General features: G+C 43.2%; 10 protein-coding genes and 3 pseudogenes across 21 annotated transcripts; 6 read left to right on the top strand and 7 right to left on the bottom strand.

Moving 5' to 3' along the window:
• Window positions 1–26,767: 26,767 nt before the first annotated feature.
• LOC133924654 (auxin-responsive protein SAUR27-like) lies at window positions 26,768–27,602 on the top strand. Its single transcript, XM_062370294.1, has one exon. It carries the CDS (start codon window positions 26,898–26,900, stop codon window positions 27,387–27,389), a length of 492 nt encoding a protein of 163 aa, XP_062226278.1. The 5' UTR covers window positions 26,768–26,897; the 3' UTR covers window positions 27,390–27,602.
• Window positions 27,603–29,978: 2,376 nt separating this feature from the next.
• On the top strand, window positions 29,979–36,086 carry LOC133925566 (plasmodesmata-located protein 8-like; annotated as a pseudogene).
• A 341-nt stretch (window positions 36,087–36,427) lies between these two features.
• Window positions 36,428–44,984, bottom strand: LOC133925565 (vacuolar-processing enzyme beta-isozyme 1-like). The gene is made up of 5 exons (XM_062371448.1): window positions 44,895–44,984; window positions 44,305–44,511; window positions 37,120–37,183; window positions 36,828–36,970; window positions 36,428–36,683 (listed from the first exon to the last, which is right to left on the bottom strand). Exons 1-5 carry the CDS (start codon window positions 44,982–44,984, stop codon window positions 36,513–36,515), a joined length of 675 nt encoding a protein of 224 aa, XP_062227432.1. The 3' UTR covers window positions 36,428–36,512.
• A 1,125-nt stretch (window positions 44,985–46,109) lies between these two features.
• Window positions 46,110–54,497, top strand: LOC133924653 (bifunctional adenosine 5'-phosphosulfate phosphorylase/adenylylsulfatase HINT4). Of its 4 annotated transcripts, none has more exons than XM_062370292.1 (7): window positions 46,110–46,408; window positions 46,507–46,553; window positions 47,536–47,612; window positions 47,736–47,802; window positions 47,958–48,035; window positions 48,146–48,265; window positions 54,402–54,497. In XM_062370292.1, the coding sequence occupies exons 1-6, from the start codon at window positions 46,274–46,276 to the stop codon at window positions 48,246–48,248; spliced, it is 507 nt and encodes a 168-aa protein (XP_062226276.1). In that variant the 5' UTR covers window positions 46,110–46,273; the 3' UTR covers window positions 48,249–48,265; window positions 54,402–54,497. The 4 variants fall into 4 exon arrangements, with proteins under 4 accessions (XP_062226276.1, XP_062226277.1, XP_062226274.1 ...); XM_062370293.1 differs by lacking the exon at window positions 54,402–54,497 and adding an exon at window positions 49,265–49,283; XM_062370290.1 differs by lacking the exon at window positions 54,402–54,497 and adding an exon at window positions 49,206–49,224.
• Window positions 54,433–55,813, top strand: LOC133924652 (uncharacterized). The gene has a single exon (XM_062370288.1). It carries the CDS (start codon window positions 54,433–54,435, stop codon window positions 55,423–55,425), a length of 993 nt encoding a protein of 330 aa, XP_062226272.1. The 3' UTR covers window positions 55,426–55,813.
• Window positions 55,814–60,140: 4,327 nt separating this feature from the next.
• LOC133924650 (vesicle-associated protein 1-2-like) lies at window positions 60,141–63,959 on the top strand. Of its 2 annotated transcripts, none has more exons than XM_062370287.1 (9): window positions 60,141–60,429; window positions 60,636–60,706; window positions 60,840–60,921; window positions 61,023–61,138; window positions 61,222–61,377; window positions 61,466–61,501; window positions 61,585–61,626; window positions 63,078–63,155; window positions 63,525–63,959. In XM_062370287.1, exons 1-9 carry the CDS (start codon window positions 60,372–60,374, stop codon window positions 63,630–63,632), a joined length of 747 nt encoding a protein of 248 aa, XP_062226271.1. In that variant the 5' UTR covers window positions 60,141–60,371; the 3' UTR covers window positions 63,633–63,959. The 2 variants fall into 2 exon arrangements, with proteins under 2 accessions (XP_062226271.1, XP_062226270.1); XM_062370286.1 differs by having other exon boundaries at window positions 60,142–60,429; window positions 61,460–61,501.
• A 601-nt stretch (window positions 63,960–64,560) lies between these two features.
• LOC133924649 (uncharacterized) lies at window positions 64,561–67,718 on the bottom strand. The gene is made up of 6 exons (XM_062370285.1): window positions 67,292–67,718; window positions 66,876–66,983; window positions 66,585–66,746; window positions 66,444–66,504; window positions 65,502–65,626; window positions 64,561–64,911 (listed from the first exon to the last, which is right to left on the bottom strand). The coding sequence occupies exons 1-6, from the start codon at window positions 67,619–67,621 to the stop codon at window positions 64,846–64,848; spliced, it is 852 nt and encodes a 283-aa protein (XP_062226269.1). The 5' UTR covers window positions 67,622–67,718; the 3' UTR covers window positions 64,561–64,845.
• A 1,706-nt stretch (window positions 67,719–69,424) lies between these two features.
• LOC133924647 (probable LRR receptor-like serine/threonine-protein kinase At1g63430) lies at window positions 69,425–76,807 on the bottom strand. Of its 5 annotated transcripts, XM_062370281.1 has the most exons (16): window positions 76,041–76,496; window positions 75,706–75,778; window positions 75,256–75,598; window positions 74,248–74,951; window positions 73,996–74,134; window positions 73,186–73,257; window positions 72,958–73,101; window positions 72,738–72,863; window positions 72,291–72,410; window positions 72,152–72,213; window positions 70,993–71,229; window positions 70,707–70,912; window positions 70,495–70,627; window positions 70,254–70,411; window positions 69,910–70,125; window positions 69,425–69,825 (listed from the first exon to the last, which is right to left on the bottom strand). In XM_062370281.1, exons 4-16 carry the CDS (start codon window positions 74,324–74,326, stop codon window positions 69,577–69,579), a joined length of 1,941 nt encoding a protein of 646 aa, XP_062226265.1. In that variant the 5' UTR covers window positions 74,327–74,951; window positions 75,256–75,598; window positions 75,706–75,778; window positions 76,041–76,496; the 3' UTR covers window positions 69,425–69,576. The 5 variants fall into 5 exon arrangements, with proteins under 5 accessions (XP_062226265.1, XP_062226262.1, XP_062226264.1 ...); XM_062370278.1 differs by adding an exon at window positions 76,635–76,807 and having other exon boundaries at window positions 75,256–76,507; XM_062370280.1 differs by having other exon boundaries at window positions 75,256–75,778.
• An 818-nt stretch (window positions 76,808–77,625) lies between these two features.
• On the bottom strand, window positions 77,626–93,422 carry LOC133924648 (uncharacterized). 3 transcript variants are annotated; one of them, XM_062370282.1, is made up of 6 exons: window positions 93,119–93,408; window positions 80,268–80,947; window positions 79,740–79,932; window positions 79,471–79,535; window positions 79,153–79,363; window positions 77,626–78,167 (listed from the first exon to the last, which is right to left on the bottom strand). In XM_062370282.1, exons 1-6 carry the CDS (start codon window positions 93,272–93,274, stop codon window positions 77,820–77,822), a joined length of 1,653 nt encoding a protein of 550 aa, XP_062226266.1. In that variant the 5' UTR covers window positions 93,275–93,408; the 3' UTR covers window positions 77,626–77,819. The 3 variants fall into 3 exon arrangements, with proteins under 3 accessions (XP_062226266.1, XP_062226267.1, XP_062226268.1); XM_062370283.1 differs by lacking the exon at window positions 77,626–78,167 and having other exon boundaries at window positions 79,159–79,363; window positions 79,496–79,535; window positions 93,119–93,422; XM_062370284.1 differs by lacking the exon at window positions 77,626–78,167 and having other exon boundaries at window positions 79,216–79,373; window positions 93,119–93,419.
• Window positions 93,423–94,208: 786 nt separating this feature from the next.
• Window positions 94,209–95,281, bottom strand: LOC133925564 (phosphatidylinositol-3-phosphatase SAC1-like; annotated as a pseudogene).
• A 4,007-nt stretch (window positions 95,282–99,288) lies between these two features.
• On the bottom strand, window positions 99,289–101,966 carry LOC133925563 (uncharacterized; annotated as a pseudogene).
• An 8,325-nt stretch (window positions 101,967–110,291) lies between these two features.
• Window positions 110,292–115,051, top strand: LOC133924646 (remorin-like). Of its 2 annotated transcripts, XM_062370276.1 has the most exons (6): window positions 110,294–110,425; window positions 110,462–110,585; window positions 113,434–113,499; window positions 113,574–113,661; window positions 114,206–114,287; window positions 114,519–115,051. In XM_062370276.1, the coding sequence occupies exons 1-6, from the start codon at window positions 110,372–110,374 to the stop codon at window positions 114,717–114,719; spliced, it is 615 nt and encodes a 204-aa protein (XP_062226260.1). In that variant the 5' UTR covers window positions 110,294–110,371; the 3' UTR covers window positions 114,720–115,051. The 2 variants fall into 2 exon arrangements, with proteins under 2 accessions (XP_062226259.1, XP_062226260.1); XM_062370275.1 differs by having other exon boundaries at window positions 110,292–110,585.
• Window positions 115,052–127,044: 11,993 nt separating this feature from the next.
• On the bottom strand, window positions 127,045–130,273 carry LOC133924645 (transcription factor LAF1-like). The gene is made up of 3 exons (XM_062370274.1): window positions 130,014–130,273; window positions 129,660–129,789; window positions 127,045–128,116 (listed from the first exon to the last, which is right to left on the bottom strand). The coding sequence occupies exons 1-3, from the start codon at window positions 130,147–130,149 to the stop codon at window positions 127,549–127,551; spliced, it is 834 nt and encodes a 277-aa protein (XP_062226258.1). The 5' UTR covers window positions 130,150–130,273; the 3' UTR covers window positions 127,045–127,548.
• Window positions 130,274–141,756: the final 11,483 nt, after the last annotated feature.

The raw sequence follows: 141,756 nt of genomic DNA, 5'->3' as shown, positions 1-141,756 counted from the left end.
GCTCAAGTACTAGCTGCAGCTGCAGCTTTTCCGAGTTAGCAAGAGCGGGCATGGTATTGCGGGAGGCACCGCCGCAGCGGTCGCCAACCAGTCAGTAAGACTGAGACGAGCGGCGCCACGGCCACCGCACGTCGCCGGCGCACGTTCCACGGTTAGCCTCCGAACGACGACGTCAGCTCAAACCAAGTGACCGCCTATCCAGGTTTGGTCGGCCCATGCCGGCCCGCCACACAAATCATTGGCGCCGCCTACGTGCGCGCGGTCCCTTCTGCGTCCGCCGTGGCGCCACCTAACTGGTTGCGGTAGTGGAGGAAGGCAACCAATGGGACGTTGCGGGCTCGGCAATACTACTCGGGCCCCGCCGCGCACCCGCGCGCACCATCAATCATGCTGCCTGCGCACGAGCACGACGAGCTAGCGTAGCGTCAGGGGCGGAGCCGGACGATGGGGGGCGGGTAAGGAGAAGGATAGACATATTTAAATCCGTTCTATAAGTTATTAAATTGATTCTTATAAAAAATTAAAATTTTGATTAATTTTTATTTGTATATTTTCTATTTTTTAAAAACAAAATACAGGTGTTGCGATAATCCATATTCTTGATTAGTCTAAAACATCTTATTTTCTTATTGATACACAAATTCACCTACAGTAACACATGTATGATCTATCATATAATAGACGATAACATATATCCATTCAACATCTTGATATTGCTTTAAAAAAATCAAAAAATAAATAATATATGTCACCGTATTTACCAAAATAGATAATATATCAGTATGTTTGTAAATTTAGTATCTGTATTCGGTAACTCGTTCACTGAAAACTCGATTTTGGTACCTGAGAAACTGAAGAATGGTGGACCCGACTATATTCGGCACCTAATACAAACCAGCGGTCTTATCACTGCTCCTGCGTGTTAATATCGTCCGCGTCTTGCTCATTAGGTCATACAGTCACTGACCAATATCTATTCTTATGTCGGCAGTGGCGTGTTGCTGCTGTAAATTTGTTTCGACGTAATCTTATCAACATTTCTTTATTCTCCTAGTATATATTTGCGTGAGTAATTATTTAGTGAACAATAGTAGTTGTGAAGCTCAATTATCATATAACCTGACATAGATGTTACATACACTCATAAATATTACATAGAACATAGGGGTTTTCGACGTTGCGCAAATGAACCATAACTATAAAGATATGATGACAACAAATATTGGCATATACAGTATGCCTAAAGACTAACTTAATAGCATGTCTTATGGAATAAAAATAGATCGGGTTACAATAGATACTCTCTACTAAGTGCACCTAGGATATTTGTCATTTCTCAGAGCATCGGGGCCCTCTACCTTAGCGTGATGGGCCCTCTCACACTTCCTTTACCTCTCTTTTTTGCGAGCTTTAGCCGCGACACGCTCCTACGTTGCCTTCCTCATGCGCTCCTCCTTCTGACGCTTATCTTGTAGTCCCTGTTGTTGGTCATACTTCCGACATTAGTATGCTTCTCTCCTCCAGCGTATGCTCATATCGGCCCATCACTTCTAGTGCTAATTTTGCTTCATGTCCCGGTCATTCCATGAAATCACAGATAGGTGGAGGAGAGTAGACAAATGAAATAAGACACTGTATGAAATCATATGAAAAGTGCCACATGAGTTATTTATGTCGCTATACTGGTTGATACTTATATAGTCTATGTCGAGACTTGTCGCGCTGGTAGTTGGCACACATGAAGAAGCATTCTGGCTTTGCATAAAAGCATGAATCTCCGATTATTTAACAAATATTAAACTACTATTAAATATCATAATTAATATGTAACAATGCTTAAGAAATAACTAATAAATAAAGTTATGTGCCATAATTATTTGATAAATATTAAATAAATTAAAAGTAATTACATTAACAATAAAGTGAATAAGACATCATAGGGATGACTACTATATTAAAGTAATAGTATATATGTCATAAACAAATAACAATACACTAAACTACTGCACTAGCTACTCAGTAACGGCGACGACACACGTAATCCCCAAGAGTGTAAGTGACTAGTAGCTGTGTGGCCCTTATCTTAGCGGCCTGCACTGGCCTCGTGTTCCCTTACCCGTCATCATCATCGGCCTCTCATGTGGAACCCTCAGCGAACGTATATCTAGACCCGCTAACTCGGTCCTATATGTACCATAACAATAGATTAATTTGCAAATACATCGATATGTTGTCTATTTAGGCAAATACAGTGACGTATGTTGTCTATTTTAGATTTTTTGCCTATTGCTTTTTCTAGTCGATATTGGTCTATGATAGAAGTTGCCAAAAATCATTTATAACAGAAAATAAGTAGAGCTCATGTCAATAAAGAGCGGAGCAATATAACATGAATCATGACCATTAAAGACAAATATTTTAAAATTGATAAAATTTGGTGAGAAAGAACATTTTGTTACATGCATTCCAATAACCACACGTAGTAAATTATATTTGGTAACATCTAATATCTGAAATATGTTTAAAAAATACATAATACTCGAAACATATATAATAGATAAAATAAATTTATATATTAATTAGATCTTAAGTTATTTAGTTTTTATATGTCAATAGATCGTAAATGTGTATATACAGAGAGAGTGTGGAACTACATAAGTATAGAGGGGCCCTGCCCCATGGCCGCCCCTACTTAGCATCTGCCGCAACTGCCGGCTATACATCATGCAATACGAAATGTATTGTTAGGTAATGCCTCAAATTTTTAGACGTATACTACAAAAGTCTTCGTCGAATATGACTCATCAAGCGTCTCTAAATATATGTCACCATGTACTTGTAATTTGCTATCATTATAATAAAATTTGTCTTTCGTAGTTTTTACCTTCGCACTGCAGGGGGTTTTTTTTTTCACATTAAATTTGTGCCTCTTGCGTCCTTGGCTCCCAATAAGTGGTATATAAAGTTTTCTCTCCTGTTGTATCTCACTCCTCCGTTAAGGTGATGCTGACTTTTGTTATTTTATTTGATTTAGAATTAGAATAATTTAATGTTAAAACTGCTTTCTTACATAGAGACTTAAAATAGAAGATTTTTATGATACAACATAAAGTTTTTGCTACTCTAAAAAAAGTATTTAGTTTGTCATTTGAAAAAATCTTTTTATGGTCAATAGTGGTATAAAAAGTTTGATTTCTTTATGACTACATAATAATATTCTCACAGCAATTATGATAATTATGTTTACTTCAAATAATTTGCCAATGAATCTTTCGCTTATTTTGCTGCTTTATGTTGATGATATTTTCAGTATTTCTCATGACAAGTATTTGATTTATTAGTTGAAGGTCCAAGTTAGTCATGAATTTGATATGAAAGATTTTGGTCCAGCAAAAAAATAAATCTTAGAATAGAAGTTCAACGTGATTACAAGACTGTTAAATTATTTATATCTCATAAAAATTACATTAAGAAGATACTTGATAGAGTAGCCTCGTTTGGTTCAGTTTTCGATTCTCAGAGAAACGTTTCACAAAGCAGCGTTTTCCGATTCTCGAAGAAACGAGGCAGAGGCCGTTTCACGTTTCTGACTACCCATTCGAGAATCACCTGAGGTGAAACATTTCACTGCATCACGTTTGGTTGTCGGATTCGGTGAAACGGGTGAGAATCAGGAGTGATTCACTCAATCAAACAGGGCCTTAATCTCGGTAATTATAAGTAAGTTTCTACATATTTTACTTCACACTTTAAATTATTTTTAAGTTAATGTTCTACTAATAAAGAAGAGAAAGACTACATGTTACATGTTTCTCAGTAAGTGCAGTTGTAAATCTACATATCAAGTGTTTCTTACTTCAGCTCCGGCAGCGCGTCGTTGCCTTGCCGCTTCTCGAGAGATACTACAAAATACGCGCAGCGTTGCCTTGCTACTTTCTTCGACCCACTAGCCCGTCACGAGGTAATTGGTTTTAAGTAAAATTAACGTATACCAACTTGACTAATCAGTTTTCCTGAGTAAAGGGTATTTCGTATCTACTTCTCATTTATCATCAGTACACCCCTTCGTCGTGATATCATTTAAACGTCATAGGATTTAGTTACTTTTAGGTCATCGCTCCATTTGTCCACGGGAATAAATTTTTGGCCACGGTGTTTAGAATATTTAGATCAGATTGGTCATGTACGTACTCATGAGTATTCAGTATCGTATTTCTGATGGAATTGCCCTTTTGAGTGTCGTGCAGCGGTGGTGAGGACTGGCGTACGCGCGTATGGCTGCTATGATGCACTGACGCATGCAGTCTCCTTCACCGGTAGACGTCGGACAGATACAGTCCAGTGATCTATTTAGTATCACTAGCTAAGTATCCGTACATTATAATAAAATATAGATATTAAATGTAATAATATGAAGTACAAATTCAAAATATATAAAAATATAGATGTGTCGTAGAGACGTCCCTCGATGAATTCGTTGACAATAATGTTATAATTTGATTTCAACTGTAAGAATATGTTACAAGTATTAATCGTGATAATATGAAACACAAACTCAAGATATATATATATATATATATATATATATATATATATATATATATATATATATATATATATATATATATATATATATATATAGGAAAACTAGTATGTACTCCTGGGTGTATGTACTCCCACCTCTCATATACCACTTTTACACGTGTGTTATACTTCTTTATCACTTTAAATATACTTCATTAGTAATTATAAGATACTACAATACAAATCCCACGAAAATTTTTATGAAATTCCATGATTTTTATCTTAATTTGCGTATATACTTCTTTTATGTATAAAAAAGAGTATATAGCAAAAATGAAAGACTAACATTGAATTTTTTTTCATACAACTCATATTGGAGTATCTTAGAATTAGTATTAGAGTATACTAAAAATGATAAAAGAGTATAAAGTGTTTGTTTAGGTGATATATTGCATGTGGGAGTACATACTCCTAGGAGTATAGAATAGGTGTCCTATATATATATATATATATATATATATATATATATATATATATATATATATATATATATATATGTCATAGAGGTGCCGCTAAATGAATACGTTAACAGTGATGATATAGTTTGATTTCAATTGGAATAAAAAAAAGAATAAGATTATTTGTTAATTTCTTTATTTATTTTTATTGTAAAACGGGTCATATATCCGTAGCACCGTAACTAGGATGAATAGTACAAGTAGATAAATTATTTAAAATTTAAAGATTTTCTGAGATGGATGGAGAGTAGCCAAAAAAATGACACGGAACCAATTTGAGTTCTGTATGGTAGAGAGTATCAGAATTGAGCATGGAGTATTTTGGATACACCCATTAGACGGGCGGACTAGGCCACACAATTTCGCCTCGGGCTGTGATGTGTATGCGGTTTGAGCCCAATCTAGAGTCCTCAGCTGAGCCACCCCATTGAGGAATTTATTAATTTATATATTTTATTTTTTTTAATATTTGTAAAACTACACAACTGTTTTAACATATTATAAGGATAGAATATCATCGTCCGTTCATCTAGTGAGACTGGACGAGACCTTGTGGATCCTGCTGATCAGAAGATTAAAAAAATATGATCAGATCACATCTCACTCGTTCAGCGGGTGAAACTTTGCTCTCACCCACTGAACGGGCGAGTGGCATGTCCGAGCCTGCTGACTTGTGTTGTGTTTGTACGTGTATATTTCTTTTTTATTTAACTCTCAATTTTATCTGAGAGTTTACGAGTGATCTAGAAATTTTAAATGTTTTTATGAGCAAATTAGAGCTCATTAACAACTTATTTTAATTGGTTTGATAAAAAATTCTAAGAAAATACTTAATTAAAATTCTCTAAAAAAAAGCCTACTTTTACAACTTCTAGCAATTTTTAATGCCTCAAATAAATTTCTAAAAAACATAAACAATTCACTAATATTCTTCTCATGTGATGTACAAATTTATAAAAATATTTTCAACTCTAGGTTATTTGGTGAAAAAATAAGTTCCTTTATAATGCTCCAGTTATATGTATTTTTATCATTTCATATGATATTATCTTTTTAATTCAATTTGAATTCAAACATGCACTGTAAGCTTCTTGTTATTGTGCAGAGCAATCTCACTACCTATAAAAGATATGTTTGAATTATAGCCAAAGTTTAACCAACAACTTAAAGCTTGTGTGAGCCATTATTACGCCAATGGAGGCACATGCGCTCATTCTTTTTTCACTCGGGAAGATCAAGGTAGCGATGATCTTTTTTATCACTTTTTTATTAAATAACCTAAGTTGGAAACATTTTTATAAATAGTATATCATATGAGAAGGATATTAGTGAATTGTTTCTGTTTTTTAGAAATTTATTTGAGGCATTAAAAGTTGCTAGAAGGTATAAAAGTAGGGGTTTTTTTTTGAGAATTTTAGTTAAATATTGGCTTAGGATTTTCGGATCAAACTAATTAAAATAGGTTGCTAGTGAGCTCTAGTTTACTCATAAAAATATTTAAAACTTTGAACTATTTATATACTTTCAGATAAAATTAGGAGTTAAAAAAATACACACATACAAACACAAAGCCAGGAGACGTGATGTGACCGTATTTTCATATTTTTTAATTTTTTAATCAGTGGGACTCATAAGGTCTCTCACATTCATCGAGTGAGATCTTGATCTCGTCCGATGAATGAGCGATAGTAGTCTATTCTTGTAATCGGTTGAAACAGTCATGTAATTTTGCAAATATTGAAAAAAATAAAATATATAAATAAAAAATTCCTCCATTGAGTCCTAGGCCTGACTCGCGTGACTAGTCCGTACCCGTGGGCCGTGGAGCTTCTACTCGGACTTCGTTTTCAACTCTGAACCGCGCAGCAAGCCCAGGCCTGGCCGCAGGCAGAAGGCCCACGGCTCGGTTGCCGTCTCACAGGGCGGACCGCCTATACGAGAATTATGTACTGGTCAGACAAACAATTTCGTCCTGTCAGTTCGCCTATACCATGGATGAACTGAGCGAAATTAACTGATAAATATTAAGTTCAAAAGAAATAATTTTGTAGCACTGCATCTATCTCTGACGCCCATGCAATCACTTGTAGTATCTGCACAGTTACACTTTTCGCGCAGTAGGATACGATGCATTCCTCTTCGAGCGGAAAGGGGAGCTTTAACTCACACCTACGTACCCAAACGCTGAAAAATTCCACGACACAGGTCTGGACGTCTGGCTACTGGTCACCTTCCTGGATTATTGGAGCGCTACTAGAAGCAAAGGCGCGACAGAAACTACCAAACTAATGTGGAGTACGAGGCAGGAGAGCATTTGTCATACTCAACGCCGTCCCCATCCTTCGTCGATGAGAAAAGTCTTGGCATTGGCGGCCAAGGGAATTTTCACCTGTATTTCCTTCTGCGATCCCCAAATTCGCAGCAACCATTGAATACATGGTTTTTTTTTTTTCCGAACGGACGACCGTTGAATATATGTGACTGTAAATAAACAGAGAAGATTTAGCGATGGATGCGGATCCAAGTTCATGCCTACCTAACGTCATCCGTTCCTATGCGGGCGCAGCTCTAGCTCCCTACTCTCTCTGGAGGCCCTACTCTCTCTGGAGGCCCCATCGATTGAATTTTTTTAGATAATGTACAAAGTCCATAGCCTCGGCATGATGTGATGCACATAGTCCAGTTCTTTATTACAATCATGCTACTATAATGTGGGTATTTGAAAGTAAATAAGATAACACTGCATGATAACCGAAATATCATCCATCACATAGTCTGTTACTAAATCATCACCCATTTTCAGTGAAGATTTCCATAGCAACCAACTCTAGTATTTGACAAACCCTGTTCACCTCTTTCCTTTCATCATCTTTCTGTAGTAAGATCCACTGTCGAAGCTCCATCTATTGAATGACGAGGACAGAGAGAGAGATGCTACCACAGTACGACCCTCTTGTTCGTTGTGCTCTCCACGTTCGTGCCTTCGAAGCCTAAGCATCAACTGGATCATTCAGAAGTCAGCGGCTTGCGTCGATCGCCCCGCGTGCGTGGAGTACGGTCGCCGTACGGCTCTGCAGAATCCGATGGTTCTGCATCCGGTAGCAGATGAGTAGGTGGCGGTCCAATGTGGCAATGCGTGACGCGCACAGCTCTTGCCTGTTATCGGTAGCTGTCTCTCTCCATCTAGACAAGCTAGCAACGCGCTCCTTGTTGCTGATGCACGATTCAGTAAATGGCAGAAAGGTGATCTTGTGACTTTGTGAGAGCCTGCACCTGCATCCAGTGCAAACTTGCGATTTCTTATGTGCGCGACACCCCTCGCTCGCACATATACATCTTCCATATCCAGACGGGGCTCGGATTATAATCTGGTTTTGGCTTTTGAGGAACATTGTCGCTGCAATGCGTTCCGGTTCCGATGTGCGTTATCATTCCAGGAGCTAGCTGACTTTCGTCTCGTGGAAAAGGAAAACGGATTTAGAGGAGTTGACCCGTTGGTGCAACGCAAGCTTCTAATTTAAGGGCGCAAGTCGTCGAGAAATGAGCATCCTATTGGACAATTCTGTGTAACTTGGTTCGAGTCCTAGGCTTACACGGGTGATCACTCTTCTCCTAGCTACAATGAAATAGTACATACTCGTCCGACTTGTATAAAAAAAATAAGGTCGCAAGTCATCAAACAATGGATTAATTTGCCAAATCCTTGTTATTATCGTCTTATGATGTAAATCACAACTAGGTGTAATCGGTCTATGGCGTTTGGCCGTTGTTACCTTGATCTACTCGTGGTCTTTTTTTCTTCTATAAAATTGACTTGCAGAGCTTTTATGTGTTCCAAAAAAAATTCCTTGGGCTTAGCGCCAGCATGAGAACCGTACGGTTCCGTGCTGCAGTTGCACGGAGAATAGTTCGAGCGCTGTCGTTGCCACAACAAACCAACTTTTGTTATCAACCAGTGCTGAATATTTTGGTGTCCAAGTGACCAAGTGGTTCTTTGGACCTTTGGGTGCCGTAGGGTACAGGCGAGTCCTAGCGGCTTCATGCGTTTCTGAATCTTGGGTACGTTTTGGATTCTTCTAGCTTGAATAGTTGGGGTTTTTTTTTACAACCCGAGGACATTGAATAATTGGATTGGCTGTCTTCAAAAAAAAAAAAGAATTGGCTACCCTCAATGTGCAATTTTAACAATTTTTATTAAAATATAGTTATAATATCTAATAAAATATAATATTATAAAAGTATTTTTCTAGAAAAATCTACACATATAATTTTTATATTCACATTAAATATTTTAGAAACTATTGATGACCAAAGTTTTAAAATTTTCATTAGGTTTTGATCAAAACGATAAGTATTTATGATCGGAGAGAGTACAACTGCATTTTTTCAACTCCAATTGATCATTTGGGACCACAGAATATACATTCTGGAGCTACTAGGCCAAACACATTTTCGAATCAGGAAATGTTGTATATGCAGTATCGAGGAAAAGATCCATATGATCGGGAGGAATTTGATAGCTATCTTCATGGCAAGACACACGTACCAGGCTGCATTGACGGCAATGCCGGTACCTAATTCTCAGTCATGATACCGGTATTGATATGCTCAACCTGAAAGTTTGATCAGTACTTCCACCAATCCTCGTTCACATAAATAAACAATGATTGCGTGACCTCCTCGGAGAAGAAGGAAACTATAGACAAGTTTGCATTGTTTGTCCGGGTTGTGCCAAGAGACTTGCTCTGATCTGCGTCAGCATCATTGATTCAAGATCTACAATAGTAAGAACTCCCTTATCACCGGGTCTATCGTCTCTTCTAGTAGAATAGCACAAGATAATGATCGTTAGTTATACCTCTTCCGGTAGAATAGCACAAGATAATGATCATTAGTTATACCTTAGCGCTACACATGCTCATGTAATCGCCTATATAAACTGAAGCACTCTCAATGGATACAATCAAACTTCATTAGCTTATCTAACATGGTATCAGCAAGCTTAGATCTCTGAGCCCTCTCTCTCGATGCCAATGGCTCATGACACTCAGCCTCCAATTCCAATTCCCACCGCCGGCAGCAGTTCTTCTGGTGTTGTCCCCTTCTCTCAAGCTATACACTTTATCAATATCAAATCCCTCATCCCCTTCACCATAGATATTCAAGCAGACAACTTCTCCAAAAGGAAGATATTGTTCCTCGTTGTACTCGGTCAATTCAATCTCAAGCCTCATGTAGCTGACCTTGAACCTCACACAATGATCCTGACTGGGTCAAGGAGAATCTCACCATTCTCATGTGAATTTACGCCACAATATACGATGAGCTTCTCAATCTAGGCATGAAACCTTCCGCCACAGCTTATGACGTCTGTACACACCTTGATTCTATATTTACCGGCAACAAACCAAGCCATGCGGTCCACATCGAAGTTGAATTCTAAGCCCTCACTCAGGGTGACCTCTTGGTTGCCACCTACCACCACAAGCTCCAGACCCTCGCCATGCCTTAGCTGATTGAAACCAACCCATCAATGGGCGCACCCTCGTCCACAAACTCATTCGTGGCCTCAACCCACGGTTCTTCATCCTTCAGCACATGCTGTCGGCCCTCTCGGTCTTCCCCACCTTCATGCAAGCCTACGATTACCTCACCATGGATGAAGCATCATAGTCCAGCTTGGACAAACAAGCTACTGAATATGCACTCGTCATCGTAGGCAATTCCTCCAACAACGGCGCCTCCAACAACCACACCAACCAATTGTCCTGCACCTCCTCCAACAATGACTGCGGGTGTGGTCACGGATGTGGACGCGGTGGCCGCTCTGGACTGCAACCGTCTCCGTAGCTGAAAAGACAATGATGTCACTTAGAGATGAGTGAATAGGTATTTTTGCAAAACTTTGTCCCACTTTTGATTGTTGGCCTAAACTTGCAGCAAAAATAAATGATGGATTTTCACAAGTGAAAAACCTTAATATGCTAGGCTCAAGAAGTGCACAATTACCATAAATAAATGTGAATGTTACAATCCTAGGATGTGACAAAGATTGTTCAAATCTAACAAGATATGTAACAAAATTTTAATTGAAAATTCTAAAATTATTGTTCATCGAATGTTCTGATTCTACTGTTCATCGAATCTTTCGATACTATTCATCAAAACTTCCTATCTGTGTAAAACAACAGATTTGAATAACACGAAAGTAAATCAATGAAATACAAAGAAGCATACAAGTATCAAGATCCTCCATGGGATCCGTTGCTTTCCACCCCTTCGTTGCCACGTGCTGCTTCGCCCCTTTCCATGCCACCCACGAAAATTCTGGCATATATCAACCTCCTGGCTACAACAGTCAGAACACCCTCATCACCAAGTCTATCGTCTCCTCCAGTAGAATAGCACATGATAATGCTTGTTAGTTATGCCTCAACACTACAAGTGCTCATGTAATCGCCTATATGAACTTGGGCATTCTCAATGAATACAATCAAGCTTTGTTAGCTTATCTTACAGGTTGCACTTGCCTACTAGGAGCCTCAAGCTCTTAGTTAGACACTATATTTTTGTAACCAGACACATCCCTGAGGGATCCCCCTCAGGATAAGTTATCGCATCCATACATGAGTAGGGTATTTGTCGGTGTATCAGGAACCGGGGGTCCCTGAGTCCCAAGGCTAGGCCAACCATTCGCCACGTGTCACCATCCCGCGAGGTCCCTCCTGCGGGATGAGGAAAATCTAAGTTCCGAGAGAAGGTGCTCGGGGCCACAGCCTCTGGTCCCCAAGCGCCCCAGTTCCCCGATGACCCGCAGAGTCTAAGTACCGGGAAAAAAGTGCTCGGGAAGGTGCCCGATCGCCCCCAAGCACCCTAGTCCCCCGACGATCAGAAGTCAGAAGAGCTAAGTTCCGGGAGAGAGCGTTCGGGGGGCTGCGTGCGGTAGCCCCCGAGCGCCCGGTTCCCCGAGGGTCAGTACAAAAGTGCTCGGGAGAGAGTGCTCGGGGTTGCACGTGGCAGCCCCCGAGCACTCGGTTCCCCAAAGGTTCATGCGAGAGTGCTCGGGGAGGTGAACAGTACCCCCGAGCACTCGGTGCCCCGACGACCCAAAAGGGCCCCCGAGGGGCCCACCAATGAGGTGTCAACCAATCAGAGGTCCGAGGCCGCATTTAATGGGCGTGCGCGGCCTAACATCCCCAACTGCTCCCGCCGCAGTGTCAGTCACTGCCATGCTTTGGCAGAGAGGCGGGAGGCCATTAATTGCACGGGTCCCGTCCCGTATCATCCGGTGTATCTCGGGATAACGTTGCCAGGATCAAGGCGTTCCGCCTGCCGCCCTGCCGTGGCAGAGGAACAAGACAGGACGGGCACGCCGAGTGCCCCTGTGGCTGCCCGGTGGGCCCTCTCAACAGCGCCCGTCGCCAGGGCGTCCACAGAGACGAGTGACCGGACGCGCGCCGCGTTTTTCCGCCGCCCCTGTCACTTTGCCCAGAGGAAATGATGACGCCTTTTTCAGTCGTGGCGTCTTGGAACTTGTGTCACTTCCTTCCCGTTCGGGGTATGTCGCGGTCGGCAAGTGCATAAAAGGATCGGCATACAGAGAGAAGAAGACATGGAAACATTGAAGGATGGAACAATTGGAAAAAAGACAAGCCCAAGCAGCCGACCGTGCCACACTCAGACGAAAACATTGCAAGCAAGCTTGAGCAGAGCTCCTGCCGAAGAACAAGGAGCCTCAAACTCTTAGTTAGACACGATATTCTTGTAACCAGATATATCCCTGAGGGATCCCCCTCAGGGTAAGTTATTGCATCCATACAGGAGTAGGGTATTACGCCCCCCATGCGGCCCGAACCTGTCTAAACTCCGGTGCATTTACTTCCCTTTGCACTAGGTCGATCATCCCCTACCACCGGCCGTTGCATTTACTTCCACTTCCATTTATTTCTCCGACGAACTTATTCAGGATCATCCCCCGGCCGAATCTTTAAAAAAAGGTCTCTCGGGATCCCTGCGACAGGAGTTAATCCTCCGACAGTATTACGCCCCCGTGCGGCCCGAACCTGTCTAAACTCCGGTGCATTTATTTCCCTTTGCACTAGGTCGATCATCCCCCACCACCGGCCGTTGCATTTACTTCCACTTCCATTTATTTCTCCGACGAACTTATTCAGAATCATCCCCCGGCCGAATCTCTAAAAAGGGGTCTCTCGGGATCCCTGCGACATGAGTTAATTCTTCGACACATATATTTGTGAAACAATTGATAATAAGCTTTAAATAGTAAAATCAAACTTGTCAATTATTTGAAAAAAATACTTTAAAAAGCCCAAAATAGTACTACTAGCCTCGGTCGACATGTCAGTCGCCGTACGCAGGAGGACGGACTGGTCTACAATGCAGCCTTTTTCTAGTGTTCCGTACCGACCACTTAACCAGCAGCCCAATGAGCGTCTTTGTCTGATTGTCCCGCACTCCCCGACTCCTGGCGTGCGGCCGCTACTTGCGCTTGCACGGCCGTCGACGTCGGGCACCGGGAGAACGAACCCCCTGCCGCCCTGCGTACCTGCCTCCCTCGGTTGTTACCTCGCCTCGCTTTCTGTCACTTTGTACCGACCTTCCCCTCGGCGTCGTGCGCCTGGAATCCGGGTGGATTCGCGTGTGGTCCTCCGTAAAATCTTTCCGCGACCTGCCGCTGTAGGCTTGAACGTTCAGCGCTCAACTTGTGCTTCGGGCGCTGGCCGGCCGAGCACGACGTTCGTGCAGGGGCTCAAGAAATAGAACGGTATTTTTCTCTCGTAAAGTACTGTTTATTTCAACTGTAGATTATAAAAATAACTTATAAATTATGTATTGCAAGAAGTTGTATTGTAAAATCTAAATTTTAAAAGTTAGATCGTAAATTTTTACAATATTGTGGAAGTCAGATTGCTAGATTGTTACAATCTGAGTGTTGAATTGTGACAATATAGTTTTTCCAACTAACTATTTATTTCAGCTTTTATATTCTGATCACCATCCAACTTTTATAATCTAACTGTTTATTTCAACTTTTAGATTTTAATCACAGATGACTTTTACAGTACACCTAAATGAGTGTCTACCGTCCATTCTCACTATCTGATGGCTCAGATTGAACCAGTGATACCTTTTCACCTCCTAGTATCATGGGTATCATGTAGCGGTATCATGTGTATCATATGAGCAGAAGTGAAAAAAAAATAGAATGGCAATCTTGCAAAATATATGTTCAATGCGGTATCTTGGGTATCATATGCGGCCGGAGGCAAATAACGTAATTAGCCCCAAGATAACCTTTGTTTATTTCACTAATACCTCCCTAATTACAAAAATAGTCACCCAAATGGACGGCTGGATTTCAACAATGATAATTGCGACTAACCGGTATCATGGTGTACCGTAAATGTGCTCTAATCACAATGTAGCTTTTACCATCCGAAACAAACTGAACCTAATAGAGTACGAACTGTGCGGGTTCCGCCGAGATTCCTCGCATGCACTAACGCCTTTGAGCTATCTGTCGTGATGGATGGAACTCACGGGCGGAAATATTTCCGTGCTTGCAGAAGAGAAACGTCTGACTGAGCACCAGCGACTAATTACGAGCCATTCGATACTCCAGTACTCTAACTACCAATATAACGAAACATAGGTCTGTTTGTTTCTTTTTTAATTTTAAATTGTGATTATAGAAATTTATCTTATATGAATTATGAATTATGTCATAATCCAGTAATATATTTACATACTTCACTTTAAAATCCAACTATTTATTTATAAAATCCATAATTCACTATTAAAATCTACAGTACTGGAGCAAACAAACAAGGCCATAGTACTCACGCCATCTGTGTACGAAACGGTTAACGACATATCACCATCTATCTGTCAGTGACCCGTCGCGCAATCAAACAGTAACATCAGCATTACCAGGACGTGTTTCAGTTGGGCTTACCGATGCTTTTGGACACGTCATTCTTTTCCGGCCCGTGTGTCGAGTTGTCTGCGTCGCCTGATCGATACTTCCACGCACAGTGGGGATCTGGAAAGTAACCGCAGCAGATAGCGGATGATCGGGAATCCATCGAGAAAAAGCAGTAAATTACCAGGACTTGGCAACAGGTTCGTTGTTCTCGGATCAACCAGATCCCATGGTACCATGTTGTTTCATCAGTGGTCAGTGCGTCTGCATCAGCATATATACATGTCACATGCTTATGTTGCCTTCCGAAAGATAAACTACTACTTGCACGTGTGAATTAACGAGGCGTGTTTTCACTAAATATGTAGCCGAGACAAAGGTGTCTTCCTCGTCGTCTCACACCGTGTCCAACTTTCTACCGGGGCAGGTGAAGTGAATCTGCTGTGCGTACCTACGTGCGCTCAACATTCAACAAGCACGTACAGCTGTCGGAATGACTCACCATGCAGGCATGGACTGATGCATGCATGTATCCTCGCGCGAGCTCTTGCCTGAACATGGTGTCAGGTGCTAGTCCCCTGAGCTCGTACGGCCTTCGGCGAAAGTTCGGTTCGGAGATGCACAGCCGGGCATCTTGCTACTGGCCTGCGAGAGTGCAACCGGACAGGATCCATATGTACGTTTTTTTTAAATGGGTTGACTACATTAGTTTAAAAATAAAATTTTCTACCATATTTACTTAGAAAACTATATAAGGAACCATATTTACTTAGAAAACTATATAAATAGAAGATTATAAATTTATAAAATTTTCTACCATATTTACTTAGGAAACTATATAAGTAACCATATTTACTTAGGAAACTATATAAGTAGAAGATTATAAATCGTTATCACTTGATACGTAGTACAGTGGAAGAAGAGTTGAAGTAAACCGATCTAACATCTCGCGCGTCAAACTCATCAAGCAGTTTTTCGATTAGATCCGCAACCAGCCACGCGCATGTGGTCACGCTCCTTGACCAGCTCGGAGCAGGTGACTATGTGTTTTGACCAGTTCCTCGAGTAGATTTATCGCTTCCTCGACCATGACCAATTCCGCGACCAATTCCTCAAGCAGGTGCGTCGACCAGCCGGACAGAAGCGTCGCAATCTTCACGCCGAGGAGATCAGCATCGCAATAGTATCCACACGTTTTGTGCGGAATCACCGAACGCCAATGCACGGAATAGCTTGTCGATCTCCTCACAAAATGCTTCCTTTCAATCCGCTGTGATCGACGCGCTTTTTGCTTGACTGGTCGTGCGCCAAGTCGTATTGACAACTTGTCCTCGATCATATCCCTGGGGACTCTAGGAATATCAGATGGACTCCATGAAAAGACATCCGCATTCGTCTGGAGGAAGGTGATGAGTGCAAGTTCCTATTTAGGGGCTAGGCTGGCCCCTATCTGGACCGTCCTGGTTGGATCGGAGTCGTTGAGGCGTACTGAATTGACCTACTCGTCTTGCTTGGTGAGGACCTGGACCTTCACTGGGCAGCCACTATGCGTAGCATTCTCTGATTGTGACCTAGGAGTCAGCTCAACCATGTCAAGGCTCCTCTTGTTGCAGTGCAAAGGCACCTTTGTGTTACCGAAGATGGTGATGGCCTAGGTCATACTAGGGATCTTGATCGCCTAGTACACATAGTGGGCGACGGCCATGAACTGAGCCATCGTCGGTTGCCCCAAGATCACGTTATAGGCGGTTCCGAAGTCCGCTACATCAAACATGACTTTTTTGTCCTGAAGTTACTTGATGAGCCGAAAGTAACGGGCAGTTCGACCCGTCCCAAGGGCTTTGCCGAGGAGCCCAGGGTAATTCCAAAGAAGGAGGGAGACAGTTTCAACATGCTCCTTGGATTTTGCAGGGCGTCTAGTGTGTCGGCGAAGAGAAGATATCGGATGTTCTGCATAGTGGGTTTGACCACAATAGGGTAACGATTAGGTCGCTTGACACTCGTAGGGTGGTCAGCCTAACTGAAGATAAGAGGCACTTCTAACCACTTTAGACGTGGGCTTTGGTCCGGCTAGGTCTCTCACACCTCCCAGACCACCTGCTTGTATTCCATGTTCGAGAAGTACATTACGGTGCCACCGAAGATATGGTGGACCATGTGATCAGATTGCTAGTACCCCAGTACCGACTGGTCGGGGTTGGTCCCATCCTCACCATCCTCATCGGGCATGGATTTACGCTCTCTAAGCTCCTTATCAATGATGCCCCGCATGACCTTACGCTTTGTCATGGTCATGGGCATCGGTTCAGTGGATCAGGCAGTAGCCACAGCTTATCTTTCCCTCCTTTTTCTCGAAGCACCGATGCGATTGGCTGGTCTGCTCGACCGCCATGACATCGGATGATCCTTTTTTGCGTTTGTTCTTCCTCTTCTCCTTGTAGTCAACCCCTTTGGAGGGGATAGGCTTGTCGGAGGTTGGCCGCGACCTGGCATCAATCTGACGCTCTCGGGCCTCGACGGCCTGTGCGCTCTTATCAGCGAGCTCGAAGAGCTCGGTAGTGCTTTCGATTACCTTGGTGGCCAGCTTGACTATCTTTTGGTCTCTGACCTCTCTCTTGAAGACGATGACCACGAAATCACCCATGATCCTTCAAATGGTGTTTCAACTCTCAGTGAAGCGCCAGATGAAGTCTTGCAATGACTCACCTTGTCGCTGCTTGACCTTATACAGGTAGTCCTCGACCCTATGTCTGACATAGGTCCCTTGAAAGTTGGCGACAAATTGGTCACACAGATCCTCCTAGGAGTGAACCGACTCACAGGGAAGGTTCATAAGCTAGGATCGGACTGGACCGGTCAAGGTGGTCGGGAAGTAGTTGGCCATGACTTTTCCGTGGCCCCCTGCGGCCTGCATCATGGTGGAGTAGATTTGCAGGAACTCTTCAAGGTTGGTCAAGCTATCATATTTTTCGGCTAGGACTGGCCAAAACTTGTCTGGCCATCGCACCTCTCGCAGCCAAGCTGATAGGGCATTGCACCCCGTCCCGTAACAGGGATTCACCCGCTAATGGGCGACGTCATGTGCTCATGGAGAGAGGCGACGGTCATGCAGTCCAGGGGATGAGATGGAGGAATTAGACGTCTCCCTGTGTGAGGGAGGCGAGTGGTAGGGCCGTTTGCCCTTTTCCTACTCTTCCCGAGCACGGTCCTCCTGTGCACGGGTGGCTACCTTGCTCTGAATAACGCCGCGGAGGTTGCGTTGGCACAGGGAGTAGCAGTGGTTAGAGGATTGGCTGTCTCGACATAGCGGGGGTCTCCGAGCGCTCCTCATTGCTGAGGGACGATGGGATCTTTCCTATTATGGAACCTGTCGCAATGTCATGCAACCATAGCGTTACTAGCGAACCCTCCGGTATTGCTACTAGTGGGTGGCTAAGAAGCATTCACACGGTCTGCAGATTTTGTGCAAGCGTCATGGCCTCATCGTCGAGCTGTCGGACGTGAAGTGGCAACATATCATGAGGGGGTAGCCCTCAGCATTTGTGTGGCGTGATGGCCTTAGTGACGATGTCGTCAAAGACCGCATCCTCTGCAGTAGCTCCTCTGTGCGATGATATGGTGGTTGTGGTTGTGTCGAAGTGTTCCCATGTACGTCTTCTATCTGGTTCCCCTCTGGACGCATGGCCTAGGGATCATCACCAGCATTTGGAACATGAGAGCCTTTGCAACCACCTGTTGCATGAATTGTCATGCAAACCTCCCATTGAGCCTCGGAGCCTTCGGACTCCAGTTCGGTGTCCCATTCTTGTAGCACACCGGGCTCATGTGGGTAGTACCCAATGACGAATACCTCGAGGTGACTGGGGTCCTCGGAATGAGACTCAACAGTTGTTCACGCGCCAACTGTCGAGGGTTAATCTCTGATAATGATTCTAGGGTATACCGATAGAAGCTGCGATATACTTGACATCCATTATGGAATCAACCACTGTTTCTTGCTTGGAACTCATCCAACTTACTGCTCATCCATTGAGGCAAAACATAAAACTAGGTTGCGATCTCGAATTGTCCTTGTCGATTTAGAAGCTAAAATCGGTGTAACCATTTACATCGAGCTCCTCCTCACCTCCATAGACTAGGAACATATCCATAGTTCTTCTTAAATACTTGAGGATATTCTTTACAGTTGCCCAGTGACCTTCATCCAGGTTTGATTGGTATCTACTTGCAACACTTAGAGCATATGAGACATCTAGGTGTGTACAAAATATGACATACATGATGGACTCGATAGTGAAAGCATATGTGATTGCACTCATCCTCTCAAGCTCATGGACCACAGCAGTCGATGTATCGATCCTAGCTGCGTGATCTGACTGCCTTGTTGGGTCATCACTGATTCACAGGAGCCTGCACGGCTGACCACACATGCCAGGGGCGGATTCATAGGGTAGTCTGGAAGATCTGGGACTACCTGGGTCAGTTCAGCCCAAATTTTGCCCGATTGTGAAAAAAATACAGGGTAAGCCCACTGGATAGTTTTGCTGTTTCGGTTCCTCACGCCGACTTGACTCCTCACGCCACGTCCGTAAGTCGCGACTCCTCAGTTCCACACGCCGCTGGCTCGCTGCTGCTAATCAGCTCGTACACCTCCTGCTGCAGGTGAGACAAGAATTACACTCCACTTTTGATTGAGTTCTAGGATTGCATGCTTGAGTCCGGAATTTCACATCGGAGTTGCATTTTCAAATCTACGAGCACTGAATCCTGGATTGGATCAATCGTCTTGTGCTTAATTTAATTTCTTGGACATGGATTTTCTTCAATAAATTATGTGTGTGCAGTTCAAATTATGCATCTTCTATGACCATTTCAGAGTTCAACTTGGAATCTGCAACTAGATTTTAGGTCTATTTAATTGCATGTACTAGGATCCTGTATCTTGAAACTTCATTGTGGCAGACTACTCAAATTCAGTTAATTGTGATGATTTACACAGATGAAGAGGTAGGGAGATACTACTTATTTTTCCGGAAACATAAAGCAAAGGCAAAGAAGATTGCGGCTAAAAAGCACGCTCGAAGTCAAGAACAAGAACCATCTCTGGTTCCGGCTGTGGCTGAAGAGCAATCTCAAGAACAACCACATCCTATTCCGATTTCGGTTGTGGCTGAAGGGCGACCTCAAGAATAAGAACCACCTTCAATTTGTGATGTTGATCATCTCGAATATGATCCTGGCTTAAAAGTGCCTATTGCAAGCTATAATACCAAAAGATTCAAAGGCCTAAACAATCTTGGTGAGCTCTTTATTAGGCTTGTTGAAATAAATAAGTATGTTGTTTATAACTTGGTGTACTTCTTTTTAAATTGGTATTGAACCCAGAGATGGCTAAATGGGGCACTCGGGCTGATCCGGCATGGGCCTAGCCTGGTTACGGCATGGCCCGAACGGCCCGGCTACGGTAACGGGTCGTGCCGTGCCGGCCCCTGTGCCTCTCCCTCAGCTCACGACACGGCTCGCCGGTCACCGTGTCGTGCCGTGCCATGCCGAGCCGGTCCAGACACGATTGCGGCCTAGCGGCATGGCTGGCCCGACGGGCATGACAGGTACGGGCGGCCCGTCGGCACAGCCGATCCAATAAAAAAAAAGCTACAAAATTAAAAAATATATAGAAAATAGATAAAAAAATATAGAAAATAGATAAAAATAGATACAAAATTAAAAAATATATAGAAAATAGAAAATAACCGGGCCCATGCGTGACAGGCCGGATCGTTACTAGCTGGTCTGTGCCTAGGCCATACCTACAGTGTCGTGCCTCGGACCGGCCCAGTAGACACAGCCCATTTGGATATATTTAATTGATCCTACCAGTAGCGATGACAAGTGTTTAAAGAGTATTTTTGGTATTGAGTTTAGTGAAGGATAAGTTGGGAAATAGAATCGGTGATGAGTTGTTGAATAATTATTTAGTCACATATATCGAGCGAGATATCTTCAATATGGTAAGTGATGATGACATAATTGAGACTTTGATGATCATGAGAAAATGCAAAGTGAAGAATCTAGAATATTATCATAATAATATAATCTTTCACTTATATAAGACCTTATGTCATGTTTAGACTATTTATATTGGGTTTTACAAATTTGAGATTTATTAATGAATTTACGATATTATACTAAATTACCAAATTTGTATTATTTTTTTATCAAATTTTATACTTTTTTTATTAAATTTATAGTCTTAAAATTTTAGGTGCTACCGTACACAAAAAAATCTTTGGTCCGTCACTGACGCATGCGAGTGCCAGATAGGGTCTGTATGTCCCAGCAAAACGCCATGATGAATTTTCCCAGTCGAGCTGATCCAAGCCAACAATGTGAGCTCAGTTATCTCGGTAATTATCTGAAGAGGTGAAATTAGTTTTCCGTATGCGGCCAAAAAGTATGCTTATTAATTCGACTTGACGAAAAATGACAGTGCAGGATGGGGAGTCCTTTGACGGGCTGTACGAAAACGAGTTGGATTTGGATTTGAGGTTGGGGCTAAATTCTGTGACGTGATCGTGCTCCATTGGTAGCATAGGGAGATTAGCCTTCCCGGTTACACCAAAGAAAATGACACTACTAAACAATCTTCCCTCGATCCAACCAACGATGTGGCCGATAAAAAGGAGAGCATACGTACTATGTAACTTCGGCAATGTCACCACCGTGCTATCTAAAAAAGTTAACTTCAGTTGTTAGATGCACACAAATCTGGTTTTTAGATAGCAACTAGTAACGATTTTTTGAGATATAAGAGCGAGACTAGCAAACTAGCACTATCGATGGATGATGGATGCCTCATTCCTAGCTTGACCATGTGTTTGGAATGATCATGGAAACAAAGTTGTCTGGGACAACAAAAATACGTGAATTTCTCTTGTGGTTGTCGAGGAAAGCGAACGAAGAACCAGGCCAAATGGAAATGGGTCCGGCGACCTTTCTCTCGAGGCGAAGGAATCATGGACCGTGCGCCCGTCCGCAGCACACCAGCCATTACCGAGCAAAACGCCGCCTGGCCGAGACGAAAACCCGGTGAATCCTAGCCAAATCATCGCAAGAAACGAGCCAGTGGCCAACTTCCTCTTATCCTAAATATAAGTCAATTAGATATCGATATGATCTCAAATGTAACACTTTGGCTAATAATATTTATAAAATATATTATTTTAAATATAAAGAGTTATATGTTATAAAAGTTTTTCATGATAAAAATATATTATTTAAATAGAAAGAGTTATAAGTCATAAAAGTAATTTTTGATAAATCTAGTAACACCGATTCTATGTTATTAGTCTATTATGATTTTTTTAATTATTTATGATTAAATCTGAAAATATTCTACTTACTATAGACCTAAATAAACTTATACCGGTAATAAATACAAATTATTTTGTATACAACACAGCCTTCAATACATAGCTTTGATCACTATTTTTTATTAGAATATATTTATAAAATCTATTGAATTCGTGATATTATAATAGTATTTTTCAAAACAAATCTATGTATATGATTTTAAGATTTTCAAACTAAATATTTTTAAAACTATTACTCCCTCTGATTGCAAATGTAGGTCGTTTTAGTCTCCTCAACTATTCTCTAAATATAAGTTATTTTTAAACTTCTATGCATTTTTTTCTCTTTTGTTCCCGTCTTACCCTTGTTTAATAAATACTATCACTCTTATAAATGAATAAGTTATCTTTTTTAATACAGAATAAATAAAGGATAACAAGATCATTTGATCTACTTTCTTAATTCTTACGCATAAGTCTAATAGTATTAGTTAAAGTTTTAATGAGGGGCTAACGCCCGCACGTGCAGGAACTTGCTTCCTCGTACGCACACTCCATTTTTGACAAGCTGACAAACGCCGCCTCCCGCGCTTTCTGTTTCTGGAATAATTAATTGTCTGCCACCTGTGAAGCACGAGAGCCTACCACACGGCAATGAAAACCATGTGGCCCTCACACCGCACAATTCCCAGTGCCACCCGAGACAAGAAGGTTGCCGCCCGTTAAGAGTTTTAAACCCCCAATGGTTAAACATTGTTGCCGCAATTAGCAACAAGAGAAAATTGCATCAAAAGCAGGGGGCAATTATATCATCAGATAGGAGCAATATAGTACCCAGATCAGGCACGTACAAACACAAACACCGTACTAGAATTTGAGTCAATATGTGCAACAGCTGAAGAAGAAATCAAGTTTTGCAAAAATTAACAGAAATATAGAGACAACTAAGTCTTCCAGTTCTGATTTAGCAAACACGTTGTGCCAATATGTGTAAAGAACATACCATTGTAGCATAGTATCAGTACAAGTACAAAGCGAGCAAAAAAACAAAGTACGGTATTTCTAGATTATTTGCCTTGCATTCATCTCGAATCAAAGAAAGGCACTACTAGAAAAAATATCTATACAGACGGTTCAAAACTCTCGTATGGGATGTTTTTTTTAACCATCTGTAAAAAAGAATCTGTATAAATTAGATTTATACATATGAGTTTTGAACCGTCTGTACAAAATATTTGTACAGACGGTTCTAATCACGAGCCGTTTGTGATATAGTAATAGTATAGATGGTTCTACTAACGAGTTATTTGTACTATATTACAGTACAAATGGCTCGAAGTTACTGATCGTCTGTGATATTGTAACAGTACAGACGGCTCCAATAACAAGCCATCTATACTATGATACAGTACGAACGGCTCAAAGTTACGAGCCGTATGTGATATTGTACAAAAGGTTTCTGTTTAGAGTTGTCTATATTAAATATAGACGGTTCTCAATGGGATCCGTCTCGTGTCCCACCACTTTCAAAGGCGTCTCGTCATTATCACATATGATTCCTATTTAGAGTCGTCTATGATAATCGTTGCACGGATGGCTCTACTAAACCATATAGAATTTAAGCTATCACTTACTCAATATAGATTAGGATAGAATTGAATTGGTATCGATGTTACAGTGCTGGTGCACATGGCTTTCTTCATTTAAGTGGGAGAAAAAGTAAAAACTTACCAAGTTTGTCATAGCCATACTGATTAATCTAAATGGCTCATGAATATAACCAGTTAAAATAATACCAATAATTCACATGATCATCGTTTTACTCATAAAATTTAGATGCATCTAATCTGTAGGGGGGAATGCTTCTAACCTATAAAAAATACTTAACATTAAAACAAAACTTGCCTCAATCATTATCAAATATTGCTTAAGCAATGTATTTATAAAAAAAACGCTTACCTCAAATCTCAATCATAGAAGAATTGCTTATGATGAGTAAAAAATTGCCAGTGAAAAGATATTATATTGCTTTTCAAGAAAAAAACAAATAGAATACCTTATAAGAATTACATGCATAGAAAAATACTTCAAATAAAACATTAAAACAGGACTTGTCTCAATCATTATCAAATATTGCTTAAGCATTGCATTTATAAAAAAAAAATGCTTACCTCAAATATCAATCATAGAAAAATTGCTTATGATGAGTGAAAAAATTCCCCATGAAAAGATACAATATTGTCTTTCGAGATAAAAAAAGGCAAACAAATGCAACACCTAGTAAGAATTACATGTACAGAAAAATACTTTAAATAAATAATAAATACTTGCCAACATGCAAGTTTTTTGCTTGCGCTCTATTTAGCACATACATGAATTTTGTTTAAAAAAATGTATTTTATAAGAGGCAAGGGGTATAATTAACACAATTTCATCTATACATAAGTCAGTAAGCACTTATTGTGCTGCAAAAGCTCCATTTTAATTTAGTGGCTAATTCATTGTGTTGTATCCCTGCAACAGATAGTCAAAGTATTATATCGGCAGGAAAATCAAACTCATATTTACAACTATATACCTAGTTAATAAGTTAAAATGGTATTGTTTTTATTGAAAATTTACTTCCAATTTTCATCGATGTGCAATAAGAACATAGAAATACCTCTGATGAGCTTAAAATGCTTATTAATATGCAATAATATGCTCATCGAAATGCAATAAGATAATATAAATTAAGTAAATATATTATATATTATTAGTCCTAGTGGCAACATCACATTAATACTAGCAGCAACATCAATAGTTTGGGAAGTACCAGGCTAAAATGATTAATTAAAACATCCAAATACTAAATAACCCAAACAAAAGCATCTAGTGCTAATGTCACATCAACTATTTAGAAAGTACAAGCCTATCATATTGATCATACTAAATTAGAGATAACTAAAGCACAAGATAGGCTAAAATAGGTATGGAATTTTTATTGATACCCGTCAAACTTAGCAATATAATTAGTCTACTACTTATCTCTCCTTAACTATGAGCAGCTCACCACCCAACATTAGAGGAAACAGTGACAAAATCAAACACCAAATTAAACCATGTGCAAACTCACATTACCTACTCTACTCTTCGCGTACAATCATTGGAGCTCTAATATCCTTTTTGTGAAGATCCAACCTATCCTGCAATTTCACATTAGGATTAAAACACCTGCAATTTCACATTAGAATCAAAACACCACACCTCCATTGCATGCAAAAATAAGCATCACAATCACATCAGTAAAATAACATATGTAGGTCTCTCACCTTTCTCCCATCTCAACCCAAACCCTAAGAAAATTAAAAAATATACTATCAAAATCACTTGTCATGAAAAAAACAATTATACAAAACTCTATTAGATGAGCCACACGCACATAAAAATGCACCCTGGTAGAGCAAATCCTTACTAGCTCACCTTGGTGCCCCACCTTTTGCATCTTCTCATTGCTTTTCCTCAGGTGACCACCAGATCTATTCATCTCTGCTCCACCGGATCTAGCAAAATCCTAACACGATTACTAAGGTAATTGATTTGGGATGGGAAAGACTAAATCGATAGAGAGATGCATATTAGGAGAGAGAAGAGGATACCAAATGGAAGCAGACAAGTACCTGGCCTCCTTTCACCATCTATCTGCGATGACTTTCCCAGGTGTTTCTCCCCACCCTTCTCACCATCTTCATGTCTTGTCTAGTTTGAAGGGAGTGCGAGATTTGAGCAGAACGAGCATAAATCAGACCATCAGTACGGGGTGTAAGAGGAGCACATGAGCCGTCCGAGCCCAACCGACGGGCCAAATCCATCAGCTCTGTGCTGGGGGATGGCTGACGAGCCCCTCGATGTTGGGATCTCATTGCCCTGAGATAGAGAGAGAGAGAGATGGATTCTTTTAGAGGGATAAGGGATCAGGTGAGGGAGAGGATGGATCTGATGGCTAGCACAAGCGTGCTGGTGGAAAAGCCCCTACACTTTATAGGCTACATAATCATCACCGTCATAGCTAGCACAAAGTTACCGGTCCCTCTCTGTCATGGAAACCATCTCGGCTCCATTCTAGCTGCGCGAACCAAAGCTGAGCGGCACGAATTGAATGGAGCAACTGAATGGAGCAACATAATCGCTGAATGGAGCAACATAATCGAGCTACAAGGGGTTCACCGGTGGACCGGGCTACGTCCACCGATGATCGCTGCCGCGGCCGAGGTAGCGGGGGGTTTGGGGAAAGAGAGAATGCACCGAGAGAGATATTTTGGGGGCAGAGAGTCCGAGTGAAACGTAGCAGCAGATTGAGAAGGATAATCGTAGGAGCCTGTCAGCCGGCTGGAAGCGTCGTGCGGGCCGAAAAGAAGTCCTTACCTTATAAAAAAGCCCGATCCCCCCCCCCCCACCCCGCCTCGTCGCACTCAGCCTCACGACGTCTCCTGCGCTTCCTCTCCCACCCCCACCATTAACGCCCTGATCAGGGAGGGGAAGGGAGAAAGGCGCGAGCTTTCTGCAGTTCCTTGGAATCTCGCTATGCTAAAGAGGTCCCATAGAGGGTTCCGGCTCGGTCGGAAGCTGCTCGGCCTCTGGAGGTGGGCGCTCTGCAGCCGGCGCCGGCGCCGGGAAGGCTACATCGGCCTGCAGACTTGCCCTGGTGGCGACTGCGGGGAGCGCGCGGCCAAGAAGCTCGCGCCGGTGCTGCGGTGGGGCCGGGCTCTGGCGCGGCGACTGAGCCTCGGGTCGAGGGTCGGGGGCAACCGGATACTGGACGGCGGCGAGGCGGTGACGACCCCCAAGGGGCAGGTGGCGGTGTACGTGGGCGGCGCTTCGCCAGGGGAATCGATGAGGTATGTCGTGCCGGTGGTGTACTTCAACCACCCCATGTTCGGGGAGCTGCTCAAGGAAGCGGAGGAGGAGTTCGGGTTCCAGCACCCCGGCGGCATCACCATCCCCTGCCCCGCTGCGCGGTTCGAGCGCGCCGCCGCCGTGGCGGCCGCCGGGAAGAAGGGGTTCGGCAGGTGTTAGCATCGATCAGTCGTTAGGCCGGTGGTGGAGGCGGGTGGTGTACATGTGTGTATCCATCAGAAGGGGCTGGCTAGCTAGTTTTTGCTCTTTCGATTCTTGGTTGTGTTTAACTGATGCATGCGGTTCTTTGTTTCTCGATGCTGGAGTATAATAGAAGCTATTCTTGTTCCGAGTACGCGAGTTCATCTTCAAATCAATGGAGTTTCTTCGGTATGCTATGCTGCACTGGAATTTCTTGCTAGCAAATCCATCTTCCTCTGACCAAGAGAATCAACCGAGTATAATCCGAGCAGAGTACCACTAAATAGGAGTACGAAATAGTACCCCCGTTGTAACCACCTGCAGTTTTACATACACGAGCTTACCCAATTGTCGGCCAGGAGTAGTAACAGTCTAACAGATGCCACTCCGAAGCTCTGAACGAGTATCCTCTGTTTTTCCCCGTTTCACTGCAAATTTCTCAGTTCATGAGCACCCACCCACCCTCTTCAATTCGTTTCATGCCTATCTCTAGGCGCCCACGCGAGCCTCGAATGCTTGGAAACCGTGCCGTGCCATTCAGCGTCCTCGGAGGGTGGGATTCTACACGTGCCTGCAACCGCCGGACGAGACCGTACACCACGCCCGATCGATTCGGCTGTTGGAGCACGCTGTTTCGGCCGCTCCACCTTTGCACGCCAGTGCGTGCCCGTTCGCCCGTGTCAGCTCGATAGGCATGGTCACGCAACGGCACCACGTCTCCTGGGCATCTTTGTCCTTGTCGCGAGAAAGAGTACTACCACCAGCACCTGCGTGATGCGCTGCAATATGCAAACCGTCGTGTGCCCGTGCCCGGACAGCACAGAACATCGCCGTGGCAGCGCGCCGAGATTTCTGGGCGCGATCGACAGGGGCGCCCGGCGGGGCTACTGTGCCCTACCGGGATTCCACAGCAACAATCATGGATTCGTACACGGACGCCGCTGCCCATTCACGGAGCAAACGCTTCGCGGATCGCTCGCAGGATTTCGCTCTCCCTCTCGGCGCGGTCTGGCGGCAGCCACGGAATTGACGAGCTCACCGTTCCGGCGTGGGAGCTGCACGGATGCAATCATGCAACCGCGCCACCATGGTACGCAAGCAGGAGATAGATACAGGAGCATCCGCGAAATCTCTCGGCTTTGCGAAAAAGTTGTGATCACCATTTCGCGAGGCGCGTGGCGTCTGAACCTTCCCTTTTCATTTTCTCCCCGGCTGATTTCTGCAGCATTTCTTCTGCCTGGGGCCCGGGAGTAAGCACTCGGGACAAGAGCGACAGCATATCAGCGTTCACACCGCCGACTTTTTTCCCCCTTCACAGAAAAACAAAATTCGTTGTGTGCAATATTGAGGCGACCAAGAGACCTGAGATATAAAATCTGTTGTCTTTATGGGTGTACGGCCCGGGTCCTTTTCGGCTCCGTTCTGCTTTAAGCGAGGAGAACAGAACAGATCAGATGACTGCTTAGATACCGATGTCAGGAATGGTCACGGCAAGTACAAACGATCGAGATCTTCGTTATGGCCTATGGACAAGTGCGTCATGACAGAGTTATGCCTGATGATATCCATGTATGGACTGTTGTACGTGGTGTTATCCAGATCATAGACTGTATCTTTCTGCATTGGGAAAACACACGACGACAAGAGGAGGAGGACGCCACGGCGTGGTACGCGTGTTAACTTTTTTTCTTCTTTGTCTTCGTTGTGGATCGAGTCAAAACAAGCCGTTTTCAGATGGTAGTGGAAGCGCGTATGTTTATTCCGAACTCCGCTGGTTAGGACATGAAAGCGTAAGTACAGTCTGGGTACGGTTTAATCTGATGTAATGTCTGAATGACCGAGCCAACAATAGGGATTTCAGTATAAGTGCAACTGAACTCTTTGAGAGCAAAAAGGTTAGAAATGCTTGGTCAGTCTAATTATGAGGTAGTAATACGGAGTATCCAGGAAGTATCGCGTACACGACCTTAGCAGCTTGGGAAACAAAGAAGGTAGTACTCCATTCAAAGAAGAAGAAGGTGGTACTCCTAGTACTCAAGGGAGGCAGATGGAAAGAACCTGATACTGCTGCTTCCTCTGAGATGCGAGAAATAACAAGACCGAACAGTGGGGTTGCATGCTTCCTGGCCATCATCCCACACAAGCTTCCAGAAGTCGGATGATAATTTTCAGTTTTGCCTAGAGTTTCCCGGCTGCTTCTAGATACACCAGATTGATTATTTTATTGATGGACAATCTTGGAGTTGTCCTCAATCCTACTACACCAAATTGTTTCGACCTATGTTTCTAAAAAAAAGAAGCTATGAGCAGGAGCTTTCCTTAGGGACTTGGGGAGCATTAGAGATGGCAATGGGTATAGATCCTTCAGGTAGTAACATCCTATGTTCATAGCCGTGTAGAAAAACACGCTCGCTACAATATCCATACCCGTCCATAGGTATAATATTTTTCCGTACCTGTACCCATGTGGATAACGGGTACCTGACGGGTTACCTACACCGGTATTGGGCCATAGCCGTACCGCCGTAGGGTGGGGGAGGCTAGGACGCTGGGACAATTGGTAGGGCGATGGAAGCCGAGATCCAGACCGAGAGAGGCGGAGAGCACAGAGTAGGGCGGTCGAGATCAGATGATACATGGGAGAGGCGATGGCTTGTGCTATTGTGCAATTGCTTGGACTTGGAGGTGGCTAGATCTGCGAGGATCCGGTAGCAGCGGTCGGGATCAGGAGGGGAACGACAGGTCGAGGACGATCGGGATCTAGCGACTCGATGACGGGCGATGGCCATTGCCAGAGGAATCAAGGGAATGGTCGAACGATGGAATAGGAGTCAGGAGCGGCCAGGCGGGGTAGGTTATGGTGCTATAGGTTTCATTTTCGTGGGTTTCGTGGGTGGCCGTTTGGGTACTAGCAACATGGGCTGGATTGTACTGTAGGGACTCATAGGTAAACGGGTTCAGTAATATTGAGAATGGATTTAAACTTGTTCCACCTGATGAGTGAGGTTTTTATCTATTAATAGACCAGTGGGTAAAAGAAATATTATATATCTAATCTTTAATAGAGTAATTACTCACCAAGTAGTAGATAAAACGGGTACCTATTGACATCCCTAGTCAGCATATGCTTTAGTGAGCCAGTGGCGAGTGAGGACTGAGCCATGATTTGGGCCAATCGTAACAGAAGATTTGAGGGCCACATTTGTTTCTCACGTAAATTAGCTTCTGGGCCTTGTCCACAAAATAATGCAATGGACCCATGACCCGTTCGTACGAAATAAATAGTCCAAGAGACGACTAAACAGCCTTTGTCCGATATGGGCTTAAACTTTCGATCACTGGCCTACAGAGAAGTCTTTTTTTAGGAAGTCGGGAGAGGAGGCCCCTACCAAATTTTTCATTACGAAATAAAAGAAGTCTTTGTCTCAATAAATAAATAATTAAATAAAGAAGTCTTTTGTACACATGCAATGCAAAGCGACTGTGAAGATGCAAAGAAAAAAAAATTGAAAGTGAGTAGAGCTCTCGCAGGTGCTAAAGGCAACACATTCGATGCTCGCGGGCATCCATGAACCAAAAGATTACATCGTTAAACTTGTGGTTGCCTGCCTTCTCCACACTGACGTCCATGTTTTGATGGCATCCTTGCGTGTTCTCCTGCTGATTCTACGCGGCCAAAGCCCAAGAGTTTCGACACGGTTCTCTTTTGACCCTTTCCATTGGAAGCACTGTATCATCGAACACCTTTCTATTTATTGCCAACCATATTTTCCACAAAACTGCAATGACGATGGTCGACATTCCGGTTTAGATGCACGCCCAGCCTGAGTCACACTATTGGTTATAGCATTGTTGATGCCACCCAAACGTGTTAGTACATTGAAGCCTAGTTGCCGCCAAACATTGGATGAACGTGCGTACATACAAACAACATATTTTTTTAGATGATCGAATATTATTACAGCCTCGGCATGATATGATGCATATAGCCATCCATTATTACAAATTTAAAGCCAAAAAGTACCACACCATAGAGAAGCAAAGAACCTATACAAAACCAAAACATGAAAATAAAATTCTCAAACATATATGCAATTAGTGAACCTTCGTCCATGCTTGTTAAAGATTTTTATCAATATAGTCTCCAAAACATGGCATGCATTACTCATATGCTGATGAGATTTGTCACAAGTAGATATGTATTCACTCTAGGTTGTGTTGATGTCTCATAGAGGTCTTGCAAGTTGACCATTTTGACGATGTTAACTATAGAAGCATAACTCACTGCATTAGACATAACCAATGTTGAGGCAGAATGGTTGCGTGAGTTGTTGATGGACTTACCTATAGTTGAGAAACTGTTACCAGCTATCCTTATGAACTGTTATAATCAGATAGTTATTATTATAGTAAACAGTTCTAAAGATAATAACAAGTTTACAAGGCATGTAAAGAGACGATTGAAGTCTATCAAAAAATTAAGAAACTCGAGAGTGATAACCTTGGATTATATCCAAACAGCTAAGAACCTAGTAAATCCTTTCATAAAGAAACTATCACAGAATGTGATAGATAATGCATCAAAGGAGATGTGTATGAGATCCATGTGAGTTATATCATAGTAGTAATCCAACATATGTAATCGGAGATCTCATGAATTAGGGCATGAGAAGAACAAGCTATTGATTTAACTAGGGGAGAGTACCTTTATTTTTGACCCACTCGAGTAAAGATGTAATACTCCTAGAGATCTGTCTGGCAGATTGATTATTGCCTTAATGCGTTTTATTGGCTTTAAGTAGTGAAGATGCTAACCTATAGGGCATTCTTGGAAGAACACACATATATATGAGCCAGATTGTTGGTCACAGTTTATGAGACTTGGGTGATCTCTAATAAACTCACAAAGAGACCAAGAAGTACGACTTTTATGCTCTATTCGTGGGGTAGCCTACATGCAGCTAAGTATCAGTTATGATTTTAAGTGAAACTTATTTACATAAAACTTGTAATTTAAGGCATAGTTCGTTGTCTAAGTTATGGATGAGTGTAAGTTGAAGCTTTAGTTGGATATTTAACTTAACAGTCTTCACTGAAATGTTGGTATATAAAACAACCGAAGGGATCAGGCAAATCTCTATAGGACTTTGAGATTTGACAGGAGATTGTTAGAATTATAGGGGCCCATATAATTTTAATAATTATTAATAAATCTCAAAAGCTCATATTATGGAAAGACAGCCTATAATGAGATTCACTCTTTATTAATATCATATTACTAATGAAGGTAGAGGTGAAAAGATTTTCTCCCTATATATCCGAGAACCCTACCTCATTGTGTGAATTATATAGACTGCTAAGTGGGAGTAAACTTAAAATTAGAAATGCTCTCATTACGTGAGTCTGTATAAGAATTAGGGTTCCATCTCTTTCTTTTTCTATTGCGCTGCCGCTGTAGTCTATTCCATCCTGACATCAGCATGCATCGGCAATCGGGAGAGCATGTCTCTAAGACCCTCGTTCTTTAGATCTTATACTGGGAGAGGGCGAATAAGATTTTTAAAAAGCGCTCTATGTGACGACTCAAGTTATTTACCATAGCTCGTCTTTCTAAGTAGCTTGGGCGCCGCTCGCTGTTATCATTCACAAATTCGATGTATCATCAACAAGATTGATCGTGCCGTCAACACAGTGTAACCAACATCTTTAGCAATCTCAACAACGCAAGAACAGTATGTAAAAATCATGTTACTCGTATTTTATTTCCTGTTATTCATAATTTTAATATAGAAATCTAGACATATGTAGTGTTTTCATACACATGACTAGATTATACTCTGATAATATAAATATATTAGTTTATTAATTTACGCTCATAAATTATTTATAAATTAAATTAAATCTAAAAGTACGATATAATCCAGTAGCAACTTTGTCGGCCAGCCCGATACGGCATGGTGTACCGCAAGTGCAGCACTAGCACCAGCAGCGATGGGGACTTCCTCAGGAACCGGGACGCTGTGCTGGGGGACCTGCAGGTGGTGACCAACGGGTACAAGGTGAGCAGCTCCGTCAGCGTGCAGGGCGTCGCGCAGTGCCTGGGCGACCTCGCTGCGGCCGATTGCACGACGTGCCTGGTGCAGGCGGTCGGGCAGCTCAAGGGCACCTGCTGCACCGCGCTGGCCGTCGACGTGTACCTGGCGCAGTGCTACGTCAGGTATTAGGCCAACGGCTACTCTTTCCGCCTGGCACAAGGTACGCAACGCAAAACATGCACTTCCGCCCTCGCGTTTCAGCTATTCTGAAATTCAGACAACGGAAATCAGGACTCTGTGTTGCCTAGTGAGACCATCTCCAACGGTTTCTCTTCAGGGATCAGAATCCCTTTACGACGGGATTTTTATTTCCTTCAGCGCTCCAACGGTTTACCTTTACGGTTCCGTCACGACGGGATTCCCAGGATCATTCCCTCCAGGATGGGATTCTCTCTCCATTCCCTTCGCGATTCCCCTCGAAGGGAAGCTGTTGGAGATAAGAGGAAATAAAGGGAATGAGAACGGGGAAGGGAATCGGAAAGGGAATGAAATGAAAGGAATATGGTTGAAGATGGTCTGACGCGCAAGTTACAAACTGCCAATTTGCGAGTCCTTAGCTCGAGTCGCAGTAGGAACTGATTCCATTAGGCAATACGTAAACTTCCCAAAGTTAATAAAGAGATGAGGCAGAATATGTCTTCTGGCAATCTTTTTCTCCCTATGGCCATGCCAGTGGATGACGATATGGAAGAGTACGATCGAGGTCCAACATAGAAAGCAAGATAAATTTTGCAGGAAAACTCACTTCCAGCGACTTCATTTTGCAATTGTTTAGGGCGAAGTTCAAACCCATCTGTAACTCGAAATTTTAGCCACCTTTACTCGAACAGGCGTGTCCAGATTTGCAAAAGAGAAAGCGACAATGGAGCAATCACTTACTACAGGCAGGCTGCCACTCTAGCACTTCAAATCATTTGCTAAGCTCCAGCCTCCAGCGACACAATCTATTATAATATTATTTGAATATTAAAAGAAGCCACATGTTCCTTTTAAGATCACGAAATTATTATATTAATTAGAAAAAATCTAGACCACTCATTATTATGAATATCTAACTATCTAGATTAAATCAAAGAGTTAATATCAAATACGATTAATAAATAACTAAATTTGGATTAAAAATTATGAAAATTAGCGGTTCGATTTCCATACAGTTTGGTTAAATCAAAGTCCATATCAAATATGATTAATAAATAGTTAAATTCGGAATTAAAAATTATAAAATAAAATAGCCGTTTGATTTCTATACAATTTGGAAAGCAAAATATCTAAATGAAGAGTCAAAATAAAATAAAATAATAATAATTGAAATTGAGGTTATAATAGAAAAAAGAAGAATTCATAACAAATATATATAGTCTTAGAAAAAAATACAAATATTACAAAAATCAAATACCTAAATAAAGAGTTTATGTAAAAGTACAATTAATCAATAGCTAAAATTCATAATAAAAATAAAAAAATCAAAATTCTTACTAAGGTAATAGATTAAAAAGCACTGTGTAGTTGAAGGTTATTGTATCAAGCCGACAACATGCAAAACAGAACATGCGGGTAAGACAATCCTATTCTGATTTTAGTTAGGTTGATTACACCTGACGCACGATTTTAGCAGTTAATCAAATGTATATGAATCGAACTAATACATATATAGGATTATGGTACAAGTTTGGAGTATAAATAATTTTCTATTACACCAACATAATTTTTATCTCATTTTCTAATTTTATATGTTTTATAACTAAATGACACTAACCTCATAAAAAACTAAAAAAAATAATTTTTAATTAAAGATTATCGAGATAAAATATTATAATGAAGCTAATTACACTATTAGCATAAATTACCTTGCTAGTTCAGTAAAATTTCTATAATAAAATATGGGTAGAGCAATGCTAACCATCGCAGGCTTTCTAGTGAACCGCATGCATTGCGAGGCACATTATCATTGGTCCCAATTAGGTGAAACAACAGTACTAACGAGATGTTTTGAAGTGACAGCAACAAAACAAGCTACTTTTCTTTTTTGAAGAACAAGCTACTATGGTTTCCGATCCAAAAAGGACCAAAGGCAACTAAGTATGCACCTTTCTGCATATACCGATCTGAAGGGTTGTCCTGACCCAGTGATGGCCACTAAACAAGTGCCTATCGCTAAGCATATCTTTCCGGCTTAGGACTGCGCGGCGGCGATAGGCACGCACATTGTGGGATTGGGCCTTGCCGGCGGCAGCCAATCCAACCACCCCCATGCTGATGAATATGTTCCCGATAAACAAAGGAAGCACTCCCCGAGTGCGCGACTTTGCATATGCTATTCTAATCCTGCATCTGATCTCCTCTGGCCGCAGATTATTCGCAGGATGATGCCGGGAGGACTGTGGCCATTATCGCAGGCATCTTGGCAGGACTGGCACTCTTCGTGGTGTTCATCTCTTTCCTCAGAAAAACATGTAAGCCCCTGCATCTCTCTCTTTTCTCTTGCTAGAAAGAGAACTGAACTACAATTTGACACAACTGCAAGGATTCAGACCATGCCTTGCACTAACCTGATGTAAACTGGTGCGTCAATGCAGGCTAGCTGAACCTGAGGCGAGCCTCCATTCTCAAATGATGGGTGAGAACGAAGGACTCGTAAAAGAGATCGGTCCACTAGCATAGCCTGCAAAAGCTTCATAAAGCATGTAATCTCATTTTGTTAGCAATAGATATGGACTATCGGAGGAGCACTACCTTGATTTGGGCCATCATTTTTGGTCCACTGATGATGGCCTACTTATCGATTATCGCAACAACATTCGCATCTGATCTTAATCATTTCGACAGTTGATTGCAAATCAGACTTGATATTACTTTACACAGGTACAAACACACGGTACATAATATATACAACTGATTAACCAACGCACATGCTGAGCGGTTTACAGTCCCAGATTACACAAGTTTGCACAAAGGATGTCAGGAAATCTCGGGGATCTTTGCTATTGCTCATAGACTGTCCCCTGAGTCACTGGGCTCCACCTCGCCTAGTTGTAAACTTGTAACTGCTGCAAGCGCTCATGCTTGCTTCCATCATTTTGACCTCAGGGATACCACTGTTGCATATGTTTGCAAACGCCCCCATGTCCTTCATGCCATACTGAGTCAGTGAACCGCATTCGGATTCAGAAATTCGCACCTAGCAATGGCCACCAAGACAAAATAAGTTCAACAAGACACAGAATGAATGCAAATGTGCAGGAAGCCAAGACGTGCAAGTGCAATAACAGGACCTTCATGCGTGCCTTATACCAGAGTTAAAGAAGGAAAGTATGATACTAACCACCCTCTTCAAACAATCCCAATCATCGACTAATGGTTGACCAGAGGTTCTAACAGCCTCAAGCATTGAAGGCCCATTCTCAAACCCAAAGACAAGCTTCCCAATGAAATCGATACTGCTGTAAAGATGCTTCCTGTGTGCGAACAAGCACGGAGCTCGGCAGCAAGACACAAGATGTGGCCGAATCCACCCGGGTTCGATTCCGGTGTGTCGCACATCCCTGACTTGGTCTCTAATGTAAGGCTCCAGAGAAGGGCCCCGGTGTTAAAAAAAAAATGATTTCTGTGTTCAACAGGAACTTTAATCTCCCTGAGAACCCTCATCTTCTCTTCAGATCCCCCATTCAACTGTTCATACTGAAAGGAGCATGAAGTGAACATTAGCAAACAAAAACAATAGGACGCTACCACAAGCTATTTGCAAAAGTTTGACCTGTCCTTACAGGAACGTAGCTGGGCCTGCTGCTGGACCAGACCGAGAGAAAAAAAAAAGGAAAAGAAAGGAGGATTGAGCCCGAGAGGCGTTTTTGGAAAAGAAAAGAAAAGAAAATGGTCATGGGCCATTTCTGAGATTGGATTAGATGCCGGCCTCAGAAATTTTTAGAGATTAGGAATTTCTTTAATTATGGATTTGAAATATGAATGGAAATTCAATTTCAAATCCACACAACAAAGATCCAACACAAACCAAATAAAACTCAGCTGCGGCATGAAACATTTTGTGCATGTTTTTACCTTAGAAAATGCATCTTGTCCATTCAAATTTCAAATCCACACAACAAAGATCCAACAAAACCAAATAAAACTCAGCTGCAGCATGAAACATTTTGTGCATGTTTTTACCTTAGAAAATACAATTTGGAGTGAATCTGAGTTACTTAGGTCGAAATAAATATATTGGTTTTAAGTTCGGTTAATTTATAAAAAGTTCAAAATTGTACTGATTTTTGTGAGTTTCAAAATATGCTAAAACACATAGTGTTACAATGAGGGAGCAAGCACAACAGCTTTTAGTCAGTGATAGACCAAGCAAAACCCCTTCCCTGAAGTAGTGAAGTGTCTGTCAATTATTCTCTAAAACAGAGGTATCTATGTACTGGTTTCTCACTAAGAAATGAATTCGGTACAATAAGCACTCTAAGGACATAACTTTGCATGTAGCAACAAAAAATGTAAAGTGGTCCTAAAAACTGAAGCATATCCAAGGTACTAATTGCCAACAACACACAAGATCTAGACTAAATAAAAGAACCCCAAGTTCAAATTATCTTTCAGGATGGGAATGTTTGGATGACAACCAAGTATACAAAAAAGAAACAACTCTAGCTAGCCAATCCATAGAAATAGGCCCAAGGATAGTTTAAGAATCTAGAAGTCTAGGAGAGAATATATATTATTGTAACAACACGATGTAATGACGCCTTCTTTGTCAAGTAGCAAACTTCCAACAAAAAATAACTATTATCAGAGGGCAGGGATGAAATTTCATGTTTTAGCCAAACAATAAAAGTAGGTAGGGATGAAAAATAACAAAGGGCCAATAGTTCTACTTGTGGTATTATATTTCATGAGATTACTCGTACAGCATCCATCATTTTGATACTTTTTGAAGAAATACATAAACCTAATGGAGAGATGTAAGGAATAGGTTGATGATAAGGTTTGATATTTATAGTAGCCATTACAGTAATGATTGATTTAATGAGCGATTAATGATCAATACATCTACTGATGAACAGTGCTCCGACCACGATGAACAATGTTTCGACCACGGTGAACAATACTCTGACCATAGTGAACAGTACTCATCCAAATGGACAGTACTTCCGACCAAATGAATAGTAACTTCGACCAGTGAACAATACTTCATGACCACTAACAGTGACTACGCTCAGTGGTCACGACTAGTGAGGCGATCAGTGACCACTGTTTGTTTCAGCAGTTGGTCTCCGAATAGGTGGAAGAGCTAGCCGGATTCAAGTACATGGATACATCAAGCATGTAGTCAAATTCAAGGAGGCCGAATTGCAATAAAAAATACTCGGGTAAATATATGGGAGTTTACGTGGTCGATTAGGAAAGGTATATTCGTTATAGAAAGTTTGGAGATCAAAAGGCATAGCCGAATCATATCTGTAAATCTTGTTCGATTTGAATTATGAATCTTGATCTCTTACAGCTAAGACATGCCGCCCTTTAAATATGAGAGGGTCATGACTGATTGAAATAATCAACCAATCAATCAAACACAATATGCCTTTCATTTTTATCTCTTTTGCTTAGCTCCTATAGTCCTGTCCTTCTTCCTACTACTGCTACTCATTCTTGATCTCGACAACTAAGAACAAGCCGTCGACTGACCATGACCTGATGGGGCCCCTCCTAGGTGCAATTTGCTAACAAGGATCCATCGTCGTAGTGCTAGACTGGGCTTCCCAGGTGCTGCTCGCTGAGTTAATTATCCTTTACCGGTTTGCTTATAAATCGGTTGCTTGTTGACGTGAAAGCGTAATAGTTATCACCGTTGTTGTACACCTATGTGTGCCGCTACGAATTGCACACGAGGTGCTCGTGTGTTGACGTGAGGATCCATATTTTGTGCCAACACATTTTGACGACTCCGCTGGGGAATCGATTTCTTCAGCCATGACGCAATATGGACTCGAGATCAACTCCAACAACTTCATTACGCCATCCATCTACGCCAAGTCCGAGGTATAATTTGCAAGTACGTTAAATAGATCTGTTAATGTTGCTATGCATGTGTTCTCTAGTCATGTAAGTATTGTGCAAAGACTATATGGTAGTAATGATATGCAATATTCCATGTTAAATAATGCAAGTACTCCGAATTTTAATATTAGTAGCATGCAGCAAGAATTTGTACCTCATAATTTATCGGTAATATTTGCATCACCTAATGTATCACAAACTAGCATGCCGATAAACAATCATTACAGTCGAATGGATATGATAGGTTTGGCCAATCATTATGAGCCATCACATGTTAATAATTTTAGTAGTACACAACAAGAAATTGGACCTCTTGATTCATCGGCAAGGGTTTCACTGTTTATACTTACACAACAAGCTATGCCAATGAATGAGATGTATAACCATAGTAATGTTGATCATTCGACCAATTATATTAAATCACCATATGCTACATCATATGTCACTAGAACAGAGGTTACACCATATACTTTTTCAGCACCATATGCAACACCTAATGCGTATAATTCGGCTCCATACGTCACTGATGATTATGGCCGAATAGATGAGACTTCAGCAAATACGCATGTACCTCCATACAATATTGTAGCACATAGTGTATCTCCCACATTACCCTAAAGTTCTGGTATTCCTTGCAATTCATTGCCAGAAACTTATTTCAGTGTTCCCTAACAAGATAGATCATATATGCATCCCATAATATCATATTCTTGTGATACTCTAAAGCCATATATTTTCAGCCCAGAACAACAAACTGATTATGCATCTACTCGGATCACAACCGAGCAACATATAGGGCCTAAAAGTATTGGGAGGTGACCTGGCATGAACAGGAATGAAACACGTAGGATATGTGAAATAGTTTTGGAGTCTGAAGGTAGGAAACACTTAATTGATTCAGTGTGAAATGTTGTGAGTTCCTATAATTCAAATGTGGAGTTAGGGTTGGTTTTAGGAAAAGAAAAGCTGTCTGTAATTGAAAGAAAAGAACAAAAGTCGGCTACTGTTGAATTGTCGGCTATGCTTGAGATAAAGGAAGCTAGGTGCTACCATCAGAATTTTGTGTTAAAACAATTGATGATCAAGACCGAAATAAAGGTGTTTGGGTCATGCTCATAGCTAATGTAAAAAGTGGCAACAGATCTACGCTTAATGAATTATCTGAAGAAGATAATAGCACGATTTAAGCGAAATTGCAAGAACATCGGAAAGAGTTGCTTTCGTGCTATGAGAAGACAAAGCAAGGTGTCGTTAAGATAAAAGAAGGCCTATCCATTGATACCCTGCTAAAAGAGGTACGATTTGCAACTACATTATCTGCTCCCCAATCTGATTTTATAGTTTTGATAGATAAATCTTTTGGTGATTCTATGCTTAATAATTCTGTAAGATTGGGTAGAGATGTTAATGAACAAATTGATAGTATGTTACAAGGGAAATTTGAAATAGAGCTTGATAATGCAATATATATACACAAAAGACCATATTTTGATTTTGATAATGCGGTCTCATACCTGTGGGGTTTTAAAATGCTAGAGCTTGCAAAATTCACGGGTAAAGATAGTAGAATCACTAGGGGATTCGTCGGCCAAGTTATTATGTCATATAGGAAGGCCGATAATGGTAATACATTCAAGTTAGGATTATTCCCATCACTTTGCTAGGCAGTATATTTATATGAATTACTTTACTTGTTCTAAACTCGGTCTACACTTGGTCGCAAATGGGGTTTAAGTTTTGCGATTATTTTTGGTTTAGAGATACAAGGCCGAGGTTGAAAGAATTTGAAGAGACCGATATTAATATAGTGGAAAATAATTCTAAGATATAGGATAAAACAAATACAAGTAAATGTGTAGCTGAATGGGTTGATATCAAATCTTAACCATTTGTTTGTTTAGCTTTGAAACCATCTCCATAAAAAGAATCGGCTAAGAAAGAAAAGATACACATTTGATTTTACCAAGTGTGATCAAATTTTTGATATCTTATTGCAATAAAAGCATATTAGATTACTTAGTCATCATGTTATATCATCACATGAAGAATTAGGACAATGTACATATTGCAAATGGCATAATTTGTTTACTCATAGTAGTAATGATTGCAATATATTTCGTCGGCGAATACAATCGACTATTAATCAAGGTCGATTGAAATTTGTAGATTGTCCAAGGACAAGGGGCATAATTTAGATGAAATGTTTTCTAGTGAAAATGTGGTTAGTAGTGAGAATAAGAAAATGTTAATTCGGCCAAGAAAAGGCTGATGCAACCAAAGAGAACAAAGTAGTGTTGGATAGCAAACATATTGATAATAGAATTAAAAAGGCTAGCAAATTTTTGGGGACAAAGAAGAATATGGTTTGGGTCCTTAAAAACAGTAAACAAGCTAAGACTAAGAATAATGTTCAAGCATTAACTGCTAGAGCCACCCAAAATGCAAAGTCGAAGGTGACATTCAAATAACTTCTGGCTAAGTATGAGAATGAAAAGGTCAGCCAAAAGGTTACTAGTCGGCTAAGTAATTTTGGGCGACCGAGAGCACCTCCAAAGCACGAGTTTGATGGTCGGGATCGGCGATGGGAAGACTTTCATGCAGTAGCGTCATATCCTCCTCTCGGGCCGCCAATGTCAATGTCGTTTTCTCCTGTTAGTTTTTCTCCTTACTCATCATGGGGCCAGTATGGTCCATGGATGCCTCCTCAACATTTTGGACCATCTAACCCAGAGTATGCAGCTCCAAGAAGGCCAGCATCTGAAAGACAATCACATGCTAAGGATGACCGTTTTGATCAAGGGAATTGGTCCGGATATCAAAAGAAGAGGAAAGTGATCAAACAAGTTTAACATATTAAAAGGGATGGTAACAAGGATAAAAGTTCAGATTTTTCTTCAAGAGATGACAAGCTGACTATTGTACCCAAGGAGCTAATGAGTGTGAATTCACTCGAATGAGCTATGACAATAACTGATAAACATGCACATGCTTTATGTGATTAAGCCAAACATATATCTAGTTCGGGCTCTAGTATTTATTATGCGACAAGGAAAAGAAACACATAGAAGAAGAGTTATTGATGTCAAGCTTAGCAAAAAGGAAAGGTCCACCAGCTTAATGGTAAATGATGCAGCCAAATGCGTGTGTTCCAGTTCAAGTTCAAAGCAAGAAAGTGAGAAGGCAGTTGATGTGACTAATCGAAAGCATGGCCTTGATGTGGTTAATTACAAGAAGAAGATGTGGGTTGCTAAAGGTAGCACACAAGTTCAGACTAAAGGTAGTGTTCAAGCATCCATCGCTAGAACTACATAGGAGACAAATTTGAAGACGAAGGGATCCAAGAAACAACCGCAAAATCAAAGGTTTGCACATGATCATCAAAACCATTGGCAGCCACATCATCTATGTTCATTACCTTTTCCACCGATGTCCTCATCATGGAAACTATGCCCAAGTATGTTTGGTTATTCTCCATGATTTTGGTGTGATCCTTGATGTCGTTTTATAAATCTTTACAGTTTTGTTAGGCATTGCCAAGTCAAGGTGCATAGGATCAATTGTTACGATCGTATTAAAAACATTATTAGGAGAGCATAAGATATATGACCGATGTTTATTTATTATCGCCCTAAGAGCATACATAGCCAGCACATCGTTTATCATCGTCCTAAGTGATGGCTGAAAATAGATAATAAGCTATTCGTGATTATTGCACATGAAAGTGTTTTTCCGTATGCAAGCTTTACCAAAAAAACAGGGGGGCATGTGTTGATGGCAAGATTTGGTATTTATAGTGGTCATTGCAGCAATGACTAGCTTAATAGGCGACTAGCGGTCAATACATCCACCGATAAACAGTGCTCTGACCACTATGAACTGTGCTCCGACCATAGTGAATAGTGTTCCGACCACAGTGAACAATACTCCGACCATAGTGAACAATACTCGTTCAGATGGATAGTACTTCTGACCAGTAAATAGTAACTTCGACCAGTGAACAGTAACTCTGACCAGTGACTATGATCAGTGGTCACAACTAGTGAGGCGATCAGTGACCACGGTTTGTTTCAGCAGTTGGTCTCTGGACAGGTAGAAGAGCTGGTAGGATTCAATTACATGGATACATCAAGCATGCAGTTGAATCTAAGAAGGCTGAGCTGCAATAAAAAAATACTCGGGTAGATATATGGGAGTTTACGTGGTCAATTATGAAAGATATGTTGGTTATAAAAAGTTTGTAGATCAAAATGCATAGCCGAATTATATCTGTAAGTCTTGTTCAGTTTGAATTAGGAGTCCTGATCTCTTATGGCTAAGACCTACCGCCTTTTAAATATGAGAGGGCCATGGCCGATTGAAATAATCAACCAATCAATCAAACACAATCTACCTTTCATTTTTATCTCTTTTGCCTAGCTCCTGCAGTCAGGTCCCTCCTTCTTCTTCCTACTCCTGCTGCTACCCATTCTTGATCTCAATGACCAAGGATAGGCCACTGGCTGATCATGCCCTGACGGGGTCCCTCCCGGGTGCGATTGCTGATGGAGATCTATCACCGCAGTGCCAGCCTGGGCTTCCCAGAACTTGCTTGACGAGTTAGTTATCCTTTACCAGTTTGCTCGTAAATCAGTCGCTCGTTGCCGTGAATGTACGCCGTATGCATGTCGCTACGGATTGCACACAAGGTGCTTATGTGTTGGCTCAAGGATATATATTTTTGTGCCAACAAAATGACTAGAATTTACCCTATTCCACATGAAGAGAAGATCAGCATCTCTTTGATTAACTGCGTCGTTTGGGCCTATCCTAAGCAGTGTGTTTGCAATGATGGTGTTAGCAGGATCAAAACCTTGATAAAGGAAAAGCTTCTCATCCTTGAAGGTCTTGTCACCATACTCCATGACATGAGAACCCTCTTTGAGGTTATTCGAGCTTGAGGTTCTTGCTTTCACCTGCACAAGAAATTATGTGGTTTTGAAGTTCTCACTTTCACCTTGTCGAGGGTTAATTCCTGACAGTGATTTCGTGGTGTATCGGTCGAAGGGCGCGTGAACAACACTGAAGGTGTGCGTTCGTTGGTGTGTGTGTTGAACTCAAGAACACCGAGGTTATCCAGATTAAGGCTTTCCAAAAGATAACAGTCCTATGTCTTGTGTATTTTATGATGAGTGCTTGTGAATCGGTTACCCATTCTCCTTTACAAATCAGGTCCTCCTCTCTTTATATACCAGAGAGAGGAAGAACTTACACGTGGGCTCCGATTAGTAAACTCATGTCTAGCTAGATATTCAACTTTTGGATCATATCCTGGAGAAACCGGGTGACTCCAACTTGCCGTGAGAGCTTTGAGTGTTTGTCCTAATCGTGGAACGCCTCCACACCTGCCTTCCCTGGCCGCACGACCTGTCCCATCACCGTACGCCATAAGATCGTCTACCAAGCCGTCTTGTCCTTACGCCCCGCGAGTCTACCTACAAAACCATCCACTTGCCCAGTCGTTCTACAGACCCTGTCTCGTTAGCCGTGCTAGTGCTGCACTGCCCGCAAGGCCCCATCTGCTCAAGCCTAACACTGGATGGGGTGCTTAAGGAAGGAAAATACTTGAGTAGATAGCAATTAATACGATTAGATGGGTTAGGTAAGGACCGGCCCCGCGACTAGGAAGGGCTGGTCCTAGGATCTCATAATATCGTAAAGAGATTGGTCATGCAAGCCTTGTCCTGGTCGCACGAGCTTTGACTTGGTCACGCGATGGGCCAGGGTTCAGGAAATATCCACCGTCAGTCATCATATCCCTCACGAGGCCTGTTAGCTAGGACACCCTCTTACTCAATACTCCAACAGTAGCCCCCAAGCTCCCCCGTGGTCATGGTCAGGTCTGGTCGCACCACTCGGACCCTGAGGGAAATAGTCCACCCAGATAGTGGTCGCCGATGCCGTTTAGCTTTCAGAGTTTGACTCTGAACTTCACATCATGTGGGGAGGTTAAGCATCCTGAGAGGAAGAGAGAGACATTGAATGTTGCCGGACCTGAGGTTCCTCGGTACTTCCTAGGGCGAGATGTCTATGATAGAATATGTATAAAAAACTAGGGTGTTGATGCTCAGGCATCGCCACACGTGCACGGGTTTGACCATGATGTGAACATGAGTCCCTTGGGTAGTAAATGGTAGGATCACATAGACATTTTCCATGGTGTTTCAGCCTTACACCCCAGGCATGAATCAATGGTTAGCTAGGCTATAAAAATAAGGGTTCACCTAGCTAGATATCTCGTTTATCGTCCGCAAGGACTAGTAAATTTTTTGTATTATATCTTCACCCCTAAATTCTCCCTCTTCTTCCATATTTTTATGCATCCCACCAAAAAACAAAGCCCCTGTGGTCTAAAGAATTTTCTACCCTCTCAAAAAAACAAAAACAAAGGCACTTACCGTCACAGGAAATATGTCGAATTCGGCTGGGAGAGCCCCCGTTCATTGAGCCTAACCCGAGGTGAATAGTGGGCCTTGGCCCATCTAAAATTATAAATTCCGGCCCGGTTGATTGCATAGGCCCACTTCGAGGCTCCGACGACGACCGACACGACGGCGGCATCCCCGAGGCGGCCGCCACGTCCGGGCCTAGCGCTGCTGAATCGGTCAGGTCTGCGCTGCTTCGGGCGTCGTCCCGTCGACCTCACCGACCCACCCGGAGCAACCCGCGGGAGGCGCCATGAAGAAGTCCTTCTGCTTCGGGGGCAGCCGCGTGGCGAATCGGATGTCGGAGCGGACGCCGATGGCCGACGGGTGCATGTTCTGCGGCATCGCCCGTCGCGCCCCCACCTCCACTACCGCCCTCCTATACGCCGTTCCGTACCCGCGCACCCCATCGTCACCTCCGATCTAGTCACTCCCATCTGTTGCCTTGGCTGTTAAAAAAGTGACCCTTTTTTCTTCTGTGCGCAGGATGACAAGGTCGTGGCGTTCCGGGACATCAATCCGTCGGCGTTCAGGTACATGCTGGGACTGCCTTTGTTCGTTCGGACGCACTAGGTCTTGGTTCATTTCGTCGAACACCTGGCGAGCATCGCGAGCAACGCGTTTTAGGTTGAATTGGCCATCTTTCCAAGTAGGGAAAGGTGGAAGTATTCGATTGGAGATTATTGTTCTGCGTGCTAGGCTGCTTGCTTGCTTGTGTGTGTGTGTGTAAGTAATGTCCCTTTTGAACTGATTGTGTTAAGCTTGTCGCGTAGTTGCCCGTCGTCAAGTATCAGTTAAGGTCTTGAAGCTACTTGCCTGACGATCTTTTAAGAGCTTGGACACCTTAACATCGTTGCAAATTATGCCCCTTATGCTTAGCGCTCATTTTCAAAGAGATGCACTGGAATTGTGGTTGTTCCTTATTGCTAGTCGCATCTTGACTATTGTATGAGTTTGGGTATTCTCTGGAACACAACTGCTCATGTTGAGAGCCTAGTAGTGTGGGGTACCTATTCTCAAATTCTTGTTCGTTTATAATGACTGCTGGGATACACAAGCAGAAGCACCACCTTTGCTTGCAAGAAGATGTCAGAGTATTTGCATAAGACATCATCATATGTTTTACTATCTTATGCAGACCAACACACCGTATATCTTTACAATTGGGCGTTTTAGTTTGCACGTACCAGTGGCATAGTTGCTTTACAGTTGAAGAACAATATTTTGCGAGATGAACCTTGACCTTTGGTTTGCAACACCATTATGTACTTGATGCAAAGATAACACGAAATGTTGACCTCTTCTTACTGGTTTTGTCTTTGATAAGCCTTTGACATGTGAGAGCAATTTTGCCCATGATTTACTCTTAGCGCCAAACGTGAGTTCAGTTCTTCTATTGTCGACCAGAAGAAACTATTGATTCATTATTTTTCTGGTGAGCTTGTGCTTGTACATGCACAATTTCTTTGTGCGAAGATTTGTTTTATAGTGTTTTATGCTGTGCAATGTTTGCAGGCACTATCTTGTCATACCCATTGAGCATATACCAACTGTAAATAGCATCCACAGAACCAAAGATGATCACCAGTTAGGTGGGTACTGTCTGGCTTCTTGCATCATATAACCCTGGCTTGCTACTGCATTTCATTATGTATGATAGTGCAACCTGTACTGGTTGGTGAAGTGTGAACTGCAGTATTTTTTGTTGTTTTCAGTCAGTCACATGGTGAAGGTGGGGAAAGACTTGCTCAATCAAGATGCTCCCAATTCTGAGGAAGAAAGGTATTGCCAAAAGGAATGTATATTATCTGTTGTGTTGTATATCTTCTCCAACGCTGTCTAATATGCTGGCAACATTATTAATATTTTTTATATCACAAGATACTTATTCTGCTTCCTTACTGTTCGTTCTCTTGTATGTGTGGCCTGTCTTGTAGGTTTGGGTTTCATCAGCCCCCATTTAATAGTGTTGATCACCTTCATCTTCATTGCCTGGCACTGCCATTTATGCCCAGGTACGCGAGTTCAGAGGTTAATGCGTTCCTTTTCGCAAATAGTGAGATTGATATTTTGAATAGGACATTTACCTCCCATTTAAAATCATTTATACCACTTCATATAACAGTTGGAGGCAAGTTAAATATACACCTCTGGGACCCTTAGGGGGTTTTATTGAAGCCGAGAAGCTACTGGAAAGAATAAAACCACAAGCAGAAGTATACACTTAGCATCGATACTTTGACTGGTACCAGCTGTTCCTGCTTATTATTTGCACTATTTTTTACTCATCTTTTTTCTTCAATTATTGTTTGTATGTGATGAGTTCATTTACATTCTGTTTTTCTAATCTTGTACAATCATTTGTACGTGATGTGTGTTCATAGTCACTGTTTGGACTTCTGAAATCTCAAAAGACTAGCTGGACTGAATCATATTGTAGAACTGAATCACCCTAACCATTCTGGAAGTTGAACTAAGTTTTCTTCTGTGCTTATGTATTGGAAATTTGAAGTAGATACACAGGAAGTTACTCGACAGCATTAATAGGCACGAAATCATATCCTATCCCTCGTGCTTTGGGACCTGTAGTTCTCAATCAAACAGGTACTAGTGAGCAAGTCATATAGCTGTGTGAAATAAAAATGGTCCTTGATAGAGTTTTATTGTTAAGACAGGCAGCTAAGTCCCATGATGAAAAATGTGATAAATAACTAAAAAATAAACCTGCTATGAGCCTACGGCTGCACTGCCATTTACTGGAGGACTCTTTGATCAGCTCACATATGGCTGGGGTCTACTTGCTATTCGTTAAGCCTGCTGTACCTGTGTTTTACTTTTAGGTTGGAGAGCCTTTTTAGCATATAAAAAGGGAACACAATCTATCTTTGGATTTGGTTCATGGCATGTTGGTCATCACATTTTGGGAGGTCGCTATTACCATATGAGTATTCCCAGTTAGCTATCACTATTATCATATGATTGATTATTCGCAGTTAGCTGTCACTGTTTCAATCAATCTTGGGTCTTGTAAAGAAATGTAGCATATGGACTTTGGTCCCCAGCTTACTGAAAGTACCACACAGACCTTGTGGAAATGGTGATAGGCACGAAAACCTGCACTCCTGCAGCTATACTTGCGAAACACCAAGAGTTGTTTGCCTCCTTTAACATCTCTTATCACATAGGAGTATTGCCAATCTTCTCCCACTGTTGGTATCTCAGTGTCTACGTCTACCTGCTACAGGTCTGTTTCCAATCTGCAACAGGCAAGCAGGGAACAAGGTGATTATGATACTTTGTATCCTAAAGTGATAGAACAAATTGGTTGATAACTATCTGATTGCAAGCAACCAAATACTAATAGTGGAGTACCTCTTGCTTTCGCTTCATTCCCTCTTGCAACGCGTGCAATTAGCAAATTTTGCTTTTGTCGCAATTCTGAATGATCAACAACAGCACATAGTTCTCCAGAAAAAATACTTCAGATTTTTCAACTACCATAAAGAATTATGGAAAAGGCTATCTAGCAGGCCTCATGTGCCATGAGCCAATTTCTGATACTATCTAATCTAACAGAGGTAAAATGGCAGAGTTACTTCCATATGTGTTCTGCTCCACTTCTGTTCCATTCGCTCGTTTCAGTGCACGGAAGGACGGGCAATTTTTAAGTGACTGTCATGTCTCTTTTCCTTTGCCTTCAGATTTTTCTTTACTCGTCTGTCTCATCAGTCGTGTTCAAAGGCTAATCCCAATGAGTCGCTCTTGGGAGAATTTTAGGTATTAGCAGGAGGTTCCTGTATGGCTGTATATGCTGTTTCAGGTCGTACATACCAGTATGGCTGAGGTTTTTTTTTCCCTTAAACTGACAGTATGGCTGAGTTCGCAGCCATCTTCTGTGAAGAAGTTAGTGAAGCAAGTACCCATCAGTATACACTGGACGACCGTGACGACGCTTCAGCGTTAACGCAGACCCACTGTGTAGTATCCACTGCAAAGACCCGAGATAATCGCTCGTCTTACTTTGCGGATTAGTACATGCTAAACAAAATCCAAGCCCCAAGCATTCCTCTACCAAAATCTGTCTCTGGTGAAGATGTTTGCGTTCTTGATCTTGAACAATTCGACAACTTCTTTCGGTAGGGTTTTCAGCTTCTTTTGCATTTGTGGCTGTGGGCTCGGTTCAGAGTCTAGGCACGAGTCCATCGGCAGAGCCCCTCGGCCATATCCACAGCTTGACAGCTGTTCTCCTCCGGCCAGCGTACGATCCCGTACGTATCCATCGCCACATCACACCGTACATCAGCTCCTGCACGAACCATCGTCTTGCTCTGCAAATCGACCCAGCGTTTTCCAGGATTAATGTGATTTGAAATTCCAATCCCTAATGAGGTTTCAGTCTACTGTGAATCAACAGAAGACGTTGCAATTGAAGTTTACTCGAAAAGACGGCGATTAGCTTGCAAGGCAATGAGGCAACCATGCATTAACCTCTCCTCACGCACTGTTCACGTTTGGAAGATATCCGCATGTCCGTATTTGTACCTCACGTGTTGCGTATATCAAATGGAACGCGTGCACTGCTACAGTTGACGAGCGCAGCACGATGCATGCCCTGATCAAACAAAGCAAAAGGATTTTAAAAAGATGATTCATGTACGCGATCACAACATAAAAAATGCAAATACCCCGTGCTACATTTGGTTGGAGTACTGATTCCAGCTCACTGTGCTCATGATAATGCTGCCACCGGTGGCGCCTAATAATTCGCTGGAACTAACACTATTATGCAAAAGCTCAGTCGAACTAATCCAGTTCGGTGAGGTCCCCATTGAGATCGGGAACTAGACCCTAACTTAAAAAGATAAGTCATCTATGAATAGTAGCCGTGATTTACTTATGTTATAATACTGCTACAGTGGAGGAATAGAACTGGTGCGGTTCCCTCGTTACAGCAAGACCAGTACAATAATTCATGAACAGTAATTATGTTACAGTATCGGTGCATTAGTTTACTGCAAATCAGTATTCGCTGTCTCACGAATTACTGTTCATTCTACTTTTCCTAAGTGACCTTCCTATTCTAAGTTAGAGGATCTGATTTCTCGAGATCGATACTTTTGGCTCTCATATAGGAGTATCTTATCTGTTCGTCTAGTTTGGTTCATAGTACTATAACGGGAATATGTGAAAAACAAACGAGTACAGTGATAAGTTGGCTTGATCGGTGCAATCAACAGTGGAATCCACCTAAACAATAAATGGAGCAATCACCGAGCAATGCATGGTCCCAATCATTTATGAGTACTTTTTTGTGAAAGTATTTAATATCGACTAGAGTGGGTGAATAGTCGTTCCTGAAAATTAAAATTCTGCAGCGGATCAGACAATGTCCGAAAACTCCGTCTCAATTCGGATTAAATGGAGACAAGATTTGTTCCCAAAGTTCGGTCACCTCACAAGAAGTGCATACGTCTCTGTTGAGGAGCTCACAAAGAGTCGGGTCTTTTTTAACTCTATCCTCACTCAAGTGACCACAAAGATCGAGCTAGGGTTCTTACTCAAATCACGGGTAATACAAACTTCCCGTGGCACTCCACAAAGATTGGGTGCTCTATGGGTGACCTCTTGCCATCTGGAAGCACGAAACTTCAAGAGTAAAGAACGTAAATCGCAGCTTGGCAAGAATTCAAATGCCCAAACATGCTTTCATTACAACTATTACTATCATTATCACTACTAGAATCTTGAGATGTGATTTTACCTTCCGCCTTTTTGCCATAAGGCATGTGGGGGTGTCGTCATCGCTCATGTCGGCAAAGAGTGATTTTGTTGGTGTAGGGGCACGAATGACGATGACGGCGACTCCTTCATCATCGAAATCGGAGTCAAAGTTTGAATCCCACTCATCGCCAATATGAGCGTGACTCGAATACTTCTTCTTGTATATCTTGTTCTTGTCTTCTTTGCCGACTCCTTCATCACCGATCGACCTTCTTCCCCGGAGCTCCCTCTAGAGCTGAAGCTCTCCCAAACCCTAACCCAACCCCACAACTCTAACCTCGTCAGAGACGATGACCTCGTTGAAGTTGATGTCGCCAGATAGGAGTCCACGTCAACCCTAAACCCTAGCAGTGGTGACGCTCGGGAGGGCGAGATCGGGATGAGATAGGATGAGAAGAGGTGGAAGAGGCAATCATGTCCATCGCTTCTAGCATAGCACCAATCCTAAAGCACAATAACCGTAATTTTTTTACACACCCGCTACCTTAAGAGCCTGTTTATTTTAGCTTGAGATTGTAAAAAAACGGTTTTTAGATTTTGGATCATAAGAAACTGGATTATAAAAGCTAGATTGTTAAATTTGCTGAAGCTGATAAAACTCAGATTGCTAGATTGTTACAATCTGAAGACTAAATTATTACAAGCTAGATTAAGATAATAAATTATTTATTTTAACTTACAGATTGTAAATCATAATACACGATGAAACACGTATGGCTTAAATACGGCTGCACAGTTAAAAAACCCATAGGGAGAATTCCGTAGTTCAAACAGCCCACCTAGTTCATCATTGCTTAATCCTTATTGGGCCGTGCTGCTTCACCTCCGCCTTCCCTTTGGCGAATCGCCGCGACCCTGCGTCGGGCGCTGCGAAGCGGAGACCGGAGAGTCCGGGGGCTTCCGCTCCACCGGGCTCCGGCGAGAAGCCGAGGGAACTCCAATCCGGTAAGCCTTCCGTTCTGTTCCATTCACGCCTCGCTTCTACTATGTACGCGGGGGGGGGGGGGGTAGTAAGGTGGAAGTCGTTGAGTTTGTTTAGAAATGATTAGGGTATTTCGCACGCCTGCGTTTACGATTTGCATACGGTAAGCGCGGGCGTGGGAAACCAGGTACGATCAACCCGCCTTTTACGTACCCAAAGCGGCAAAGCCTCGTATTTGTTCGATTCGAGTTTATTTTGGGTTTTTATGCTCCTGCATCGGGGCATTTGCTTGAGAAGCTGTGTAGGATCACCAAAATAAAGGACTTTTGGATTCTTCGTACTTGGGTCATTGCCTAAAAATCCGTTGGGATGTCCGTTATGTTTTATGTATGACAGATTGACAGTATAAGTAAGTGTAAGTCTGAGTATTTTGTTCATGACTGAGTTTCTTCTATCATTATACTTTAGCAAAAAGGATCAGAATTAGTGGTAACTGTTGAACTGTTACACATCTTTATTCGATTAGGACTGGATGGTCAGAATTTTGACATGTACAGAACTACAGATAACAGATCGTTTATTCTGCGGGTCTGGGGATTTCGATGCTACTGTTCTCGTTTGTTTTGTTACCACAAATCTCGTTCTCAGTTCTGCTGAGACTTATGTAACTTAGATTCTGATTTTTAGTATTCTCATCAAACATGTCTGTTAAGACATTTTCTTAGGTAAATTATCTGTACAACAACCTGTTCCTTGAATTTATAACGGATCCCATCAATCCATGAAAATGTTGCAGGTCTGTGCAAATAACCTTTTGAGGCTTCACGCCTTCACCTTTCTCTTGAATTTCATGTTATTAGATTTAACTAGTTGGCACTTTGTGCAGTTGATGTTTCAACTCTGGTGATTCTTAACTTATTGTCGTATAACAGAGATGATTATCTCCAAAAAATATATATTTCATCTTTGTGCATTTATAAGCACTTGGGCATTGGCTTCAGGCCGTCAGTGTTGTACTTGAAAGTTGAAACTATAGCAGTATGTGATATTGTGACCAGCCTTCTTGACTGTTGAATTGACATTTGATAGCAATGTGTCTTTAATGAGATATCGCTATATCGGTGAGACAAATGAGTTCCATCTTTTGGTAGCATGTTTTATCATATTATCTTACCTGCCTCGGAAGTTAGGAATGTAACCTATATGCTTATGTTGTAACAGTATTTAAGGGTATTTAGAAAATTAACACAAGACTACAAGATCTGAACATGGAGTTCGGTTATTGAAAATCAAATGAATTAAAATCTTATTGAAACATTGACTGAAATCATAACTGATTATGTTAAGTTTTGTAGACCATTAGACCTTGTGAAAATATTTGGCTATTTCACTACCTTCTTTAGGTGTCATAATTCTTGTATGTACAGCCCACTTGTTTCATTCACTGATATATTTGATTGAGTGCAATCCAATAGATGGTTGAGTCAGCTGGAAAAGCAATCAAATACTGACCCAACTGTTACTCTAAAATTTTGTTTATTTTATTGTTCTCAACATGCCAGCAATCTGGATTAGCTTGTGGATTTCTTGATAGACCATTCTTTGAATTTCTCTTGACTGCTAAATACCTCATAATAATTCAGACACCAGAGATACTGATTTATTCACTTCTTTACAGCTCCCAAGACGCGAAATTGACATCCTATATCATGGCCTCTTTGCTTTGTTCGCAAATAAAATTCAGCAAAACATTTGTTAGGGTGAGGGTTCATGACAACGGACAAATCAGTTTGTCAAGGTCTCTTCATTGGAACCCTTTGCAATCAGGCCATTTTGAAAATCTTGTGTTGCGATGCACCAAGAATTTGTCTTGGGAGTCCTCTCTTCCATATGCTTCTGCGGAGGATGATGCTAGCATTATCAAGGGAACAAATGTTATTGAACCTATTGATACAGAAGAAGCCCCAGAGATTCCGATCCTCCAGAGTGATCAAGATGTCGTGGAGGTGAAAAATGAACCTTCTGTGCAGAAAATGGCATTCAAACTGCCAATGTGGCTATTAGGGCCTTCAATTCTGTTGGTTACGGGTATAGTTCCTTCTTTATGGCTGCCACTATCTTCAGTATTTCTTGGTCCTAACATTGCTGGCTTTCTATCTCTAATTGGACTTGACTGCATTTTTAACATGGGAGCAATGCTGTTTTTCCTTATGGCCGATGCATGTGGGCGTCCAGGGAACACTATTTTCGACCTCAAAAGGCAGATTCCAACTTCTTACAGGTCGTGGAATCTGGCTGCTAGCATACTAGGCTTCCTTGCTCCTTTGGCCCTGCTTTTTGCATCTCGTAGGGGCACTCTGCAGCCACAGCTACCATTCATTCCATTTGCAGTGCTGCTTGGGCCATATCTTTTACTCCTATCAGTACAGATGTTGACTGAGATGCTTACTTGGCACTGGAAATCACCGGTATGGTTGGTGGCTCCTGTTGTTTATGAGGGCTATCGAGTGCTCCAGTTGATGAGAGGTCTTCAGTTGGCTGACGAGATCAGTGCACCTGGTTGGATGGTGCAAAGTCTTCGTGGCTTGGTATCTTGGTGGGTATTCGTCCTTGGAATCCAATTGATGCGCATTGCTTGGTTCGCTGGACTCAGTTTTGCTAGGAATTCAAGTTATGGAGTAAGCGATGATATGAACCAGTAAATAAGACAAGAAATGTTTCAGGTGTGTTTTTTTTTCCACTCGTGCTACTTCCAACCGCAACAATGCTCTCCATGTCAATGGAGGTTCATCTGTAATTGTCGGACTCCATGCGGGATTGCTGAGTACAGAAAGGCCTGAACATTGTTGAATACCTGCTTGCCCTGGGCAATGTTTGGTATATAGTTCAGCTGTTCTTATGCACGAGCAGGAATCAGGCTGCTAGATACTTCGAAATCTGTAACTATTATAGTACAGGAACAATACAGGAACAAAACCAGTTTCCTGAGCAAGATACTGAACACAGAAGCATCACTGTGTAGGCTTTCAAAAAAGAAACATTATTGTTAAAGATATATTTTCCTTCATATAATATATACCCTTTACATCACCCAGATGATTGTCCTTTTTCTGCCTAAAGGTCTGCATTCCCTATTGCAAATGTTTGGAGCGAAGCAAAGTTTAGCAAGTGACGTTTCCTGGTGTAATCGTTGTTGATACGGACGTAACACCATATCACGGGGCAATCACGACAGTTGACCTGATGTATCTCGGACTTGTATATGCTGAGAACTGACGCTTTGCCTACCAGCTCAAAGGTGTAACTTGGAACCATCAAATTTCAAAGGGGTAATTGTGTTCTTACCTCTATTTTAGAGTTTAGTTGTGCTTTTATCTTTACTTTTCAGATTTTGTGATTTTACCTTTGCTTTTACAAACTGAAGATTACGTTTGCTCTTATTCCGTTAAAAACACTTAATGGTGTTAATTCAGCTGTAAAAAGATATATATGCTCTTGTAGATTTACCTCTACTTTTCTTAGGACTTTGTGATTTTACCTCTGTTTTGACATCAAGCATTTTGGCAAATTTCAAAAGTATTTTGACAGCAAAACTTGATAGAATTTGAATATATTTTAAAGGAAAAAAATCAATTTTATCTCTCAAATTATGCCGGTGATCTGGATATCCTCTGAACTATTAAATCATTTGTTTTACTCCCAAACTTCAAATATCAATCACATAACCTCATGTGATCGAATTTATAAGTGGTTTTGCCATCGTGATTACCATGTTACCTGATTTTTACCATTGGCTATCATGTCATCTCTCTCGCTGGTCACATAGAGGCCACAATGGACCCCTCCTTCTCTAGTTGCAAAAACAACATAGGCTGACCCAGCCATAGACATGGCAAGGTGGGACCTGAGGTCCAGTTGACCGGGTCAGGTTTGACCTCAGTCAACACGACCATGACAATTTGTCGGTGCGCACCTAGGACATGACGGCGGCCTTGCCGGCGGTGATCTCGCCGATGGGGCGGCCAACAGAGCCCTGCAGTAGTACCAGGACACAACTGCGAGCTCATTTGAGGGGTTACGGTTTGACGAGCCTTGCCAGACGATGGCCGGTGGCAAGCACCCAGTCGAGGCAGTGGTTGACACACGTGGTTGGCCGAGCCGGTGTCGTGCTACGAGAAAAAAAGCACACGCAAAATGTTCATTGGGGTCGGACAGTGCTTGCCGCGCAGCAGGTTGGGAAGGAATGGCTCGGGTGGTGTTGGTCCATCGATGAGGGGGTAGAGCTAGCCACTAGAGACGAAGAAGACAGTTGCGCGTTCACTGATTTGCTCGGGGAAGGGATGGATTCACCTAAAGGAAGGCCGATGAAGCTTCATGTGACCTCTAGCTACTCTCCCCTAAGCTCGGCGTGCTTGAATCTAGTTGGATTTCATCTAATTTGGCCGGCACAATAGGAAAAGACGGGCGACAGCTTGTTGCTTGGTTCTGTTGTTCGCGTGCGGCTCTGGATAGGGAGAATGAGGAGGGGGTATGTCGGAGGATTAATTTCAGTCGCAGGGATCCCGAGAGACCCCTTTTTAGAGATTCAGCCGGGGGATGATTCTGAATACGTTCGTCAGAGAAATAAATGGGAATGAATGCAACGGCCGGTGGTGGGGGTGTTGACCTAGTGCAAGAAGAAGTAAATGCACCGGAATTTAGATAGGTTCGGATCGCACGGGGCGTAATACCCTACTCCTGTATGGATACTATAACTGTCTTGAGGAAGTCCCTCAAGGATGTTGCTGGTTACAAGAATCCTGATCTATCTAAGAGCTTGGGGTTCCTTGTTCTTCGGCATGTCTCGTGCTTCTCACTACTCAGCCGTGTTTCTCTTGTGCTGTGTTCCTGTCTATTCCTTTCCCCTCAATCGTCTTCTTCAGCTATGCTCTCTTGTCCTCCTTCTTTTGTGCCGCCAGCTGTTTTAAGTACCCGCCGGCCGCAGCGTGCCCCGAACGAAAGGGGGGGCACGAGCTCCGAGACACCATAAATAAAAAGGGCGTCATCATTTCCTCTGGGCGAAGTGACTGGGGGTGGAAAATGCGTCGCACGCCCGGTCATCCGTCACAATAAATGCCTTGGCAACGGACGCCGTGGAGAGGGCCCACCGGGCAGCCGCAGAGCGACCCGGCGTGCCCGTCCTGTCTTGTTCCCTTGCCACAGCAGCGCGGCAGACGGAACATCTTGGTCCTTACGACGTTATCCTGAGACAGGCCGGATGGCACGGGACGGGACCCGTGCAATTAATAACCCCACGCCTCTCTGCCAGAACATGGCAGGAACTGACACTGAGCGCGGCGGGAGCAGTTGGAGGTGACAGGCCACGCACGCTCTTTAAATGCGCCTCGGGCCTTGACTGGCTGACACCTCATCGGTGGGTCCCTCGGGGGCCTTTCTGGGTCGTCGGGGTACCGAGTGCTCGGGGGTACTGTTCACCTCCCCGAGCACTCTCTCCCGAGAACGCCCTTTCTTGTCCTCGGGGGACCGAGTGCTCGGGGGTACTGTTCACCTCCCCGAGCACTCTCTCCCGAGAACGCCCTTTCTTGTCCTCGGGGGACCGAGTGCTCGGGGGTACTGTTCACCTCCCCGAGCACTCTCTCCCGAGAACGTCCTTTCTTGCCCTCGGGGGACCAAGTGCTCGGGGGTACTGTTCACCTCCCCGAGCACTCTCTCCCGGGCACACTTGTACGGATTCTCGGGGAACCGAGTTCTCGGGGGCTGCTGCACGCAGCCTCGAGCACTCTCTCCCGGAACTTCCTTCGGTGAGTCCTCGGGATACTTAGGTACTTAACTCTCCTGATCGTCGGGGGACTAGGGTGCTCGGGGGCTACCGTATACCTTCCCGAGCACTTTGTTCCCGGTACTTAGATTTCACGGATCATCGGGGAACTGGGGTACTCGGGGGCCACTGACTGTGGCCCCGAGCGCCTTCTCCCGGGACTTGATCTTTTTCCATCTTGCAGGGAAGACCCCGCGGGATGGCACCATGTGGCGGATGGTTGGCCTGGCCTCGAGATTCGGGGACCTCCGGTTCCTGATACACCGACAGGGTAGTAGAAAGGAGCAGTGAGGAGAGTTAAGGCATGCTCAGCCCGACCATTTACTTTGGCAGCACGGTGATAGAACAGCCGATAGGCATCACCAGCCGCGTGGCCAACCTCCTCCGCGCAACACCGAACGGGAAGAAAAGAATGAGGGAGAGGGACAAGGGAGAGAGGGGGGCACATTATGGGTCACGGACAGAGAAGGAAGGAAGAGATAGCACTATGGTCATTTAGTTATTTTTCAACTATTTCTTTTTTTTTTAATTTCTTTAATCGGATTGTTCCTAATGTGAGTTGAAATCAAAGACAAATGGCTCCTTCGTTTCGAAAAAGAAGGAACAAACAAAGTCTATAAAAGTTACACTCTAAAATAGAGGTATGAACACAATTACTCCAATTTCAAAGGGCAAATCTCCATTGTCAAAAAGACAGTACAAGCCCTCCAAGATAGTTATGTTAAATATTCACGTTTCCGTCTTTCACCTTCAGCACAAATAGAATACAAACACAGGAACATAGGTAAACACAGATGTAGGAGATGCCATTTTTCTCATTATTTATGTATATTAGATCTATACAAATCTCTTTTATCTTCTCTCGTATATATAATCCTGCAAAAAAGGAGTTCTGCTTGGAGTTCAAGTTTCCATTCGAGCCCGCTCAACAGACTTCCAAGCCAAAGCCAGACATATAGGTTGATCCTTCCGGAAATAGACTTGTTATTATTGAACACCTAGAGTGTATTGGTTTTTCGCATCTCTGACCTCTTGAGCAGCGGATGGGTAGAATCTTTAAAAAAAATTAATTTAGTTGTCTACATCTATTATTATAGTTTGATTATATTTTACATTAAAAATGAAGAGTCTGATCTAACAGATTCAGACTCTGCATCTATTCATACAAGTTAGTCTATTTATCCGTATCACAAAATCATCTTTATATGAGTAATCAATTACAATCTCAATTTTTATATTCTCACATGTGATTTTAGATTCAGTTATCTGAACTAAAACTTAACCCAATCTATCTAAACAAACACAAATAACTAAGCACTTTTATTTTCAATAAATATAACTCCGTACAATTTATCTCCTCTCAACCTATTTATACCATACAGCTAGCTCGGCCGGAAGCCAAACCCGCCCCTAACGACGGAACTCCACGCTCGAACAGCCAAGTTCAAACGGGACAAAGAAAAGAGCCAAGCTCGAACAAACTTCAAAACACGGGCTCGTGTCTTGTTTGGAACGCACGATTGCTACAATTACTTTACTAGAACTTAGCAGAAAATAGTCGCGGTTACATAAAACCAACCTTCCCTCCCGAGTCCCGAACCGAGCCGAGCCTGCTTCCCCACCGCATCGACCAACCTTCCCTCCCGTTCATTTCGGCGATTCCGAATTCCCATCTGCTCCTCTCTTCTCCCGAGGCGAGAGCAAAACCGTCTAGCTTCCCAAACCCTAGCTCCTCGCTGGCCCGCGTCGCTGCCACCCCGGATCAAGCCCGTACCGCACTCGAGCGTGCGTGCGTGCGTCTCCCCCGAATTCGAGCGGCGGCGGCGGCAGATGGGGCCCGACTCCAAGGAGTTGCTCGGGATCGAGCCCCTCGAGCTGCAATTCCCCTGTACGGTTTCTCCGCTGGACATTCCCTCGCGTTGTAATTAACTAAATGTTTCCTGCCACATGCCGTTGTTTTCTGAAGCAGAATTGAGGGGTGATGCTGGTGTGGCTGGTCGCAGATTCCCCTGCAGGACTTTTTTTAATGTGGAGAGAATTTGGCTTTGTTGTCGTGCTAATCTGTTTGCTCTCCTTTTTTAAAAAATCACACAGTCGAAACAAAGAAGCAGATCTCGTGCTCTATGCAGTTGACGAACGGAACGGATGACTACATCGCCTTTAAGGTAAACTCCACATTCTCAAGCCATTTTGTCACTCCTCACCAAGCTAGTTCGCTTCGCCAAGGTCATTTAAGTCCGCAACTGTGCAAAACGTCGAGCAGTAATGAATGATTTGGTGAAATTTTGTGTTTCTTAGGTTAAGACGACGAGCCCTAAGAAGTACTGTGTCCGACCGAACAGCGGCATTGTGCCACCGCGGTCCACTAGCAATGTCATTGGTAATGTTAACCGTGATCTCCTTACTGCAAGTTCATTTTCCATGTTGTCCCCCAAATTATTATCTTTGAGGAAATATTGGACGCTCTTTGTTATTTTTTAGTGACGATGCAAGCGCAAAAAGAGGCACCGCCGGACATGCAGTGCAAGGACAAGTTTCTCGTGCAAAGTGTCATTGTGGGGGCAGACACGTCAGCCAGAGACATCACTGGGGAGATGGTAGTTCATATTCTATTGTTTGTTTGTGAAATTTTCCTGATGGGCGTTTGTTTCCACTGTGCTTACAATTGAACCGTGTGTAGTTTACCAAAGAATCGGGTAATGTGGTGGATGAGGTGAAGTTGAAGGTTGTTTACGTCCCACCACCCAAACCGCCATCCCCAGTGCACGAGGGATCTGAAGAAGGTTCCTCACCTCGGCCTTCATTGTCCAATGGAAACAACTTTAATTATCAAGAGGTGAGAGCTGAGAATATTTATTGTTTGTTTCCTTTCTTTGTTTGTCCTTAAAATGGTTTGCCTGTGATTGATTGCTTTGTAGATGCAGACGATGAGTGAATCTGATGAGCCACCATTGTTCTCCGTTAGTAACTTAACTTTTACGTGAATTTCCCGATCACTGATCTTTTCCCAAACCGAGTTGAACTGAATTGTTGTTGGTTACAGGCTGTGAAAGCTCATAAGGACCAAGAAGAGTTGACCTCTGAGGTGAGCTCCCTGTATTGAAGAAATCCCTCTGTATATGCTTCAAACATCCATCTCTTCATAGTTCAAATCTACTAGGTTTCAACCAGATCTTAGAGAACATTGCATTTGAATCTTCCATTGAAGCTAACATCAAGTACCTGGATATAATCTGTGCTGTTCTTTAATATCAATTGATCACTGCAATGCCAACACTGACCATTGCTAAGCTGGCGATAACCTAAAATCACTCATCTGTCATGAGTGTGGCTGTTATCTCCAGAAATATTGCATCACATTTGCTTTATGACTACTACTACAACAACAACAAAGCCTTTTAGTCCCAAACAAGTTGGGGAATGATTAATGCTTTAGAGAGACACACTTGTAAATTTATTGTCAATGGAGTTGGAGATGATGATTCAAATGTTAATGAGGCATTAAGACCGACTTGGTAAATTTTGTGTGGCACCTGTAAATGATTTTCAAGTAAATATTATGTATCTTAAGATTTTTAAAATTGGACGTTGAGTCAGCTTAAACCTCATCATATAGTGCATTAGCATTCTGTTGAGCACCTGTGTTGAATCCACTTTAAAATAAGTTGATAGTGATAAGTTCAAGAGTGATCACATAATAACATTAAACACTTAGTCGCAGCACATGTTCTGGTTGTTTACACCATTGGGCTTGAGCAGTGCACACTTTAATATTGAGACAATTGGTAACTAGCAGTCAGGGTATTGGATGGGATCTCCAAGCCTCGAATTAATGGAATTTTGGGATTGTGATTTTTGGATCCTTATGCAAGGAGACAGACTTAAGCTACTAGTGAGCCTATATTCAGGCTCTAGCCCGCTTAGTCATAGTATATTTGGCATACTTGCATGACATAGCACCGTGCATCAACATCAGTACCATGGAGTTGGTTCAGTTTCAACTGGGCGCTACTGTGTTGATTGATGCTTCTAGCTTCAGTGTATACCTCTTGTCGAGTTGTCATGCTAATTTGTATATTTTGGTGTGGTCCTTATGTGCATTCATCTCAGGGCTCATTTTTGCTACTGATTTGTGGAATCTCCATTGGTCGTTGGTCCTTTCTAGTCAATGTGAGGTTGCCTGTTATAGCTGATGATACATTAACTTACCTGAGTGGCCTACTACTACTATAGCATCTACATTTTTATAGGTTACCGCTTCCATAGTAAGCACTGTTATATTCCTTGTATGCATTAACTCGTTCTCACAAATCAATTAACAAGTTCAACATTTAGCACTGTTTAACATTTAAGTTACATTTTGTGGCACGTTTGTTTGAATTTGTACTGGGTGTTTTGGCTTTGTATTTTTATTCTTCTTCTTAAATGAAATGACACGCAGTTCTCCTGCGCGTTTGAGAAAAAAAAAGTTACATTTTGTGAATAAGGCAACTCTTGCCTTGTATTGGCATCTTATTCCTCTTGTTCTATGTGTAGACATCTGCTTTGATTTCAAGGTTGACGGAAGAGAGAAACTCTGCCATTCAGCAGAACAATAAGCTTCGAGAGGAGCTGGTTAGTGGATTCTATCTTTCTGCAAACATTTGGTGCATGTTCTACTATTTGAATGTAGCAGTATTTTTTATGGTTCCATACATCTGGCAATTTTGATATTTGAATACCATATTTTCATTGGAGAAATATGTATTCCTTGTCATTTTTCATAAGTTACAATCTTATGTATATATTCTTGTAGCTTCAAACATTTCTTTTGGTTCACATAACCTGTTGCATTCCACAAAGGTGCAATATTGATGATATCTCAAACCAAACTTGTCATATTGTATCGACCAATGAATCATTGGTAGAGAGATGTTAAATGAAAGCTCTGCACATAGAAATATAGTTTAGTTGCAATGAAAAAACTTTATTGAATCTCAACAGGACCTTGTAAGGAGGGAAATCAGCAATCGGAATGGTGGTTTCTCATTTGTGTTCGTGGTGGCCATTGCTCTCCTGGGAATTCTACTAGGATTCATCATGAAGAAATAGATGAGCTTGTGTGACTCTGCATCTTGCTAGGCCGTCTTTTTTCATAAGATCGGATGTACCACACTGCTACTCCATAGCATATTCATCTTAGGATTTGGTGCCTTCTGTAATTGTGCTTCAGATGCCTGGCTACCACACCCAAGCAATAAGCCTGTCTCCTTAATCTTGTGTTAGTTCTTATGTTAGCTTGTGCAACTAAGAAACTGGGTAATCACTGATATCGTTTGGGTCAAACTGTTGAGAAATAGTTGCAGGTAATTAGTGTGTTAATTACGATATGATTCCCCAATGCTTTCTGGATAAGATGCGCGGTTGCATTCAGCAGTATCTGAGGATCCGAGCAAAGGCTGGATGGAGTTTGCTGATAGTCTGTATAGAGGTCTTCTGGATGTCTTTTGGGCGTTGATAGTGTATGTCTTTATCCACCAATGAGAGTCTGAGACGACCTTGGACGTTGTCGACAGCAAGCGAACAGTGTTAGACTCTTTTTTCTTTTTCCTTTTTTTGAAATGTGTAGCACTCACTTTTCGTTGAGAAACTATTATGCTTGAAACAGTGCGTCTGCCTGCTTGTGTTCAGTTACTGTCGCTTTTGTGCTGCTCCCTCTTCAGTTCAGTTCAGGCGATGATCCGGGTTGTGCACGAGCAGCCAATATGCTTGGAGATCGGACAGCTCGGGCCTCGGAGCACTGTGATGCCTCCTCTTGCATATTATGATCGTACGTGAGAACATTCATTCTTTACCTGGCCACCTGCACGACACTGACGCTATTAACTACAAGTGTTGTATGAGCAGAACCATACGGTGACCTGAATGGGCGATTCACGTTAACTACTACTCGGGCATTCAGCACCACATATATCTACGCTGAAAAGGCAATCATTTTCAGAAACTGTCGCTACACAAAGCAGACTAATGCAGTCATGCAGAACCACAAAAGCCATGGTCAATTGGATTTGACAAGCTCCTGTAAACAAAGGTTCTGTTCAGCGGCTACTAACTACGCTACTGATCCTTCCAAAGAAAAACTACCCCACTGGGCTTTCATTGACTCATTTTGTCTTCTGCTATCTGCATAACACTTCATACGCAATGTCTCTGGTTATAATACAGAAAACTGGTCGCAAATGCTAGAGTGCAAGCATTTTTTTTCCCCTTTCTTCTTTACTAAATTAGAGTGCAAGCATTTTCAAACCACAATCGTGCCTCATCCTCACTTCTCAGGCTCCTGCAGCATGTTGCATCGAGATACAATGCTGCGGAAATCCTCAAGGTTTATCTGCGGAGAGGCAAAATACAGATGTCAGAAAATGGAGAAAATACAAATTGGAAGTAGGAAAGTGGTATTTCTCATTCTCGAGAAAAGAATTAAACAAGCGTTTTCCCCAATATGTGTCATTGGTAAATATCCACAGTACTAACTAATGTCTAATTGAATCGGCAAGTTAAATGAGGGAGTCAGCATTCGCTGAAGCTGAACATGTCGTAGTTGATGAACAAGACACCATTTCTTTTGAAAAATAATACAGCAAATCAAATGTAATGGGCAACGTGTCTTCAACAATAAAAGACACTTATGTGCGTCCTAGCATCACTCTGACCATGCTACGGTTACCATATGTCAATGGCATTGTGATTTTAACCAGTTAAACCAGTCAGCGCCACAAAGGGAAACCTTATCAATCAAATTGCAGATTCAGCAAGTTCATCAACGTTCTTAAACATAAGTGACTTAAACAATAAAATCAAGCTGTTGGGGAATGCTTAAGCAAATGGCAGGAACCAGACTAGTTCTACTTTTCTAAAGAGGGTTCTAAGTTTCTAACTAAAATATTGATAATTTAACTCGAGTGGAAAACGAAGACTAACCTTTCCATCTCTGTCACTATCAAAGCAACGGATCATATTAGATATCTCAGAATCTGTCCAGATGAAATCATTTACTGTAGCAATTCTTTCAAGATCCCATGGTGTAATATATCCTTTACCAACTTCTGTAAATCATAGTGTGAATAAATTGATAACTGTTTGCAGAAGCAATTTATCACGGATAGAAAAAATGAAGCTTTAGAGTACGTGGAACACAAAAAAGATAGAAATCATGTCAATCTGTGTTTGCTTACTAGAAAACTACAGCCATTTCCTTCAAAACGAACACCCATCAAAGTTCTTTCAGGGTGGAGTAATTTCCGCTTGGCTTGTTAGATAACTAAAACAGTAACACACTAACGTCCCCAACTATCATCTCTTGGAAAATATTGCACAGCAAACCATAAGTAACTTCACACAATTCCTCCCTGCTTCCATGGGAAAGAAGGTGCATAAAACCTACAAGTTTGAGCTAAATTGCATGTAACAATGAAGAAAATACTATATCAGTTATTCCTTGCTAGGGTATGTGCAACAACTATCAGTTATTCCTTGCTAGGGTATGTGCAACAACTATTAGGATAATGGGCCTGACATTCTGAAGAACACGTGCTAATTTGTTCGAAGTTTGGTTTGAACTTCTATCATGCATCTAAAAACCTAACACCGCTCCAATGCAGATGGGGACCAGGGGGCAAATTCTGTGGGCTGAAAATAAGCATGGGATAACCAAACTAAACTACAATATGTTTGTGCCATAGCATATCCACGATTCCAACAAAACGAAGTGGATCAAAACCAAAATTATTTTGAGTTCATAACATTTAAAGCAAAGATTATTTATTTTCCTCAAAAAAATCCTAAAATTTCAAACAATCAAACCTAAATGCATTTAGCGGTTTAAAGATGAAGCAAATGAAGTTTAGTGCCAGATAAGAATACCATCAAATGAGAAGAAGAAGACAACCACATCATCTTCTGTCAGTTGTATCCTGCTCTTACCCTGAAAGCAATAAAAGGAGAGAGTGTAAAACATAATGACATAGGTGAAATCTAATACAAGTCATGTTGTAAGGGACATACCAGCTTTTTAATCTTCCTGTTCTTAGCTGAGTCCTGAATGGATGCTTTACTATTCTTTTTGTGCAGAGTGCCTTCACTTCCTTCCATTCCTGTGCTTGAAGTTTCTGCACCCGTTGTGGTCACAGACCTTTCAGAAGATCCCGCCAGGGAGAGAGCAATTGCCTGCATATTATCATTGTTAACGTGCTGATAGAATCTTTTGATAAAAACATAGAGCAATAATTTAGGTATAATTGCCATTCTAGGACAATATAGATTTGGTGGCTTGGTTGATATGTGATTATAAATTACCTGCTGTAAGGCTGTATCATCGTCCACAAAATCAGCAAAAGAAGTGACCACTTTCCTAGCTGTACTCTTAGAAGTTTTACCTGACTTAAATAGCTTAGCTTTCTTTCCCTGAAAATATAGAGAAAAAACAATTTATGTGCTGACACTTACAGAATACCAAACTATCATATTTATGCAACGCCGATCATAGCAGCGCACATCAAAATGGCTTCTTTGATTACTGAATCTTAGAGCCATTGCACATTTTAAAGTCGTACGTGATCTGTTGCCACTTGCGAGGGTTTAATTTGGTAAACACAATGTTTTACATGAGAAGACACATATATCATCACTAAGCTAGACCCATCAATCCATCAATCAAGGACGACACATAAATGGAAGTGAGATGAGATGTTATACAACGAACAAAGAGGCACCTTCGCATTAGACCTAGACGACGATTTGCTATCTCGATCCATCTCGTCATCTTGTCCGCTCTCCGACGAGCTCTCCTCCTCGCCGCCGCTCTCGTTGGACGGGATGTACTCGTCATCCTCGTTGGCGGACCGCTTCTTCTGCCTCCTCTTGGCCGCGGCCGCCGCCGGAGACGGGTTGCGGAGGAGAGGGGACGCTGCGAGGCCGCGGAGGCCAAGGGCCTGGAGGCGGGCCTCGTTCTCGCGTATCCGCAACAGCCGTTGCTTCTCGTAATCGGTCATGGGCTGGGCGCCCTCGCGCTCCTCGCAGGCGTCGGTTCCTTCTCCCGCCATGGCGAGGCGGCGGCAAAAGGTCTTTCTTCTCCCCCTCTCCTCTCTACTTTTTCTAAACAAAATGGAAGGGAGGAAAAAAAGTTTCGCTCCGGAGTCCCGTGCGGGAGGTTGTCCGGCCGGGACGTGGACGGGCCAAAAGCGCCTGACTGCGAGCCGGGAAGCGGCATAGTAAAAAGACGGGAAATTTGATTATACGTCCAAACATTGATGATTTTTTATAATATATTTGAAATTAATATTTTGACTACTTTTCTCTTATTTAATATAAAATTTTATTATAAACTAGTTCGCATAGAATATAAGTGGATTATATAATCATTTATCCCTCGAAGATGGGTCAGTTGTCCATGATCGTGACCGTAACTGGGCACTGCTGAATGGTAAACTTTACCAAAACTCAGAACCTGAATTTTTTTCTACCGAAATGGCTATACGTATAATTGCAATGTACAATTACAGCATATGACCAGTGATAATCGATGGTGTGATGGCCTACTGGCCTTCTGTCCTGTCATGTTGGCCTTGTGATGCCAAATTATACGCAATAGTGGTACACTCCAGTCCTACTTATAGCATTACTCATTTTCTATTACCTTCTCACTCTGACTCCTCTCTCTCCTCTCTCCGTGGATTATTTAACTATTTGCCACCTGAGTCATTGAATATAGGTCAGGGTGACAAATTTATTACCACTCATCTCGTAAAAGTGATAAAAAAAAGTTAAATGCCCCTCTCCCCACGGTCAGCCCATGTGCTACCGCTCGCCGACGTCGTCGGCGAGCATCCCTGGCGAGCCTGAGCCCCTACGCGCGTCCCACCTCCTCCATCCTCAACTCCGACGAGCTCGTCCTCCGCACCCTCACCCCCGTCACTCTCTCCTTCCTCGCCTCTGATAGCTCCCGTCGCCGATCACTCCCTCGCTAATCTCTCTCATTCTTGACGCCCCCGCCATCGACCCCTCCTGCAGGCGGTCCTCTACCACCCCGGTGGGCCACAAACCACCACCGCCGCTGGGTAGGCCAGCCGCCGTGGGCATCCCTCTAAGCCCATCGACGCTAGTTGAACCCTCACCCGAACCAAACCTCCAACCCTAACCCTAAGTCCTAACTCACCGGAGCATCTCGTCGTCTCCGAAGAAGAAGAAAGAGGGTGTCTGGACATAGATCTTGAAGCATGTCGCAAGGTACAAAAATCTAGTGAGAATGAAGTATCACTCGAGCAGATTTTAGTTTTTCTGTAGTTTTAGCCTGTAATTCCACATCGTAGCAACTGGCCCTGTTGGCTGCAGCCCATCAGTGCCTAGTGCCAATGCCTAGCACAGAGGGACAAGGAATCTCATGAAAGGAATATGTTCAAGGGTTAATTTGATTCGTGCTCTTATGAAATTGCCTGTTTTGAAAAATGCTACTATATAGTGCTATACCTGGCTGGTACCATTAAGATTTTTCTCGGCTTCAAATCATGCCATTATGCACGCCCCTAACGCTTTTAGGCCCAATTGCAGGCCATTATTCAGGCACCCGTGCACGAGGCTGACGACGCTGCAACCGAGCACCCGGAAGAAACTTCTATGAGGCCCGCGCGCGAAGGACCCCGGCGAGACCCCCATCCGCGCCGTGCACGTTCGATCGCACGGCGCGCGCGTGCGGGCCTGCGTGCGCGCCGGCACGTGTCGCGACGCGACGAGGATCTACGTGAAAGACCCGGCCTCACAGAATTTTCTTCCCAAGCACCCGCTTGCTACCTCCCTCCGCGTGTTGTGCCACCTGTTTGAATCAAAAGTGCTCTCTCTGCTCATGCTGATCAAATCCAAGTTCGAGTCCCTTTCGATTCAGATTTGGGTGTCATTCTTTCTCTCAAGAAAATACCATTACAATGCCAAACGGAATAACAATGGATTGGAAAGAACTGTTCTTGCAACTGCAGCATGGCAGCGAAGGGCAAACAAAGGGCATCTAGGAGATGGCCAGCTCAGCCTCGGCCCAGGCCAGAGAAGAATCCCTGAACAAGGTAGCAGTCGACGCCTCGATGCCTTCCTCCAGGATGGCCGCGATCATGCTCATGGAGGGCCGCCGTGACGGCTCGGGATCGATGCACAGGTTCACCACGTTGCAGACGATGCCCAGGCTCTCCTGGTTCATGCTCTGTTGGTTCGGGTCGACCAGCTTGCTGAACTCCTTGGGCTGGTCCAAGTGCTTCCTTGCCTGGAATTGTTGGCTTGTTATTCATGTCTGGATCGGTGAAGCATGAGCAAAATAAGCAGGCTTAAGTGAAGCAAAGTCACTTACCCAGTCTACCAAGTCCCCTGTATCTTTGGAAACTGCGGCTCTACTGCTGATCAGCTCCAGCAGGATCACTCCGAATGCGAATGTGTTGGCCTGGACGTCCATGAAATGCTTGTGCCGAGAATCCGTAATGTTGTTGACAGATCCGCCGTTTACTGGGCAACCGGAGCCAAGTCCTGGTTTGGTCACAAGATATCTCCACCTCTCGAAATCAAGTATCTGCAAAAGCACAATTATTTGCAGTTGTTACAAGAACTAAGGCTGAAGCCTCATGTTCAGGGCGCCATGGTACTAGCAGCTATTGTTCTTGATTTAGCAGTTTGTCCAGGAGTGAAAATGTCACAGACCTTTGGCGAGAAATCTTCGGTAAGGTAAACTGAACTGGACGTCAATGCAGCGACAGCGAATGGAGGTTGCAGCTCCGTGTGTAAGTATCTGAGAACTCGCGCAATGCTGAGTGCTAGTTTCATCCGTCTGGGCCAAGTTAGCTGACATCCTTCTCCATCTGCAAGCAAATAACACACAGTTTATACTTTCACAGCTTTTGTCATTCGGGTCATCGAGCAAGGCAAGAGCTTATTGACTCACCGTGAATATGCTCATAAAGTGTCCCATTCGGTGGGTACTGAAAGGCCAGCATTCTTGAGAACGGATCAGATTCCTTGCAGTATCCCACCATCTTTGCAGCATTTTCATGACCCAATCTGGCCATTTCTATCACCTGAAGAATTAGAGCATACCATGAGATAACGTAATAGAGCAGTAAAATATTAAGGTGGGTTCAGTTGGTGAGCACTTGCCTCCTTTTGAAAGTAAAGCTCTACGTGGTTATTCCAGTAATGCACTGAAACGGACAGTGACACAACAGCGATTTCCTGGCCATCCTTCAAAGTTCCCTTGTACACAACTGTCTCATGAGAAGATCCAATTATGTTGCTGAAGTCTTCGCAAGCTTCTGCAAGCTCCTGCCGGCTTATCTTCGGCACATTTCCCAGGAGGTCATCATCTATACAAGCAACGACTTGTAACCAACACAGTGTAAAAGTTTTATTTTGTCAGTAACTCGCATCAAAAGCAGACACTGACCGATTGATATTACAGTGTTTTCCTTCCAGCTTACAGCTCTTGTCCATGGGACGTTGTTCCCGGACCTAGAGGATCTAGCTCTGCATCTTTTAAGACCAGTGATGGTACAAAGTGTTAACAAACAAAGCAGTGAAACCGCTGCGACGACTCCCAGAATGAGAAGCCAAAGTGGTTCTAACAAGCCTTTCTGCTCATTCCCACCATGGTTGTCTTCGCCTGCATCCTGGCTACTTTGACCTGAAATATGATGTAGCGCACTTGCTCACTGTTCAATAATGCAAATTACAGTAATATCGAAGTAACTGTGAACATTCTAGTTTCACTCAACAGAGCATGTGATCTCGTATATTGGACATAACAGTATGTGTGCCGTTGTTCTGAGTCATATTGTAATGCTCAAATGTAACAAGCATATAAAAATGCACAAAATCAGTTTGGGTTGAATCCTGACTTATGTACGTGCAGTACTGAGGAATAGAAATCTGACAGAAGGAACCGAATACTTAGAAAACAAGATGGAGATACTAACAACGAACAAAAACGCTAGGAGTCTAGGACTAAAGATCAAATAGCAGAAAGGCAAAAGGAAGAATGTGAGAGATGGGATCCAAGAAGGAAGCAACCAGAGTGTCAAGTTCCGGTCTTTATTTTAACAAGCATAGCTAATATTCCATTATCCCATAGGTTACAAAATGACTCGTCACCTAGTGATCACAAACTGACAATGCAATCAGCGACGTGGCTAGGCTTACTTTTCTGCTGTCCAGTGTCAAATAAATTTTAACAGCCTAAAGTTAGGTTCCCATCATTGCACTATGTCCTCGAGCCCAAAAATGCCCCCAATTTTATCTTCTAGGGATGAACAAAGGGCTCGAGACTTATTTATTCAGACTAGCCTAATGGGGTCGTTCACTGAATAAGTAGTTTCGTAGCTACTATGATTGATTCGGAAATAGCTTATTGATGAGTAAATACGTGAGATCTTTTCAGTTTTTCCGCATGTAGATTGCCACGAGAAACTGTTAACTGTATCTTACAAGTAGTAATGTATATATGCTCTTTTCAAATTGCGGCAGAAGTAGTGGCAAACAGCTAAAAAGAGGATTTAATTGTATGAGTGACCATAACATGTTAACAGTAGAATGAAATATCACCATACATTCCTGGACAGGACGGTTTACTGTGCCATTGTTCTGGAAGCAATTCCCTACCAAGCTTGATCTGTTCAAGTACTGTAAAACAGGTAAGTTCAGAAAGACTTAACCGAAACGTTTAAGCCGCAAAAAGCAAAGGTGTACCTTTGGATTTGCTTTAAGCACATAGGAATATCTCCAGCCAAAAAGTTATATGAGAGGTCAATATCGGTTAGCTGAGATAATTGACACAATCCAATTTGATCAGTGCTGTTGGCGAACTCCCTGGAAGAAGGATTACAACTGGTTATTCATATCGTATGCCAATTGCTGTCCACATAGAAGCATACTGTTAAGGTTTGGAGTCGACAGTTTGATCATTGTTTCTTGTCTTATTCAGCTTGTTTTCAGACAGCCAGTTAATTCTAACTACACGCTTGCACAGTAAGCATTGCAAAGTGCAGTCAATGCTGATTGATGCTAACTTATTAACTAAATTGTTTTATTCCTTTGTATAGAAGCGTCATGCTTCCAAGTTCCATGCACTTCCAGATCATGTATAATGAAAAACAACTTTTGGGGTTTTAAAGTCACTGAAAAACAATTACTTACATGCTCGAATCGTTACTTGGAATAATCCCTGTAAGGCTGTTATTGCTCAACCGTAGCTCGACAAGGCTTGCCAACTTGCCAAGCTCAGGAGGGATAGCACCTTTCAACCGATTTCCGTGAAGGTCTCTAGGGCATAAGAGAATAGATGAGTTATGAAACTGAAGGAATGCTGACAAGTGACAACAGCACAAGTTGAACATAAAAGGCTCTTGCTTAGTACATTTTTGTGATCTTTGGCATGTCACCAATCTCACTAGGAATGGGCCCCGCAAGCTGATTGGTGCCAAGATCCAGCTCGGTCAGGTTCTTTAGCATGCCGATTTCTTTCGGTATTGAGCCCATGAATGTATTGTGATCCAACATGCTGAAAGAAGTTTGCCAGGACTAGCATTTGTAATTCATTTTAGGTGACGTTCGTATTAGAATTACATGGAGTTATAGTACTTACAGTTTCTGCAAGGATCTCAGGGATCCGATCTCTGGTGCCAAGAATCCTTGGAGAGATGAATTCGACAATTCTCTAGACAGTCACAACTCACAAGTAAGAAATAAGACACTTAATCGGAAAAATTGCAAGTTCATCAACAGAGAAACAGTTTCTTCAGTGCGTAACTTTTTTGAACTTTCTTGTTCAAACAAGCCCGTATTTGTAAATCAAATAATGCATGCCCCAATAGACTTCAGACATATGCCACTTGGATTCGAAATTTTTAAAAACATAAAAGCGGGAAATTATTGGCCTGACGGTTTGTAGCTCTGGAGGGACCACAAATCCATAATCAACTTAAAATATTGTGCTTGCTTCTTGTGTCAACTGAATACAAGATAAAAAAAAGAAGGAACAAGAAGATAAAGTTCTATGATAGCTTCCAGCTGGATGCCTTAGTACGTGGCAGAAACTTTTCCATTTCTGTCTGAAAGAACATGCATCATTTTGTCCTGCTGTTGTTGCAAAAGAGGTTTCCATCCCCGGCAGTTTTTAATTTCCACAGTATACAGAGAAACAGTGTACGGTGTTTTTGTATACCTTTCAACAAACTCTAAAAGAGGTGGGCATATGATTATCAACCTTTTTTTTTTTCATTCGAGCAAAGCTGTTTGGACATGAAGATAGACAAGGCCACGAATATGCGTCAAGAAACAAAGCACTGATCGCGCGAGAGCCTTAAATTTATCTTAAAATCATATGATCCTCTTAAGCGATTGCAAGGAAAGGAAAAACCAAGCAGGGGATCAAATGGGAGCAATCAATTCTTACAGAGTAACAACGCGGCTGTTGAACGCCGAGCACCCCACGCCGGACCAGGTGCAGGGATCCTTGTCCTTGGAATTCCAGTCCGACAGCTTGGACAGAGGGTCCTCGTAGATGGCTCTCTTGAACGCAAGAAGCGCAGACACTGCGCAACGACAAGAACACAGCAGCAATCAACCCCTCAAGAACTCACCAGGAACTAATCGAAGAACACACAGCCACAGGAACGAAAAATACAGAAGACAGTGGGAGCAATACCGTCATCTGAAACGGATGCAGAAGCCGCGACGAGAAGCATGCGGAGGAGAGAGATCCCGAGCAGCTTCACCGTCGACATGTCTCTTCTCCTCAACCGAGCATACAAGACTCGGCAGACGCTCACGACAGAACCAAAAAGGGGGAAAAGTATCACGACGGCGGCTTGAAGTGAAATGGAAGCAGAGGCGACTTGTTCGCTTCACTTCACATGGCCATCGAGCTTCTCGTGTTGATGTCCCGCCGCGAGGTGGAAGAAGAAGCACGAAGCAGTTGCACGCTTGCACTTAACGGCCACGCCAAGCAGCGATGATGGCCTAGATTACTAGTCTAATCGTACGAGGACAAGGAAACAACCACCTCCCAGGTATTCATCTAGCCATCAGCACCACTTTATATTTCCCCATTTTTATGTCTCGCTCTACAGCCGAGTTTGTACGCCCAGCGCACGCGCCGCGTACATACTGTTCTACACACCCGTCTCATGACCCGCACGTGACATACTACTGTACGTTTGTACACTTGCTCCACAGTCCAGACACTTACGTAGAGACGGTAAAGTTCTGCCATCTTCAGTAGTCACGAGGTTGAGGACGATTAATTGGATTGTTACATGAGGCTCTTTCCGAGAAACTATTGGATGGGACACGAAACTAAACTTGAATCTTCCCTGGACTGGGGTGGGTCATAGATGGAAGCTGCTGGCACTAAGGCTGTGTTTGTTTGCTGCTTCTGAAACTGCTTCTGCTACTGGCAGAAGCCAGAAGCCAGAAGCCAGAACAAACGAGGTTCTGGAGAAGTGGTTTCTGGAGAAGCCAAAAGCCTGTTTCTGAGGAAAATGAACTAAAGCTGATAAGCTCGCTGAGATATGCTTCTCTGAGAAGCTATGTACTGAGAAGCCAAAAATTTATTGTAGAAACCAACAACCTATTTCCAAAAGCAGCTTTTCAGAAAAGCCAAAAACACTGCTTTTTAGAGAAGCTCAAAAACAAAAGCTCAAACAAACACGACCTAAAGCTCACAAAACACTGAACAAACAGGTAGGGGTCAGATCAGAAATGTGACACGTTCAGTTCCAGTCTACCAAATCAGGTGGCAAATCATATTTACCTGAAGCTGAACCTGAGCATATCGGAGTTCGAAATCTTCCGGACTAATTCAAGTTTCAGCTTCGCAGTCCGAGCACACTCCCTCACGCATACGTACCGAAAATGACTGGTTAGGTGACTATTCAAATCTTTTCCGGAATCAGGGTATAGGATACAGTTTTTTTCGATGCCATGGCCGGAATGGATGTTTCTTTGCGCCATGGTCGTTTCCTTGCACTTGCCACCAGCCAGATCTTTGATTCGTGCTACATTTTATTACAAAGAATGACGCAATAACCTGAGGAGTTGTTGCAACCAATATTGCAGAAAGTTGCAACAATTCTAGAGTAATCAAAGAGGGGGTACACATCACCATTGTCCCGTACTTCACTTGCCACGGGAAAGGTCAAGAACAGGACGCCATCATGACCAAGCAAAACGTTAGCCTGCAAGGGAAAGCAATATACAGTACACTAGCTCATCAAAAGAAATGAGTAACCCGCAAGCATCTCCATGGCTGAAGCTTTTGATTTAGAACACATGCTTGCTGTTCTTTTTTCCTGAAGAAAAAGTGAAGTATTTTCTCACTTTCCAGCGTTCAGATTGATTTGTGCACGGTGAATTTCTTGAAGACCAGAGGAAATATAAAAATTTATTGCGCGAATACGCAAATGCAGAGTAGTGGAGATTGTTTAGCTTAAAGATGACCTGAAAAGTGATGGTGCTGCTTCCAAGCAAATCAAGGCAAAGACTAATGATGATTCCTGTGGCTGGCAAATGGAATGGGGTGGGATATAGCCTTCAGACACAAGTTTCTCTGGGACTCCTCTGAGAAAGGCTTTACCCTTTTCTCTCTCTCATTTCTACATTTGCCTTTCAAAAATTAGTGGTTGTTTTTCCCCTTAGAAGATTGAGTCCTTGTAACCGCTTGCAATTCCCAGGAAGATCGTGAGTACAGAAAGAGATGCATTAGCTCTATAAAGAAAATCAATATTGACGATAGTATATTGATCGGTCCCGTCTCCAGGCTCAGTCTTCTTACCAAATTGGTTTCAATTATATTCAGATCTCAACTCTCCTTTCTCGCTGTCGCGTTCCACCGACGAAAATTAGCTGACATCTTGTTCTTTACCATGTCACTTCAGCCAGGTATTGATAATCTATGACTCATGAACCTGGAATGCAGTCGGCATGCTATATAATGGACAAAGCAACAAACAGAACAGTAAAGGGGGAAACACTTGAGAAGTGAGAACAAAAGGGGGGTTAATCAATAAGGGTCAAAGAAATTACGCTTCTAACCTGCTCACAAAGTCTATCGTTTCCTCCATTGACTACTAGTTTGCAGGTTGTTGATGCCAAACTATAAAAATTGACAGTAGCATGTAAAGCATTTGAAAAAACTCTTTTAGATATTCTGATGTCACCATAGCCTTTTTCCATAATGGACTGTAGGTGCTGACTGTTCCAACTGACAGAATGTAAAACATGGGGAGGTTTTCACAACAGCCAAACCCATGATCAATGTAAAGTTCGCATACTTGACTGGCGGCAAAAGTCACAGAAATCTAGTTCAGTAACTAACAAACTTTACCTGGAGCCAACGCAAAGAAAGCATTACTGCAGTGGAGAACTGAAGCCTGAATACCTGCCCTGTTCAACACATACAAATGTTGGGTGGCATTGGCTCCTAAGAAGCTGCCACATGTTTCATAACTCCAAATGACGCAAGCATAAATGGATCAATCAGAAATGTTACAGCACCTCCTTTGCATGGGTGCATAAGCGCACCACTGATACAAGAGTTTTCTGCATGGTAAAAATAATGGTGAAGCAGTTGTTTGTGTTGAAGCGCTGGAGAACATCTCGAGGAAACTTAATTGGCTGAGGAGGTCATGTCTTTACCTGCCAGAGCGCCCTTGACGTGCAAAATCAAACTCTCTGCAGTCCACACAGTACAAGAACACCCAGCAATTCACACTAAATATATATGAGAGCATACCTGGGTTCATTAAACAGTCTTTGCATACTTGTTTTGAGTTACCACGGAAATATGTATGATATATCACATTTTATTGCATCTCAACAGTCTCAGTGAGGCAGCAAAAGTATTTAAATATGTCATACAAACAATCCAATGTGAAAACAAAGATGACATAAGGATGAGTCAAGAGTTATATCTTCTGAATAATTGTTGGAGTATTTCAAAGTGACAGTCACAATGACTTTACAAAGCAGCCCCAATCCCAACAAAATCAAATACAGAAACATAGAAGTTATAACTAAACATCGGTTTAAGAAAAAACTGCCAAAGAAAGGCTGGTATTTGCTCAATTTCTCTAGATGCTTGCACAATAATTTCAGTCAACGAACGCTTGGTATTTGTTAGCACTACAATGACACTGAGTTAGATCATAAATCCTAAATAACCAACCAATTATTTATGACTGTGCTTGGATAAAAAAAAGAGAGAGTCAAGGGCTCAATCTAAGCCCTCGAAGCTCTTTGCTCCCACGTTTCAATCTGTTTTATTGAATTTTCTTTCCTCTGTTTTAGCATCTTGAGTTCATGAGGGCCAAAGGAAGGAGGCAAATCACATGAACCTGCATCATGGACCGACTTCACCATGGATCCCACAAGAAACTTCTTCTCGAGGCCTTCAGCTTGGAAGGCCAAAGACTCAGAACAGACCTCAATAGCTTCAGGTGGCTTAGTTGGCTTGAACTTTAGGAGCTTGGCATATTCAGTTAGAAGGTGAAGCATGTAGTCATAAACATAGTCCATACTGAGCTCTTCCTGAATGAAATTGCTTGCTTGCTTTCCTATGCGTTGTGCCTATGATAGCTTTAAAGTATGAGAACAGTATTCCATTTGACAACAATACAGTAGATTTTCTCAAAAAGAAAAGGAACCTAATAGACTGTAACATAAAGGCGCACCAAAAATTCTAAATAGTCTACTCTGTAGAACTTACTACCACCTGCCTGCTTTATTAATTTTCATAACATTGATACAGTTCTGTCCTAAAAAAACATTGATACAGTTTCTGATGCTCACTTTTGACTGTTACCTTTTCTAAGCATAAGCATATATTATCAAAGCCAAAAAAACTACAATAGCCCTGAAATACTTTTGAGGATGACTATATAAAGTTTAGCATGACAAATCCAAGCATTTTTATTTACAATAATGGCCAATGTTTTGAATGTTTGACCGCATGCATCCTAGGACATCTATTTGGACTATAGGTAGTATCATTTAAGAAATTCCTTAATGGAAAAGTCCAAATGGCCATTAATAAAGAGAGGGCGAGTGAAACGAGTTCATTAAACAGTAGGAACTTATCCAGCCTAAAGATGACGAGTATACTGAAAATTTCTACCTTGCATTTCTTAATCCCATGCTTAAATATTAACAAGTTACTGCTTGCTCTATTTTATGTTCTGTCATGGTTCACGGTTTACATCACAGCAAGTTCTGATGCTATTTACTTTTCAACAAAAGGTGAAAAAAGTCAAACTTATACCATGACCAGTAAATTGATTACTCAGTGCACTGTTAGGGCCAGAAATTGTTTGAGGAACTCTTTCAGTAACAGCACATGGGTCATGTTTTAATTATGTTGCCTTAGTGAGAGTGTGAGATATAGATAGCCCAAAAATAATCATCATCTTGGGTTCCCGCCATACATTGCAGCTCATCTGGATTTTTATTTGTATCAAACTTAGCTTGTTATGATTACTCCATATCTAATGTTTAGCACTGCAAAACTTAATTGCCTACACATGAGGACGACTAGATGTAGATAGATGCAAAGTACCAGTTGCTTGTGAGAGTTGCCCCAATCAACAGCATATTTTATGGAGCCACATTTATTGTCATCCCGAACAGGCCAATAATGCTGAATCGGCATAAGTGACCTTGAAAAGAAATCATAGTATTTTGGTGTAACCAACAGTGTCATTGAATCACATGCTAGTATATATTTCTGACTGATTGACCATGCTGATCCTTCAATATAGATCTTGTACCTGTTAAAGGCTAAGCAAATGTTAGAACTTAAAGTGCTACTGATAAAACTATGTAACTCCTCGCTTGTTATAACTCAACAAGAATAAAAAAATAATAATAAAAGAACCTGTGAGCGCATTGACTACCCAAACCTGAGTGCTTATACCCTGCCTTGCTCTCTTTGAACCAGTCCTACATCCCAAAGAACAAAAACAAAGTAAGATAATCAATATCTTCAGTATTTGTCCCCAAAAGCAAAAATTACAGAAGTAAACATGCGATAGTATTGATTACGCTAGAATTAAACCATTTAAGTCTATGAGGAGGAAAGGGAGCCACTATACTTTCTCCAAGGACCGCTACTAGCAGGGTTGGCAAAATTATCACGCAAGTTACCTGATTGTAGATCCTTGCGTTCCAATCTTGCGTGCTAGAGACATTACACCTAACCAATTCCTGCCGTGTCACAGAAACTGACGGATTCCCTTTCCAGTAAGCGTAAGGTTTTCTATCCGACCATCTCACCCTATTATTAGCATCCTTCAAATCCTCCAGCATGGCATCCCATGGCTTTATGTTGATCTCCGGCCTGCCAGCCAAGATTAGTTATTAAAACTGTTGCACTTCATATGCGCACCTGACCATGAAGGTCTCAAATTTAAGTTATGGAAACAGTAGGTTTGAAACTTGAATATTGTATCAGAAGAATTGAAAGCATTAGCCAGTAATTAGCTAGTGCATGGATATCTGAGTGAACACTTGTTAGCAAAGTAGAAATGGTGCATACAATAGATAATAACTGCTGATTCGAACATATCATAGGCATGCAATTTTGATGCCGTCAAAGTTCTCATACTCAGTTCTTAATTTACCCCTTTTAGAATGTAAATCATAAATCTAACATAAGGAAGCAAGTAAAATTACCATCCCCAGAACGACCAATCCGGGAAGACGATATCCAGCGTCCTCTCATCCCCGCAGTACCGGAACAGAGGCGGCATGACTTTGGCGTGCTCCCCGCGGTAGAGGTGAGCGCGGACGACAGGCCAGTCGACGCAGTCGAACATGAGGTCGAGGTCGGGGACGCGTCCGGGGTAGCGGCGGAGCAGCTGGAGGACGCCCCAGATGGTGAAGAGGTCGCGGGTCTGGAACGCCGGGCGGAACCGCTGCACGTAAGCGCGCCCGCCGAGCACGACGAGGCGGAAGCTGGCGGTGAGGCGGGCGCGGTCGAGCATGGCGCGGGTGATCCCTCCCGCGTCGCGCCATGGGCGGAGGTCTTCGTGGATGAAGCGGAAGTAGGAGGGGCACGAGTAATTGGAGGACGGGGAGGCGGCGGGTGGTAGAGGTCTGGGGGAGGATGGGCAGGAGGAGGAGAGCGCGCGATCGAGGGTTTGCGAGGTTTGGGGTGTTTTGGCGGGGAGGGAGAGGTTCAGGGCGCGGAGAGGTGGCGTGGGGCAGGAGATGAAGTAGGTGGGACGCGGCGGCCGGGAAGGGGGAGGAGCTGGTGCGGACAGCCGCGCCGGCAGCGAGTGTTGTGTTTCTGGGTGGACTGCGGCGGCGGGAATGGCCACGGTGGTGGGGAGGCGCGTCAGGCGACCCTGCAACTGCAAACCGAAAGGAGATTAGAAGGAAAATTTGATTATATTTAGCGAAAAAATATCTTTCACGAATAAGTATGATGAGAGTCTAAATAGAAAGAAAAGATTATCGATGTATTTATCATCAAGAGATTCGTCTCTAGCCTGATAATTATGGATCTATTATTCGAGGTGTAAATATATAAATATATTTTTATAGAGATAGCGATGCAAGTTACCGCCTCTATAGGGATTTTAGGCTAATCGAATTACGCATCATGAGTTCAGGAAGAATAGATTTATTCCTAACTAGAAGATATTATCTACTATGGTAAATACAGTGGTGTAAGTGACCTAGTGAGTGCGATACTTGGTTGGTCGTTAATTGCGGCACGGTGTCACACTGTCCCGAATGTCTAAATGATCTTCACTTACACTACTATGTCATGATGACTACCACTTGCACTGATATTAAATACTATCTCCGTTTTTGTTTACTTATCACCAATTTTTACTGTAGCAATTTTGACCTTATATTTTTTTCTACGAAAGATTTATAAATAACTAAAACTTTCGTATCATTAGATTCATCGTGAAATGTACTTTATTAGTATTAGATACTTTTAAGTATTCGTAAATTTTTCGTAGAAAAAAACGTAAGGTTAAAGTTGCTACAGTAAAAAAAAAAGCTGATGACAAGTAAACGAAAATAGAGGTAGTATCGGTCACTTCCTTACATGCGGAGGATGGCTCGTAGGCTCCCTCTGACTGATTTTTCTCCAAGGCTTGATGGCTCACTTCCCGAGCTTCGAAGAACTTATCCAGGCTCCAAAGGACTGGGGCTCTGGGAGGGTGGGGCTCCAGAAGACTAGGGCTCTGGAGAGCTCCAGAGCTCGGAGACCTTCAAAGACTCGAGATTCATAGACATAAGTTGACGGGGTCAAGGGCGTCGAGGTCCTTAAAGATGGCCCCGAACAATCCCTTTTGGAGACCAGCAACTTCCCCTATCTCGAGAGGCAGTGGCCGGAGGGGTTCACGGTCTTCGGAAGTCGGACTTCCAATTGAAGATCCAGAGACCAAGGGCTTCGGAGGAGCTCTTGATGGTGACCTTTTAGTAATATCTGTAGGCTGGGATATTTCCCCAGTAGTACCCCTCATCTGCTAGCCTCGAGGTATGTAGGGACGAGCGGATGCAAAAAGAACTAGCTCTAGCCCAACATCATAGTCAGTATATCCTAATATAGCTTCTCACCATTGAGGAGCATCTCAGTGGTGACTATGAGCGATGATGGCGAAGCTTGATGGCGACAACGTAATCTAGAGGAAACTACGTGGTTGATATGTACGCTGAAGGAGGGAGTCCATGACCCCTCAGCGGTTTACCGCGACAAGACTTGACAGAGTCAATGTGCTCCGGGGCCTATGCGGAGTGAGCCCTTTAGCTTCCTTGATGGCGAGTCCTTTGGCTGCTTGTACCGTAATGGTGGAGGTTGCATGTGGCAGTGAGGTATTCTCCTCGTTTTTTGGTCCGAGTAATGGATGATGTGCGGTAATGGCAGTGCGTCTGACGGGGTAACACGCAAGTTCGCCTGGGTTCCTGTGCCCATGACCCTCACATGTGCCGAAAGAGGCCCAAGTCATAAATGTGACGAGACGTGCGCGCAAAAAATCAAGGAGCTACCGCAAGACGTCGCCATGTGGATGTGGATCGTCCCGGACGTGGCCACGGGCCCCCTAGGGGAGTAATTGGGAGTGCCGCGAAACGACGCCCGTGACGATTCTGTTTTCCTCCCCTCGCGTGCGCAAGCAATTGGCCTAGTTATAAAAGACGGGGGTGGACCTAGTTGATCCTTCACTGCTGTCTAAGGGAGCGCCTCTTCTTGGCTTGAGTATGTCATTCTCTTCCTCCTCATCGTCAGAGATGGCAAAGGTTTCGACTGGCTCGTCGCTTCCCACGCCAGTGCCGGTTTTGCATGTTGTGGAGCCTCCGCGGTCGAGCAGTACCATGGGCATGCTTGCAAGGTTGGAGTCAATACTTGCATGGTTGGAGCTGGCCATCGTGCTTCCATCCTTGCAGAGGGAGCAGCCCCCCACCACTGTCTCGATCTCTAATCCGACCGATCACTCCAGTCGAGATTATCGATATCTCTGATGATGAAGAGGAGATTGACTGGGATCTCCGGGAGATCGACGAGGAGGAGAAGGCAGAAGCGGAGGAGGAGGCATCCCAGGCGGGGAAGAAAAAGGCCAATGAGGAGAGAAAGAAGCTTGTAGAGGAGCTCTCTTCATCCTCGTCCTTGTCCTCGTACTCTGATGGCTCAGGGGTAGGCTACTACATCAGCTTCCGCAATGGTAGGCTACAAATGAAGCACATACACCGTTTCATGCACTGCTACTAGGGCTTGTGGTTTCTTTGATAATCACATTGTATTCTTCTCCCCCAGTTTGCTCTCTCAGAGTTCGTTTCTTTGTTTGTCACCTATTTGTTGGTGCTTCTTTTATAAGCGTCTTTTGGATGTACAAGTTATTAATAAGATAACTAAATCATTGGACCTGTTCATTGTTTTTCCTTTGATCGAAATGTATGGCGATCCTCTGAACGTGTAGCCTTTCATATTTTTGTGTGCACCTAAGCCTCCATGCCTCACCTTCCCAAATCCACCCCCCGCACGCTGCGGTTTTCTGGCATCCAGAGGGTGTGATGGCAGTATGACTGTAGGATACTAGGTGCAACTAGAGCGACGAAGCCTCGCACAGGTTTAGGCCTAAACACAACCGCGGCAGGTGCTATCAAGGTGCGGAGGGTTTGAACCCCGACGCCTTTGGCGGAGGGCATGGACCTAGTCGTTCCTGGTGGCGGAGTGTGTAGCCGCTTGTGGGGGCATGAGACAAGCTCTTTGACGGAGGCAAGGTAGTCTTGGAGCCTAACGACGGTGGACGGAGGCTGTCGGTGAATCAGGAACTGGGGGTCCCCGAATCCCGAGGCCAGGTCAGCAATCCGCCACGTGGCGCCATTCTGCGGAGTTTCCCCCGCGAGGTAAAAAAGATTAAGTCCCGGGAGAGGGCGCTCGGGGCCACAGTCAGTGGCCCCCGAGTACCAAAGTCCCCCGATGATCTGCGAAATCTAAGTGCCAGGAAGAAAGTGCTCGGGAAGATGTACGGTGACTCCCGAGCACCCGAGTCCCCCGACGACCAGGAAGGCTAAGTACCGGGAGATGTGTACCCGGGGCCGCGAGCGGTGGCCCCTTGGGCACCCAAGTATCCCGAAGACCCGCTGAAGGAAGTTCCGAGAGAGAGTGCTCGGGACTGCGTGCAGCAGCCTCCGATCACTCGGTCCCCCGAGGATCCGTACAAGTGTGTCCGGGAGAGAGTGATCGGGGAGGTAAACAGTACCCCCGAGCACTCTGTTCCCTGATCATCAAGAAAGGGCATTCTCGGGAGAGAGTGCTCGGGGAAGTAAACAGTATCCCCGAGCACTCGGTTCCCCGACGATTCAGAGAGCCCCCTGACAGTGGCCCCCGTAGGGGCCTGCTGATGAGGTGTCAGCCAGTCAAAGGCCCAAGGCCGTATTTAAAGAGCCCGCGTGGCCTGTCACCTCCAACTGCTCCCGCCACGCTTGGTGTCAGTTCCTGCCACATTCTGGCAGAAGGGCGTGGGGTCATTGAATGCACGGGTTCCATCCCGTGCCCTCCGGCCCGTCTCGGGATAACGTCGTAAGGGCCGAGGCGTTCCGTCTGCTGCGCTGCTGTGGCAGGAGAACAAGACAGGGCAAGCACGCCGGGCCGCTCTGCGGCTGCCCGGTGGGCCCTCTCCGCGGCGTCCGTTGCTAGTGCATTTATGGTGACGGATGACCGGGCGTGGGACGCATTTTCTACCCCTGGTCACTTTGCACAGAGTGATGATGACACCCTTTCCATTTATGGTGTCTTGGAACTCGTGCCCCCCTCCCGTTCGGGGCATGCTACCGCCGGCGGGTATTTAAAGCCGCCGGCAGCACGGGCAAAGGGAGAGTTTTTTTTTCGGAGGTTTGGAAATCCTTGAGAAAGCTCTCCGAGGTGAACTCAAGAAAAGGAAGTAAGTAGGAAAGAGAAGAAAGGAGAAGATCGACAGCACCTAAAGCCAGCAGATACACGCAGACCAAAGAACAAGGAGCCCCAGGCTCTAAGATAGATAGACACTCATGTAACCAGCAACATCTTTGAGGGACATTCTCAAGGCATTTATAGTATCCATACAGGAGTAGGGTGTTACGCCTCCGTGCGGCCCGAACCTGTCTAAACACCAGCGCATTCACTCTGTTCCGCATTAGATCATTCTACCCCACCTGCCATCGCATTCATACCCATTTATTTCTCCGGCGAACATATTCAGGATCATCCCCCGGCCGAATCTCTAAAAAGGGGTCCCTCAGGATCCCTGCGACAGGAGTTAACCCTCCGACAGAGACAAAGCCGATGATTAGGTCGAGGGAGGCAGTTTTCCACCCCCTCGGCCCTGGCTACCGCTAGGTTCCAGCATGATATGAACATTCTTCTGTCCAATATCGGTACAGACTCTTTTCCAAATTTGTTATAGATTTCTGACTCAAAGCAATTCATTCGGAGCCGGGCGGCAGTTGTGGTCTAGGGAGGCAGTCCGCGGCCCTTTAGCCACGACGAGGCTCATGAGGTGGGGCCATCCGAAGCCCAGCAACAGCTGCCAGAGGTGACAGATAGCTAGGGTAAGGGAGGTAGTCTGTAACCCCCTCGGCCCTTAACTGCGGCGAGGTTTCGGAGGCCGGGCCATCCGAAGCTTGGCGGCAACTGCCGGAGGTGACGCTAATGGCTAGGCCGAGGGAGGCAGTTCGCGACCCCCTCGACCCTTAACCGCGATGAGGCTCCAGAGGCGGGACCATCCGGAGAACAGCGATGGCTGCTGGAGGTGACACCAATGGCTAGGCCGAGGGAGACAGTCCGTAACCCCCTCAATCCTTAATTATGGCAAGGCTCTGGAGGCTGGGCCATCCGGAGCCCAGCGATGGGTGTTGAAGGTGACATCTATGGCTAAGCCGAGGGAGGCCGTATGCGACCCCCTTGGCCTTTAACCGCGGCGAGGCTCCTGAGGCAGGGCCATATGGATCCTGACGGCACCCTAGAGCCCGGCGGCGAGTGCCGGAGGTGACGTCGATGGCTAGGCCGAGGGAGATAGTAGGGCCATCCGGAGCCTAGCGATGGGTGCTGGAGGTGATATTTATGGCTAAGCCAAGGGAGGCCGTATGCGACCCCCTCGGCCCTTAACTGCAGTGAGGCTCCGGAGGTAGGGCCATCCAGAGCTCGACGGTAGGTGCTGGAGGTGACGTCGATGGCTAGACCGAGGGAGGCGGTCGGCGATCCCCTCGATCCTTAACCGTAGCAAGGCTCCACTTAAGGAAATCGGCCAACTTTCTCACACTCGCTCTCTCTCACGCTCTCACTCTCACTCACTCCTTCACCTACACCACGAGAGAGGAAGAGATCACCTCGACGTCCACATTGATTAGAGATCGATGGAGAGAACTTTCTCGAGCTCCCCGAATGCTTCCTCGAGCTTATCCTCTTCATCCTCTTCGTCAGAGGAGTCTCTATGCATGTTCATCCACCTCAATCCTATACACCACCCCGGAGTGATGCCCTCTAATAGAAGGCTTCCTACGCTAAGGTGAGATGTCTCCTATCATTTTCCCATCATTCCTGAGCTCTAATTGATCCCCATTCCATTTAGACCCAAGCTTAACCCTAGCCTTAGGCTTATCCATAGGGTATTTTGATTTTAGCTCGATGAATGTTATCCAAATCACTTTAGAAGCACTCCACTAGTCCCATAAAGCATTTTGGTACCCTTCGTGGTTGAAGGTTTTGTCAGAGCCTTCGCTAGCAACCTCGCAAAGTGGCGCCGGCAGGGTCTAGCGGTCAGACTGCCACTAGGTCCGGTTTGATCGCCAGAAGGTGGCTTGACCACCGACATACCTTTAGTGTGACCGTCAGACACCAAAACCTTCTGTATGCCAACGGTCAGACCGCCACCTCCATATCGGTCTAACCATCATCCATTCAAAGTTGTATGTACTTAAGTTACCTTGTCTAGAGTTTCAAACTTTGAAACCCTAATTTTTTTTGCAGACTTTTGCAAATGTTTCCAAAACACGACGTTATATTAATATTCAAGCAAGCATCATATGCATACTTTTCCATCATTTGATTATTTATACAATGCATACTTGATTCGTTTAGAGAGCATTGCGCCGACGGTCCAAGTGAGTGAAGGAGCCGCCGAGCTACATGAGTTCTATGAGTGTTGTACGAGCAGTATCAGGCAACCGCTAGAGCAGCAAGACAAGCATCTAAGCATATTGCACCCTTTAGTTTGAATTGAATGGAGTTTAAACGGATAAGTTGTCACTTATGTATGTTTTTATATTTAGTGATGTCGATGTTGAATTTATATGAGTAGAACCTATAGTGATTTGCATCACCTCTAACTTGAGTTGTTGATTATCCATATCCTTGTAGCCTTAATAACATTATTGATGTCTAACTTATAGGTTATTTTCGATATGCTTAGCAATGCTTAGTTCCTCAATAGAAGTCGAGCAATGGTTCAACTGTTGTTCACGAACTTAGGATTTACTTATTATGTACAAACACAATAACAATGATATAGGTTGTATGAGATGTGATAATAAGACGAGATGTGGGCGGTGCTAGGGGTAAGTCAGGAGAGGAGCCCGGATGCCATAGACTGCTTGCATCATTTAAGCATCGTCCGTCAGTGCCGTTGGCTTTAACACTTTCTATACAACCACATATTCAGATAATAGACGAATAAGCTGAGTATCATACGTCATGCTGACGTTTGCCTTACGACCCTATGACACATAAAAAAAATAAAGGAGAAGTAAGGTGGTGGGGAGCTGGAGGTGTCCGAGACACACTCGCGGTAACCCCGGTGCTATAAGGGCATGTGCAAATAGGTAGTTCTAGGTATGAGAAAGGTTGTTTTAAAGGCCAAGAGGATGGACCCGGGTCGTGTGGGTAAAGATGTACCCCATGCAGGGTATAAGAACAATTCAAATTGTCGCGCTCTCGGTTATGAGCATACTTCTGTCTATCCGCATCGGTCGTAGAGTTTCCGAATTTGGGTTGATTGGTATGGCAGGTCATATTTGGTTGTTGAGGATTATTGATTACATGAGATGGTTCCTTTTACAATTATGTCCAGGTTGATGTTGCAGGGTAGATATGCCTTAAGTATAGATGCTCACATATAGAAGTTTAGGTTACTTACGCATATGAATTTACCTAACCTTGTGGGCTACTCTTTGCTAATGACTTAAATGCATGATCCTTAGAGTCGGATTATTATACGTACCCATTATGGATTAAATCTTGCAAGTACCTTCGTACTCATGCTGCTATTTCAAGTTCTCCCAGTGAGGAGGAGCTCGTGCTTGGCTACTTCATGCCCGCTCGCCCGGCTACTTCATGTCCGCCCACGCTGGCGGCGGCAAGAGTAGTGTTGTCTACTCGAGTGGCGAGGCTTTTGAGTGGAGCCTAAGGGCATATGGCTTCACCTAGCTTTTGTTGATTCATAAATGTTAATTTTCCGCTGCATAGTTTTTAGTTTTGGTTAGAAAGTGATTTGTTCTTTGTCCTCCTAACTTCCTTCTGATGTAAATTGTTGTAAATGGTTGAATGCTTAAAAACTTGTAATATAATTTAATTACTTGCTGTTTATTAAGATTCGTTGTAATGCTATATGTTAGAAAGATATGTGTTTTGATCTTGGGCATAAAACATGTGCCGTTACTGTCAGGATGGTATTTCAGTTAATCATCATGGTCGTGATTAAGTAAATAATCGTTCTGATGATTAATTGAAATACTATTTGGTTGACTCCTTACACGAGGCAGGGCCATCCGAAGCCTAACGACAGGTGCCGAAGGTGACACCGATGGCTAGGTCGAGGGAGGCAGTCCGTGACCCCCTCATCCCTTAACCGCGATGAGGCTCCAAAGGCAGGGCCATCCGGAGCCCAGCAGTGGCTACCGGAGGTGACGCCGATGGCTAGGCCGAGGGAGGCAATTTGCGACCCCCCTCGACCCTTAAACGCGGTGAGGCTCCAGAGGCTGGGCCATCCGGAGCCCGATGATAGTTGCCGGAGGTGACACCGATTGCTAGACTGAGGGAGGCAGTCCGTGACCCCCTCAGCCCTTAACCGTGGTGAGGCTCCGGAGGCTGGGCTATCTGGAGCTCGACGGCAATTGCCAGAGGTGACGTCGATGGCTAAGCCGAGGGAGGCAGTCTGCGGCCCCCTCAGCCCTTAACCGCGATGATGCTCTGGAGGCACGTCCATCCGAAGCCCGACAGCGGATGCTGGAGGTAACGCCGATGCCTAGGACGAGGGAGGCAATCTGCAACCCCCTCGGCCCTTTCTAGAGGCGATTGAACGGAGGGCGCGTCTCACACCTTTTGTGTAGTGTGGATTGCATGGTCATGAGCGGGCAAAGGGCACGTCCTATCAGTGCTATTGTCGTGTATGCCACGAGTGTATACATGTGCGTATGCATGTATGTAAGTCTGTATGAAATGAAGTAATTCTTGGATTAATCAATAAGTTGATTTGGACCTCGACGGTACTGAGGCTATGCCAATTCCACGCCTCTCTGGCATGTAGCAATGCTAGAGGGTCTTGGACCTCGATGGTACTAAGGCTACACCCGTTCCACACCTCTCCGGCATGTAGCAATGCCAGAGGGTCTGGTACCTCAACAGTACTAAGACTTTGCCCATTCCACGCCTCTCCGGCACGTAGCAATGCTGGAGTGTCTAGGACTTCAACGGTACTGAGGCTTTGCCCATTCCACGACTCTCAGGCATGTAGCAACACCGAAGGGTCCACACCTTACCGACGCGAAGGCTATGCCTTCAAGATGCCGGCGGGGCCATACCTCTACGGCACGTAGGATAGGCCTTAGAAGATGCCAGAGGGTTTCTTACCTCTTCGGCACAGAGGCTATCGCCTTCAAGATGCTGGAGGGTTTTCTTATCTCTCCAGCTCAAAGGCTATTGCCTTAAGACGCCGGAGGGTTTTCTTACTTCTCCGGCACGGAGGCTATCACCTTTAAGATACCGGAGGGTTTTCTTACCTCTTTGGCATGGAGACTATCGCCTTCAAGATGCCAGAGGGTTTTCTTGAGACATCTCCATTTGCGGAGGTTTTTAAGACATCTCCATTTGCGGAGGTTTTTAAGACATCTCCATTTTACGGAGGTTTTCAAAACATCTCCGTGTTGCTGAGGTTTTCAAAACATCTCCGTGTTATAGAGGTTTTCAAGACACTTTGTTTTGCGGAGGTTTTCAAAACATCTCTGATCTTTATGTTACGGAGGTTTTCAAGACATCTCCGTTTTATGGAGGTTTTCAAGTGTTGTGCGCTATTTGAGCAAATGTGTGACTTATGTTTTACTGTATATTGTTTGAATAGAGATATAACTTAAGTTTTACTGTCTACTGTTGAACAGAGATATATCTTAAGTTTTACTATCTACTGTTGTTACCAAATAGTTATCTATTGTAGAGACCCTCAACAGCTTGGCTAACTACTTTTAGAGTATGCTGCCACTTCTGTCTTAAAAATTTAACCAGCTTGACAAGCTATTACTAGGTGATCATGGGCGTACATTTACCAAAATAAGGCCTCCCAGCAAGGTCTGAGGCCTGGAAGCCCTCGTAGCTCCTAGGCGGGGAAAGGATTAGTGCGACTCAATCCTCATCGCTGGGGTATTGTACTGACGGTGGCGAAGTAGGAGGAGGTAGAGCTACAGGGACTTGGGGCTAGTTGAATTATGTAGCCTGGGTTTAGTCAGAATATATTTACTCCTAACTAGAAGATATTATCTACTATGACAAATACAATGATGTAAGTGACCCAGAAGGTGCGATATTCGTCCGGTTGTCAATTGCGGCACGACGCTGTACTGTCATGAATGTCAGGATGACTTCACTTGCACTAGGATGTCAGGATGACCACAATTTGCACCAGTATTAAATACCGATCACTTCCTTACCGATGAAGGACGACTCTTGGGCCCCTCTAGCTGATTTTTCTCTAAGGTTTTATGATCCACTTCTCGGGCTTCGGAAAGCATGCCTAGGCTTCGAAGGACTGGGGCTCTGGAGAGCTCCGAAGCCTGGAGCACGAGAGGCCTTCGAGGACCTGAGATTCACATACATAGGCTGACGGGGCTAAGAGCATCAGGGGTCCTTAATGACGGTCTCCAATAATCCCTTTCGGAGACCAATAACTTCTCCTGTCTTAAAAGATAGTGGTCGAAGGGGTTCACGGTCTTCGGAAGCTGGACTTTCGGCTGAGGATCCGGAGCCCAAGGGCTCATCCTCTCTTGATGACGACCCTTTAGTAATATCTGCAGGCTGAGCTATTTCCCCTTAACAATTATAAAATCTAAAATTGATCAACCTTTGATAATACACTTAAAATTGATTATCTTCTGATCATATGTCTTATAAGGTTTGATTTGTAATAAAATTTATTCTTCACATTTCCTGCTTAGTATGAAATTTTATTGCAAACTAATATATGTAGAACATATGATCAAAAGATAATTAATTTTAAATATATTATCAAAGATTAACAACTTTATGACATATAATCAAATTTTTGTCATTAGATTAGTAATGGTAAATGCATGGATCATTTAGGCCCAAATAAGATGCATGGTAAATGCATCTATTTGTTTTGAAAAATTATAGATCTAAGATGATACTATCTCCTGAAAATTTTCTTTTTTCTCATTGTAAAAGTTATATTTTTATCTGAATTTTTTAGAGCTAAATGATAGCATCCTCTATAACATATAATTTTCAAGAAAATTTCATGATAATTTCGATAGTATTTTAAATTTTAATAGCATTGAAACACAATATTTTTTTTGGTTTTTTAAGACTATCACCCGTTAGGGAGCTCAAGAACGGAAGTCTACATTTCTAATTTTTCAAATAGACAAATATATTTAAAATATTTTATTAAAAAAATCATGCCGCAGCTCCACCCGGCTACTGTTTCCGAGAAAGCAACCAGAAGAGCAGGATTCCCGCTGCGTCGTGGCTGCTCGCCTGGTGACGGCACATGACTCACCAGAGTCGCACCGCAGACGTGGCGAGCTTCCAGGTTCCACATGCCTGTGAACTCCAGCGCGTCTCTGGCCTTTTTAGTTCATTCTTGGCTAGACCATGCCTGCATGAACTCCCGTGATCTTACCAAACCATGCCTCCTGATTCCTGAAAGTTCAATTGGCTCGTTTTTCTTCGGTGTTGCAGATTGCCTTGGCTCACTCTGGCTTTCAAAAAAGAATTGCCTTGGCAGAGAGCCAGAGAGGATGATAAACACACAGCCTCTGGGCACAGAGGATGATACGCTGCGACAGTGTACAGTGCGATCACCGTGACGTGCGGGGCACAACGCAATACAGAAACGGGGAGATTATAGCCTACCTACTGGTCTTCCTGCGCCGGTGGTCCAAAGGCCGGCGAGCTATGGTGTGAGGAAGTGAGAAGCCTGCGTTTCGGAAATCAAAATGCCGTTCTCTCGATCTGCGGGTCCCCTAGCGTTCTTGCAAATCACCGTGTCGCCGCCTTAGACTCGCTCTCGGTGCTCAGTAGACGACAAGCGACGACGCTCTCGGAGTAAAGTAACTATTCTTCAGTGACTGGGTCCTTTCAGAGCTAATGTTCTTGAGGCAGGAGAAGAAGAACTTGCTGTAGAGTCACGAAACTAATCCAAGGTCGTATTGTGCCCCCGATCAACGTGTCAGTCCGGTTAACGCAGCGCGTAATAAATTGCAAGGCCAAACAGAGCGATCATGTTGCTAGCTGCTGCGGTAACCATTTGCAGGCTGAACAGAGCTCTAAGCAGCTAAAAAGATAAACTACCAGCTCCACGGCCGAAACTAGAACATACCCAGACCATTCGCAGTTTTGCTTTGATCTGAAAAATGGTAAGTTTGCGTACTCTCGGTATCAGAAAGGAAGTTACGGCGGCAATTTGCATCGTTTGCCAAGGAAAAAAGAGAGAAAGATTCTCGCGATCACGCGAAGCAACAACACCGCAACTGGGAAGAGAGGCCGAGGAACAACAAGAAGGAATCAGAGAGCGTCAACTCACAGCGGCGGTGGTGGTGATGATGTAGCGAGCCGACACGACCGCTCCGACGACGACGACGGAGAGGAAGAGGAAGGCGGCGCTGGTCCTCGACAGCGTCGCGACTACCACGGTGCGCTGCCAGCAGTCCGCGCCGGCAGCCGGGGCGGCCGTCGCCATGGCCAGCCGCCGGGGCCTCGACAGTGACCTCTCTCGATCGGCCTGGGTGAGCGAAGCGAAGACGTGTGATTCCTCAGCTCCTCTGCTTCTGGAAAAGCGGACTAGTAAACAGGGTGCTCCTCCTCTTAGCTACGATGACGTCCCCAGCGGCGCAGAAGGCGACGGCTGATTTAAAAAATTGCTGTATGAATCCAAGGGACATGTTGTTAGTGCCGAAGTTAAAAGTTATACTTTCATTATCTAAACTAGCCAAAATCCCATGTGTTGCCGCGGGTGTCACCACGACACAGCTCACGGGACGGTCATAATATATGTATACACTTGAACCTAGCTAAAGATACATTGCATGCAAGACACTTGTAAAAAAGAAACTGCAATATAATAGATCCAGCAGCACGTATACTATTATATTTTGTCAGAACATGCAAAACAAAAGAAAAATAGGATGCAACAGTACAGTCATGGAGTTACGAAGGCTTCAACTTAGTACACCATTTGCTCTAGGATGCGTGCAGTGTGAATAGTATGAGTATAGCAAGGCTCTAAAGCACATTGACACTGAAGCTCAATGGACATTAGGGACCTGCACGGGTGTTCTGAGTTCTCGGACCTAACTGACACAGCCGTGCTAGTGTGAGGTGTGCTAGTGTAAGGATGCGTAGTGCACTTTACTCTTCAAACAAAATCAGGCAGTTTTTTTTTCACCCTTGCTATTATATGATAACTTAGGACTACACGATCCGGCATTCACATAAGGTCCTCGGAAAGTAGCATGTGGTGGCAGAGGTTTTGATGAATCAATGATAGACCTATCCTTTGATTTCCTGAAAACGATGTGCAAAAAAAAAAGGACAATGCACAAATCTTCTTCCCAAGTTTCTTGATGGTGCTAGAGAGTGCATATATTGTCATACACGAAAAGGAATGCACAATATTAGCAAAGATCTTTCTCGGGATCGTGCTCGAAAGGATCCATGACAGGTCTACAATATCAAAAACATAAATATGTGAACTTACAGATTCAAAAGTAAGATGAGATTTTAGCATGCCACGACTATGTGAATCAATTGAGTTGCATGGCAAAGTTCAGAATAATGTTCGTAAGCCCCACTTTTTTTTTCATTTTGGTCATGTATCAGTGTTCCACCATACGAGCCGTTCTCTACATCCGCTGTTGCGAAGGCAAGATACCTGCATAAGTAAGAGTTAACAAAATTTCAGTCTTATCACGATAGATTGTGGACATGATGGGTAGCAAAACCACCCAAAAAAGAGAGAACCATTTATACAGAGCTATAGTAATTTCTGGAGTCACCTTCTGAAAATGTCCTCCTCGCATGAGTCAGCTGAGGATAGTCAATTCAGTTCCCCACAAAGAGAGACATTCGAGGCATCTTTGTTTCCCTCGTTCGAATTTTCAACCGGGACAAGTCTTGTAGTTGGAATTGTCTCCGTGTGTTTTCTTTGACCAAACAACCAGTTTGGGCTTTTAAGCTATTTCTCACTGAATCATAAACACATACTGTAAGGACAACATCAAGAGAATAAATGCAATCAAGAACTGTGAGTGATAAAAAAAAAAATTACATACGCTGTATCTGGCACCGTTCCAGAAGTTCCAACATCTCCACTTGGCTTTAAATCAGCATCACAGGAAGCCTTACATTCCTTATTGAACTACATGTCCTTTCCATAAGTTTGTCAAATGAAATAAGTTTCATCCTTGAGAAATCCTCCTTAGATGCTGGAACAGGGCTCAATGTGGTTCCAGGGTTCAATGCAGCTCCAGATCTCGTAAACACATTTCCAGGTGTGGAACTGTCAGTTAACACGAATAACACAAATTTATGGCGGAGAACTTTACATCAAGTGCTACATCTTGTCTTGTTAAGGGACAAAAATCGGTATGTCATAACGATTGATTGGTGTAGCCACTAAAACTTGCCTGAAATGGTAGCTATCAGACATAAGATCATCCCCAGCTGTTGTCATATGAAGATAATAATCGGTATCCAGCTCCCAAAGAGCTGGTTTTCCTTCTTGAGGTTGAAAATATCGCAGAAATCTGATAATATCACCAAACTAAGAACAACGAAGGTAATCAAATTGCACTCAATTGGCAATCAACAGCTCATCCACTACCTTGTATAGCTAATATATTCAAGATGACAAAGCCACATAATATATTCAGGATAGGGGTTCTAGGTTTGGATAAATTACTTGCTGTTGTGTTTACAAAAAGGAAACAGATAGAAGCTTATTCAAGTATATAAAATCGCAGTATAGTTTAGCACGACTCTCCAATAAAAGGGAACAAACAGAAGGATCAAATACAGAGAAAGTATCTTTTATAAAGCTAATCGTGTGATATACAATTTTTCAGAAGCATTCAGTAGAAAATGAGCTTTACTGCAGGCTTTTAGATAAGAAGAAATGATTTTCAGTGATCTACTTGCACCATGATAACACACAAAAAAAAAAGGTAAGCTGCAGGAATTGTGATGATCTACCATAATGACAGTCATTTCACAGGTAGTTTGCATGAAAAATATAGAGAGATAAAGGCTCATGTGCTGCTGAAACAACATATTCTTGTGTACATTGCACACAATTCAAAGTATCCAATGGCTGAATATGTCCAAACGTATATGCATCTTCCCATTTTAAAAGTTCGCAACCTCAATGTCACAATAACCAAAGCACCCTGAATTTTGCATCCTAAATTGTTTCTTTCTTTCTTCATTTCTTTTGCTGGTTGTCGGCAGCAGCACAATAGCACAATGATGCATTATCTGGTACATGTAATATCTTTGTTTTGGTACCTGTAATATCGGATACGGTCTTGGATTCATGACTCATGAGGATACCGGTTCTGTTCCATTGATATTCAGCAGCTATTGGCATAATTTGTTACTCTTAGTTTGATCATTGTACACAACCTTCCTACCAATCCAGTTTGCTTGAGAGATGGCAGTGTTTCATGGAACAAACTAATCTGACGTACTACATTATGGCCTACCTATCAAATTGGATGTCTGAACTTTAGCAACCCAAGTCAAAGGAAAGCCGGGGGATTCGTATTTTTTATCTGGGTTAATGAAAATTAAGGAGGATTTTCTTAAATTGGGTTCTTTTCACATACACGATGGAACTCAAACAAGATTCTGGAAAGACACGTTGTTAGTAACAAAGCTTCTCTGTGATCAATTCTCCTCTCTTTACAATATAGTAAGGAGAAAGCATGGCACAGTAGCGGAGGTAATGAGATCAACACCGCTAAATATTTCTTTTCGTAGACCTATTGTTGGTGACAGATTAATTGACTGGCAGAGGTTAGTATCTAAGTTAATACATGTTGACTTAACAAATGAAGCAGATAAGTTTCGTTGGAGCCTACATGCCAATAGCCAATTTTCCGTTCAGTCCATGTATTGCAGATTGATCTATCGGCCCTTCTACCCCGGGGCACGTATGCTTTGAAAGCTTAAACTCCCACTCAAAATAAAGGTTTTTTATGGTACTTATCAAAAGGTGTAATTTTGACCAAAGATAATCTGGTCAAAAGAAACTGGAATGGGAACCTCAAATGCAGCTTTTGCAATCTCAATGAGAGTATTGATCATCTTTTCTTTAAGTGTCCTTTGGCTAAGACAATCTGGCAAATTATACAGATCGTCTTAGGGATTCCTATGCCTACGAACATAAATCATATTATAGGTGGTTGGATAAGTGACATGGGAGTTAAAAAAAAGAAGATAATTCTGGTTGGGGTAGCCGCTCTATTTTGGACGATTTGACTCTGCCGCAATGATTTGGTTTTTAAGAAAACAGAAACAATCTCTTTTTTGCAGGCACTATTCAGGGGCACCTATTGGCTCAGATTTTGGAGATTGCTACAGAAGGAGAAAATAAGGGAAGATATCAAACTGGTGTGCCAGAATTTAGAGGTGGTGGCTATGGAGCTTTTTGCCGAGAAGGGCTGGCGGTTTAATCATAGATTATGTGCCGAATAAAGTCATATAATCTTTTTATAATTTATTCCTATTTATACTTCCCTATCAGCTTTATGTTGGGATGATGTAATAATTTAACTAGGGCTGTATGCATCCTTGGATGCAAAAGGTCGGAACTTTTCCTTTTTCTAAAAAAAAAGTCCCCAACCAGTCACCTTATCAAGAATCAACTAATCATTCATTCCCAACCAATGCTTCAGCTCGACGAATTGCAGCTAAAATTAGTTGGCAAGTCGCTGAATTTACCTACACTAATGTAATCCCTGATGGCGCATTCTAGAATTTTCCTACACTAATGTAATCCCTGATGTCGCTAAAATTAGTTGGCTAGGGTAGAAGCAGAGGAGAAAGAAATATTAAAGCAGATGTAGACCTGTTTGTTTCCTGCTTTTATTCTATTTATGTTACGGTCAGAAGTTAGAAAACAGAAACTAAAACAAACGAGATTTTAGAGAAATGGCTTATGGAGAAGTTAGAAGCTGTTTTTGAGAAAAATAAACTAAAGCTGAGAAACTTGCTGAGAGATATTTTTCTGAGAAGCTATATACTGAAAAGCCAAAAATTTGTTATAGAAGTCAATAACTTATTTTCAAAAATAGCTTTTTAGACAAGCTAAAAGCACAGCTTCTCAGAAAAAACCTAAAAACAGAAGGTCAAACAAACATGCCCTTAGCAAGAGGAAGTCTAGTATGCTCGGGGAATTTTAGAATGCGCCAGCTTTCATGTGGATTGTTGATCGGTGACTGGATGGTTAATAGGATCACAACAAAGTTGATAATGACTTTGGGTGCATTTGGCAATAAGGTATGTTTCGAATTCTGGCCAGAATCAGTAGAATACCTGCCAAACAGTGCTTTTGACAAATGAATCGAATCCAAAATAGGAGAAACATTTTCTATTTCTGAATCACTTTCTTATCATTTACCACTATTATCATCTTCCGAGAATCAGAATCAATCTAACTAGTCAAAAGATTGCACAAAGTGATTCTGATTCATTAGGAAAATATTTTCAAAGAAAAACTAGAACTAAAACGTTTTCTTGGATCATCTATAATGCTACCAAATAGACCATTACTATAACACACAAGGGGATAAGGGAATGAATTATGTGCTTCAATGAGTCAAAGTTAGGCATATTTATCACATTCCTTTTTAAGTGTAAAGATTATTTGCTTCCTATGCTTTTGGAAGGTAAAAAAGTGTTTTGTAAAAGAACTCACAGTGCAAACCCTAGAATGTTTGGATAGATCTTGGCCGGCCGAGCAAGCATCCTAACTTTGCGTCACTGACATATGTAATTGTTTCTCTTCTTATTAATACATAAGATAACAATGTTTTGGGTCTTTTAAAACTATTTGGATAGGTTGAATCCACATGGGTGGGATGGGAATTTGCTTAAACTTGGCTCAATTCACTAGGGTGGCCCGGGAATTTGAACTAAATTCTCAAACTATCCATGAGTATTATGTCGGGATTCACCCCATCCAAATGGTCGTTATGTCGAGACGTGCTTGGGGTTTTAATTTGGCCCGGTAAGCATGAGTACATGTATGCTGGAGATGATAATCGAGGCATATCTACAAAATTGGATTGTCAGTAAAACGTAGAGTTCGAAAAGTCTCCTCTAGAAACCCTTACTCTATGGATATGTTTAGTTATGCTAAGTCTTTTTTTAAGATTGATTTTAAAAGCTACATATAGAAAAACTACTTTTGAATTGTCTTTTGACGAGGATGAAATGTATGATGTACGTAACACCTCTCATAACATCATCTATAAGAATCTAAAAAATTAATAATGACAATTTTTTTAACTATTTTTGCTTTTTAGAAGCTATTTCTAGAAACGGACTGTTTGGTTCAGTTGCTTCTGAGTAGCAAAAGGCAGCCAAAGCTGAAACAAACGGAGTGTATGTTTTTGCCTAAAGTATCCTCTTTTGATTAAATTTTGTAACAAAAATATTTTCATCCTTCCTCTTCTTCATTCCACCAGTGAAGTGTCAATGCTTCTCCCACGCCTCCACTTGCCTCACCATATCCGCTCTAGCTCTTCACATCGCCTCTAGTTTATCAAGAGTGAAAGGCGCCTGCCGCCTGCAGAGGGGCCTTCGCCACCTCCAACCGTTCACCACCGTGTTCATCGTGAACTTCCTCTCCAGCCCCCGCCTTCCCTGCGTCATGGACTCGACGGTGACCTCCGCGGCTCCGCAAGGCACCCTGGGCTTGTACCGTAGCAGCTTCGCGTACTCTGTTAGAATGTGAAACATGCAGTCGTAAACACGGTCCATCATCAGCTCATCCTGGATGAACCTGCTTGCATTCCATCTAGTTTCCTGTGCCTACCGACATGGGCATGACAAGATGGAACGTTTGGTCTGGTTTAGAATTCTTGTTGGTGTAGCACGCGAGATGAAATCGGTCGGTGGCATACCTTGTCCATGTGAGCGTTGCCCCAGTCCACGACGAATTTGAAGGACTGACACTTGCCATGGTTGCCGATTGATGGGTCAGCAGTGCCGCAGCGGCGTCAACCCCCGCGAGAAGAAGTCATGGAACCTCGGCCGCACCATGAGCGCCATCGAGTCGCGTGCCAGGATGTACTTCTCGCTCACCGACCACCCCCACCCTTTGATGTAAATCTTGTATCTGTACACGCACAAGCACAGGCACAGAGCAGCGGAAACAAATTATATGAGATCAGATCTGTAATTTGTTTTTACGTGACACGTATTTTTTATCATATCTATAGTATATACATGAGCCGTTGAATCCAAAATATATAATATAAATTGAGGTCTTATAAGATCTTTCTTTCTAAGCTCTCACAGAATTTATTTCCTTAGTAGCGATGCAACTATGAGGTACTGACGTGTTCAGGTACCGTCTGACGTGAGAGCAGCGGCCAATGTCCTGTGTAATTTTACCTGTGCGTGCGCTGCTCGGACAGGTCTGATTCCCTTCATGCACCTCCAGTCCTGCACAGTGCAGTAGACTATGTAAGTATGTAACGTACTGTGGCGAGTGGTACTACTGTTTCTGCAAGCACGCGTGCCTGTTTGATTCAGCGCATGTACCTGCGCGTATATCCGCGCGTTCCAGTCACGCTTGCCGGACAGGATGCACCTGAGGAGGTCCCGGCGTCCAGCACCCACCGTCGGGTTCCCCTTCCAGTACGCGTACGGTGCCCTGTCCGTCCAGTTCACCATCGCGCTCCGTTCCTTTATCTCCCTTCGCAGTGCTTCCCATGGCTTTGTGTTGAGCTCCGGCCTTCCAAAATCAAAATAGAACGAGGGCATTTCGTAGCTAAAAAAAGACATAGCATTGCGTACAGATGTAAGTCATGTAGCCATGAATGCAATGTGTGTATTTACCCACTCCAGAATGACCAGTCAGGGAAGGCGATGTGCCGATGTCCAGCGTAGGCTCGCTGCCGCAGTACCGGAACGGCGGCGGGGGCGGGGGCTATGGTTGCTTGCCGCGGTGGTCGCTAGCGTCAACGACGGGCAGGTCCTGGCAGTCGAACACGAGGTCGAGGTCGGGGACGCGGCCAGGGTAGTGTCGGAGCAGCTGCAGGATGCCCCATTGCGTGAACACGTCCCTCGTCTGGAAGCACCGGCCGTAGCGCGCCACGTAGAGGCGACCCGCGAACACAGTGATCGCCCTCCGCGTGGCGTGCCACGGCCGTAGGTCTTCGTGGATCCACTGGAAGTAGGCCGGGGAGTCCGGCGCTGCTTCGGCGAGCGCCGGGGCAGGTGGCGGTTCTTGAGTCGGTGGCGCGAAATCGGCCGGTGCAGATGGTGTTTGGTTCGAGCTTGTGCCTACGCTGGTGAACTGTGTAGCGAAAATGATCTTAGGTTATAATTATAATTTTGATGATTAATACTAATATTGTTATTGGGATTAATATATTTGTTAAGTATATACTTTAGTAGATTGTATGGATATAATATATAAAAAAGCTATCGCAACTGAAACAAAGATGAACTGAATTGGACAAGTTACCAGATTGTCTAGTGCAGAAGAAATTGAATTTATCGGAGCATCTCTGATAAAAGAGAAGAGAAGGCTGAAGAATTCATCGGATAGTCTGGTGCTCAGCAAGGTATAACATCGGAGCTTTATCTGTAGAGAAGAGCAGAACTAGAGAAGCTACCGGATAGTCCAGTGTTGATGAAGAGGGTACACGCTGGAGTATTTTGGCTAGGGACAAAAGAAGTTGAACTCACCGGAAGATCCGACGTCGGCGAAAGATATACATCAGAGCAATTCTTGTAGAAAGGTTTGCAAGTGTTGAAGATCGGAGAACAACGGAACGAAAGGTCTGGTGATGGGAAGTGAGCGCACCGAAGGGTTTATCGAAGCATTTCTTGCAGAGGCGATTTCAAATGACGAAGAACGGAGATAAACTAACCGGATGATCCGGTGTCAAGAGGAAGTGCACCGGAGGTTTATACCGGAGTGTTTTGCACAGAGAAGAAGTGGCAAAGTCTGGCTCAAGATAACTCACTAGATAGTCCAGTGATGGAAATAAAGTATACACCGGAGTATCCGGTGTTCATAAAGGCTTTGAGTGAGATTCTAACGGCTAGTTTCTGAGGTTGTACTCACCAAATGATCCAGCGTTAGTACTATTGTTGTTATCGGAACATTCGGTGATTACAGTAAAAAGTTGAGCCATTGGAGCAATAACTAATTGACATGTTTGAGGCTATAAATACCCACCCACTAGGTCATTTGAAGGTGCTGGAGTCCAGAGAAACACAAAGGTACTTGAGAAGGCATCCAATTCATCAAAATACTTAAAGTGGTCATCTAAGGCAATTACGTATAGGATTAGTAAGTGATTAGTGTTTATAGGTCAAGAGAGAGTGTTACTAGGTGATTGTTGCCTAGAGAGGGGGTGATCCTAGCTTGTATCAGGTGGTATGCCAGTGCCTCGGAGTCCTGGTGACTTGCCGGCACCTTGAGCTAGAGTTTCTCAAACTTGTTGACCCTCCGACTTAGTGTGGAGCGATGACAAGACACGTGTACGGGGATGCAAAGACCCTTTCCTTGATGGTTCAAGCTCCGAAGTGAAGATGACGACAAGTGACCGAGAGAGAGGCTAATGGTGAGACCTTGCCTTTATGTCTTGGTGGCTCATCCAGTTTGAGACCTTATCTTTGTGAATTGGTGACTCAGGAGCTATGATCAGAAGATGAAGATGATATGCCTTAGAGGCAATCATAAAGATAATTATATCACACGTCTATGTTAATATACTTTTGAATAATATGTTATTCAAAAAATAACTACCTTTTACATTGATCAGCAAATATGTGACTTGTTCATAAACTCTTTGTTTATATCATGACGTTATTCTTAGTCGATCCCTGGTCGTATATCATTGTGATGATACATAAGACCAATACATGTATTGATTGATGATCACGTTTTATGGATCATAGGTATAGAGATACAAAGTCAATAATGTTGATATTTATGTTAGAGAACGTGATGTTGGATAGACCCACCTTGAGATACTGCTGGGATTATTATTTATAACGTGCCATCAGTTGATATCTCAAATGGTGTACCTGCAGGATCCTTAGACATGAGATTGTCATTAATTCCCAGAATATGTAGTGGCATACTTTGAGGCTGTCAAACGCTATTCCGTAATTGGGTAGTCATAAAGTTAGTTTTCGGCTTATCATAAAACATGTCGTGGGGTGTGAGCGATCAAGATAGAATTTACCCATCCTTAATAATAAGAGAGATATCTCTGGGCCTCTCGAGGTAGTTGTATTGAGAAAGTGTATGGCCATGCCAATATGATTAAAGAGTTAGTTATGATGAATTCACTACTTGATCGAGTGAATGGTCGAGCTATCAAAAAGGTGGCACGTATCTTGCCTTGAGCTTGACTGGTATCGTGAGACGAAGGGATCGGTGCATGTGTATATCAAGGTTTAGCCGATAACTCGGGAGTCAACATGTTCTGCTAGGGACCACTATTAATTTTGGGTTGGAGAGGGTTTTCGAGTCGTAGCCGTTTGTACATGAACCTAACGGGTCACATACTTAACAAGTTGTAACAAAACATGTGAATTGGATTCGTATATGGGTTTTAATTGGATTGTGATCCATGAGACTTAAGGGACTCTAAACGTGGGAGCCTATTGGCGAGCTCTATATAAGGAGAGGCATGGGTAGGACGTGCTAAGGTTGAGCTACTCCAAAACTCTAGCCACATCCTTCTACATGATCTCTCAAAAGCCTAGCCGCGCATGCGGTGCTAGCACATCGGTAGAACATCGGCGCTCGGTGTTTCTGCCCAGTACGTGTGGATATCGTAGAGGCGCCACTGCTATTACGGCGCTGATCTTCTCGGCAAGTTGATCGCGACGTGTTCGGGACTGGTCGTCGGCCGTGATGAACTGGTCGACGTACCTGCTCGTCTAATCGAGGAGCACAACGTGATCACTCGAATCTGGTTGGACAGCACGACATGACCTCTCAAAATTGGTTGAGGACACGACAGATTTGATCGGGAACTGGTCAAGGAGCACGCCCACTTGCTCAGAGTTGGTCGGGGAGCGTGACCACCTGCGTGGGGCTTGTCATGGATCTGATCGAAAAGCTGCTCGAGGAGTTTGACACACACGACGTTGGATTGGTCTACTCTAACTCGCGGGGGAGGTTCATAAGCCAAGACTGGGCTGAATCGATCAAGGCGATCGGGAAGTAGTTGGCCATGATTTTCCTGTAACCTCCTGCGACCTGCACTATAGTGGTGTAGATTTGCAAAATCTCCTCGGGGTTGGTCGAGCAATCGTACTTTTCGACTAGGACTGGCTGAAACTTGTCTGGCTAGTGCACCTATCACAATCGGGCTGATAGGACGTTGCACCCTGTTTCATAATGGGGAGTCACCTGCTAATGGGCAATAGCGCATGCTTGGGGAGATAGACGACGATCACATGGTCCTAGAGATAGGATGGAGGAATTTGACACCTCCCTGAGTGGGGAAGGCGAGTGGTATGGCTGCTTGGCCTTTTCCTGCTCTCGTTGGACGTAGTCCTCCTGTTCTCATGTGGCCACCTGGCTCTGGATCATGCTGTGAAGGTCGTGTTGGTGCAGAGAGTCACGTAGGTCAAAGGATTGGTTGTCTCGACACGATGGGGGTCTCCGAGCGCTCCTCGTTAACGAGAAAGGATAGGATCTTTCCTGTCATGTGGGTTGCCACGATTCTTGGCGATCGTGACCTTCATTAGTTCTAGCGACAGACGTGGTGTTTGCCGCTGTAGTTTGGCGTCGAGCGAGGTCACATAACCATGGCACAACTAGCGAACCATCTGGTATTGCTACTAGTGGGTAGCTAAGAAGTATTCACATAGTTTGCAGATTCTGTGCAGTCGTCATAGCCTCATAATCGAGCTGTCGAGCGCAAAGTGGCGACATATCACTAGGGGGGAGCCCCCGGCATTCGTGCAGCGTGACACCCTTGGTGATGCCGCTGCCAAAGATCGGGTCCTCTTCGGTAGCTCCTCCGAGCGACACTGTAGTAGTTGGAGTTGTGCCAGAGAGTCTCCATGTTCGGCGCCGGCCTGGTTCCCCTCTAGGCGCGTGACCTGGGGATTATCATCGACATCCGGAATACGGGAGCCTCCGCTGCCCCCTATTGCATGAATTGTCATGCAAACTTCCCGTTGGGCCTCAGAACCCTAGGACTTCGATTAGGTGTAGCATTCCTGGAGCACACCAGGCGCATCTTGGTCGTATCCCGTGACTAACACCTCACGATGATCGGGGTCCTCAGAACAGGACTCATCATTTACTGTGGATCTGGCCATGGGTAGCCTAATCTAATCTTTAACATCTACCAAAATGCAGACACACGTCCCCCTACCTTGCACGGCAACTACTGAGGGTTAATCCCTGATAATGATTCCAGAGTGTACCAGTCGGTGGACGCGTAAACAATACTTGCAACATTCATGTGCTTGTGATGGACTAAAGAACACAAATGGGTATCCAGGTTCAGGTCTCCCGAAGGGTAACAACCCTACGTCCTGTGTATTTTGTTAAAGAGTTTGTGAACTGGTTACAGATGAGTTTTTTTGTTCTTGCCCTCCTTCCCTTACAAACCGAATCCTCCCATCTTTATATATTAGAGAAAATGAGAACTTACAAGTGGACTCTGTTTAGTAGACCCATGCATGGCTAGATATTCTGTTCTTCGATCATCCTCATAGAGAACTTGGTGAACCCAACTTGCCCTGAGAGCTCTGCACACCCGTCCCATCAGTGGCACATCGCCATACTTGCCTCCCCCGATCGCTCGGCCTGTCCCATCGTCGTGTGCTGTAGGATCGTCTACCAAGCCACCATATCCCTGTGCCTCACGATTCTACCTGCAAAATCATCCACTTGACTAGTCGTTCTGCAGATCCTGTCCTATTCGTCGTGTGACGCAAGCCGGTCCGCAACACCCCACTCCATAGCTATTAATGCTACGGGATGAGGCACTGCCCATCTGCGCTTGCCATAACTTTATTCGCTGGAGGAGGTACTTCGGGAATGAAAACACTTGAGTAGACATCAATAAATATGATTAGATAGATTAGGTATATGTGTCCCGCGATCAGGGAATTTTTTGGTACATGAGATGCCGAATACACATGCAAAATTGCAAATACGTTGATATTTGTCTATTTTAGTAAATATAGTCTCGTATGTTGTATACTTTTGGTTTTGCCCATATAATATGTTGAGTATGCATACAGGTCTACTTTACACATTACAGGATTCATAGTCCATACGTCGTTGGATGCAACTACAAGACTGTTCTGAATGAGTTGTTGCTGGTACCATCTCCAGCAATGCACATAACTAGAAAGAGCTGGCACCGGGAATAACGCAAGTCCAGGTGTCTTGGCTCATACATAAAACATTAGCCTCGCATCATAGCTCCATCTGTAAACCCTGCCTGTAGGAAGGTAGACAACACATTCAGAACATCTTTATCAATAAAAAGTAGCGAACAATTCAGCCCACGCACGGAATTGGAAGTGCGCATTTTCTAAACATCGTGGAGTCATCAGAACGTCAGAACAGTTGAGAAACGAGAAGAAAATCTCCAGAAGGCACCACGACAGGCTGTGCCAGGTGGTGCTGGTACGCAGCTGAAAACAACCCCCTTCCTCTGACTCCAAAACGGATTGAGGGCCGAAGAAGCCAACAAATATGGTGAGACTGACATAGGGATTCGGATGCACGAGGTAGAGCCTGATGAATTCCAAATGGGCAAAGCTTGTGGCTGCAGCGTATCAGCATGGATCTTAAGCTGAAGGAAACCAATAGTAATGCATATTTGCAAAGGAATTGCAGAAGGGATGGGCGATGGGATTGGTGGCTTGCCGACACGTTTCGCTTTCGAGCTGCGGTATCCCGCGATGCATCCAGCATGCCGGAGGGACCCGTGAAGATGTGGATGCAGGATTTTTAGAACTTGCCTTGCCTGCCGTGCCTTGTGTGCTTCAGTGTTTTTTTTTGTTTTTTTTTTTTGCGAGGAGTGTGCTTCAGTATTAGTGGTAAACAAAATCAGGCCTACCAAGCAGTAGCCTTCAAACTGATGCGTTTCTATGCGTTTCTATGAGCCATATCTATCTCACTGTGTTTTATCTCTTCAGCTTTGTTCTATGCGGTAATAAATTTCGAAACTTTTGGGAAGATTAGGTCACAGTCCTGACCTCCTGATCCACCCAGTTTGGTTAAAAAGGGGACAGCGAGGTTGAAGATGAAGAACAACAAGAAGGCAGCGACGGATGATGATATAACGAGACTGTGATGCCTGTGTAGTCCCGATTCCATACGTACATGCCGAAGGCATTCGAAGGAAATACGTATCAAATATAACTAGTTGTTTAAGTAAGATTCACTTGTTTATCGCTCCGTCGGTTTCGCCATAATTGAACGCATCGCGTAGACGCGTAGCTGTGGCCTGTGGCTGCACTCCCCGGTCACCAGCAAAGCATCTTCTGTTCTTGTCCATTTGTCTGCTAAAAATGACTGTCCAACGCAGCGTTGGACAGTTGCACACAAGGCCCCTTTGTTTTAGAACGAAAAGGTTTAGTTGGCCAGCTATTCTATGACTTGGCAATGGTACAGCTATCGGAATCAAACTCAGATAAAAGAAAAAAAAAATTCCATTAATAACTTCACTTTAACGATGAAAATCCACCAATAACTTATAAACAGCGTTGTTCGTGCAGGAAAACTTTGGAGCTTGGCCATATTTTGGCCACGTACTACCAAACAAGTATGCGCAGACTGCATACTGTATTCTGGCAAACGTGTTTCCCCTGGTCTCGTCTCCGAATACGAGGATTCCCAATCAATCCAGTCCAGCTTCAACCTGGCTAGCTACCGGAGGTAACCGAGCCCCAGCCGTGGCCCATGCCGCGGCGCGGCATGTGGATTAGCCCACCTCGCGTGGAAACCGCCCAAAACCGCGCGTTTTCCCGTGCCGAAAGCGCCGTGGAGTACACTTGTCTGCCGGACGTGGGCGCGCGCCCCCGCTCCTCGGGGAACGGCCGTAACGGTGGCCAGGTTGGTGTTTGCCGTCCCGGCCCGGTGGTACCAGCCGTGGGACGGACGCGTTTAGGCAGAACAATAGCCGATAGGAACAACGATTCGGCAAGGCTACGGACTGCCCAATGGAGAACGGCTTTAAAATCAACGATGCAAGGAAGGAAGGATATCACCGATGGCAGGGGCGGACTCGCGTTCAATGCTAGGTACATATGGTATTAAATAATTTTTTATTTTTCAGTAATATATACTAGACTCATAAAATATTTCTTAATCTAACAAATAAGATACTCGAACGTCTGATACTGATATTTTGCCTTTTTTGTTCTGATCCACCGCTAACCGACGGTCCTCGCTCCTCGCACCCAGACCAGCGACGTCACCGTCAACATTGATGCCGCCCCGCGGTTTCGCCACGTTTACCAGCTAAGCTACGGAGCGGGCAGCGGCCATACGATGATGATGAGAACGTTGTTGGCATGGTGGCGACGCGCGTCGTGCAACGGCCACCAGAGTCGCCGCGCTCACGGGATCCGAGCTCCCAGCGCCGCGGGGCCGGCGCGCGGGCCACCTCGTCACCAGAGCGCGATCGCGTTGGCCGCGCCTCCTGCGCCCGCCTGGCTACGAGGGTCCACGAGCCGTGTCGCCGTCACGTATGCGCCCCTGGGTTTCTTGCCGACGCTTCTTTAACCACAGACCACAGTGGCTTACGGCGCGCATCATCTGATCTCGGCCACTCGATTCGGATGTCGACAATCGTTATTTGTTTACCCACCCCTAAGCTCGAGTATTTCCATAACTAATCACATGGACAAGCACAAAGCTTCCGTGATTTTTACAAGAGTCAACACTAATCTTTTTCCTGCGAAAGCAGTAATATTTATTTACGAAAAAACACTGATACTTTTGGAGTAACCATACAGCGATCGTAAATAAAATTCAGACAATCTATAATCGTTTTTGCCACGAGTAACTACGGGCCGTACCACAGAATACGGAGACTCTGTGCAACACCTAAACAAGATCATTTCCTTGATACCACAAGACAAAGTTTTTTTTTCATTGAATAAAATTAAAGTATTATTGGTTGTTACAAACTCATCGGTCCTAGGTTTAATCTCTGGATCGACCAAGACTTACCACCAAACGTCTGCTCGGTTGGCGGTGCATGTCGTAAAGCACACTGTCTAGTGTCTTGTCTTTTCTTAACTGAATGAATCTCTTAGTATAATTCTTTTAAAAAGTTGTAAATCATTGTTTTGTTATTAGAATCACTAGATAGAAAGTAATTGAGATATTCACAATAAATAAATAAATATAATCCTTAGTTTTGTGGACACTAACTACAGGTAAATTACAATGATCAGATCATTTTTTTTTGCATAATAAGTGATAAAAAGTAATCGTAGCTGAATTTTGCCTTGTGTGGAGAATAGTATATGTATTGGGTTGCAAGATAGTTGTTCACGGTTGTAGACTGGTTGTGTGTTTCTATATCATGTTCTAAAAATTAAACCATAAAAAAAAATCTTTGCACCTAATATCTTGCAATTGGTAAACAATTCACTTTGAGGACTACCATTCTTTTGAGATTATTGAAAACCTAGTATGCAATTACATTTTTTTCATGTATCATCAATTTTATATAAGATACAATGTTCAAGTGTTTAGAATAAGAGAGAGATTTATTTCAAACAAATAGAGCGGGAACGGCAAATTTAATAGCCAGCTCACCTTGATTAACCTCTAATTACATATATTAACTTAATACCAATTTTATTTAACGGCTAAGAAACTGGGGCCCTAAAAATTGGGAGGCATGTACAATCTCCCACCCTGAACTTGCTCATCGACGGGCCTTAACTACTCAGTAGTTTAATTTCCTCCATCGATAATACGCGCGTTATCAACTTTCCCTCTTCCCTTGATTTCCTCCGCGGATAATACGCGTGTTATCAACTTTCCCTCTTCCCTTGACCCGTTCCCGTGCGGCCTAAACAACTCACCAGCTCCAGCTTCGTCCAGACACTAGCAACGAGTCGGGTTGTCATGGACAGTATACACAGTCTGATTATATCAAGTGAAGTTATGTTTGTTAAAAACAATATTTAGTTAGTTATACTTTTGTAAATAAGTTAAACTGAATTTTATTTAGTTGATAAAATATAAAGCCGTATGAACGGATGCAAAGTTGAGACTGTTATCGTTTATTTGCATGAAGTGGCTTTATGATATTAATAAATAGATTTGTCTATGTAAGCGAATATATGAGTTAACATTTATCAGATCAGACTATAAACATATATTTATATTTATAAAATTAGCCTGAAATAATATATAAAAATAACTACACATATTTCTGTTTTAATCAACCCGCCCAAATTACTCAAATGTGAACACCATACCCTATTAGTACGCGCCCCCCACGCTTGTACGCACGGCGCAGGTAGCTCCCACGCGCACACAACAACAACAACAGCAGCTAAGCTAAGCCCACCAGACAGCAACATGGTCGAGGAGGAGGCCAAGAAGGTGGAGGGGGAGGTGACCCCGGATCCCGAGGCGGCGCCCGCGGCCACCGCGCCAGCGCCCGCGGAGCTGGAGGCGGAGGCGGCAAAGGAGGACGTTGCCGAGGAGAAGGCCGTCATCCCCGTGACCGAGCCACCGGCCGCGGAGGAGAAGCCGCCGGCCGACGACTCCAAGGCTCTCGCCATCGTCGAGAGTGAGTACTTCTTGTTCTGCCTTTTTTTTCTTTCCTCTTGTACCGGAAGGCTTGCTATGGAAAGGTGGTGGTGTGCTAGGAATTAGGACCAAATTTTCCTCTGTGTGCTTGCTTCGTCTCTGTACTTTCTGGTAGCTGTACAGTAGCAGTGCTATGTACCTGTGATCCTTGAACTTGAACGTTGCCTTGCTTTCCTTTTCTTGGTCTGTGGTTTGTTGTTGACATGATTATTTGTTGGTGGTTGTGAAACTGAAACCTATACTGGAATCCTTTTCTTGTGATTATTTGGTGGTTGTTGACGTGATTATTTGGTTGTGGTTGCGAAACATATTTCTTCCTAGAAATTCAGATGTGTTTTTTTCTTTTGTATCGGTTGCAAATTTAATTGTTTTGGTCTGTGTCCTTTGTATCTGACATACTCTGTGAGCACCTTTTCGCGTGTGAAATTTCTCTGAACCTATCTTTGCATATAAAATATGAAGTTTATTAGAGTAAATTTCGCAAAACTATAGATACTTTGATAAAATTATCGTAAAACTACGTATTTAAGTAATAGTTTTACAAAGCTACAAATTTAATGCCAATTTTATCACAGAACTACAGATTTTTGACAAAATTATCGCAAAATTACAGATTTAGACATTTTTATAAAACTACAAATTTCGCGCCTATGATTCTATGCAGACTTGTTAACCTGATGAATTGGTCTCGTTTGCAGTCAGATAAACTCTTTGACGGTCCGTTTCATGAGCTGATATTTGTTATGAGACTGTAAGCGAGACCTAATCGTCATGGTAACGGGGCTGAGAACAACTCCTCTAGAATTTGCAGTTGTACGATAAAATCGGTGCTAAATCTGTAATTTTGTGAAATTGTTGTTTAAGTCTGTAGCTTTACGATAATTTTACCAAAGTATTAGTAGTTTTGTGATAAAATCAACATTAAATCTATACTATTACTTAAATCTGTAGTTTTACGATAATTTTATCAAAGTATATGTAGTTTTGCGAAATTTACTCATTTTATTAGAACCCTTGATCAACTTCTAAGTACTCAAGTTCCATCTTGCTAAACGGTTTTCCTTTTGCTAGAGTTAGTCGTTGCTGCAAAGCACTGTGGAGCGATTATTTGTCCAGTTCTGCAGGGTTTTTTTTTTTGGGGGGGGGGGGGGGATGTTTGATTCTAGACGTGTAGTATTAACTTTGCTTGCAATTTATCTTTACTGAAACATCAGATTGCAATTCAGAAAAGATGGTATTTGGAACTTTCATGAATTATTCACTCCCCCCCCCCCCCCCCACCTTTTGCCCTTTCTTGCTCTGCCTTTATCCTTCTTCTATCTTTATCCATCCGAGTTTCCTTTTAACACTTTATAGAAACATTTAAATTTGTATGCTGGGAGAAAAAGAATCAGACAGAAACAAAGGCGCATAAATAACAACTTCCCACTGGGCCTTGACTTATTTCTTCTGTATTATCTGACAGTTCTTGCTTACTTCTTCAAATCATGTAGGAATTATTTGGATGTTCGAACGGACAAAATTCTGTTAATTTCTCCCCACTTTCTGCTACTGAATTTAGATTGGTGCATGTCACTAGTACAGAAATAATGGTGTGATGAATTTTACTGTAATCTTCTTCGGAAAGGAATATAGTATCATATTGAAATGGCACATCACAGTTTAGACTTTACAGCAGCTTGACAGTTCGTTTTTGTTGCTGGTACGTACAACACCGGTTCCTTGCATAGCTGGGCAAATGATGAAATCATGTGCTCTGAAGCATTCAATTTCCCTGACAATTAAGACATAATAAATGTTAAAGCCATGGAAATTCAATGTATGGTACTATTTTTTAAGTTTTAGTTGGCTAAACTGAACACAAACAAGTAACTAATGGAACATTATGGGTGGCTAAATATGAGCTGGCAAACCAGGCAACTTTTGCTCCCCACTTGTGTAATTTATCTCATCTATGATTTTGATCCATCTTTTGCGATCTCTTATTCTACAAAACCCAATTACTCGTGAATAAACAGTACCTTGCAGGAACTATCTTATTTGAAGGTGAGAAAACTCTGCAAGATGACAAGATACTTGGTTATAAGCTAAACCTTGTGTCCCACACATAGTAGCTCGTTTTACTGTACCAACCCATATTCTAGAAAGGGAAATTTCTAAGAAAATGTTTGTCACAGCGCAAATTTTTAGATGAAGGTTCACGTCATAAACAATTGCATCTGCTAGTTCTATGAAATTATTTTTGCACTAACCAGCTAGAGACCCGGTCAAGGATCTTCTGACATTTGATGCTCAAAGTTGGTATAGTATGTCATCATTGGGTCATTCCTTTCCCGAAAGAGCTGGAGTAGGCCTCTACAGTTACTATCTTTCCTTTTTTAGCTGATGTTGTTTAGAATTAGATAATCCTACACAGGTAGGGACGTACTAGTCAAACAAGAGCACGGGAAATGTGCAGTCTTACTCATCATTTTGAAAAAAAGTGCAGTCTTACTCACTACACAAGCTATCTGAGCGGCAGTTACAAAAAGAGCCTCGATTGAAATACGTTACATTCTATCCGATTATTTAACTATTCTCAGAAGTAGAGCCTGCATGCTCATACGAAGATAGTAGCATAGCGCCGTAGATTATATATTGCTCTGGGATGCTAATGGGTTGCATCTAATCATTGATCAATATACAAACAGTTGATAACTTCTTTCTTCTATACAAAAAATGTTCATCAAATTTTGTTCATGAGTCATGAATTTAATTTGTGCACAGAAGCAAGCATGTTTATGTATCACTCATACATAATTCTCTGTTTTTCCACTTACCAGAACCAGAGGTTGCAGATGAACCTGCTGCTGAGAAGTCTGCACCTGAGAAGCAAGGGGGCTCCAATGATAGAGGTAAGTATTGAATAATTCCCTTCTTGTTATCGACTACAACTTTGCCTACTTACAACCTAAAAACTGGTCTCCAGATATCGCTCTTGCAAGGGTGGAAACGGAGAAGAGGAACTCCTTGATAAAAGCATGGGAGGAGAATGAGAAGACAAAAGCTGAGAACAAGTATGTTGCTTACTTATATTTATACTTCAATATGCTTTTTTTTAAGAACATATGATGGCTTGCGCATCTTTGCTTTATAGGTGGGAGGAAAAGGTTATACAACCAGCTATTAATGAAAATGCATGAAAGGACACCCTCTCCATACATAAACACAAGTAGTCACAACCTTCAACCAAAACTACAACCTGCCTTGTCAGTAGAACCATTATTTATCCGTTACAGCACATGTACATGTTGCCAAAGCATTCTTCAGTCATTTATAATTGTTTCATCCAGGGAATCAGAATCTCTTCACAACTTGTCATAAATGATATTTCTAGCATTGCTCCCAGGACAGTGTAAATATATAAATCCTGTATAGTTCAAACCATAATGAGAAAATACTTGAGAGAGCAAGTAGGATTACAGAGTTCGTAAATTGGGACACTATATGAAAACACTATACATCTGATATATGTTCTTAAAATCCACTACAAGTTGATATATTCGTTAAGGAAATGATGTGGAAATTCCTAACTTGAATCATTTGGCACAATTGTCACAGGGCTGCTAAGAAATTATCTGCTATTCTTTCATGGGAGAACACAAAGAAAGCGAACATAGAAGCTCAACTGAAGAAGATCGAGGTAATTTTAGTATCTACTTTTTTTTTTGCCTTTTTTCCTTTGGAGGAAGAATTCTGTTCTTGCCTGGTTGGTGCGCTTATTAAATTTTAAGCATTTCTCATATTCGAATAGATACTTGATGCACTGATAACAAGGACAGAGAAAAGAATAGCTTGAATAGAATTATATAAGTCATTCTCCTGAATATGCCATGCTATGAACTATATCTTATACAAATTTACACACATCCAGGAGCAACTAGAAAAGAAAAAGGCTGAATACGCTGAGAAAATGAAGAACAAGGCTGCAATCATCCACAAGGAAGCCGAAGAGAAGCGAGCAATGGTCGAGGCAAAGCGTGGTGAGGAAGTCCTGAAGGCCGAGGAGATGTCTGCCAAGTACCGCGCCACCGGCCTTGCTCCCAAGAAACTCATCGGGTGCTTTGGGGTATAAGAAACTTTCGAAGTTACAACGAGCATAAGGAACATCCCAAGTTACAACGAGCAAAAGTGTGAAAACGTTCATATGTGGTTGCTTGCTTCTTTTGCCTGTGTAGTGTGTCTCCGGTGCAAGGAAATCGTTCCTGGTGTGTAAAGTCTACTGTTGCGTATATACACATTACTTCCAAGACAGACGTTTGGTGATGTACATCTTGATGCTTGAAAGCAGCATTCTTATGTGTAGTTAAGAAGTCACATTGTTGTTGTTTTTGTTGACATTTAAACAGACATTTTGTTCTTCTCCTTGTGTTGTTTTTGTTGACATTTAAACAGACATTTTGTTCTTCTCCTTGTGTTATTGTTCCTTGTTGGGTTTAATTGTGTATCTATGTGCATTTGTCATTGTTCTGTAGATCTATACCTTTTCTAATCAACTGAACGGCGCTCGTCTCTGACTGCCTAGCTCCTGACCCGCTCCTGACATAGGTCAGGTTTGGAAAACCTAGTAGTTTCGGTCACTGGCGAATTGTGGAAACTAATTTTTTTTTCCAGACATTCTCCGCTTAAGCTAGCTCTGTACATCAAGGAGGAAGTCGAGCAATGGCGAATGGGTGCTGCTGGTTGCCTCTCTGAGTTATGGCCAATCCAGTAGCCATTCGTATTCTATTTCTGTAGCTTCTCCAGCAGTTCAAGTAGTGGTTGTTTTAGCTCTTTAGTAATTACTGCAACTTAAGCTTTTGGTTGCATAGCTTTGCTATGTGGTTGTGAAACCTTCTTTCATCTTAATATATTGATACGCAAATCTTACGCGTATCCTAGAAAAAATCTTTTCAGATTCCGTGTTCTTTTGACAAATAGAAGTTTAACAGAATTGCAAGCAACGAACAGGTGTCAGTAGATTGTGCGTACCTCCTCCTATCCCGTCGACGTAGGCATCAGGTCAGCCTGTGTCCCGACCTTGCAACCGGCCAGGAGTTCTGAGGGGTAGTGAGGAAGAACGTCGTTCATTGCCCGGCGATCTGGGATCTCAAATTTTATGAAAACCAGATTCCGTAAAACCAGTTTTACCCTGATTTTTTCGAAACCTTTGTTTGTTTCCCGTAAACCCACAAATCCCAGTTTTACCAAGATAAACTATTTCTGGATTTTCACAAAATCAGCTTCTGGCGTCCTCGTTCCCAGCAACCTCCGCTAGGGCGCTCCACATCGAAGGACGAAGTCAACCACGACGAAGCAGGCCCACGAGGCCACGACGTATCAGACGCCAGAAAGGCAGTGAAGCAGAGGAGCGCACTCAGGTGACGCGGCAGCAGGCGCCGACGAGGCCGACGGCCATGAGAGTGGTATCGAGCGCGATGCGGGAAGACATCCATGAGTTTGCCTTCTCCATTTGTTGTATTTGATGATGCTGACAAGAACTCCGATTCTCCGATGCGAGTGTTTTTTCAACGATGTGCTCATCTGCGAGAATCGAGATGCATCAAGAACGGAGTGGCAAGATGAGGAAGATGAACCATTTTGCTCTGTAATGGCCGATGAGGACCAGACACCAGAGAGAGAGAGGAATGGGGGAAGTAAGAGAAATGGGGCAACCATTTTGCTCTTGAATCTTGTGTGTTTTCTTCTTTTGATAGGTGTTCTTGTATCCTATTAACTGAACCAAGCAACTCCCAGTTAAACTCATTTTCATACTCAGTAAACCCAATCTATCATAATAACAACTTAAAACTGCTTTTCCTAAAATTACTCATAAAACACGTTTTATAAAACTAGTTTATTTATCTCTTTCTACCTATAAAACACGAGTTAGTTCATGTATTACCTCGTCTTCTTACTCTTGTCTCATCTAATAAAAATCCTTAAATTCAAGTAATTTACCTATTTTTTTCATCTATTCTCGTCCTCCGGCCTTCCTACCTCGTTACCGAATATAGATATAAAACATGTTTCACTAATAAAAATAAACAAAAAAATTAGAAAAAAATTAACAAACAATCACCTTCTCTTTTTTATTTATATAAAAACAAACTACGACATCGTTCATGACATATTCATTCGGTAGTATCCTCATTGCACATACACATCGTCATACCTTAAGTTTGTATTTAATGTTACTGTGTTCAATATTTATATTTTTGTTACAACACATGACACTTATGTCTTATTTAGCATAGCTTCAGATCTAAGATATTTTAAAGCTGGTCAAATCTAGTTTTAAAAAATCTTGAATTTAGAGTTATAAGTGAATTGATGGTATTTAGTTAAATATTCTGATTTTTATTTTAAATAAAAATAAAAATTTAAATCATTTTATTTTATCACATAAACTCTCAATACAATATGGATGTTAAAGTTAGAATTGCGCCACACATACCTTAGGTATTTTCTATTAATCCAAACAGCCACACTTAAGGTTATCGGGGACTCGCCCACATTTATTGATATATTTTTATGGGATTTTTATTTTTATTTGTTGAGAGAGAGGGGACTCGCCCAATTTGGTGATTTGGTATCGGCTAGCATCTAAAGTGGCCTAGGTGGGCCGACAATGATGGACCTGAATATGTTCACGAATCACGAAGAACAGACTAACAGTTTTGTGCGGTCTGGGTGAACAATGGTATTGTACTCGTTTGGGCTAAAAGATAGATTGGCTCCTCGAGTGTCTGGGCTGAGATTTTATCAGTGAGTGCACAACAATTTGAAAGGGATTGGCACTGGGCACTGGCAATTCGTCATCTTGTTTTTTTTTTTTCAAGATTACAATGGCTTACGTACATACGCATACAGCACCATGCCACCACGTTAACGCATCGGAACACAGTTGTAAATTCAGAATAAACAGTGCCGTATGAGTCGTACAATACATACATATATATTCAGCGCTTGCCACACGGCATTTAGATGTGCGAGTGGTAGAAAGACCATCATATCTACGAAGACAATGATCCTAGAGCGGACCTGCATCCTGCTGATGACAATGATCCTAGTAGAAGGCACATGCATAGATTGGCTGACCAAATGCATATTTTTTTCTTTTCTGTAAGAGTAACTCAGACGACGGCAATAAATGTGCTCCTCGTCGTGCCGGTCCCAGCTCTCCGACCGGTGCACCCGGCACGGCGTGGAAATGGATCAAAACAGGGGGGGGGGGGGGCACTCCACTGCTAGTTGTGGACCTCACTATCACTCCACTGCACGTTTGTTCTTCTTCTTTTTTCTTCTGGACGACCCCTTGGAAGAGGCAGACTGGTCAGATGGCGATCGTGGCTTTGCATCGATCTGACACTCTAGGGTCTCGGTGACCTGTGTGCATTTTTCTGCAAGCTCGAAGAGCTCAGTAGTGCTTCAAACTTCTTTAGTGACCAGCTTCTTGATCATCTTCTGGTCTCTGACCCCCCATCCGGAAGACTATGACCACAGACTCACCCGTGATACTTAAAATAGTATTCCGGTGTTCAATGAAATGCCGAATAAAGTCTCGAAGCGACTTGCCCTGTCGCTATCTAGCCTAATACAGGTCATCCTTGACACCTGGCCGGGTATAGATCCCCTAGAACTTGGCGACAAACTGGTCGAGCAAGTCCTCCTAAGAGTGAACCGACCCACAGAGGAGATTCATAAGCCAGGATCAGGTTGAGCCAGTCAAGATGGTTAGGAAATAATTGACCATGACTTTCCCATGGCCTCTCACAACCCGCACCATGGTGCTATAGATATGCAAGAACTTTTCAAGATTGGTCAAGCGATCAATTTTTTGGTTAGGACCGACCGAAACTTATCCGACCAGCGCACCTCTCGGAGCTAGGAGGATAGAGCGTTGCACTTCGTCCTGTAATGAGGGGTCGCTCGCTAATGGGTGGCGGCATGTGCTCAAAGAAAGAGATGGTGGTCTCGCGGCCCAGGCGACGGGTTGGAGAAATCTGACGCCTCCCTACGAGGGGAAGGTGAGTGGTAGGGATGCTTGCCTTTTTCTAGCTCATGCCGAGCGCAATGTCCCTACTCTCGGTCAGCCCTCTGACCTTGGATCATATCATGGAGATCACATTAGCGAAGAGAGTCGCGCATGTCAGTGGGTTGGCTGTCCCGACGTGACGGGGTCTCCGAGCATTTCCTATTGTGAAGGGAGCACATAATCTTTCCTGCCACGGGGCCTGCTACGAGTCTTGGTGATCGCAACCTTCACCATCACGGTTTGGCGTCGGGCGATCTCAACCAGGAGGGCGAGGCCACGTAGCCATGGGGCTATTGGCGAACCCTCTGGCCTGCTACCGACGGGTGGTTAAGAATCATTTGCACGGTCTGCAGATTCTATGAGGGTGTCATAGCCTCGTAGTCAAGCTGCCGAGTACAAAGCGGTGACATATCACGAGGAGGGGAGCCCTAGCACCCACATGGTGTGACAGCCTAGGTGACGATGACGCTAAAAATTGCACCCTATGTAGGAGTTCCTCTAGATGGCGTTGTAGTTGCTGGGTTGTATCAAAGCGCCTCCCAATTTTAGTGTTAGGTCAGTTTCCCTCTCAGCGCAAGGGATGAGGCTCATTGATAGTACCCAGAGCACGAGGACTTCCACGACCCCCTGCTACATGGTCAGTCATGCAAACTTTATGTTGAGTCTCGAAGCCTTTAGACTGCAATTCGGTATCCTATGCTTGGAGCACACCGAAGTCATCTAGGTCATATCCCATAACGAACACCTCGCTACGACCAGGGTCCTCGAAGCGTGACTCAACGGTTGTCGTGGATCTGACCATGGGTAGCCCAATCAAGTTATTAGCATTTAGTGAAATGTGCCACCCTACCTAGCGCGCCAACTGTCAAGAGTTAATCCCTAATAATACTTCTGGGGTATACCAAACGATGGGTGCGTGATCGATATGTTCGATGTGTGTATGACAAGAACACCAATATTATCTAGGTTCAAGCCTCCTGTGAGATAACAACACTACGTCTTGTGTATTTTTTTTATGGATAGTATAAAATTGTTTATAGATGTGTTCTTCTTTTCTTACAAACTCGATCCTCCCTTTTTATATAGTAGGTGTAGTGTACATATAAACAGACCGTGTCAATAACGTGACCGGTCTAACCCTGATGAAACCAACTACGCCTAGCTAGGGTAGGTATGCAGACTCTACATTGATCGACCGACCTACCGTGTCTCATCGCCTCACGCCGCATGCCCGCCTATGACACCGTCCCATCTGTTGTGCAGCGTCACACCTGTCTATAACATCATCCCATAACATTTAATGATACGAGATGAGACATTGTCCATCTGCACCGGCTAAAACTTAGTTTGCTGGAGGGATACCTGAGTAAGGAAAACACTTGAGTAGATAGAATTTAATACGACTTGATAGGTTAAGATGAAATATCTAACTTCATGACCATAGGGCTAGTTGCGAGAGCCTTACCTAGTCGCACGATAGGGCCACGGTTATTGAAAAATATCTACTACCAGCTATCACTCCCTTGTGTGAACTCCTCCCGACAAGAACCCCTTATTCTATACACCAACATGAAAGTTATAGCAGTTGATACAGTAGCTGCACCAGCAACTATCGATCCTCAAACTAGCACAGTGGTGTACAGGGATATAGTCAGCGGATGCCAACTTTGTTGGAGTCAGACTAATACCATCTTTAGTAGATACTCTAAAAATGTATCATATATAACACTATTACAACATCTCTATTTTCTTTCGCCTCCAACAGCTACCATATTTTATACCTTGCATTACTCTCCTCTCTTCAGACCCACATGTCCATCTCTGTGAACAGTGATAAAGAGGAGAGAGTGTCCTCCAATTTTGGAGTACAAACTCTCCTGCCGCAATACTGTTTCACTAGAAACGGATGCTGCTAGAGGCATTTGCGTAGGAGTGGCCTATCGGCATTTACTGTAGTGCTGAAAAAGGGGGGACTGTAGCAGAGGTGCTAGAGTCGGCCTAAGAGCGCTAGTACTGTCTTGTTTTCCCACCCTTTCTCCACCTGACCCAAAAACTGGCGTGGAACACCAAAGATAGCTGAGCTGGCCACTTTTAGAGTTGCCCTTAGGCTACTACTAATGCTCCATATGAGCTCAGATTAACATTAATATATTATTGACATCATATACTATATCATGGCATATCAGTATATTACATGAACAACATCATCATATAGTATGTTGTGCACATCACAAGAACATCATCCAAAATATGTGAACATTCAAATCAAGCCACACACATGTGAAACAAAATCATCATAGGGATGGGACAGGGGTAGAGGAAGGAGAAGGGGGGGTGGGGGAATCATACTCCTTATTACCAGTAGCAGCACAAAAAGTTCAGGTAGGAGGAGGCCAATATGTCCACTCAATAGAGGGGGAAACAGGTGAGGGAGGTAGATATGTACAAAAGAATGGCAAGATTTAACATCCATCTCATTAAAAGGGAAATAAAGATGCACAAATCGAAACATCATCAGGAAAAACTTGCCTTTTTACCTTTGAGCACAGCAGGAACACGGATTGAATCCTACAATGCAAATTTGAGAAGGAAAAGTGAGCATATGTACCAAAGATCACAAGAGATCTGCATCTAGTAGTAAGAGAATAGAGAGGGAAAGGGATGCGGAAGACCAAAATTAGAAGAAATAACTTGTTTCTTGCTGTGTGCACAAAAATCCCCAAGGAGATGTCATGGCTGCAAGAAAACAAGTAAAGGAAGAGACCACATGTTAGAGGAGGGGTTGAATCAATGAGTACAAAGGAGAGGAGAGGATCTTCGCCATTAAGAGAAGTGTCGCCTCACCTATTGTGTTGACCTGGACGAGGGGAGAGTAGAATGGAGTGAGGTGAGTGAGAACGCGGAGGCTGTGAGAGTAATAAATAAAGGGTATGGCGTGAAGATGGGCAGTAACCCTAAAAACTTCTCGTGTGTCCTCGCTTTGCACGCGCCGAGCCAAAATATTCGCTCTCCCCGTGTGCGCTGCATCGAGCGAGCTAGGCCAAGGAGAAACGCTTGATTTTCTCATTTCCATTGAGCTAGACAAAGCAACACCTTTTGCACCCGATGAGCCAAGGTCAGCCGTCCATACAAGCAACCAAACAATTGGATCTTGCATCCTGCGGGCCTGGCTAGGCCAAATACAAGTAGCCAAGCACAACCTAAATACACATCCGCGTATGATGAAAACTGATGTGATAAGTAATTAAATGTGGAAAGAGAAGAAACTAGTATCTTATAGAAGAAATAAATTAGGCTCAAAATCTAATAACAAGAAACAACCAAATACGCTTTGGAGAAATGTAGTGAGGTAGGTACATGTTCTCATATTTATTTATTAGTCATAGAAAGATCTGTATATACAAGTTAAACTCTTTCAGTACTAGTTTTTTGGACATTAATTAGGTATTTAGTTAGGTAAAAAAACTGATATGGCAAGTAATTTAAGAAGAAGAGAGAATGTGCTTTTTTCTTATAAAAGAAACTAGTTTTTTGAGTAATCTTAGATGACTTTGAGACAATTATTTGTCTTGTGAGACCTCAAGAAATTAGCAACACATATATATACATTAGAAACTTATTTATTAACATCAATTTTTTATTTTCTCGTTCATCTTAAACATCATTTAAGAAACAAAAAATTGAGAGTGACACTTGTAGACATTTTATATTGGCATAGTTGTTTCTAAGGGCAACTCCAGTGGTTGTAGATAGCACCTAGCTCTTATTATTGTGGTATGTAGAGAGAAGAGAAGTGGGTGGGGGTGGAGATGGAGATGAAGCTAACGTAGAGGAAAATCTTTCTCATGTGGAGGAGAATCTTAGAGAGCTAGCTCTTAAGGAAAGAAAATAAGAGATAACTCTAAGTATTGTGAGATATAAGAAATTAGGAATGAAATCTTTTGAGAAGTGTGATGAGAAAAATAAGTGATAGCAGCTGAAGATAAATACTAGAGATACCCTAAGAAGAATTTGTTGTTAAGATGGATAGCCACTACAGAACCGGCTATATATCCGACCCATCACTGCCAGCATCTAATGGGATGGCAGTGATAAAGCATCACTGCCGGTTCAAAAGTCGTGCGGGAAGAATAAGCTAATATGGCTTTGTGAACAGACAATGATAAAGGGCATCACTGCCGGTTGAAGGCTTGAGCCGACAGTGATGCTTCACTATCGGATGAAGGTACCAACCAGCAGTGATACGTGAACTATCACCGACAGTTTTAGCCACGAACCGACAGTGATAGTTCATCAAGTATTACTGCTGGTTCGTGTTATGAACCGACAGTGATAATAAGTATCACTACCGCTCGTGTTATGATATTTCCAACTACTAATTCAATCAATACGGTGACCCTACATGATATTTCAACAAAACTAAATTGGAAAGAGAAAGAATCATGTTTTACCATGAACAACACCGACAACTGCATATATCTCTAAAATACAAACAACGACATGTTCCATCAATTGCGCATCAGTGATCAGTAAGCAGAAAACAGTTTCATTGGCAAAATTACTTCATGCGAAGCAATTCCTGGATTATTTGCCAAAAGCTACTATGTTTGGAGAAATAAGGTGTGCCCCGAGGCATTCATGGAAGCACACTTCCACATAACGTGCTTAGACTCCGTAATCCCCCTATCTAGCAGTACAAGTCGACTACAAACACTCAAAACTCTACCACCAAATTTCACTAATTACTCCAAATGGTACGCTTTGTTACTCGCACCCAACCTAAATCCAAGTCCACAAATCAAATAAATACCGAACCCTTCGTTCCAATACCAATCAAGTAGCAGACATTTTCCATGCCTCTCTCGCCTTGAATCGATGTCGTCGGGGGCAGGCGGCGCCCTCTGTGCACTGTCTCCCACGACCTCGCCAGCGATCTGGTTCCAACGAAGCCACTGCTGCTGTTGGTTGTGGTACTGCGAGGGCTGCTGCTGCCGCTGCACGTACTACTAGTGGGGTGGCTACGATGGTGGCGGCGGTTGCCAATGATGCTGGGGCGGCAGGCCACGGCTGTAGTGGTTAGGGTTTCCCTCTTTTGGCGAGTTCGTGGGTAGGGGGAGGGGAAGCTGGGATAGCTGAAAACTACAAGACTAGGGCAACGACGAACTGGTATAGCAGAAAATTACAAGATGATCCTTCCTTTTTCTTCCGCTATGACTTGGCATCAATTACATGCAAAACATTTCAAATTCAGAAAGTCTAGTCTTCAGTCCAGTTGATTTCAGTCGATGCTGGCTTCAACTGTCGTCACCAGGGTTACGGTTCCATTGTGGGTTATGATTGGAGTGTCTGGGTGAGAGCAACCTTAGAGGAGGACCTAAGGTGGGATGGTGAGGGGACGATGATGTCGTCCTATCCACGTGTTAGGCAAAATGGTGGTGGGTGGTGCTAATGGTGCAGGTAATAAGACCAAGTGGTTAGTAGGTGGCGATGGATCTGGCGCTCCCTAACGGAAAGTAGGGCGTGGAGGAGACAAACAACGATGGTGGTCAGCGAGAGAGCAGGGCTTTTGGCTTGATGTTGAAAAAAAAATGTAAACTGTTGAAAGTCCATCTGACAACTCACAGTTGTCAAGTGAGAAAATTGGGGTTTCAACAGATTTGCTAGAAAGTGCCTGCCTTTCAAATCACAAAAATTATCTTGTATTGCAAACATGGCCTTATATGTGCAAGATGTCACCATATATCACAATTCAATTACCTTAGCTTGTTGACATTACAGTCTTTAATTTGGAATGAGTGCATGTGAACTCAAATCCTTTCTGTCCTTTTCCCCATTTGGTCAAGTCATGTTCTTGTGAATTGTTGATAAATGCTCTATCCAACCATGACAAATCATCATCGTCCACCCATAGTGTTCCATTGCTTGGCGGTGCCAACATCACCTTCACCAATTGTTGTTGTTGATCATAAGAGATCTTTGGTTATGGGTAGATGCACCATATAAGCTATTGTGTGTGAATCTCATTACTTATTTTATTCTCTTTGTCCACTCATGCCTAACCTTACTCTTAGCAAAAGGGAAATTGGCTAAGATCCCTTGCTTTTGTGACATGGGTTTCTCTTCTACTCCAGGAGGATGGATATGCAACGAAACATGCATTCAACCTCATGTGCTTCTAATGTTATCCATGCACACTACAACCTCAGAGATACATGATGTTGGATCCTGACCATGGGTTCTCCTATGCTTCATGTGACAGACACTGGATCAATAGCTAATACATATAGATTACAATAAAATAATACCACAATCATACTTCAAGTATTACTGACACTCCAAGTCTAACCAAGATGTGCCCAAGCTTTGCAAGTCCATGACCGCAAACACAAATATTCAAATAGATTAACACTCTGTAAAGGTGCACAACTTTACCCACACGATATACTTAACTTTGCGCTAGGGATTTGGGGAAGCTCGAGCTCGAGCGTGCGATGATGGCTCACAGGCAAGTGTGATTTGAATCATGTTGCCCCTAACACGCTGGCAGGCAAAGCAAAGTGAGATAGTTGAGGCGCAGGGGACGAGATGTGCGGGAGCATGATGCAGTCATGGGAGAGATCCCTCGCATGCGGGGTCAACGACCATTGGTCGAAGCGTACAGTGTAAGCCTTAACTGCTATTTTGTGGGCGGTCGCAAGGTGGAAGACGAGGTTGAGTCAGCGGGTCCTGTATGTCAGTGAGGAATGAAGGGAAAGCGGATGGGAGCAGAAACACCTTCGCATCAGTGCGAGTATGTGCGAGGATTGGGCCTTGGGCCAAAGCGATGCGGCATGGGGCGAGTTGGTGGGTGGCAGTGTCGGACCAACTAGGTTGTTGTCTTAGGGAGGCCGAAGGCCTTTGGTGGGTTGGACTGACATTATGGGGGGGGGGGGGGAGAGAGAGAGAGAGAGAGAGAGAGAGAGAGAGAGAGAGAGAGAGAAGTTTGGTTGAGTTGGACTAGAGAAGGAATTCGGCCTAAGAAGGAATAGAGGGCAGGGGAGAATTAAGGAATTAGATGGGAATTTGATTTGGGATTTAGAGCAACGATTTGATTTGAATCAGCATTCCAAGAATAAATAACTCTAATAAAACAAGAAATGCATATGATCAATTTAAATGCATGTTTGGATTTTTAAGGCTTTGAATTTGAGGTGAATTTTTGAGACACATAGTTCAATATATACATAGGTGACATACATATGTATATACGAATAGGTATGTCGAATATCTAACTATAGTGTATATATGTATAAGGAGTATACCATATACAGACAGGGTATGCACAACACATATGAGGCAGCTCCAGATATCACAGAACCGAATCAGCAGTACCTAATACACCCGGAATCAAGGAAGTACATACTAGGAAGGTCTAGATTGGTCACCCAACTCGAAACGATCAATATCCAAAACAGATCTATTTACTTGGACATTAAGGAAGATAACTCCCTGTTGACTACGGCTGGATAGGAGTCGATGTACCGCCCCTATATAAGGCAGAAAGGCTGGGGGGAAAAAGAAGAAGTAGAAGGACGAGAGGCAAGCATCAAGACCCTACCAGAGGAGATACTCAGCAACTTTAGCTCTAGGTTAGATTAGATCCGATCTATTCCTTGTAATAGTCTTAGCCACATCGCTTGTACTCGAGATCATCAACGTACAACAGTAACACCCCCACAGGACGTAGGATATTACTCCAATCGGAGGCCAAACCTGTATACATCGTTTGTCTCGTTTCGTGATTAATCTCTGCATTTGAAGGTACCCAGTCAATTTACGAACATATTGTCATAAACTAATCTTCGATAAGGTATATATACATATATATTAACAGCGGGTCAACCTAAACATGTCAAATCATCATGCAACTGTAAAAATCATATTGTAACCATAAAAAAACACAATTTGAGATGTAAAACCCATTCTAAGACCATAAAAACTCATGACCGTGATCATAAAAGCTTCTCACGACCATAAAAACAGTATACTTTCACATGTGAGGTCCGCAGCGTAAAAAATAATAGGATTTTTACAGTTGTGAACATGAGTTTGCTTAGTTTGTTGGCAAGCGTACTAAATAGCTTATTTAACATGCTATGAGTTATATATGTATATATGCTTAAGTTTGATATTAATTTATAAAAATTCAAAATTATAGTGTATTTGGATATCCTCTATGTGCTAAAGCACATGGTGCTACACTTGAGGATTCTGCTCGCATCACTCATTATCAGTACTCAATATTGTACTCATATGTAACCTGAAACCATCAACATGGTGGCACTTTATTTCAAAAGTCACATTTAAGAAGCATCATCGCGACACTAATGGTATATTGATTTACACTCGGTGAAATGTCTAGAAAGAAAGAAACCATTGCATGTTTCAAAATACGGCAAAGTCTTTAGACCAAGTTGCAAACCAGATGGAGGAAGACATTCTTCAGCGATGACAAGCTCTGTTCATGTAAGGATGATGTGCTTTCTACTTTTTTAGCATAGATGGGCTATGCAACATTTTTCTGCCGAGTCGCCACTTGTGGTGGGTGTTTTTTTTATTTTCTCATTTAAATACACTCTATTTCTGTCTTATTGGATTCCGACGGTGCTCCTACCGTTTCCCAAAAAAAAACATGGAATTCTGGCCCTCTTCTGTTATTCTTGTATGTACCGTTCTGAGACCAGAGCGCAGTGGACTACGACCCTCATGAACCCACATATTTGTACTCAACACTACATGCTAAATTTAACTGCACAACCATACAATTTACACTCTCACCTACCGAACACAGATCAACAGAATGCTTCGCGACGAACTGTCTGAAAGAACGCTCGCAAACTCGTGCAGGTCACGCCCAATTGATCCCAAGGAACTCGTTCACGGAGAGCAGGTCACAGAACCCTCGTCCCTGCACGTCCATCTGATCCGCCGTCGCGTCGAACTCCAAGCAGATGCCGCCGTCGCCGAGCCCGTGCAGGGAATCAACTGCGCCGCCCGGCCCGTCGACCTGCACGGACCCCTGGTGGCTCAGGCCCTGGGCCGGACTGCGCCCGCTCACGTCGAAGACACCGGCGTCCAGGCCCGGCGCCGCCAGGCTGGTGCCGTAGTACATGTCGAACCAGTCCGCGAACATGACCTTGGGGAGCACGGGCGCAGGCTCGGTGACGGTGAGGCAGCTGGAGTCGTCGGCCGACGACGACTCGACCGGCTCGGACGAGTCGGAGCTCGCCGGCTGGTTGAGACGTTGGCCGTTGTCGCTGGCGCTCGGGCTCCCGCGGACGTCGGAATCCGCGGGTGGCGCGACTGCCGCGCACCTGGCCTTCGCGCCCTCGACTCGCTTCTTGAGGTACGAGTTCCAGTAGTTCTTCACCTCATTGTCAGTGCGGCCCGGCAGGTGCCGCGCGATCTGAGACCACCTGGAACACAATTTTTTTCCAAAAAACAATGAGCACCAAATTTCTCACCGTGTCAGAGAGGCAGGAATTAAAAAGCTGCACCCTGAATTTACAGTTCGATGAACTTGTTCTGTCGGCGGGGCTAGGACTAGGAACATGCAAATTTTAATCTTTGATAAGGAGTCACGTTTTTGGCATCTCGACATACCTTGTTTACCTTTCTACAATGTATGGAGAAGACGTGACGTGTTCGTAAGGACCATGAAGTCATGAATTAAACTTCAGACTCTCTTTCTTGGGTATAGGATTATGCACGAGGATCCGGTGGACTGCACGCGATTACGGCCGCCCGATTCTCACACGAACAGTTCAGGTCATCTGCTAAACCAACAGCCACAGTAATTTCGGTGCAGTGTCCCTGCTACCGTAGCTGCTACGTGTGCCCGCGTGGGCGTTCGGCGCCAGGTTTCGACCCTGTGCTAGTCGTCGTGACTGCTTAAGCTGCAGTTGCTACTGCAACTGTACAGGAGCCGATCCATAGGATTATATATTGGGCGGTTCAATCTAGAACCAATTATATTGTGAGTACTAATTATATGTCTTTGTTCAGATTGTTAAAGTAGCAGATTTTATAAACCGCATGTGAGCTCCAATTGGCTCGATGGTTGGCATCTGTATTTATAAATCGTTGTACATTGGCTAAAAACGGTATTGTGGTTTTGAGGTATAAAAACGAAACTAAAGTATTCCTCCAGTAAAAAATACTTAATATTTTTGGACATGACATGATCTTTAATGTATAATTTTGACCACTATATTTTAACAAAATATATTTTAAAATATAATAAATTTACAAGATTATTAAAGTACCATTTAAGAAAAATTTACATATAATTATTATATTTCCAAACTAAATATTTTAAAAATTATTGGTGGTCAAAGTTTCAAAATTTTGACAATATCTTATTCAATACGTTAAATATTTGTGACCGGATGGAGTAGTAATGCAGCAAAATGAGGATTACTTGCACCGGGAAGCAGCTGCTACACCTCTCCAAAAGTAGCAGGCATTAGTTTTGCCATTTTGTTCTTCTTTTATCCTTTTGTATTTATTTATTTGGGGGCCTTGAAAGAGGCTCACCGTGACTAAGCACACATTTTATTAATAGGAATAAACGAATGAAACAGATGCTTGTTGTTCACAATCATCGATTGTGCACTCGGAAAAGGTGCAATCGAGTGTCTCGATATGGAGCGTAGATGTCAGGATCAACTCCACCACTTAAAGCGGTCTCCATGGCAAACATCAGCATTTCTCCTTTTCTTCTCACTGATTAAACCCTTTTCTACTCTAAACTCAATTTGCCAGCTTAACCACACTACCAAGCAGACAGACAACCACTAGCAGAGTAAAAGCAAAAAGGGTAGAAAAAGAGAGCGAATAATCTGTGCCCGATTCAATCCGAATGCATGTCAACAGTCAATTACTTTACTCGCCAGTATTAATCCACTTGTTGTAAGGACTAAAGGTGAGGTGAAAAATTAAAATCTGGGCCGTGCTTACTTGTTGCCCAGTGTAGCGTGCAGGTTCATGACGGTTTCCTCTTCTTCCCGGGAGAGCATGCCGTGCTTCAGCCCCGGCCTCAGGTAGTTGATCCATCTCAGCCTGCAGCTCTTGCCGTTGCGCTGCAGCCCTGCACGCGCGGCAATTCACGGAGAATTTCAGTCCACGAGCCAAGGTACATTTCACAAAGACTTCGTTTAAAATCAAACATGCAAGCACGCGGAGTTGAGAGCAGGAACAAGCACCGGAAAAACAAAAGCCTCGTTGCTGCAAACTTAGAGCATGGCGCAATGCGATTTGCTCAATTCCCCTCGAATTCTTCGGAGAGAATTGTGAATTGCATGCTGTTCTTACCGGCCTTGGCGGGGAGGGCGCTCCAGCAGCCGTGGCCGTAGCGGAGGATGTAGTCGCGGAGCTTCTCGTCCTCCTCCGGCGACCACAGGCCCTTCCGGTACTGCACCTTGGGCTTCTGGCACGCCTTGCACCCCATTAGTTAACGGGGGAGAAATGTCACCGCAGGACGACAGCTCCTGGCAGGAAGAACCGAAGAAGGAAAGCGCTACCAGTTCGGAGCCGAAGAGGAGGATTGGGGTGCGCTTGCACTGTGGTGTCGGTCTGAGTTGGTGTGCGAGCAGAGAGCTAGCTGTGCGCAGGACTTTATAGGGCAGGGGCCAATGGTGATATTGTTACCTGTCTTATCGTGAGTTAAAAAAGAGATTATTTCATCGCTCATATTATTATTATTGTTTCCCTATGAGTCGTCCGATCAAAACTCTGCGAGATTACATCTCTCTTCGTTTCTGCAATGCTGCTACCCAGAAGTTCAATAAACTGGGCACCAAAGGCCTGCAAATTGCAGTTTATAAAGTTAGTAGGCACACTTGCAAGATGAGAAGGTAACCGGGTAACCGTGTACATTTTTTTTTCTTCCAGAGTACCCATTCATTTGTGGAGGCATGACTAATTTTATCCATCCATTTTGCTCATATGATATTCATCCATCCGTTAATTCACTTACATATCTTATATTTTTTTTTTCACACATCCCTTCAGCATTAATCTCAACACAATTCAATAGTTTTGATAATGCTTGTGAACTGTCAGCCTGCTGAAACTTTAGCATGCGTACGAGTTTTTCTGGATCGGAGAAGGGCTTGCCCATCGCCGCTGGCCGCCGCACTTAGGGACGACAACGGGTCAGGTCAGAGCCAGGTGGAGCAGAACCACACCTGACCCGAAACCCGCCAATCTCAACCTGACCGGAGCCTAAAATGATAAACATGTGAAAAATAGCACCGAACCCATACCCGCCGGGTGCTCGTCAGGTTTCAAAGTCTCGCTGACAAACACAGCGTTAGGGAGGCTAGGCGGGGCGGAAGGGTGGCCAGATCTGCGGGGCATTGGGGAGGCCGGGTGGCGGAGTGGCGGTAGGGAGGCCAAGGGGGTGATAAGGAGGCTAGGCGAGGTGGCACCATGGCAGGGAGGCTGGATCTGTGGCCACCGTGAGGTAGGGAGGTCGGATCTACAGGGAGGCGGGTGATGGAGTGGTGGTGGTGAGACGTGGATGGGACAATGCGACATGGCAAAAGGGGAGGCGTGCTAGCGTGGATTCGTGAACGGGACGGCGCCAAGGGGTGGACAACCGGAGGTGGAGTAGCAGGAGAAGGCACGCATGTGTAGATGCGCGACGTGGAGGGATGGGAGTTCATGAGACGGAGGAAAGCGTCGGCGCGTTGCCGGTCGTGGGTAGGTGTGGGAGGGGCTAAGTCCGAGTGAGGCAGTGAGCGGTGGCGAATGGGCGTCGGTGCCGAGTGAGGTGCGGGAGGGGGGTCTGAGCGAGTGAGGGTGTGAGGCACTGAGGCCAGCGATCGGGTTTAGCGATGGGCTACTAGGCATTTCAGATACCAACGGATCTCCTATGGAGTAATATCAAACTCGCGCCCATACCCGATCCAGATCAGGTAGCTGACCCATCAGACCTATGTGCAAGATTTTAAACTTGAACCCGTATCCGCCAGGTGCAAGACCCACAGGGACTTGAACCCATAGATCTGGCTACCATCCCTACCCGCACTAGATGTCCACACCACCATCTGTGCTTATGCAGTCATACAGTTGCTGTTGCCATACATTGCCATCTCAGCGACCGGTACACGTTGGTGTCACGGGTCACCGTGGCGGTCCAAGGATTTTAAAATCATGTGTCATATTGTATTATATATAGCTATTTTTTCGATAACCATAAATAATTAAATATTAAATAATGACAAGATATAAAATAAAAATTGTTCATAATAGCAACAACATCTAAGATAATAATAATAACAGTGAACATATGAGCATATGGATGTGCTGCAACTTCTTCGTGAGCATCTGCCAATTTAATAACAGTCTATTTTAATATAATAAAAAATATACGACATCAACCATGGAAATGTGTATGACAAAAGGTAAACAAAATTTAGCCGGTGATTTTACCATTAACTCATCTCATGCATATGAATTTATAATCAAATCATATTCACATGCATCACATTTTTACTAATACTAATTAAAATTAAAACACAAAAATTAGACATAACAAGAAGTGAAAATGAGGAACTCATACCGCCGCCGCGGCGCCCTGCCTGGCTCTAGCTAATGCCGCCGTGGCCGCACCTTCCCACACTAAAGACAGCGCCACTGGCCCCGGCCTCTTGAACCTGCATTTTCTGTTGCTGTTGCAAAATTTGCTCACATCAGACGTTCAGCAGTCAACAAGATGAAGATAGCAGGAGGCAGAGTTCCACATGCTACTCTCAACAGACCGAGTGTGATACTGTAATGCAAATGGCAGGAGGCTTACTGCTGGTGGTCTGCGGTTTTGAGGAAGATGCATGAGTAGAGAAAGCAGAGGAAGACTGAATGTGTCCGCCAAAAGTATTTTGGTTATATCTTGTGAATTAAGTGTTTTCTCTAATTATTCCATCACAAAATCAAAACTAACTAAAACAAAAATCCAGTAGTTTTCATGAAATATGCGGACAATATGTTGCACAAAGCATGATTTTAATTTTTAATAAACATATCCATATATAAAAGATGGTGAGACATGTGCAAATAAGGTGAGCCACTTGCACTTAACAAGACATAGTGCCCACGCGCGGCGGTCCTGACCTTGGCACCAACAGCGCCCAGGCCCACCACGGCCCTGCCACTAGCACCCGCATCGCCGTCGTGCCCAACGCCCTCCATATCTAGGTTTTGTGGAGTTGTGGAGGTGGAGAGCGGGATATGGGTCATCTGGTCGTGTGGGCGTGGAGACTTGCGAGCTGGCATGGGCTTTGGACCGTAGATGAGACTATGGGCTGGTGGGATGACCGGGTGGGCAGTTGTTGCATGCGGACAGCTAGGCCACATCTGTTCGGACAAGCTTAGCTAGTTTTCTCATTATCTAATACCTTATACATACTAGTATATATAAAAAATTATATAAAAATTTAGATGTACATCTATACATCCATGACCTAAGTGGGCCCACCCCTGTCGGTCACCACTGCACATTGACATTGACATGCGTAGCCATTTGCGGTTTCCCTGCCATCGTTCTCAGTATATCCACCAATTCCACATCCTGAGGGTGTGTATTTTGGATGTCTCTGAAGTCAGGAGACCAAGTGGCATGTGATGCCTTGATTGGTGTGTGGTTTTTCTTCCTCTCTTACCCCCCCCCCTCCCTCTCTCACTATTTTGTTGAAACATCTTTTCCTTTTGCAATTGTATGGTTAATTTTTTTTATGCAGAGCATGCTCTGCGCTACATAGGATACCTACTCTACAAAGTACAAACTCCTATGCCCATGTCTCCGTGCCAACATGACAGTTTGTTTATTAGAAGTCAGATTTCCTTTCAACTATGTTATGAACAGTGATCACAGCAAGCACCAATGTCCCTGTACTGCAGTACAATTTGATTTTTAATATTTTTTCTAGTGCTGCCATAATGTATTGTTTAACTTATTGTTTATGCATTTAGAAGAACAAATTTGCTTCTGACGGAAGCTAAAAAGAAACTCATACGTACACATGTCCGGTTCAGACGTACGCCTGTAAATGCAGAAAAATAGTACGATAAAGTACTTTATACATATATATTGTTGAATCAGAGCACAAGACCCGGCACTTTTATTCCGTTTTAGCATTGTTTAGTTATGTGGTTTGGTAGCCGCACAAATATTGTTTACTTCGTTTCATTCTATTCTATTATTTATTTACGTGTTTCGGTACCAACAAATATATTGAAACAGTCAAACAGAAAGGGACTATCTCCGTCTTTTCGACGCCTCACAAGAGAAACCCCAATTAGAATCGGAACATGCAAAGCTTCAATATATGCTGCACCTGGCAGCACACGGAATTCTAGCTTTACGGAATTAGGGATCGGCGAGAGACTTTGCATGTTTGAAAGGACTCAGTTTTTTGGAATGCTGAAGGCCACCTAACAACAGCAAAAGAGAATAAACGAGCGACGTTTGATGCATTAGAGTCTGATTAGTTGTTCTATGAGAGTAATTTAGTCTGTAAATACATATAATTTGAGAAAAAATATGTTTAATTGCTCGTATATATTGTTTTAGTCTAATCTGACGAGTGTATCATAAAATTATCTTTATATAAGTAATTAATTATAATCTCAATTCTTACATCCATTTGTACGTTCTTAGATTTGATTAATCAAATAGGAACTCATTTTAGCCAATTCTAATAAATATAACTAATCAAATATTTTTTAAAAACAAATATTAGATCATATAAGTACCATCGTACAGGCCAACAATCACATCTTACTGCACAAGGTGCGACTTCATAGACCTTGATTTGTCTGTATGTGTATGCATGTTCCTAGACGTACGACTTCACCTGTTGCATAAAGATACGATAATTCAGAGCCCTCCTAATGACAAACAGCACATATATTCTCGCGTTGCGTCCCTCCACACGCTGCTCTGAGCCACCGGAACGAAGGGCTTCAACGCTGCTCCCGTTCGTCCGTCCACTCTGTATACCGTTGAGATATTGGGTCCGTATTTGGCCCTGTTTGTTGACGGGATTGGAAAACAATGCGCCGGACGTCTCTCGCGTGCCGCGGAACGGCAGGAACACAGCGATCCCGTCTGCTGCCGAGGCGTCGTTGGCCTGTGCGGACGTGCCGAAACGGGGTGGGTCAATGGGAGAGGTGGATCGGCGGCCTCAGCTTCCGGGGGTCGTCACCATGCCCATGCGCGCGCCTTGTTAATTTTCTGGGGCTTCTTGCGGCTTCGGCGGGCTATCTTTCTGAGGTGAGAAGTCGTCGATAGGGCTGAACGCCTGCGTGCACATGTACCGGCTGTAAATCGTGTTGGACAGTCGGAGCCGACGAGCTTGGGAGCCTTGGAGACGTGCCACCTCTTGTAAGGGAAGGTTCCGAGCACCAACGGGGCACCCAGCACTTGCTGGAGCTTGGGTCTACTCTGGAGTCCCGTCACGTAGGGCATAAATGAAAAACAGTTTGCTCTGTCAATGTGTCCCCCCGGCAAAAGAAGGAGCCTAACCGGTGAGAACTGCACCGTGATGTAACTAACCATACGCACGCCCATGGAAAGCGGTCGAGACAGCAGTGCGTGCGGCGGCGGCGGCGCCTCGAGGGAGGAAGGGAAAAAGAACAGGTGCTCGTGCGTGACGAGCGACCACAGCCACACGAAGATGCGGGTTCCTGCCATGCTTTTGTTGGCTTCCGCTGATGTGACTTATGCTCCACTCCACGGCCCCACCCCCCCTCGCGTTTTGCACGCCGTTTTGCTTGAAGTGCACGGACGATTCGCATGCACGCATGTACTCATCAATCCCATGACGGAAATCCACCGCACTGGAACGTGACATTTGACGCATATAGGAATGCACTGCATCCTCCAAGGAAAAAAGCCTCAGTGAGCTGTGGCATTATTATGGAATACGTGAAAGGAAAGGATGACTCGCTTTCAGGAACAATTTTACCACCACGTGTCTAGAGACTCTAATGTGGTCAAGCAAATGTGACGAACTCAAGATCCACTAAAAAGGACCTGCCTCCAAGAACTCCCCACCGGGACAAAGTTTTAGAAACCACTTGGTGGTACTTTTCCTTTTTTCATAGGGCGCCACTTGGTGATTGTTCACTCCCATTTGCTTGCGATTTAAGAAAACAACTCGGATATAGTTTTCTTAGAGAATTATGCAGCGTGTGGTAGGTGGTACCATGCATATGTATGTTGTCCGACTAACACGTCGGCATTCCAATAACAAAACGGGGGAGCTTTGCTGGGAATATCTTTCATGTTCTGAGTGAATACGTAGTTGGTAGTTTACTACTTTGGGGCCTTTTGAGGAAGCACATGTAGATGCATTATGAGTTGTTTTTTTAGCAGAAAAAAGAGATAGAGCTTTTCCTTTCTACGTTTCTTTTTTATTTCTCGATTAACCAGAGAAGATGTAGTAATTCTTTTCTTCAACATTTTGTCTTTGCTTAATTAAAGGTAGTGCTCCCACCACTTTGCATCAATTTTCTTCTTCAGAATTTATGATATACAGATTGTTGATATACATATGTATATGAGTGTATTTGTTCATGAATATAATGCTACTCAACCCCGTTCATATAATCAAATAATGACGAAAAAATCTATTCAATATCATTTTCACCTGTAGTTCACTACCCTTTACATTATTTGTCTGCACAGAGATAATAATAGGAGCATGTTAATTCTAAATTGTTTCCGGGATACACTTGATAAAATAAAGCCGACACTCTTACTTATAATATGTGCATTTCCAGTGACTGTATCAAAAGTATATCTCCCATCGTATCTTGTTGCTTTTAACAGATCCATTTGTTCTATTTAACACAAAATAATACTAATTAATCATGTCACTTGTGCATAGCCTCCTCTAATTTTCTCCTCATGAGCACTTTATATAAGTAACACGAACTAATCAGTTCACAGCAGTCTAATGTTGTCGGTTACACCTCTGTATAGAACAACATGAGAAATACAAGCGCCAAAATATTGACCATACTCCATCCTACATCGAGGCACCATTAAAATTCTGTTGCTGCCAAATCAGTACTACCAAATGTCAAATTATTAAATCATTTTGGTGTGTATCATGAAATTCAAGCAGGGTATTTGCTTCTATGAATAAGCAGATACCTTTCTGCTATTGTGTTTTCCATAACTTATGTTCGAAGACAGCATAACTGAGTTGAGATCCTGTTATACAGAACATAATTTATATCTTACAGAAAATATTCGCGTCAAAATTATTTTCTATATCCATTGGGACATCATCTTAGAATATTACACATAAGACACTATAATTTTGTTCCCGAGCTGAAAAAGGGCGACCTCCCTTTTTCCGGATCACTGCATCTTCTATTGATTTAAACTATTTCTATAGCAAAAACTGGTGATTTGTATGCGACCAATCAGAAAATAGAGATTTTAGGACATAGTCAGCCGTCCAGCTCGTTCCAGATTCATAATTGAGGCTCTGCTGTACTTTTCAGAGAACTCCACGGAAGTGACCATTTCTGTCCGTTTTTATTGATCCTTGAATCTTGACAACAACAGCCTGACAGCGAACGTAGTGTCAGTATGACATAACAATGCCACTTGTCAAACGATTCCAAAATTTATATTTGGGGCTTGGTAGGAGGTACAGGAGTAGCCTATGAGACGCACGGGCTCCTAAAGTTAATTCTGCATAAGCAAATGATGAAGCAATTGTTAATTCTGCGGTTGGTACACTGTACTATAAAAAATGCTATCTATAGCCAATAGTCTACAAAACCTCCTTATCATTTTGCTTGGAACAGGCAATATTCATATTTAAACGAGGATTGTGGACTTCTATGCTGTAGTAGGACAGCTCAAACCTTTATTATTGTTCTAAGCATATAGTACTTTACTTTTCTTGAATGTGACGTGTTGTGAAAGTGATGGTAAAAGGTTTTAGAGGACAATGCATAACCTGTATAAATGTATCATATCTCGGGGAAATTCTGGACATGTAGTTTGGTAGGAAAATTAGGGAACTTACAGAACTGTGTGAAAGTGATGGTAAAAGGTTTTAGAGGACAATGCATAACCTGTATAAATGTATCATATCTCGGGGAAATTCTGGACATGTAGTTTGGTAGGAAAATTTGGGAACTTACAGAACTGTCGGTAGCTCCTTTTGGGGACTCTAGCTATCGTACAAACATTGTACGTAATATGTAGCTTTGGTCTCAGTTTTGGTGTCCCACGAGGATTAACCCCGGCCCATTGGATCAGTTTTCTTTTCCACATCTGATGAATAAACGAATGTTTCTGTTGTTCAGTTCAAGAACATGTTGCTGTTCTTGCTGGCATGCTGCTGCTGTTGGTATGAATGTGTATCCGGCGGAGTGCAGTGAAGAATTCATATATTCTTTAGGACCTTCACGAGTAGTCATTCATAAACACTGACAAAAGGTCAGCGTTATGCAGAAAGGAACCATTCCAATCCAAGGGTAGCATATACTACTGTGCATGCTTTAGTTGGCCGGGATTCTGGGAATATCATTATAACATCATCAACCGATTCCTATCAGGATCTAAAATCTCTTTACAAGGAGATTTTTTTTCTCTTCAACGTTTTAACGATTTCCTTTTATAATTTCTGTCACGAAAGGATTCTCAAAATCATTCTCTTCAGAACGGGATTCTTTCATTTCTCTTCACGAATCTCTTAAAAAAAATTTGTAGACAAGAGAAAATAAAAAAATTGTAATGAAAAAGGAATCGAGAAGGAAACGAAATAAAAGTAACATGGTTGAGATGGTCTTAGCTCGCGAGCTGTTCCAGAATATACCGTATACTACTGGATCATTCTGCTACCTCATTATGCAGAAAGGAAAAAAAAACATCGATGCATGCTATATACTTCAATTCTTATGGACTTCGTTGTTAAATATATATGCTCGATCAAATGCACCTATTATTCGAAATTGACCAGCGAGGTTAGTCGTATTTAAACTGGTGTCACAGTGTCACCAGCAGTTCTCTTGTTGGTATCAACATTGCTATTCTATTCTAATTAACTGCATGCTGAGCTATCCTAGTCTTACGGTAATTCAAGCCTATGAGATGAGCTGGGACAAATTAACTGGCAGACATTGACTAATCTTACAACTAAACATGCAACACTATTACATAACAGTGTATCAGTGTCAGTTTCAAAATTTTCTACACTATTAATTTTGGAGCCGATAGTAAGTAACAAACAGTGATAGTCTCTAACTATTAGTATCGGTCAAACGGGTCGGCAATGAAATAGGTTACCACTGGTGGTGGTTTCGACCGACAGTGTTTTGCCTCCTCTTAGTCTCTTTCCTCCCTTCGTCTCTCTCACTCTCAATATCTCCATCTCTCTCCTCTATGTCCTCTCTCTCTCCCCCCCCCCCCCTCCGTTTCTCTCCCTCTCAATACATACATACAATAAGACACATTTAATATAAATCAATAATAGAGACACATTATTAATACATATTCATACCCTTCATTAATACATAGTAATTAATATTATTTATTAATATGGTGTTATTTGGCGATATATAAGCAGTCTAACCTCCTGGTAGACTTGCTCCTTATCGCATACTCTCTACTGGAAGGTACGGTGTCAACTGAAGATTTGTCCCGCATCGACGACACAATCGGTTTATAAAACTCGCCGATTGGGTTGATAACATATTCCAAAAAGAACCTGACATCATATTCTTGAAGGGCATATATTTTTGCAGGTTGTAACGTAGTTGTGCGTAATTTGGAGTGCTGCGTTTGAAGAATATAAAGAATTAGTCCTTTAACACATATAGAAATTGAAAAGAATGCATCGATATGTAATTTCATACCTCAAGAACTTGTATCTGACAGCGTCTCCGTCTATGCTAAATACGTGCATGAAAGTAAGAACATAAAATCCATAGAAATTGTTGCCAGGTAATTGCCTTATATACTTCAAGAGGAAAGAATTCGTCGGTGGAATGAATTGAATCTTTTTATTTAGTAGGAAATATAAGTCATGAATATTCCCTGCGTACTGGAAAGTCAGTTTTACATCATATTGTTTCCTGAATGGAAAGTGGATAATACTCTTTTTGCGATATCTTGTGTATGTCTTGTATGTGAATATGAATACCAACTAAATATAGATGCAATCGTTGAGAAGATTAAAGGATCAAGTCTACTTGTTTAGCTAGATGAATACCAATTAAACATAGACACATATTGCAATTTTCTCCGCCTTGCTCAAATTGTAGCTAGCAAGACCAAGATATTTATTGGCTTCTTCCATATCTTCGAGATGTAGATCATGTCTGAGTTTTAAATATTTCAGATCATTCCATGCTTAGAGTGTATCCTTTGTTTTGCCAAGTATGTATAGTAACGTACCAATTAAGCTATCACACACGTTCTTCTTAATGTGCATGATATCGATTGCGTGTCGAACCACCAAATCCGACTAATAAGCTAAGTCATAAAAACAACTTTTTTAACATAGGATCTCTAACATTAGATTTTAAAACCGGTGTACTCCCGCGTCCCTTTCTAAGGATAACCCTAAGTCTCTTTACCATCTTATATACCTGTCTCCCAGTGCGATGCTTAGGAGGTGATCGAGTCTCAACTTTTCTATCAAAAGCTCTCCTATTGCTACGGTATGGGTGATCCTTATGAAGAAATTTACGATGACCTAGGTACACTATTTTTTGAATGTTCTTCAGCCATAAGCTCACTGTTTTATTCGAGCAATGCACACATGCACAATAGCATTTGATGGCCTGATAGATTGCTAAAGGATGGTCAATCCTGGATTGTTATGAACAACATTTTGTGTAGGGTGAAGTTCTCTCGTTTGTATGCATCACATACATGCACACCATTGTTCCACAATACTACAAGATCTTTCATTAATGGTTTCAGATAGACATTGATATAGTTACCAGGTTGCCTCCGCCCTGGTAACAGCACCAGCATCATAATGTACTTCCGCTTTATACACAATCAAGGGGAAGGTTGTAGATACATAGAGTCACATGCCAAGTGCTATGACTACTGTTTATATTGCCAAATAGATTCATCACATCCGTACTCAATCCAAATCTTATATTCCTCACATCTTCTGCAAAGAACTCCTTGTATTTCCTATCGATGTTTCTCCACTGCGTAGAATCATCAAGGTGTCTCAACATTCCATCATCCTTACGCTCCTCGACGTGCCATTGCATAAGTTCGGCATTCCTTTTGTTCATGAATAAACGCTCCAAATGGGGGACTATAGGAAAATACAACATCACCTTGATGTGAGGCCTTCTCTTCTTTCCTTCACCATTGATATCATCACCGTCGCGCTTGTACCGTGCTGCACCATAGATGAGACACGCTTCTAAGTCTGCATGCTCTCCGTGATACGACATGCAATCATTTGGACATGCATATATTTTCTGCACTTCCAACCCCAATGGGTACACAACATGCTCAGCCTGATACGTGTTTTCTGGTAGCACATTTTCCTATGGAAGCATTTTCTTCAAGAAAAATAACAACTCTATGAATCTTGTATCAGACTACCCATTGCTTGCCTTAAATTGTAGCAATGAAAGCATGGTACATAACTTTGTGTGCTCTTTTTCGCAGCCCCGGAACAACGATGTTTTAGAGTCCTCTACCATATACTGAAACTTTTGAAACTCTCTTTTATTAGTGAAGTTCCCCTCCCCATCGCGCAACATCTGCTCCAGGTCATCGGCGTCAGCATCGGCCAACATCTCCTCTAGATCATCATCGATCAACGTATCTCCAACAGATGATATATCGGTGTATTCATGGATCAGTATATCGCTGCACAAGTCTTCGTCTTCTCTGCCAATGTATTGCCCTTCATGTACGATCTCAGCTTCATCATGCTCGGTCCAACGAGTATAGCCAGGCATAAAACTCCTTGGCATCAAGTGAGAATGTATCTGCTGGGTGGTGAAAAACTGCTTCTTGTTCTCGCAATCGATGCGTGGGTATCACATG

The sequence above is a fragment of the Phragmites australis genome, chromosome 7 (genome assembly GCF_958298935.1).
Source record: "Phragmites australis chromosome 7, lpPhrAust1.1, whole genome shotgun sequence".
NCBI classification, from domain to species: domain Eukaryota; kingdom Viridiplantae; phylum Streptophyta; class Magnoliopsida; order Poales; family Poaceae; genus Phragmites; species Phragmites australis.
Note: the sequence above shows the minus strand (reverse complement) of the source record. Positions and strands in the feature narration are given on the sequence as shown.

What these genes read in the sequence shown, in the direction of transcription:
- LOC133924647 (XM_062370278.1), bottom strand. Translation starts at nt 74,326, where the DNA reads ATGTCGACGGTGAAGCTGCTCGGGATCTCTCTCCTCCGCATGCTTCTC. An exon ending in CCAAGTAACGATTCGAGCAT is followed by an intron (nt 72,411 to 72,737) that starts GTAAGTAATTGT and finishes TCCTTCTTCCAG; the next exon opens with GGAGTTCGCCAACAGCACTG. An exon ending in AGCTTTACTTTCAAAAGGAG is followed by an intron (nt 70,628 to 70,706) that starts GCAAGTGCTCAC and finishes CTAATTCTTCAG; the next exon opens with GTGATAGAAATGGCCAGATT.
- LOC133924654 (XM_062370294.1), top strand. Translation starts at nt 26,898, where the DNA reads ATGCTAAAGAGGTCCCATAGAGGGTTCCGGCTCGGTCGGAAGCTGCTC.
- LOC133924646 (XM_062370275.1), top strand. Translation starts at nt 110,372, where the DNA reads ATGGTCGAGGAGGAGGCCAAGAAGGTGGAGGGGGAGGTGACCCCGGAT. An exon ending in AGGGGGCTCCAATGATAGAG is followed by an intron (nt 113,500 to 113,573) that starts GTAAGTATTGAA and finishes ACTGGTCTCCAG; the next exon opens with ATATCGCTCTTGCAAGGGTG. An exon ending in AAGACAAAAGCTGAGAACAA is followed by an intron (nt 113,662 to 114,205) that starts GTATGTTGCTTA and finishes CAATTGTCACAG; the next exon opens with GGCTGCTAAGAAATTATCTG.
- LOC133925565 (XM_062371448.1), bottom strand. Translation starts at nt 44,984, where the DNA reads ATGGCGTACGGTGATGGGACAGGTCGTGCGGCCAGGGAAGGCAGGTGT. An exon ending in TTCTCTTCATGTGGAATAGG is followed by an intron (nt 37,184 to 44,304) that starts GTAAATTCTAGT and finishes TGCTCCTTTCAG; the next exon opens with TATGAACAGTTGAATGGGGG. An exon ending in CAGGGAGATTAAAGTTCCTG is followed by an intron (nt 36,971 to 37,119) that starts TTGAACACAGAA and finishes CTCCGTGCTTGT; the next exon opens with TCGCACACAGGAAGCATCTT.
- LOC133924650 (XM_062370286.1), top strand. Translation starts at nt 60,372, where the DNA reads ATGGGGCCCGACTCCAAGGAGTTGCTCGGGATCGAGCCCCTCGAGCTG. An exon ending in GAGACATCACTGGGGAGATG is followed by an intron (nt 61,139 to 61,221) that starts GTAGTTCATATT and finishes AACCGTGTGTAG; the next exon opens with TTTACCAAAGAATCGGGTAA. An exon ending in ACAACTTTAATTATCAAGAG is followed by an intron (nt 61,378 to 61,459) that starts GTGAGAGCTGAG and finishes ATTGCTTTGTAG; the next exon opens with ATGCAGACGATGAGTGAATC.
- LOC133924653 (XM_062370292.1), top strand. Translation starts at nt 46,274, where the DNA reads ATGAAGAAGTCCTTCTGCTTCGGGGGCAGCCGCGTGGCGAATCGGATG. An exon ending in CTACCGCCCTCCTATACGCC is followed by an intron (nt 46,409 to 46,506) that starts GTTCCGTACCCG and finishes TTCTGTGCGCAG; the next exon opens with GATGACAAGGTCGTGGCGTT. An exon ending in CAAAGATGATCACCAGTTAG is followed by an intron (nt 47,613 to 47,735) that starts GTGGGTACTGTC and finishes TGTTGTTTTCAG; the next exon opens with TCAGTCACATGGTGAAGGTG.
- LOC133924648 (XM_062370282.1), bottom strand. Translation starts at nt 93,274, where the DNA reads ATGGCGACGGCCGCCCCGGCTGCCGGCGCGGACTGCTGGCAGCGCACC. An exon ending in ACGCAAGGATCTACAATCAG is followed by an intron (nt 79,536 to 79,739) that starts GTAACTTGCGTG and finishes TTTGGGATGTAG; the next exon opens with GACTGGTTCAAAGAGAGCAA. An exon ending in GCAACTCTCACAAGCAACTG is followed by an intron (nt 78,168 to 79,152) that starts GTACTTTGCATC and finishes AAGCTATCATAG; the next exon opens with GCACAACGCATAGGAAAGCA.
- LOC133924645 (XM_062370274.1), bottom strand. Translation starts at nt 130,149, where the DNA reads ATGGGGTGCAAGGCGTGCCAGAAGCCCAAGGTGCAGTACCGGAAGGGC. An exon ending in CGCCCTCCCCGCCAAGGCCG is followed by an intron (nt 129,790 to 130,013) that starts GTAAGAACAGCA and finishes CCGCGCGTGCAG; the next exon opens with GGCTGCAGCGCAACGGCAAG. An exon ending in CACGCTACACTGGGCAACAA is followed by an intron (nt 128,117 to 129,659) that starts GTAAGCACGGCC and finishes ATTGTGTTCCAG; the next exon opens with GTGGTCTCAGATCGCGCGGC.
- LOC133924649 (XM_062370285.1), bottom strand. Translation starts at nt 67,621, where the DNA reads ATGGCGGGAGAAGGAACCGACGCCTGCGAGGAGCGCGAGGGCGCCCAG. An exon ending in ACAGGAAGATTAAAAAGCTG is followed by an intron (nt 66,505 to 66,584) that starts GTATGTCCCTTA and finishes TATTGCTTTCAG; the next exon opens with GGTAAGAGCAGGATACAACT. An exon ending in ATAGTGACAGAGATGGAAAG is followed by an intron (nt 64,912 to 65,501) that starts GTTAGTCTTCGT and finishes GCCTCTCCGCAG; the next exon opens with ATAAACCTTGAGGATTTCCG.
- LOC133924652 (XM_062370288.1), top strand. Translation starts at nt 54,433, where the DNA reads ATGGCCTCTTTGCTTTGTTCGCAAATAAAATTCAGCAAAACATTTGTT.